This window comes from Pristis pectinata, chromosome 17, assembly GCF_009764475.1.
Source record: "Pristis pectinata isolate sPriPec2 chromosome 17, sPriPec2.1.pri, whole genome shotgun sequence".
NCBI classification, from domain to species: Eukaryota; Metazoa; Chordata; class Chondrichthyes; order Rhinopristiformes; family Pristidae; genus Pristis; species Pristis pectinata.
Genome location: NC_067421.1, coordinates 35,803,963 through 35,943,999, shown reverse-complemented (window position 1 = coordinate 35,943,999; position 140,037 = coordinate 35,803,963). Strand labels below are relative to the sequence as shown.

Sequence of the window (140,037 nt, the reverse complement as noted above, 5' to 3'; positions counted from 1 at the left end):
TGTAGAGGTGAACAGCAGTGGGTACTTGGAAAACAAACATTGATACACTTCAGTAGTCTATCCCTCAGCTGATGTCTCTGCCCTGTCTTCTGAACCTTGTGGAGAAATCCACTTTGTTGCATTGCCACCATTCAACAGATATTAAAGGTTTCCTTCTGCTGCTGAGCAAGTTTCTCCGTAAACATGATCCCAGCATGGAAACATCATTTGAAGCACTTAATTGAAACATATTTTGAAGGAGTTCTGTGCAAGATTTATCTGCTCCCTCCAACCACATGGTGAAAATCCACTGCAACATTGAACCAGAGTGTCAGGTTACATAAGAGACTAGAAATTGTGAGCATTTGATTTTCAAGGCACTCTGCCCTCTCTTTGGTTTTCTGACTCCCTGTGATAAATATTACCAGCCAAGGGTGGCCTGGTAATCAGACCATAGTCAGTTCTGCTCTTGAGCTGATCTTGAGTTGATCTGTTTTATTGTTGTGGAAAAAATTTCTTCATATCTTTCCTCTGATACAGTCTTTATGCCAGGGTTGGGAATCAAGAACTAGAGGGCATCGGTTTAGGGTGAGAGGGGAGAGATTTAATAGGAACCTGAGGGGCAACTTTTTCACCCAGAGGGTGGTCAGTATATGGAATGAGCTGCCAGAGGAAGTGGTTGAGGCAGGTACATTAACATCATTTAAAAGGTACTTGGACAGGTACATGAATAGGAACAGTTGAGAGGGGTATGGGCCAAACGCAGGCAAATGGGACTAGATTAGGTGGGCATCTTGGCCAGCATGGACCAGTTGGACCGAAGGGCCTTTTTCTATGCCATATGACTCTATGACCAGACAGCAGAGAACAAGAACTAACCACCTAGGAAAGCACTGGTACAAGCCCATATCCTCCCTACCTTTGCAACGCAACCATCAATAGAATTAATATAGCAAATCCGTTCATAGAGTATATACTTTCCTGAGGGAAATGTATGACTATTCAAATTAGCCAACGTGTTCTTAATGTCTCAACACCAGACCAGTTATAAACTGAATTCAGTCACCAGCAGATGTTGTACCAACAGGTGATCAGCTATCTCACCCAAGAATACAGTTATACTAAAATAGACCTCTATGTGTCTTCTCGCTGAGCTCTACACGATTTTAGTTTTGGATTTCAGCTTTTGACATCAGCCAACATTCATGTGGCAGATCCTTGCGCTTGCACAACTGGACTTGACCTGTAGACAAAAGAGACGGCAGATGCTGAAATCTGGAGCAACACACAAAACGCTGGAGGAACTCAGCAGGTCAGGCAGCATCTATGGAGGGAAATGGACAGTCGATGTTTCGGATCGAGGCCCTTCATCTGCACTGAAAGAATGAGGGGAGATAGCCAGTATAAAGAGGGGGAGGGGAAGGGGTGCAACAAGGGCTGGCAGGTGGATCCAGGTGGGAGGTGATCGGTGGAAGTGACAAGGGGCTGAAGATGATGGAATCCGATAGGAGAGGAAGGTGGAGCCTGGAATAAAGGGAGGTGGGGAGGGGAACCTCTGATTTGAGACATCATGTTTTTAGCTCTCAGGCTGTGCCAAGACCTCAGTGCAGTCAACCAGCACCTCTCTGCGAGAGCCCTTTCTTCATCTTGTACAGAACAAACCACAGCAAACATTGTGGATGAGTGCACACTAACCAAATTCAGCAGTGGGTTCTAGGAGCCACACCTAGTCACCCAGAATGCTGCAGCTTCACAGAACATACAGGCAAATGTTAAAGAAATTAATAAACCAGCTGAAAAGGACAGAGACATTTGGAATTCTCCTCTTCAAATGCAAGTTGATACTGGATCAATTGCTCACCTTAAACCTGAAATTGATTTTTTTTTTGTTAAATGAAATAGAGTTAGGTCGATATCAGTCCTGAACTCACAGAGCAGTCGCATATAAAGTCTCTTCCCCTTCCTTTCATCTCTGCATTTCCAACAAATCCTTGCTGGATCACAGTTACACAGAATATTGAGAGACTTGAGGAGGAGTTATAAATTGTCCTCTTTTATAGCGACTGATGCATTACCATTTCCCAGATTCTTCTGCTTCTGGTTCAGAAATTGATTGTTTACTTTTTAAAAAAGGATTGAGTAATGTGCTCATCAATACTCATGGACTCACAGCCCCTAATCGCTAGTTCATTGCTCAGCTCCTCTTACAATACTTCTATCAGCACAGGCTCTTATCTTGGGAATCAATACACAGGGATATAAGCCAACTTAAACTGTCCTAATTGCTTTGAAGATTGTCTTTTTTTAATGAAACCAAATATTAATGATGTTATGTTACTGCTGGAACATACATGGTTGTGTTTCTCTCTAATGGTTCAACAAAGCCATAACTAGAAAGCTATGTTGTTCTGAATCACCTGTGACCAGGTGAAGTACACGTTCTGTTTTTGGTTTCAAGCATGCACTGGAGTACAGAATAGTTTTTGATTGCCTCTTTTTGCTGGGAGCGAGAAAATGAGGAAGGGACGTGCCGAGTTCCACTCCAGTTAACATCTACAGAGGTTGTGAATGGCATAGATTGTACAGCACACAAACAGACCCTCCGATCCACCACTTGGAGTATTGTGTTCATTTCTGGTTGCTCTGCTATAGGAAAGATGTTATTAAACTGGAAAGAGTGCAGAAAAGATTTACCAGGATGTAGCCAGGACTTGAGGGACTGAGTTATAGGGAGAGGTTGGACAGGCTAGGAATTTATTCCTTGGAGCATAAGAGACTGAAAGGTGATCTTATAGAGGTATATAAAATTGTGCACTGATAGGGTGAATGCACTCAGTCTTTTCCCCAGGGTTTGGGAATCAAGAACTAGAGGCCATAGATTTAAGGTGAGAGGGGAAAGATTTAATAGGAACTTGAGGGGCAACTTCTTTTACACAAAAGCTGGTATCCATGTGGAATGAGCTGCCAGAGGAAGTGGTTGAGACAGGTACAATAACAACTTTTAAAAGAAAGTTGACAGGTACATGGATTGGAAAGGTTATTGGCCAAATGCTGGCAAATGGATAGGGCATCTTGGTTGGCATGGACCAGTTGGGCTGAAGGGCCTGTTTCCATGCCGTATGTTTATGTTTTTCTTGTGAATGCTGCTTGCTGATGTTATGTGCCTGTGATGCTGCTGCAGATAAGTTTTTCATTGCACCTGTGCATACATGTACTTGTGCATATGACAATAAGCTCGACTTTGATCTCTGAGGACAAAAGAAGTGTCTATTTTATGGCAGTACAGCAAAACACCCCAGGTGGCTATTACAGATTCTGTGCCTTACAACCCTCAACCTGCAATCCGAGCCTTCGAAAAGTTTGGTTGGAGAGAGGGAACTGTGAAGCTGCATGCTGTGCCCTTATTGATCTGAAGTAGTAAGGTGGAAGGCTGAGGTGTGGTGGGGGATGGTGACAAGGTTTATTTGCAGAGATCTGTAATTATCACTGCAGACTGCAGCAGACCTACAAAGTAAAACAACTTTGCTTACTTTCCAAGAAGATTTATGTTTTTAGATGGTTTCAATTCTAACTCAGCTGTGCAGCTGAGAAAAGTTAAATCTCAATAGGCACCATGAAGAGGAAAAATAATCATTTATCAAAAGGAAAATACATCACAAAACCTCTTACATTTTTATTCTGAGTATTCAATATGGAATTTTCTGCATTTTAGAGTAAAACTGGTAAGTCAAAGTGAAGATATAAAACTGTTTACAGATTATTGGAATACACTTTTTTCAAATCTTTCTAAGTTGCCGCCTGGGATGTCTACAAATAATGACATATTCAGGAGATTGCTACAATATTAGCTCATGACTGGAGACATTTACAAATGGAGATCTCTGCACGAATTGGCATCTTTGGGGACTCACTCTTGGAGACCACTATAAATATTGACACACTCCCACAGGACCTTTACAATTTGGATGCCTTTACAAAGATTTCTACAAATCCTAATACACTACCAGGGATCCCTTAACATACTGCAGGAGATCTCTACAAAATGATACACTCCCAGGAATCACTACAAATATTTACACACTCCAGTGGATCACTAGTAATATTGACACACCCCCAGAGAACTCTAAAAATGCTGCACTCAGTTGGTGAAATCTATAGTGTAATGCTGATGTGACATTGCTTTGGGGAGGTTGATTGGCCACTATTGGAAGATTAATTGGCCACTATTGGAAGGTTAGTTGACCACTGTTGGAGGGATAATTGACCATTGGTCGACTATTGGAAGGATAATTGATCACAGGTTAATAGGCCACTGAATTACCCCTAATGGTTGGTAGGAGAATCAGGAGTTGATGGGCATATGAGAGTAAATAGGTTAAAGGAAAATAAGTGGAGGAAAGCAATTGATCCCGTGGCCTGAGAGTGGCATAAACTTGATAGACCAAATGTCCTCCATCGCCATCATAAGGAAATACGTGAAAAGCAGGCAATGTCCACATTGACAGCTTCACGCTTCAGAAACTGTTATTACTGACAGTGGCTCTACAGTCTCTGCTTTAGAGAAGATTTGTAGCAGGTTACCTACCTTGAATGCAATTAATCCATTGTCCAAGGAAACCAAGAGAGATGGGGTAAGTGCTCTAGTAAATAGTCTTGTTCAGTAGAACAAACAACTGTTCAGAAAACACCATAAACCATGAAGGCTAACTTTGAGTGATTCGCAAATATTGAGTTTGGAAAAATCGAAACACACCCAAAAATGTTTTGTGTGCTGTAAAACAGTAACGCTTCTGTTTTACATGAGTTGTCCATTCAGGTAATGTAAATGAATTTTCCACTCTTAGTTGCTACTGATAAATGTTTCTCTCACTGCCAGTTCATTTTTGCTTACCAACAGTGTCAAGAATTGTGGCAATTCACAGCAGATGCTGGGAACTGCTTCTGATGAAAGGTCAGTGATCAAAGACATTAACTTTGTTTTTCCATCGATAAATGCAGCCTGACTGGCTGAGTATTTCAAGAATTTTATAACAGAGACTGGCTTCTTGAAACTCGGATCATTAAAACTGAAGTGCCATTTTACCATTTTATTTGAACTTGAGTGACATTAGCTTTGATCTCACAGCCAATCCAGGATAAAGATGAATGACACTTGCAGTACAGCTGAGACAGTGACCTTTCATTCCTTCCTCTCCTCTGGTTCATGCATCTATCAAGCCAGAGAAGACGACAGACCTAATGTGGGTAAATGGGATTCGTGTAGATGGGTATGACAGGTGGCATGGACCTAGCATTACACAGCATGGAAACAGGCCCTTCGGCCCATCTAGTCCATAGTGACCAAGATGTCCCATCCAAGCTTGTCCCATTCATAGCTCATTCCATATATTCAAAACCCTCTGTATGTAAAAGTTGCCCCTCAGGTCCCTTTTAAATCTTTCCCGTCTCACCCTAAATCTATGCCCCATAGTTTTGGACTCCCTACCCTGGGGAAAAAACTGTTACCATCCATCTTATCTATGCCTCTCATTGTTTTAAGCACTTCCATAAGGTCACCCTCATTATCCTATGTTCCAAGGAATAAAGACGTAGCCTGGCCAACCTCTCCCAATAACTCAGGCCCTCTGGTTTTGACAACATTCTCAAAAATCTTTTCTGCACTCTTTCCAGTTTAATCACATCTTTCCTATAAGAGGATGACCAAAACTGTACACAATACTCCAAGTGTAGCCTCACCAACCACTTGTCCAACTGCAACACCTCCGAATCTCAAGCCATCTGCAAACTTACTGATCATGCCTTGTGCATTTGCATCCAAATCATTTATATAAATACCAAATAACAAGGGTCACCAAAGAATGTGATTACATTCTTTGAATAGTGAAGATTCTTTGAAGAATAGTTACAAAAGAATATAGCTAGTAGTATGAAGAATACTGGCCAACGAAAGAGCAAGGTGGTCCACAATATCGAGTAGTGAAGATGGATGAGGCAAAAGGGGAGTTATGGATCTTACAAGGTGTAGTCACATCAGAGACATATCTCACTGTCCTGTCAGCAGGGACTACAGGCCAACTGTGTGACATCTCACACTGTACATACAACCTCAGGGGCTAACCGATCTGTATTGTAGGAAATTTGTCTATCTTGCCCCATTCTGACCTGTAAATTGGTTTATTATTGTCACATGTACTGAAGTACAGTGTCTTGCATACCTGTCTCTCATACTATCCATACAGATCAGTTCATTACACAGTGCACTGAAGTAGTACAAGGGAAAACAGAATGCAGAATAAAGTTACAGTTATAGAGAAAGTGCAGTGCAAGTAGACAATAAGGTGCAAAGTCATAACGAGGTAGATTGTGAGGTCAAGAGTCCATTTATCGTCCTAGGGAACTTTTCAATTGTCTTATAACAGCAGGATAGAAGCTGTCCTTGAGCCTGGTGGTACGTGCTTTCAGGCTTTTGTATCTTTTGCCCAGTGGGAGAGGGGAGGAGAGAGAATGTCCAGGGTGGGAGGGGTCTTTGATTATGCTGGCTGTTTTACTGAGGCAGCGAAAAGTGTAGACAGAGTCCATGGAAGGGAGGCTGGTTTCCGTGATGTGCTGGGCTGTGTCTACAACTCTCTGCAGTTTCTTACGGTCCTGGGCAGAGCAGTTGCCATACCAAGCCGTGATGCATCCAAATAGGATGCTTTCTATGGTGCATCGATAAAAGTTGGTAAGTGTCAAAGGGGACATGCCAAATTTCTTTAGCCTTCTGAGAAAGTAGAGGTGCTGGTGAGCTTTCTTGGCCGTGGCGTCTACGTGGTTGGACCAGGAAATATTGAGTTCTACTCCTAGGAGCTTGGGAACTGTAAGACTCTGGGCATGGATTTTATTAAACGTGAGCAGGTGAATATGGAGGCGGTAAAAGAACAGTTACACTACTTGGTACTATGGTTCCAATCTTATCAAAATGTCTGGTGAAGCTGATGAAACACACCGAGGCAATCATGAATGCATCATTACACTAACATAAAGAGGAGGCCTCTCAAATAAGGAAGGTGTATTGTGGTGGGATATTGGTATGCATTGTGAAATCCATCCGTCAGTTGGAATTTTGGTGGATAGTTCTGGTTGTGACACCAGTGCTCATTACGTGAGAGCTGACTATGTAACCTGATTTGGAAAACAGAGATGAAATTGACTGGCCAGCTCTATGCCCAAACGACAGCTAAAGACCGACGGGGAGGTCTGCTCCAGCCTGACACAGGGACGTTAACTCTTGAGGAATATGCTCAGCAAGAATGAGATAAACTAGGTTAAAGCGACTTGAGTTCCTGATGAGTCAAAATGTCAGTCAGTTGAGGGTGGAATCCTGCAGGAAGAATGGCTGACTGTGGACACACAAGTGACCGATGCAGGGTCTTGACCTGAAATGTTGACCATCCCTTTGCCTCCACAGATGCTGCTTGACCTGCTGAGTTCTTGCAGCAGTCCAGGTTTTTTTTTGCATTCAGTGACTGATTGTACCTCCATTAACAGGGCTGAATGGCTGCACAGGCTCTGTGCAGTTTGTGATTGCAGGAACTGTCACAGTCAAGCTGCCACCTCAAGCCTCCAGTGACCCTGGTTCAATCCTGACCTCAGGTGCTGTGTGCAGTTTGCATGTTCTCTCTGTGACCACGTGGGTTTCCTCTGGGTACTCCGGTTTCCTCCCACATCCCAAAGACGCGTGGATTAGTAGGTTAATTGGCCACCGTAGATTATTCCTAGTGTGCAATTGAGAAGTAGAATCGGGGGTAATTGATGAGAATGTGGGGAGAATAAAATTAGTAAACTTAGTGTCATGGGTGCTTGATGATGTGGACTCAGTAGTCACTTTCTGTGTGTATGACTCTACATTCAAGGAAATGGATGAAAAATTGCACTGTCCCTTTACAACCTTGTAGAGGGCTCTCGTTGTGGGCTGTGGGCTGTGAGAAACAGAACAATGCAACAGTAGGGAGACAGGTTTGGCCAGCTGGCCTGTTTATTTATCCAGAGAGCCAGCAATACCATACAATGCCATCATAAGATAAGATCTCTTTATTAGTCACATGTACATCGAAACACACAGTGAAATGCATCTTTTGCATAGTGTGTTCTGGGGGCAGCCTGCAAATGTCGCCATGCTTCTGGCACCAACATAGCATGCCCACAAGTTCCTAACCCATACATCTTTGGAATGTGGGAGGAAACCGGAGCACCCGGAGGAAACCCACGCAGACACAGGGAGAACTTACAAACTCTTTCATCAAGCACCCATGACACTAAGCTTACTAATTTTATTCTCCCCACATTCTCATCAACTACCCCCTGATTCTACTTGTCATTTACACACTAGGAATAATCTACAGTGGCCAATTAACCTACTAATCCATGCGTCTTTGGGATGTGGGAGGAAACCGGAGTACCCAGAGGAAAGCCACGTCGTCTCAGAGAGAACATACAAACTCCAACTGGTCTGTGCTGACCAAGATTCCCTTCTAAGCTGGTCCCATTTGCCTGCATTTGACCCATATCCCTCGAATCTTTTTTATCCATGTACCTGTCCAAGTGACTCGCTATGAATGAATTTTATCTCGAAGCTTGAGGAAATCCTGAACTGCAGGAATTATTTGTTTACACTTGGCTTAGTTCAAGGACAGGAAGCTATGCTGGGAAATTTATAAGCTTTTACTTCCGAATTGAAAATGTGCTCCAATTGTAGCTATTAAAATTGCATCAATCAGCTTTTACAGGTGCCAGAGAGGAAAGTGAAGTACTGTTTGCTCAGGCCAGCAAGGGAGGGGGAGTGTGGAAACAGTTAGATCAAAGGGAATTCTGCAGTGTGGAAGTGTGGTTTTAGCTTCAATGTGTGACCTGTCAGCTACGGTCAGGATAAGGGCTACTATTAGGATGCTGTTACTAGTCAGGAAGAGTAAACTGGTCATTCACCGGAGTCCAGATGAAGGGTCTCAATCCAAAATTTTGACTGTCCATTTCCCTTCACTGCTGCCTGACCCGCAGAGTTCCTCCAGCACCATAGTGTGTTGCCCTAGATTCCAGCATCGGCAGTCTCTTAGGTCTCCATTCACCAGCAGATATCGGTGGGAGGGCCACTGAGAAAGGGTCCTCTGTCCGGCTATTGGACTGGTTGTTCACCGAAACTTGTGCTTCTTTGGATCATTGGTGGATTGACCCCGAGACAGTTGTGAATATCTGCAATGTTTAGCTCATAGCACAGAGCGGGAAAGAGAAAGGGAAGGGCATCCTGATGCCAGCTGTTGCATTCCGATTACTGGAATCTCTCATCCTCAAGTAATAGCATTTCACCACAGAATAAGGAATTCTCGTTTACAAAAAATTCCTAGTCAGGACACCTACAGAACGAGCAGTAACCACATTATTGGTGCATTGTAAATGCAGAGGGCAGGAGCGACTCTAGTCCTACAAATATCCAATAGAAGTTCTGAAGATAGCAGGCAGGGGAGGAGTTAATCAAGCCGTGGCTGTCTCCCTGTATTAACGTTTCATGACAGTACCATCTGTCTACTGAGACCATTTTAGTATGTTAATCTGCTGCATCGTTTTCCTACCCTGGGATAATCCCTTAGGATCTAACTCCTCCTGGAAGGAGACACATTTACATTGCATTATTCCTTGGCATTGCATTGTGGAAAATGCCGGGGAAAGGACAGGTTCCTTCCCATCTCAAACTTACAAGGAATGGCTCTTCCTCCATCCCTCATTATTGTGGTCTAATGATCCCACATGACATCTGACGCCTGACCAGTCTACACCGGATGCAATACTAATTATTTTATAAATAGAAAAATGTCAGATGAAGGGAATAAAAGCAGAATTGAACACAGAGAACCTTAAACCACATGAGCTTTGCTGGCTTATGTAATGTCAGCTGAATTAAATTATAGCCATTTTGTTCTCCATAATCCTCCATGCAAAACACGTCAAGAAGACAACAACAGTTAGCAGTGTTTCAAAATACAACCAGTTTTAAACCTGATCTAAAAGCTAATTTTAATCTCCAGAACGTCTGTCCGTCTCAGGGACTATAATAAGTGTTAACAGCTCGTCATGTGTACTGTGGCAACTAGCAAGCTACCGGTCCCTTTGACACGCAGTGTGTGCACCAGCCTGAGCAACAAACTCCCTGCCCACGCACAGCAACCTGATCGAGGTATATAAAATTATGAGAGGCATAGATAAGGTAGATGGTGTCTTTTTCCCAAATGGAAATGTCAAATGCTGGAGGGTATCGGTTTAAGGTGAGAGGGTGAATGTTTAAAGGAGATTTATAGAAACAGAAAACCTACAGCACAATTCAGGCCCTTCGGCCCACAAAGCTGTGCCAAACATGTCCCTACCTTAGAAATTACTAGGCTTATCCATGTACCTATCCAAAAGTCTCTTAAAAGACCCTATTGTATCTGCCTCCACCACCGTTTCCGGCAGCCCATTCCACGCACTGACCACTCTCTGAGTAAAAAACTTACCCCTGACATCTCCTCTATACCTACTCCCCAGCACCTTAAACCTATGTCCTCTTGTGGCAACCATTTCAGCCCTAGGAAAAAGCCTCTGACTATCTACCCAATCAATGCCTCTCATCATCTTATACACCTCTATCAGGTCCCCCCTCATCCTCCATCACTCCAAGGAGAAAAGGCCGAGTTCCCTCAACCTGCTTTCATAAGGCATGCTCCGCAATCCAGGCAGCATCCTTGTAAATCTCCTCTGCACCCTCTCTATGGCTTCCACATCCTTCCTGTAGTGAGGTGACCAGAACTGAGCACAGTATTCCAAGTGGGGTCTGACCAGGGTCCTATATAGCTGCAGCATTACCTCTCGGCTCCTGAATTGATGAAAGACAATACACCATATGCCTTCTTAACCACAGAGTCAACCTTTGCAGCTGCTTTGAGTGTCCTATGGACTCGGACCCCAAGATCCCTCTGATCCTCCACACTGCCTAGAGTCCTACCATTAATACTATGTCATCATATTTGACCTACCAAAATGAACCACTTCACACTTGTCTGGGTTGAACTCCATCTGCCACTTCTCAGCCCAGCTTTGCATCCTATCTATGTCCCTCTGTAACCTCTATTACAGGAAAGTTTTTACATAGAGAGTGGTGGGTGCCTGGAAAGCACTGCCAGAGGAAATGGCAGAAACGGATACAATAGCAATGTTTAAGAGGTATTTAGACAGGCACATGAACAGGCGGGGAATGGAGGGACATAGACCATGTGCAGGCAGGTGGGCAGTTTAAACTGGTATCATGGTCGGCACAGACGTTGTCAGCTGAAGGGCCTTTTCTGATGCTGTACTGTTCTGTGTCCTATGTTCCATGAGTCAATTCAACTTGGATTAACCTTCTAAGTGGACAAATTCTTCTCACTTCCATCATTCTTAGTGAATATTTATTGTTTCCCTTTTCTTCATCAGTTCTCTGACACTCTCCCAGCTGGCTTACACTGCACACAAGGTTCGATGGTGAGGACTTAAAGGAGAGCATCTCTGGGGTAGGATGTACAGTATCAAAGTGGTGAAATTTCCAGATGAATAACTCAATCATCTAGATTGATGAGTTCAAAACCATCCAAGTATTTGAGGAAATTTAATTGAAGTTAAGTTGATAGATGTGAAATTAGTATCAGTGATGCTAACCATGAAACTGCTGGATTAACATAGAACATAGAACACTACAGCACAGTACAGGCCCTTTGGCCCACAATGTTGAGCTGACATTTTATCCTGATTGTTGTGAAACCCCATCTTGTTCATCATTCCCCAGGCACTCGCCCCTGTAACTGCGCTAAGTGTGACACCTGCCCCTCCACCTTCTCCCTCACCAACATCCAAGGCCCTAAACAGCCCTTCCAGGTGAGGCAGTCCTTCATATGTGAACCCCTCGGTGTCATTTATTGCATCTGGTGCTCCTCGTGTGGCCTCCTCTACATCGGTGAGACCCGACGCAGACTGGTGGACCGCTTCGCCGAGCGCCTTCGCCCCGTCTGCCATGCCAGCCAGAACCGTCCGGTGGCCAGCCATTTTAATTCCACTTCCCATGCCCACACCGACATGTCTGTCCATGGCCTCCTCCACTGCCAGGTCAGGGCTAAACACAAATTAGAGGAACAACTCCTCATATTCCGCCTGGGCAGTCTCCGACCTTGGCGGCATGAACACTGAATACTCAATCTTCCGGTAATCGCCCCCCACTGTCCTGTTTTCCTCCCTTTTCTCCTTACTCTGTCCTCATGATCCAACTGGACCCCATCACACTATCTCCTTCCCGTCCCCGTCCCCCTCCCTCTCCCTCTGCCCATCACCCACACACTCCTCCCACTGATTCCCCTCCCCACCTCCTTCCCTTTATTCCGTGCTCCACCGTCTTTCCATCTTCTTCAGCCCTTTGTCACTTCCAGCTCTCACCTCCAAGCTTCTTACATCATTCCCACTCTCAAGCAGCTGAAACGAAGGTTGGTGGTGCTGTGGATAGTGTCGAAGGTTACAACGGGACATTGATAGGATGCAAAGTTGGGCTAAGTTGTGGCAGATGGAGTTCAACCCAGAAAAATGTGTGAAGTGATTTGCTTTGGAAGGTCGACTTTGAAGGCAGAATACAGGGTTAATGGCAGGATTCTTAGCAGTGTGCAGGAACAGATGGATCTTGAGGTCCAAATCCATCGATCCCTCAAAGTTGCAGCGCAAGTTGATAGGGTTGTATGGCGTGTTGGCCTTCATTAGTCAGGGGATTGAGTTCAAGAGCCGGGAGGTAATGTTGCAGCTCTATAAAACCCTGGTTAGACCACAATTAGAATATTGTGTTCAGTTCTGGTCTCCTCACTATAGGAAGGATGTGGAAGCTTTAGAAAGGGTTCAGAGGAGATTTACCAGGATGCTACCTGGATTGGAGAGCATGTCTTATGAGGATAGGTTGAACGAGCTAGGGCTTTCCTCTTTGGAGCAAAGGACGATGAGAGGTGACCTGATAGAGGTGCACAAGATGATAAGAGGCATAGATCGAGTGGACAGCCAGAGACTTTTTCCCAGGGCGGAAATGCCTAACAGAAGGGGGTATAATTTTAAGGTGATTGGAGGAAAGTACAAGGGGGGATACCAGAGGTAATTTTTTTACACAGAAAGTGGTGGGTGCGTGGAACATACTGCCAGGGGTGCTGGTAGAGGCAGATACATCAGGGACATTTAAGAGACTCTTAGGTAGGCACATGGATGATAGAAAAATGGAGGGATATGTGGGAGGGAATGGTTAGATTGATCTGAGAGTAGGTTAAAAGATCGGCACAACATCGTGGGCCAAAGGGCCTGCACTGTGCTGTAATGTTCTATGTTGTCCCTCCCTCAGCTGCCCATCACCCCCTCACCTGCATCCACCTATCACCTGTCAGCTCTTGCTCCATCCCCTCCCACCACCTTTTTATACTGGCTATCTCCCCTCTATTTTTCCAGTCCAGACGAATGGTCTCAACCTGAAATGTTGACTGTCCATTTCCCTCCACAGACGCTGCCTGACCTGCTGAGTTCCTCCAGTGCCTTTGTGTGTTGCTCCAGATTTCCAGCATCTACAGTCTCCTGTAGTTCATCATTGCCCATTTTACCATCTGCCATCCTAACTCCAAATCACCTGATATCCAAAAACCGTATCATCTCTACTTTGAATATACTCAGCAACTGAGCTTCCACCGTCCTCCTGGGTAGAAAATTCCAAAGGTTCACTGCCCCCTGTCCTGAGTGGCTGGCCCTTTGCCTTGAGACCATGAACTCCCATTCTAGACACCCGAGCCAGTGGAAATATTACCTTGTCAAGAATTGTGTAGGTTTCAACAAGATCATCTCTCATTCTACTAACCTCTAGAGAGGACAGGCCCAATCTGCTTGATCTCTGTTGACTGGACAAGCCCAGTCCCAGGTATCAACCTTGTGTGCTCATTCTATCATGCATATCCCTCCTTACGCAGGGAGACCAGATCATTATGTGATATTCCAGCTGCAGTGCCACCAGTGCCCTATATAATTGGAGCATAACATAGAACATTACAGCACAGGAACTGGCCCTTCAGCCCATCGTGTCTGTGCTGACCATGATGCCAATTTAAACTAATGGAATCCCCTGCCTGTTCATGTGTCTCTCTAAAGGCTTCTTAAATGTTGCTATTGTATGTACTCCCACCACCTCCCCTGGCAGCACGTTCCAGGCACCCACCGCTCTCTGCGTGAACCCACACATCCCCTTTAAACCTTCCCCCTCCCACCTTTAAAGCTATGACCTCCGGTATTTAATGTTTCCACGCTAGGAACAAGACTCTACCTACTCTATCTATGCCTCTCATGATTTTATATACTTCTATCAGGTCTCCCCCCCTCAGCCTCCGACACTCTAGAGGATTATGATGTGTAGTTATTGCTGAATGAGAAGGGTAAGGACAAAGGTAAAATAAAATGTTATGGGGGTAAAGATGTGAAGGTGTTCCCATTGTGCTGCTGGAGAGGGAGTTTCAGGATTTCAACTCAGTGACAGTGAAGGACTGTTGATACATTTCTAAGTCAGGATAGTACTTGTTTGGGATGGGAGGTGCTTTACCATTGTCAGTTTCTCATCCTCTTGGGACAACTCTCCCAGTTTCACATTAAAGATATGGTACAGTAGCGTAACACTATTACAGCACCAGTGATAAGATATCTTTATTAGTCACATGTACATCACAACACACAGTGAAATGCATTTTTTGCATAGAGTGTTCTGGGGGCAGCCCGCAAGTGTCACCGTGCTTCTGGCGCCAACATAGCATGCCCACAACTTCCTAACCCGTATGTCTTTGGAATGTGGGAGGAAACCGGAGCACCCGGAGGAAACCCACGCAGACACGGGGAGAACGTACAAACTCCTTACAGACAGCGGCCGGAATTGAACCCGAGTCGCTGGCGCTGTAATTGTGTTATGTTAACTGCTGCACTACCGGGCCTGCCCATCGGTATTTGGATTCAGTTCCCTCCTCTGTCTGTACGTGTCTGTACGCTCTCCCCGTGACTGTGTGGGTTTCATCTGGGTGCTCTGGTTTCCTCCCACATTCCAAAGACGTATGGGTTAGCAAGGGTGTAACTGGGCGGCGCGGGCTCATTGGGCTGGAAGGGCATGTCACCATGCTGCATAAATAAAGTTTAAAAAATAAAGTTTAAAGATACGTTCTGCACCTGTCCCTCTACCATCAATATTTCAGAAGCAATAATGTTGCTCGTGGATTAAGAGCTCTGGTCACCCCACAAACCCGCTTGAAAGAAATATTTTACAAAGCGATGACACATTCATTTCTGCTAATGAAAAATTTAAGAGAGTGTATATAATTAAATTTATTGAAGGCCACAATTCTTGTAAAGTCCTTTTCATATGATTACTTTGAGTTCAAAGGTTACTAATGCAAATTATACATCAAACTTGTGCACAGCCAATCAATTAGTAAGCACACTATTGTTAATGGAATAGCCTCTTGAGAGTTCAAGTTCCTTTCCACTGAATATTAATGAGGAAATACTACACCGTCAGAAGCCCCTGTACTTCGGGTGAGATGTTTATACTGAGGCCCCATTTATCTTCTTACTTCCCACTTCATTATGTTGAAAAAGGAAAAGTGATGTTTCTCTAAATGTATCCCACCTGATCATCATCTGCTTGTTTGCTGGTTGTGGGACCTTGTAGGGCCTGTTGCTGGTGCTGCACTGTTCTATGTTTCTATCAGATCTGAAGAGGACTTCCTAGTGAACTATTTGATGCAAGAAGCATAGTCTCCAGTGCAACATCCATCAGCAAAGATCCCCACCATCCAGGCCGCACCATCTTCTTGCAGCTACCATCGGGCAGAAGGTACAGAAGCCTGAAATCCCACATCACCAGGTTCAAGAACAGCTACTTCCCTTCAAGCATTGTTCTTGAACCAACCTGCACAACCCGAATCACTACCTCAGTATAGCAACACCATGACCACTGTGATCACTTTGCATTAAAATGAACTTTATTTTTTGTTCTACTTGTGTTCTTTCTTGTAAAAATTGTGCATAATTTATGTTTAATTTATGTTTTACTTGTGAACAGTACTTATTGGTGCTTAATGGTGGTTAACGGTGCATAGTAGGGGAATTAAGGGTTATGGGGAAAAGGCAGGTAGGTGGATCTGAGTCCACGGCCAGATCAGCCCTGATCTTATTGAATGGTAGAACAGGCTCGACGGGACAAACGGCCTCCTCCTGCTCCCATTTCTTATGTTCTTATCTGATGTTATGTGCCTGTGATGCTGCTGCAAGTAAGTTTTCATTGCATCTGTGCATACCTGTACTTGACTTGACAATAAACTTGACTTTGGCTTTATTCCCGTGTGCACACTTTCAAACTGCAGTCACCTTCCAGTGATAGCATGTGGAAACCCCTGAAATTTTTCACATTTTTTAATAGTTTTGCCTCTGGGATGAGGGTAAAGCATTCTGATCTTCCTAATTTAATGCAAAGTATAAAATTATGAGAGGCATAGACATAGTAGAGAGCCAGAATCTTTTCCCAGGGTTAAAATGTCAAATACTAGAGGGCATAGCTTTAAGGTAAGAGGGTGATGTTCAAAGGGGATGTGCGGGGCAAGTTTTTTTACACAGAGAGTGGTAGGTCCCTGGAACACACTGCCAGGGTTGATAGTGGAAGCAGTGGATCATGTGCCGGCAGAAGGGATTCATTTATTTCCACATAGTGTTCGGCGCAGACATTGTGGTTAGAACTGCACAAACCATTAGTGAGAGCACACCTGGAGTACTGTGTGCAGTTCTGGTTCCCTCGTGATAGGAAGGATGTCATTTAGCTGGAAAGGGTGCAGGAAGGATTCACAAGGATGTTACTGGGTCTGGAGGGCTTGAGTTCTAGGGAGGGACTGGATAGGCTGGGGCTTTTTCCCCTGGAGTGTAGACAGCTGAGGGGTGACCTTATAGAGGTAAATAAAATCATGAGGGGCACAGATGAGGTGAATGGTCACAAGCTTTTTCCCAGGATAGGGGAGTCTAAAACCAGAGGGCATAGACCTAAGGTGAGAGGGGAAAGATTTAACGGGATCTGAGGGGCAAGTTTTTTCACACAGAGCATAATGTACAAGGAATGTGCTGACAGATGAAGTGGTAAAGGTGATTACTATTACTACTTTTAAAAGATATTTGGACAGGTACAGGGATAGGAAAGATTTAGAGAGATATGGACCAAACGCAGGCAAATGGGACTAACTCAGGAAGGCAACTTGGTCAGTTGGGCTGAAGGGCCTGTTTCCGTGCTGTAGAACTCAATGACTCTGCTGCAGATATAAACTGAAAATGCTGGATGTGCTCAACTGGCCTGTCAGCATCTATGGTGAGAGAAAGAGTTAACATTTTAACTCTGAGACTTTCATCTGTCTGGCTACCATGTTAGGCCACACAAGGGTAAGGACGTAAAAATGCAATTGTAGAAGGCCTTGTTGAGACCGCACCTGGAGTATTGAGTACAGTTATATATCCTTTCCCGAAAATGGATGCACTTTCCATAAAGCGGGTACAGCAACGTTCAAGAGATGTTAGGAGCAGAACTGTAAGAGGAGAGATTCAGTAGACTGGGAACTGTGTTCAGGAGAGTTTATAAGAACGAGAGGGGATCTAATGGAAAGCTATACATTTCTTGAAGGCTTTGACAAGCTAGATACAGGGTGGATGTTCCCCTGACTGAGGAGTCCAGGGCCGGGGGACATTGTTTGAGATGAAGGGGTAGGCAGTTTAGGACTGAGAGAGGGAGAAATTTCTTCACTCAGCGGGTGGTGAATCTTTGAAGTTCTCTATCCCAGAGTACTATGGAGGTTCAGTCATTCAAAACGGAGATTGGTAGATTTCTGGCTATTAAGGAAATCAATTGATATGTGGATAAGTGCAGGAAACTAGCACTGAGGCAAACGATCAGCCATGATCTTGTTAAACATTGGAGCTGGCTCGAAGGGGCAGTTGGAGACACAAGAGACTGCAGATGCTGGAATCTGGAGCAACAAAAAATCTGCTGGAAGAACTCAGCAGGTCGAGCAGCATCTGTGGAAGGAAAGGAATGGTTGACGTTTCGGATTGAAACCCTGCATCAAGGGGCAGTTGACCGACGGCTGCTCCTATTCCTCCTATTCACACATGCCAACTGAGTTATTAGGAAAAGGGATGCCTCTGGTGATTACCACCACAATCCAGGCCTAGCGGTTGTGTTCAGCAGCAATGGATTGATGGGCCCTCTTCAGGTACTAAATGAAAGCTGCAGGAAAGTTGCTTCCAGAAGAGATTACCTCTTAGGTTTTTTTCCAACTGCTGGTGATCTAAGAGCAGAATACAGGAATGAGTAACAGTTGATATTTTCCACCTTGGTTGTCTCCAACCTGACGGCATTAACTCTGCCCGAGACAGCAAGAAACTACAGAGAGTTGTGGACACAGCTCAGCACATCACGGGAACCAGCCTCCCCTTCTGTCTACACTTCCAGCTGCCTCGGTAAAGCAGCCAACATAATCAAAGACCCCTCCCACCCCGAACGTTCTCTCTTTTCCTCAGTTCCATCAGGCAAAAGATACAAAAGCCTGAAAGCACATACCACCAGGCTCAAGGACAGCTTCTATCCCGCTGTTATTAAACTATTGAATGGTTCCCTAGTACGATAAATGGACTCTTGGCCTCACAATCTACCTCATTATGATCTTGCACCTTATTGTCTACCTGCACTGCACTTTCTCTGTAGCTGTGACACTTTACTCTGCATTCTGTGTTGTTTTACCTTGTACTACCTCAATGCACTGTGTAATGAATTGGTCTGTATGAACGACACAAGACAGGTTTTTCACTGTACTTTGGTACAAGTGACAATAGTAAACCAATTCCAATTCCAATTCCAAAACATTGATTTTTCTAACTTCTAGTAACCACTCCTCTCTGTTTTCCTTCCCCCTCCTTTGTTTTTCCTTATTCCTGTGGCCCCTTCACCCCATCTCTTTCCCCTCCCCTGACCTCACAACCTACCCATCTCCTTCCCTTTATTCCATGGTCCACTGTCCTCTCCTATCAGATTCCTTCTTCTTCAGCCCTTTGCCTCTTCCACCTATCACCTCCCAGGTTCCCGCATCACTCCCTTTCACCTCCCGCCTCCTCCACCCACCTACCTTCCCCCTCTCACCTGAACTCACCTATCACCTGCCAGCCTGTGCTCCTCCCCCTCCCCCCACCCTTTTATCCCGGCTTCTGCCCTCTTCCTCTCCAATCCTGGTGAAGGGTCTCGACCCAAAACGTCGACTGTTTATTTCCCTCCGTAGATGCTGCCCGACCTGCTGAGTTCCTCCAGCATTTTGTGTTCGTTGCAGCCGATATCCTGCAGATGTCTACGTCCTGATTGTGGCTACAAAGGACACAGAGCAGCAAAAAAAAGTCAACAATATAAGAAATAGGAGCAGGGGGAGGCCATTTGGCCCTTCAAGTCAGCTCCGCTATTCATCAATATCATGTCTGATCTTCTACCTCAGCTCCATTTTCCTGTATTAACCCCATATTCCTCGATTCCCTTAATATCCAGGTCTATGTTTCAAATGACGTCAGTGAGCAAGCCTCCACAGCCCTCTAGAGAACTTCAAAGGTTCACCACCCTCTGAATGAAGAAATTTCTCCTCAACCCACTACTAAATGGCCCAAGCATGGTTTTAGAATCCTCTGCAAAGGGAAACACCTCGCCACCGCTGTAAGAATTGTGTAAGTTTTAATGAGATTGCATCTCATTTTCCATAACTCCAGAGAATACGGCTGAGTATCCTCAGTCTGCCCTCCGACGGCTAACTTGCCATCCCAGAACCTGCCTGATGAAACATCATTGCACTCCCTTTGTTGCATGTATCCTGTCTTCAGGTTTGTAGATCAAAACTGTACATAATACTCCAGGTACAGTCTCGCCAAGGCTCCATCTATTTGCAGTCAGACATTTTTATTCATGTACTCAAATCCTCTCATTTATAAATACCAACATTCCGTTTGCTCACCAATGGTTTCCGAGGAAAAGACCTGAAGGAGATGTAAACTTTGAGTGGCCTCTGAACTCAGTGAACAGAATAATTGGCGCAAATCCTCTCCCAGCACATTCTGGGTCAATTTTTAATGTGACCCCATAATCCCATGAGCTGCACATGCACACCACAAGAGTCAAAGGTAATTTTAACTCTTTCATCACCAGAATGCAAACATCAACCTTTTAGGCTGCTTTAAAAGCGATTGCTATTCTGCTGTTGGCCAGAGAGGAGAGCAACATATCATGGTGACTACCTGTGTCTGGAACTCTCTGTCTGTGTGAGTGGTGGAGACAGAGACACTCACAACATTTAGGAAATATGTAGACGATCACTTGAATGGCCAAGGTATAGAAGACTACAGTCCAAATGCTGGTAAGTAGGATTAATATGAATGGCTATGTGAGGGTTGGCATGGATATAGTGGGCTGTAGGGCCTTTTTCTGTGCTGTATCAAAGTCAAAGTCGAGTTTATTGCCATCTGCACAAGTACATGTGTGCACAGGTGCAATGAAAAACTTACTTGCAGCAGCATCACAGGTATATATAGATAGATAGATAGATAGATAGATAGATAGAAAGATAGATAGATAGATAGATAGATAGATAGATAGATAGATAGATAGATAGATAGATAGATAGATAGATAGATAGATAGATAGATAGATAGATAGATAGATAGATAGATAGATAGATAGATAGATAGATAGATAGATAGATATAAGCAGCATTCACAAGAAAAACATAAATTAAACAGGAGAATGGGGTTGAAAAGAACAATCAGCCAAGGTTGAATGGTGGAGCAGACTCGATGGGTTGAATGGCCTGATTCTGCTTCTAAATCTCACAGTACTTAAAGCTCAAAAACTTTCAGAGGCCCAAGATATAACTGGTTTCATAACTCTTCATCTTGCAGGAGCTGACCTTACAGATGAATTTGCTGGAACTAATCCTAAAAATGCAACAGAAAGTATCTGAGGCGGGGAGCTGCTGATCTGGTATTGGCTCCAGTTTGGAGAAAGTACAGAAGAGGCAGACACGTTTCATTACAAACCTTCCAGCAGTCATTGGAATTGAAATGCCAGAGCCAAAGCCTTTACTGTCCACAGTACAATGCTATTTGTCCAGGAGGTCCTGTGATGAATCCTGGCTGGTTCAGTGAGAAGGTTTTCCTATGCTTAAATGCCTCCAGTATTACATGTTAACTCATTGTATTATACATGAACCATGAAAACTGGCTTGTTAAACAGATTACCGTTATTCCTGTTCTACAGTTGCCATAGGTTCAGATACTGCCAGTGCATCAGTATTTGATTCCTTCCTTTTGTTTGTCCAACATACACAATACGACAGACTTTGTGAATGATGCATTGTTTTTTCTCGGCATGTCTTGCATCAAGACCACTTCTGACCGAAAAACACTTTTTCTCTGGTCTAGTCTAATTTGTAAAGTTGACCGAGAATCTTTGAGAGGATCAATAAATGAATATTCAGTTTTCTGTTGCTATAAATTGTTGATCATAAGCTAAGCAATGTAAGTTTAAGCAAATGAAATACTGACAAGGGAAATTGGTATTAGTATTTCAAACTATTATTGTTGTTAAAATTGGGGTTCACTGCAAAATGTGTGTCATCCTTGTTTAAAGTAATATTCACGGTACTTTGGTTTACGTGTGTTGTCACTGAACCTGGGATCCAAGTATCAGAATTATTTTATTCAAGTATTTTCAGTTAATACAAACCTAGAAAATAACTTGTAATATACAAGAAGGTAAAGTAAAATCACCAAAAGGCAAGTCAGACTTGTGGCTACTTTAGCAGGACCACTCAGTGAGCTACCAAATTCTTGTCTGGATTCAGAAAATGTATTGACAGGTCAGTGTTGTATTTCGACTTTGGTATGTTCTATATCTGCACGTGATTCTCTAAATAGCTTTTGGCAATTTGCTTTTCACACTGCTGAATAAAACTTCTTAGAATCATATCAATGTTGCATTTAAATGTCGGTCAATTTTTGTTCTGTAAACACATGTGTAACACTGCTCTCTTTAATTGGGTGACTGAAATGCACAGCAAGACATTTGAGCAGAATCATAAGACTTTTCAAAATGGATGCGTCCAGTTGCTGTTATAATTGATTTTGCAGTACAAAATTTCCACGAATAAAACTTAAAGTCTCCAATTATCTGTAGTATATCTTGACCTTGATATTTTAAGATGACATTCCACTCTTATTTTGAGAACCGAATCAGTAAACACATTAATTGGAATATCTGCAGTAGCTTTTTTATTCTTCAGTCACAAATTGCCAGGTGACCCTAATGTTCTATTTAAAAAGTACCCTAAAAATTAAAACCTTGCTTAGAGCTGGTTACCATGGTAGTTTCAAAACTGGTGGTTAAGTGCCATGGGGAAAGACCTTCAAATAAACTAAGTCCCCAGTAATTGTGTTTGAATTTGATCACATTAGAGATGCACTTCCAAGCAATGGAAGAGAGTTTGAAGCACTTGGTAAAGAGATCTATTAAAAAAACAAGTGATTTCCATCCTTTGCTACTTCAGTATTTTATGCAGAGATTGTGGATAGATCTTTCAGTCTTGTGTGTGTTTGAATCGTCTGGTTTTTCATACCTGCCCCCCACCAATTTCTTTAGTGACCTGTTACAGTGTGGAAAGGGTAGGCTTTTTTTATTTGCTCCTGGGATGTGGGTGCAGGTGGTGTAGCATCTTTTGCCTATCCCCGAATGTGTGCATTGATTGGTTTGTAAGCTCATCTCAGAGGGCAGCTAAGCATCAGGCACATAATTAATATTTTGAATTTACAGCATCTACACTTTTTATTACTTCCTTATAAACCAGAGTTGCTTTTGTTGTCTGGTTTCATAATACATCTGTATTATTTGTTTTAATCACTCAGTACAGTAATAAACCAGATTATCCCCATTTTCTAAGCAGTGAGGTTTCCATTGAATTCCTCATTGGATTTTGCAGTGAGTGTTTGATAGTAATGGACCCAAGTTTTGGACCTGCCCAAAGCAGAAATATTTCCAATCCTACACTGCGTTAGTGCAAGACTAATATCGAAAAGATCCAAACAAATGATCTGCAGAAGGAAGTTAGAATCCTACCATAGCAGTTGGGGAATTTAAACCAAGCTAATTCACTTAAATGAATCTAGGATAAAAAGCTAATATCAGTAACAATGGTGGTGAAGCTACCTTACTGTTGCAAAACCCCTCTCTCACTCAGGTCTTCAAAGAAGGAAATCTACTGTGCTGCCCTAGTCCAGACTATACACGCTCCCCCCCAGATTACGACAGGGTTCTGTTCCTGGGAGCTGTTTGTAATCTGAGTCATTTGAAGTCGGAAATGTGAGCGCCCAGCAATATATTTAAAAACATGCAACTTTTTCTAAAGGGAGGAACGGCTTAAGTACAAACTCAACTGTTGAGATATTGCTGCAAGCCAAGTTCAACGCCTGTAACCCCAAAAGGACTCTGGAAAAGACAAGGCTAGGAAAAGACCTTCCAGAATGTTTCAAGTACATGATGTTTTCTTTATGGATGATCTGCAAGGCCAGCCCTGATTACCCAGCTCTAATTGTCCACTGGGACATTTCTGAAGACAGTTAAGAGCCAACCAGATTGGTGGATCCATGCCTGTAACCTCTGCAGCTGCTGGTAAATTCATCCTGCTTATCTCCCAAACACTCGTATGTACAGGCTGTATATAAGTTGGGCATTTGTAACCTGGGGAAGACCTGCATGTGTTTCCAGATCCACCAATCTGGTTGGCTCTTAACTGTCTTCAGAAATGTCCCAGTGGACAATTAGAGATGGGTAATCAGTGCCGGCCTTGCAGAGCATCCATGAACAAATAAAGAAAACATCATGTACGTGAAACATTGTGGCGGGTCTTCTCAGAGCCTTGTCTTTTCCAGAATCCTTTTTCCTCTTCCCTGACAGTAATAACCTCTTGAGTTCTGGTATTATCCTTGGAAACTTTTACTCCCATCTTTTTTCATTGTCATAGAGTTATACAGCACAGACACAGGCCCTTCAGCCCTACTGCTCCATGCTGTCCAAGATGCCCCATCCAAGCTAGTCCCATTCGCCAGTGTTTGGCCCATAACCTTGTAACCCTTTCCTATCCCATGTACCTCTCCAAGTGTCTTTTAAAAGTTGTTATTGTACCTGCCTCAACCACTTCATCTGGCAGCTCGTTCCACATGGATACCACCCTCTGTGTAAAAAAAAAGTTGCCCCTCAAGATCCTATTAAATCTCTCCCCTCTTATTTTAAACCTATGCCCTCTAGTTCTTTATTCCCTAACCCTGGGAAAAAGACTGAGTGCATTCATCCTATTTAAGCCCCTCATTATTTTATAGCCCTCTATAAGATCACCTCTCTGTCTCCTACGCTCCAAGGAATAAAGTCCTAGCCCGTCCAACCCCTCCCTATAACTCAGTCTCTCAAGTCTTGGCAACATCCTTGTAAATCTTTTCTGCACTCTTTCCAGTTTAATAACATCTTTTCTATAGCAGGGCGACCAAAACTGAACACAATACTCCAAGTGCAGCCTCCTGTACAACTGTACCATGACCTCCCAACTTTTATACTCAGTGCCCTGAGTTATGAAGACCAGTGTGCCAAATGCCTTTTTCACCTCCCTGTCTGCCTGTGACTCCACTTTCAGTGAACCATGTACTTGTACCCCTAGGTCCCTCTGTTCTACAACACTCCCCAGGGCCCCACCTTTCACTGTGAAAGTCCTACCTGGATTTGACTTCTATATTCAATTTTGTAATATGTAAACTAGAACTGTGAGGACTAAATTATGTCTGGTCAAAGCAAGGTAAGACATAAATAAAAGCTGCTTTGAATTCTTTTCATCTAGAAATTAAGCCCTGGTGCCATTTTGTGCAATAATTTGCATTGCTGCTTCTCGTGGGGTTTTTGAATGTATATTTGTAAGTTCCATTTCACCTCTTGTTCATACATAACATCAAACACTACAGCACAGTACAGGCCCTTCAGCCCACGATGTTGTGCCAACATTTTAGCCTGCTTTAATATCTATCTAACTCTTCCCTCCCACATAGCCCCCAATTTTCTATCATTCATGTATCTATCTAAGGGCCTCCTAAATGTCCCTAATGTATCTGCCCCCACAACCTCTGCAGGCAGTGCGTTCCACGCACCCACCACTTTCTGTGTAAAAACGTACTCCTTATTCCTTCCTCCAATCACCTTAAAATTATGCCCCCTCGTGTTTACCTGATTCTTACTTTCTGTATTTCTCCTACCAAAGTTGACCATCTCACACTCACCGATATTGAAACTCATTTGCCATTTGCAGGTTGATTTTGCAAGTTGATTAATATAGTTTATTACGGCCACCTTCATTATGCACCACATCGTCCCTTAGGTTGTCTATTTGTAGTACAATGCTTCCAGTTCCTACAACCAGATCGTTTAGGTGAATAATGAGTAACTGTGGTCCTGGCAACATACTCCTTGGAACAGCACTTCCAGCCTCCCACTAGTCTTTTGTTTCCTGTTTGTAATTTGCAATCTGTTGTTCTATTTGTACAAACTCTGCTTACTTAAGTCTTAGTCACCATTCCACCGTCATCTTAGCTTGTAGGAGCTGTTTTGAAATCCCGTATCTGCAAATTTAATTTATTTCTCTTTCACTGACTGTGGTTGGATCCCTATGATTTTAATTTTAATTTTTTTACTTTTTTTATTTACAGCGTGGTAACAGGCCCTTCCGGCCCAACGAGTCTGCAACCGCCCATTTTTTAAAACCCAAATTAACCTACCCATACGTCTTTTCTTGAAACGAAACTGGAGACATGGAAGAGATGAAACTTCAGGCATTTGTGGATTTTTGATGTTTTTACTGTTAAACCAGTTTAACCTGTGTAACAAGTTTTGGTTTATGTCTTTCACTGTGTCTTTCAAAGACAAGGTAATAGCGTTTAATCTGTGACTTTTCATAAATTCTGTAATTACCTGGAAAATAATGATGCTCTCGGTACATGCTCTTCCTGGTATGTTTAAAGAAGGTGCTGCAATTTCAAAGTCAAAGTCGAGTTTATTGTCAGATGCACAAGTACGTGTGTGCACAGGTGCAATGAAAAATTTACTTGCAGCAGCATCACAGGTGCATGGCATCATATAAGCAGCAGTCACAAGAAAAACATAAATTAAACTCTGGTTAGACCACACTTGGAGTACTGTGTCCAGTTCTGGTCGCCTCATTATAGGAAGGATGTGGCAGTGTTGGAAAGGGTGCAGAGGAGATTTACCAGGATGCTGCCTGGTTTAGAGAGTATGCATTATGAGGAGAGACTAAGGGAGCTAGGGCTTTACACTTTGGAGAGAAGGAGGGTGAGAGGAGTCATGATAGAGGTGTACAAAATATTAGATTAGATAGAGTGGACAGCCAGTGCCTCTTTCCCAGGGCACCAATGCTCAATACAAGAGAACATGGCTTTAAGGTAATGAGTGGGAAGTTCAAGGGAGATATCAGAGTGAGGTTTTTCACCCAGAGAGTGGTTGGGGCATGGAATGCGCTGCCTGGGGTGGTGGTGGAGGCAGGTACATTGGTCAAATTCAGGAGATTACTGGATGAGCATATGGAGGAATTTAAAATAGAGGGACATGTGGGAGGAAGGGGTTAGATAATCTTAGGCGAGGTTTAAAGGTCGGCACAACATTGTGGGCCGAAGGGCCTGTATTGTGTTGTACTGTTCTATGTTCTATGTAAGCATAAATTATACACAATTTTTACAAGAAAGAACACAATTAGAACAAAAGAAACAGGTGCACTTTCATGCAAAGTGATTATAGTGTTGTTAAACTCGAGGGATTAGTGTATGATTCTATAACTGAGAATGTTGTCACTTTGCAATCATCCCCTACAATGTCACACTGTGTCCCAGAGCAGGCAAACAAAACATTGCTTCAATACACGCATAACGCTGGAGGAACTCAGCAGGTCAAACAGCATCTATGGAGAGAAATAAACAGTCAAATGTTTCGGGCCGAAACCCTTCATCCGGACTGGAAAGGAAGAGGGCAGAAGCCAGAATAAAAAGGTCGGGGGGAGGGGGAGGAGCACAGGCTGGCAGGTGATAGGTGAGTCCAGGTGAGAGGGGGAAGGTAGGAGGGTGGTGGTGGGAGAGGGGGGCAGTTGTAAGAAGCTGAGGGGTGACAGGTAGAAGAGGCAAAGGGCTGAAGAAGAAGGAATCCGGTAGGAGAGGGCGGTGGACCATGGAATAAAGGGGAGGAGGTGAGGAGTAGATGGGCAAGTCATTAGGACAGGTGAAGGGGTAAGAGACGGAGGGAGGGACCCACAACAATGAGGGAAGACAAAGGAGAGGGGAGGGGAAAAAAGGTGGGGAGAAAAGGGGAGGGGTATCCAGAAATTAGAGAAATCAGCGTTGAGGCCGTCAGGTTGGAGAGTATGATGGCGGAATATGAGGCATTGTTCCTCCAACCTGAGCCTGGCCTCAACATGGCAGTAGAGGAGGCCATGGATAGACATCTCAGTATGGGAGTGGGGTGTGGAATCGAAGTGACTGGCTACCGGGACGTCCTGGCTTTTGCAGCAGGCGGAGCGAAGGTGCTCGACGAAGCAATCACCCAATCTGTGTTTTTTTCTTCAATACTTCTGGAAATTGGGAGTGAAATGCACCTTCCAATGAGTAAAAGCTCCATTAAGATTCAAAGCATCCCAGGACAACATATTTTTCCCGATCAAGGATAAAGGACAAGGAACCAATGGATCTCACAAAATTCCGACAATGTTGACAGTAGAGCAATCTCGAAAGCCTGAATGGCCTACCCCAATGTTCAGTTCTCTTAGCTAGGGTGCTGTTGAAGGACTGCCATCTGGCTTTAGTGCCCCACAGTTGAACGAAAAGCCATTGTGGATTTGCCATCTGCGTACTTTTACATGTATGTGCATGTGGATAGATGCTAGGGGTGGGGAATGAGATTAATTAGACTCACGTATGGCGCACTCCACAGTCGAATTGTTTGTCGAATGTTGAGGAAGCAGAGGCTTGTACCACAGGCCCCTACCCCAAGAATGAAGGCTCCAGTCCAAATCCTATGATTATGTTCAGTCAGCTGTAACAAAAGTAGGGGATGGGGCTCCAACACTACCCTTAGTGCTCCTGATACAGACATGGGATAAAAAATGATTCCCTCAAGAAGTCCTGAAAGTTGTTTGGTGGATGTGTGGTGGGTCATGACCAAAGTGAACAGGATGTAGTGTAGCGGTTAGCGTAACACTATTACAGCGACAGCGACCCGGGTTCAATTCCAGCCACTGTCTGCAAGGAGTTTGTACGTATTCCCCATGGGTTTCCTCTGGGTGCTCTAGTTTCCTCCCACATTCCAAAGACGTATGGGTTAGGAAGTTGTGGGCATGCTATGTTGGCGCCGGAAGCGTGGCGACACTTGCAGGCTGACCCCAGAACACTCTAGGCACAAGATGCATTTCACTGTGTGTTTGGGTGTACATGTGACTAATAAAGATATCTTATATGTGTGCATGTGTTCACGTATGTGTGTGTTGACTGTGTTTGTGTATGTACTTGCATCTGTGCCAGCAGGCAGTCATACACAACTCTGCAGAAGCACCTAGTCTGCGGTTGTCTTAGACCCCTTTGTCACCTGACCAAGACCTCACACCGTTCAGTCCGCGTAGTGGCTGGTTAGTGACGGCCAACCCCTGTTAAAGGAATTCATCCACGTGTCTTCCTCAATACATCCCAAAACAGGCAGTCTACTCTGAGCTCCATCACAGCAAGAGAATACCAAGAGAACATAGGAAACTGGTCAAGGATATTCTCAAAACCTTGAGGAAAAATATTGTATCGTCCTCACGAATATGTGGCATATGACAAACTGGGGAAGCTGCAGGATAGCCTAGAGAAACTTCAGCAGGGGCACCCAGACCTCAATGGGAAATGTCAGAAGGAATGCACCCACCTACCCCACCAAGCACCGCCTCCGCCACCTGTGTCCGTGTCTGCGGATCCTGCAGAAGACCCTTTGGCCATCTCAGAACCCACACAACTGGAGTAGAAAAAGTCACCCTCGACCTTGAGGGACTGCTTAAGAAGGAGTCACTGGCCACCGTCTGGGCCCACAACTGGATAATGGCCCCTGAGAAAAAAAATGCCCATAAAAATCAAGAAACAGGATAAGGCAATGAAATCAAATAGTCAATAAAACCTGCTGCTCCAGAACATTTATTCATCAAATTAGAACTTTGTCCCCAAAATAAATACAGCATTGACAAGAATTGCGACAGAAATGCAGGTTACAATCTTGCGAAGAATAACATGTACATAAGAGTGCAGTGCAAAGCACTTCCTTTTTAAAAAAAAATCCTATGCTACAAAAATATAAATACATGTTTGCCACCACGTATCATTTAAGGAGATTGGGGGAGAATTGGAGAGGTCTCACTCCTTTTTATGAGGAGGGAAAGTGCTCACAGAGTTGGGAATTACTGGAAGTTTGACTCTGAAATTCAATCCAAATGGAATTGGGGAGTGAAATGTTTTTATGAGGAATTTAATAGGGGAGTCATAGGATTTACTTTGAGAGTTATGTAGCCATGACATAGGTTATCTTGAGAAATAAAGGACTGCAGATGCTGGAATCTAGATGAAAAACACAATGACGCTGGAGGAACTCAGCAGGCCAGGCAGCATCCGTGGAGAAAAGCAGGCGGTCAACGTTTCGGGTCAGGACCCTTCTTCAGGACTGAAGATAGGAAAAGGGGAAGCCCAATATATAGGAGGGAACAGAGCAGTAACAGATGGACAAAAGACAGGAGGCGGGGTGGGCACAAGGTGGTGATAGGTAGATGCAGGTATCACTATCTCTTACCCTCCTATATATTGGGCTTCCCCTTTTCCAATCTTCAGTCCTGAAGAAGGGGTCCTGACCTGAAACTTTGACTGCCTGCTTTTCTCCACGGTTGCTGCCTGGCCTGCTGAGTTCCTCCAACACCATTGTTTTTCAGATAGATAATCTCATTGCACTGCCTATCTTCCCTATTGCAAACCTGTTGCCTCAAATCCATGGTAGCTCCTACATTCCATGTACCATTTTGTCCTACATTTTTTTTTACTTTCTATTCTCCTTGTCCATGTAACCTTTACCTCCCATTTAGTTTTTTTTAAAAAATACATTAGCTTTCCTCCGAATGTTTGCTTTACTTATCCATTATCCATACCACCCCTCACCTTCACTCCCTACCCTACAGTCCCCTCTAAAGGTTTTAATTTTCCTACACGTACTGATTCAAACATTTTACACACCAAAGCCTGGTAACTGGAGCTTCAGGCTCAGGGACTCTCAGAAGCCTCAAACGTGGGCTGTTTCAGTTTAGAGGAGAAATCTATGGCTTGACAATTTGGGATGTCGATAAATTTATTTTAATAAGAGCAAGCTGGATCTGACAAACAACAAATACTGCATTTGGTTACGAGAAAGAAAGAAAGCATTTTTTAAAACTCAGGCATCGAGGCACATTATATGATCAGAAGTGATCCTCTTTACACTCAATAGTTACTTAAGGATTATCAAATTGCTGGCCATTAGGTGACTTGAACAAGCACTTCTCAAACAAATGAAAGACATTCAAGTTTATAAGGAGAAACCAAGATAAAGGCCATCAATTCAAATTAGTTTGATTGACGCCAAACTATAACCGATGAGCAATTTGTTGGCTTGAGAATGAGCTGGTGTAGATGCTGGGACGACTGCTCTGTACAGTGAGGACTTGGGTGAACTTTGGATGGATTTCTGAGACTTGAACGGGAGGGTCAGAAAATCAAAGGCCCTAATATCTAGAAAAAGGAAACATTATCACAATGAAGGAAGAGGTTGAAGGTGAGAGACTCATTGGAGAGGAAGAGCATGCCGCCTGATGCCAACAAAAAGAACTACAAATAAAAAGGCAGAGGAGGTGACCATTTCTTCCACTGGATCTATTCAGACTCCTTGAGAGAGCATTGGCCTCAGCAGTGTTTGGTACCAGGACGATAGTGTGGATGAACAAGGGTACCTTTAAGCAAGTGATGGTGATCTTATGATAGTTGTCTGTTAAGAGGACTCAAGGGGTTAAGGTAATCCGAAACTTTTGAATGTGGAACTCATTCATTCCTGAATGTGAGTAACAATTTATGGGAGCACTGATGCTGATCATGAGATTTAGTTCAGACCTCAGGCATTGCCATAATCAGCTCTGTGTTTAGTTGTGTCCACTTAACAAGGGGTCAGTTGTTACGAGTCAGATATAAGAAAATATATCCATCAGTTATTGTAAATACATGTGTGCTGGATGAAGCCTGGACTAAACATCTCCTGGTCTTGTCTGAGGAAACTGAGTAAGTGCAGAACTGATGCAAAAGGAGATTTATCCACTCAGTGTACTTGTGTACAGTCAACATTGCTGATGTTCAAACCTCATGTGACATTATAAGGTCAGCTACTTAACATATGACCAGCACAGATTGAGATTGGCACAGTTAGTATGCAAGAAAGGTGGAAGTTGGCATTCCCGTTATTATTGAGTTTAAAAGAGGATTTGCTTGTCTTTTGGGAGAAGAGCCCATTTCAAAATTTGAATCACCAGGCAGTATGATAGGGAGAAAGTATTTTCACTGGCAGGTAGGTAACCAGAAGACACAAGCGTAAAATAAGAACAGAAAATGCTGCAAGTATTCAGCAGGTCAGGCCACATCTGTGGGAAATGAAACAGAGTCAACATTTCAGGCCAAAGACCCTTCGTCAGAGCTGGGAAGGTAAGAAAGACAGCTCCTTAAGCTGCAGAGAAGCAGTGTAGGGTAAAATTGGAGTGACCATGGGGATAAGCTATAAACAAGGTTATCTGGTCAATGAGTGAATGTGAACTGTTAGAGAATGAGAACGTAGACAAAAGAACATAGATTCATCGAGTTATAGAGCACAGAAACAGGCCCTTCAACCCAACTTGTCCATGCTGACCAGGTGCTTACCTCAGCTAGTCCATTTTTCTGGCTTCAGCCCCTACCCCTCTAAACCTTTCCTATCCGTGTACCTGTCTAAATGCCCTTTAAACTTTGTAACTGTATCTGCCTCTACCACTTCCTCTGGCAGCTCGTTCTGTATACTCACCACCCTTTGTGTGGAAAAGTTACCCCTCAGGTCCCCTTTAAATTTCTCCCCCTCACCTTAAAACCTCTGCCTTCGAGGTTTAGACTCCCCTACCCTGGGAAAAAGAGTGTGACCATTTACCTTATCTACGCCCCTCATTTTATAAACCTCTATAAGGTCACCCCTCAGCCTTCTACACACCAGGGAAAAAGAGCCCCAGTCTATCCAGTCTTTCCTTATAATTCAAGCCCTCCAGTCCTGGTAACATCCTTGTGAATCTTTTTTGCACCTTTTCCAGCTTAATTGCATCCTTCCTACATCTAATCGACCAGAACTGCACACAATACTCCAAGTGCGGTCTCACCGATGTCTTGTGCAGCTGGTAACATGATGTCCCAGCTCTTGTACTCAGTGCCCCAACTGATGAAGGCAAGGGTGCCAAACACCTTCCTCACCACCTGGTCTACCTATGTCACCACTTTCAGAGAACTATGTATTGTACTCCTTGGCCTCTCTGTTCTGCAACACTCTCCAAGGCCCTGCCATTTACTCTGTAATTCCTGCCTTAGTTTAACTTCCTAAAATGCAACCTTTTGCACTCGTCGGAGTTAAGCTTCGACATAAACGAAAGAATGTGGGAGTTGCGAAGTGCAGAGCAGGGAGACGTACCCAGCAGGTCAGGCTGGTTATGGACACCACTCCCAGAGAAGATCAAAGAAAGGTGAGGGGGAGGGGGAACAAACAAGCTGAGGTAATCTCACAGTTGGACAACAGACACAAATGTAAAGCAGTCAGCAAAAGGAAAATGAGTCATCATGAACAAAGTTTATTTTACTCAACTTTCAAAAGGGAAGTGGATAAATACTTCAAAAGTTGCAGAGCAATGGGGGAGGTTCAGGCGAGTGGGACTGATTGGAGAGGCCTTTCAAATAGCTGACAAGAGACAGGTTGTGGTGAATGGCCTGAGTTTTGTTTGGAAGAAGCAGATCCTGGACTCGGAGCAATAAAAGAAGTCTTTGGGGGGGGGGGGGGGGGGCGCGGTGGAGTTGAAGGATTTAAATATAAATAACATCTAAGAAACATTTAACAAAAGTAATTGAATTTTAACTCAATATCTTTGATTCTTGTAATCCAAAGTTTCCCCTCCACCTTCTGAAATTTAAGCCAATCACTGAAAGAGGCTAGAATTTTGACCTGAACTACAATCACATTTAATGTGTGGTACACGTTATATACAAAGCTTCTGCCTGCATGTGATAAGCTGATTGAGGAAAACAGATAAGCTCATAACACAAAGTATTATCCTTATGCTGATATGCAGTCTTATGTCCCTTTAAGGCCTCAAAGTCCAACTGCTACTAAGTAAATTCAGCGTGAGGTCATTTAAGAGGCTGTAATCTTTTGGGCTGCCTGTGTAGTGTGGTTCACCCCTCTGAGTTTTTTTTGCATGTAATAGTTACAGAGCAGAAGAAACATGGGAGTGCACTGAACAGGAATAGACAGTGTAATTTTAGGTCAGAGAGATAATCAGCTCCAAGGAGCCGGAGATCTGAAGAAGATTTGTGGGTGGAGGAAGATGGGAAGGGGTGCAGAGGGTCAAAGGAGGAAGGGGGGGAGAATGAAAGAGGGAGGAGAACATGTAGACAGCCAAGGAAATGAATGAGAATGTTATCTCAGTGAGGACCAGGAGTCCAAGGCTGGAGCAGGATGAATGGAACCAAGGCAGGATGTTGGTTGGTGATGAAATAGAAGACGAGAGTGATAAAGAGAAGGGAAGGCACTCTATACAGAAAGCTCCCTGTGCTGCATTCCTTTTTAATGCCAAATTAACTCGAAGGGGGCTTGGTGGGTAACAAACCCACCGTAGGGAACAGCATCCAATGCCAACCAATGCAAGGGTGAATAGGTTGGTTTGGCAAGGCTATGGTGAAGACAGAAATAGTTCTCAGGCTATATAATCAACAGGCAATTTATAATCCTTGAAACTGGATCATGTGGCAGATATTCGATGGTTACTGTAAAATATACGAATCCATTGAGCTGATGCATTATTAAAAAGATCTTGCAATGGCCTCGACCAGTGACATTGTGTTGATTCCCGATATACAGCTAGTGCGGACAGGGGTGTCCCCAAATTGTTTTCCTTCTCCCCCCCCCTTTTTGTATCGTTCCCCTCCTCTGCTGTTGGGGGAAGAGGGGAAAATTGGGTCAATGGACTCAGACACTGGGGGCTATAAAGCGAATAAAAGCCAGAGGCTGGTACAATAACATTTAAAAGGTATTTGGACAGGTATATGGATAGGAAAGGTTTAGAAGGATATGGGCCAAAGGTGGGCAAATGGGACTAGCTTAGATGAGCATCTTGGTCAGCATGGATGAGTTGGGCCGAAGGGCCTGTTTCCCTGCTGCATTACTCTATGACTCTGTGACTCTAAGTCTTGCAATTCCACAGTGCCTTTATCCTCAGGTTTGCAACATCCCATCTCACTTTCCAGACATTGAAGTACACCAGAAAAGAGCTCACTGTTGTAATATGGGAAACGTGGCAACCAATTTGTTCATGTTCCCTCAAACAGCAGTGATATTGACCAGATTTATTTTTAGTAACATTGAGTGAGGATTAAGTGTAACTGGGTGGCTGAGGTTAGCTCCCCTGTCCTTCAAAACAGTAAAGTAAAATCTTCAAAACCAGCTGAGAGAACAGATGGGGCCTGGGTTTAACTTCCCAACTAATAGACAGCTCTGGTGTACCTGCCTTGATTTTATGTACTCAAGCCTTAGGAGTGGGACTTGAACCAGAGGCGGGTGGGTTGCCCAAACAACCACGTCAAGAGTTGTCCAAGACTTTGCCTGAAATGGCTCCCTTTGCGGTGAGACCGTTCCACCAACCTGGAATTGGTCAACAGCTCCTTTTACCTCAATCTGGACGTACGTGTGGCAGCTGCACTTAAACCACAGGGGGTGAAACAAACAGTGATGCAGTGGGTGGTGAGAACCAGACCCCCAGCAATTCCAATAATGTGTGGAGCAGCTCTACCCAACTGCTCCTGGGACAGTGAGACATTGGAAGGAAGGGTGGTGGGGCAAGCATTGAAGGGAATCTCCCCTCGAAGCTGACAGGCCCATACTATCTACCCTCTTCTTCTTCAGTCACTTCCCCCAAGCCTGCGGTGCCTTGCGACTCTGGTTGCACAGTCTGGACCGTCTCCACCAGGCTGCCGCTGGGGAGCACAACGTAACGGGCGCTGACATTCCGAGGTTTGGGCTCCTTCAAGTTTTCCTTGCTGTGCCATATCCCGTAGCCAAAATAGACAAGGAAACCTTTCAACAGACAAGAGGGCATTAGAAGCTTCCGAGTTCAAGTTAACCGGCATTGGTTTCTCTCAACAATAACAATCTGCATTTGTGTACTGCCTTTGAAGTAGTAAACCACCCCAAAGCTTGGAGTGACAAATTGGTGATGCAAGATCAAATCACACCATGGCAGATTAGGGTCACCAACTCTGCTTGAATCTCCTGCAGGAAGTTTTACCACATTACACATTTGAAGCTGCTCACTGACTGATCTCCAAACAGCCGAATGGGACCCAGCCTTCAGTTTGATTGTATTAGATTAAGAGTGGACTGTCAGAGTCATGCAGCATGGTATGACACGGTATGGGGCGGCATGGTAACGTAGCAGTTAGCGTGACGCTATTACAGCACCAGCGATCGGGGTTCGATTCCCGTCGCTGTCTGTAAGGAGTTTGTACGTTCTCCGGTGTCTGCGTGGGTTTCCTCTGGGTGGTCCGGTTTCCTCCCACATTCCAAAGATGTACGGGTAGGTTAATTTGGGTTTAAAATGGGTGGTGCGGACTCATTGGGCTGGAAGGGCCTGTTACCACGCTGTAAATAAAATTTTAAAAGACCTGGGCTCTTCAGCCCACTAAATCCATGCTGACCATCAAACACCCACTTACATGGACGGTTCCTACACTAATCTCTTTTTTGTTCTCCCCATATTATCATTAACTCCCTCCCAGATTCTATCACACACGTATATATTGTGGGCAACTTACAGCAGCCTATTAACCTATCAACCTGTATGTTGTTGGGACATAGAAACTCTCGTGGTCACTTTTCCATTAAATTCCAGATTTATTGATGTAGTTACTCAAATTTAAGTCTCCTAGATATCATGGTGAGATTTGAACTCATGTCTCAAAATCAATCGTCCAGAATTCTGGCTGCTAGTCAGGTAACTTAACCACAACACCACTGTGCCCTCGAAGGAGGAAACCACTTGATCCATTTGCACGTGTTGGCTCTCTGAAAGAATTACCAAATAGTCCCGTTCCACTGTCTTTTCTGTGTAGCCCTGCAGAAGCATTAATTCCATTGGAAAAGCTTTCCTTTCCCATTCAATTCCTGTGCAAAGTTCCCATCGAAACTGGTTCCACTGCCTTTTCCAGGTGGAGTGACACAGTGGCCCAGCTGGTAGAGCTGCTGCCTCCTGGCTCCAGAGACCTGGGTTCAGTCCTGACCTCGGCCTTTGTGGAGTTTGCAATGTTCTCCCTGTAACAGCCTGGGTTTCCTCTGGGTGCTTGGGTTTCCCACATCCCAAAGGTGTGCGCAGGTTGGTAGGTTACTAGGCCTCCTAAATTGTCCCTAGTGCAGGTGAGTGGTAGAATACTGGGGGGGGGGGGATGCTGATGGGAATGTGGGGAGAATAAAAAAATGGGATTACTGTAGGGTTACTGTAAATTGGTGGCTGTTGGTCTGTACAGAGTTAGTGGGCCGATTTGCCTGTTCTCATGCTGTATGACTCTGTGATGCCATTTGTTAAGTAAAAACAATTCTAGGCAGTTTTGAAGGGTAACAGGTGACTGCTCATATCATAGGATCATAGAACAGTACAACACAATACAGGCCCTTTGGCCCACAAGGTTGTGCTGACCTTGAAACCTCACCTAAGACGATCTAACCCCTTCCTCCCACATATCCCTCTATTTTAAATTCCTCCATGCGCTTATCTAGCAAACTCTTGAATTTGACCAATGTACCTGCCTCCACCACCACCCCAGGCAGCACATTCCAAGCCCCAACCACCCTCTGGATAAAAAACCTTCAATATATTACCCATTTTACATAATGTAACTTTGTGACAACCCTTTGCAAATCAGGGAGTTGGTTAGGAGACATCAGTAGCCTCCATTCCCCAATCCATGATCAGGTCAACACAACCTTGGCAAAAGAAAGCAGTTGTCCAAACAGAAGCTTAAAATAAAGAAAAGAGCTTTCGAATGAAGTTATCATACCTATTGCTAACCAAACAGTGAATCTCACCCAGGTCATCAAGCTCAGCTTTAACATCAGGAACACATTCAGTAAAATACTCACAGCAGGAATCAAGGGCACCAGTGGAACCTGCAGAGATAAAATATTGTCTGATCAGTGATACAACTCATTGTAAACTTACATCAAAGTATCTTCTCCAGATGAATTGATGGGGAAGAGCAAAGCCAGGTAGGACAGTAATGCTTACTCCTATTCTACGGTGATGGATGGTCTCGGTTTTGGGAGGTAGAGTGATAATTGTCCTCAGTCATTCATAGTGCTAGCTTGGGTTAGTGGCAACACCCTTGCTTCTGCCTCAGTGTGTTGAAGTCCTGTTACAGAGTGTGAACTCTTGATTGAGCACTGCACTTTTGGAAGTGCTGTACCGCAGGTGACCCAGAGTTGGGATATGCTGCCTGTTCTATGCCAAACACCCTGAAAAGTCTTGACAATTGAGTGAGAAGATTTTTTTTGTGTGGGTGACTGTTTAAAAATATGGAATCTCCCATTTAAGATTGAGAACGCACTGCCAGCAGAGGTTGTGAGGGCAGATACATTAGGGACATTTGAGAGACTCTTGGATAGACACATGAATGATAGAAAAATGGGGGGCTATGTGGGAGGGAAGGGTCAGATAGATATGAGAACAGGATAAAGTGTTGGCACGACATCATGGATCGAAGGGCCTGTACTGTGGTGTTATGTTCTATGCATGTGTTTTAAGGACCTCTTCTGGTCACCCCATTATAGGGAGGATGTGGAGGCTTTGGAGAGGGTGCAGAAGAGTTTTACTGGGATGCTGCTTGGATTAGAAGGCATGTGCTATGAGGAGAGGTTGGACAAACTAGGGTTGTTTTCTCTGGAGCAGTGGAGGCTGAGGGGAGACCTGATAGAAATTTATAAGATTATGAGAGGCATAGAGAGTAGACAACCAGTATCTTTTTCCCAGGGTCAAAGTCTCTAATACGAGAAGCCATGCATTTAAGGTGAGAGGGGCTGAGTTCAAAGGAGATGTGCAGGGCAAGTTTGTTTGCTTTTTTTTTTCTTTTTTTTAAACACAGCGAGTGGTGGGTGCCTGGAATGTGTTGGCAGGGGGTGGTAATGGAGGGAAATATAATGGAGGCATTTAAGAGGCTCTTAGATAGGCAGACGAATGTGCAGAGAATAGAGGGATATGGGCATTGTGTAGGCAGAAGAAACCAGCTTAATAAGCTTTTAATTACTAATTTAATTGATTCCGCACAACATTGTGGGCCGAAGGGCCTGTTCCTGTGCTATGCTATTCTATGTTCTATGCATGAGTAGTACGTGGGAATTTGTCAACAGGCAAAAGAATGGAGCCAAGTAGAAGAAATAAATTCAGGCAAAGTCAAGCTGAAACAATGGGTCTGTCAGGATACTCCTGTTTGTGTATCTTGGAGAGAAGGTAGAAGTGGGCTGTGTGGGACTGGGCGACTACAAAACTGGAGGCAGCTCAGGGGAGATCTTTGGAAGAAATGAGATCAATGGCTTGATGTTCAGTGGTGGGTTCATGGTCCAGTGGGAGGTGGGAGGAGGTGTCCGAGAACTGACATTTGACCTTTATGAGGAAGGGGTCAACTCACCACACCACAGCAGCCCCACCCTTGTGGGGTCCTGGGGTACTGCAAGTTCAGAGGGGGATAAGGTCGAGTGAGTAAAGGCAGTGGAAAAAGATGTGATGGTCAATGTTGCGTTGGCAGTTAACGATGAATAGATCTAGGGAGGGTAAGAGACCTGAAGAAGGTGAATAGCGTTGGATAGGGATTCTGGAGATGGTGGAAAGGTTTGACAGTTTGGCATGAGGACATCCTGCTCAATGAGTTGGTGGCGATGGAGAAGGGTCCAATATTATGTTGGGCTCTGAATTCATTAAGATGGGATGAAGGGAAATGAAGCTGAGGCCTCTGCTGGGGACTGATCCTGGAATCAGGGAGGAGAAGATCAGAGTGAAAGCTTTGCAAAGGGTTAGGCTGGGGGAGAAGACATCAGAGCAAAGTGGACGACAAGAAGGATCCAAAGCAGTATTGGAACTCAAGAACTTCGCAACCGTCCATGTTTTAAAGGAAGAATTCTTCTGTTGAAACACTGAATGTGGCTCAGGATAAAGAGGCATGGGGACCAGGACCATAGGGGCACAAGATATAGGAGCAGAATTAGGCCATTTGGCCCATCAAGTCTGGTCCGCCATTCAATCATGGCTGATTTTTTTTCAACCCCATTCTGCCACCTTCCCCCCATCGCCTTAACCCCCTTACCAATCAAGAACCTATCAATTCTTGCCTTAAATGCCTCCAATGACTTGGCCTCCACAGCCCTCTGTGGTGACGAATTCCACAGATTCACCACCCTCTGGCTGAAGAAGTTCCTCCTCATCTCGGTTCTAAAAGGGACATCCCTTTATTCTGAGAAATAAGAGACTACGGATGCTGGAATTTAGATGAAAAACACGATGATGCTGGAGGAACTCAGCAGGCCAGGCAGCATCCGTGGAGAAAAGCAGGCGGTCATTGCCTGGCCTGCTGAGTTCCTCCAGCATCATTGTGTTTTTCATCCCTTTATTTTGAGGCTGTGCCCTCGGATCCTAGACTCCTCTACTAATGGAAACACAATCTCCACGTCCACTCTATCCAGGACAGCCCTGAGAGAGTCAGGGGAATTGGTGCTGTTGCAGAGAGAGGTCAAAAGCATGCATGGACATGGATCTCAAAGTGTGCCAAGAGCAATGATTAGAGAAACACAAGATAGTTTGAATATGCTGTGTGGGTGACTCCAAACTGTGAAGGGTGGAATTTCATTTGGAATCCACGTAGAATAACTGATTAGTTCTTCACAAGCCAGGGCTATATTGTGGAGCCTCGGTGAGGTGGTTAGCCTTCAGAAAGAGGCCTTCTCCAGCTCTGGATGGGGGCTTCACACAGCATGCAAGGACCATAGGTGGGTTAATCTGCATGTCGTTACATGCCCTCACGGTCCTGGTCTGTCCTAGCTGAGAAAGTCATGATTTGCATCTCAAACAGATCTCAAACACCCAAGGCTGGATTGCTTATCATTTTTAATGTAATACAACAACTACTTCCTCCTAACCTGTTAGTTATTTAATATCTGTGTGTACTTGTGGGCTCAAACCACGAAGCCTTGTTACCACACCTTTTAGGCAGTGTTGAAAAGAATCTTCTCTCTCCCACTGCCTTCTTTTCCAATTAAAACTGTGTCGTCAGTTCACCAGCTGCCACCCGGATACAATTTCTCTCCATCTGCTCTCTCAAACTCACTTATAACTTCCAACAATAATTAAAGTTTCCCTTTAAACCCTTCCCAGAGTCAGAATTGCATGGGCCCTTCAGCCCATAGTGTAGGTAGGCAACCTTTTTGCCTACCTACACTAATCCCGTTTGCCCGCATTGGATCCGTATCCTTCCATGCCTTGCCTGTTTAGGTGTCTGTCTAAATGACTCTTAAACATACTAATTATGTCTGATTCCACCACCTCCTCTCTGTGAAGAGAACATACTGTTCAAAGCACTTTGTGCAGCAATTTATCTTCCCAATTATTACTGTCAGCAACTGTGCTTGCACAATTATACCAGAAAACACCACAGATTATGAGCTGAAATGAAGTCTAGTTCTTAATATATAGGAATCACTTCCTGGTAGGTTTTATGACCCAGAGTATCATTTCAGCTCAAAATCTGTGGCGTTTTCTGGTATAATCCTGCAAGCACACTGACTGACTGCAGTAATTCAGACCACTCTGTGTGTCATGCCAAACTCTGCCTGAGATGACGGAGCGTTTCCTGAGAAGTTTGCAAGGACTTACCTGAAAAGTACATAGTTTCTGTTGCTGCTCGTGAATCCATATCAGGAACAAGCTGATGAGAAAGCCAATTGTAAAGAGAGTGGTGAATAAAATGAAAGCCCACTGTGGCAGATGGAGGTAACTGCTGCCAAATATCAGTATGCAGCCCAGGCAAGTGGAACAGCCGACCAGAGTGACAACTGCCACCATCACAAGTTCTCCTGGTGCAAAACTGTCCAGGAAGTGTAAGTAAGGCTCGAAGGAGGACTTCAGTTGACCTGGCTCCCTTTTCTCTTTGGTCGACTTCTGCCTTTCCACCAGCTGGAGTTTATCCGAAAATGACTCGTATTCTTTCAGCCCCCCACTGTCCTGGGGTTGGGGGCTTTGATTGGGCGCCGGCAACTGGGAGGCATCAGCTTTTTCCATCCGGTAGCGCAACACGATGATGCTGGCGGCGACAAAGGTATAAGCCAGCAGCGTTCCGATGGACAGGAATTGCACCAGGGATTCCAGGTCAAACACCAGGGCCAAGATGGCCATCAGGATTCCAAAGACCACGATGCCAAGCACAGGGACCTTGGTGACTGGGTTCACCTGCGAAAATACCTTGAAGAGCAGCCCATCTTCAGACATGGCGTAGGCAATCCGGGGCAGGGAAAACAGGTTGCTGAGAAGAACCGTGTTCATCGCTTGAGAAGAGGGAGAAAACAAAAGGGGATTAATACCATTCAAGAGATGAATCAAGGAAACTCCATCTATAAAATAGGCCAGATTGTGCTTGACCCTGCCTGCGCCTTGCAGTAGTGGGATATCCACTATTGCATTTAATCTGCACAGCTACTTGGCTCACTTGGTTGTGGCTGTTCTGCAGTCCATGAGTGGCAAATAGGCCCCAGGCTGTGCAAACCAAGGCCCCTCCCTGATGATCTTCTGACAGCTCACGTTGGCAAAAGACCTTTCCCACTGTTGCTAAATGTCTCTGGAAGAGTTACAATAATCTTTTTTAAATTATTTTTTAAAAATATCAACTGTGTTTAAAAATGTGATCAAATCTAAACACGTTAAAAACATCAGTAAGACACTAAGGTGGCACAGTGGCACAGCAAGTAGAGCCACCGCCTCCCAGCACCAGAGACCCGGGTTCAATCCTGACCTCGGGGATGTGTGACTGTGTGGAGTCTGCACGTTCTCCCTGTGACTGTGTGGGTTTCCTCCGGGTGCCCTGGTATCCTCCCACACCCCAGAGACGTGCGGGTTGGCAGATTAATTGGCCGCTGTAAATTACCTCTAATGTGTAGGTGAGTGATAGAATCTATGGGGAGTTGGTGAGAATGCAGGGAGAGTAAAAAAAATTGGAATAATGTAGGACTAGTGTAAATGGGTAGCTGATGGTTAGCACAGATTAATGGGCTGAAGAGCCTGTTTTCCTGCTATGACTTTATAATTACTTAAAAATAAAGTTTAATAAAAGCAAACACTCAGCCTCATTTACTTTTTCCATGGAAATGAATGGGGCCATGCTGGATGTGCCAGGATTTATAGTTGTACAGCTGAGGGGCCAGATATGAAGTGTTTCCTGAAACTCAGTTCAGAGTGTTGCAGCTTTGCTGCTGCACTCAGTGCCGGGCCCAGAACAAGAGGGTGGATGGTTCTTCAGCACCCTCTGTACTTTCCCAATGAGGCCTGTTGTCATGCACACCACAGCTAGCCAGTCGTTGCTCGACAAAACTGCTGGCTGGTCATCAGTGGAACTGGCCTGATGACTTTACTGTGGCCCTTACTTCCCAAGTTGTTTCACAAGAACATAAGCAGACAAAAACACTGAGGTCATATTGGGCTGGATCATCCTAGGCTGTGGAACAAATGCTGGAAGATGGGATTAATATGTATAGGTGGCAACTGGTCAGAGTGGATAAATTGGGCCAAATGACCTGTTTCTATGCTGTATGATTCTATGACTCTGTGACCTTATCCTTGGTAAAGAAGGTATGCTTGCTTTTATTAGTCGAGGCATTGAGTTCAAGAGTCAGGAAGTTATGTTGCAGCTTTATAAAACTCTGGTTAAGCTGCACCTGGAGTGTTGCATTCAATTCTGGTCACCCCATTATAGGAAGGATGTGGAGGCTCTGGAGAGGGTGAAGAAGGTCACCAGGATGCTGCCTGGATTAGAGGGCATGTGCTATGAGGAGAGGTTGGACAAACTTGGGTTGTTTTCTCTGGAGCAGCGGAGGCTGATAGAGGTTTATAAGATTATGAGAGGCATGGATAGAGTAGGCAGCTGGTATCTTTTCCCCAGGGTCAAAATGTCTAATACTAGAGGACATGCATTTGAGATGAGAGGGGGTAAATTCAAAGAAAATGAGTGGGGCAAGTAGTTTTTTTTTAAAAAAAGTGTGGTGGGTGCCTGGAATGTGCTACCAGGGTTGGTGGTGGAGGCAGTTAAGCTGCTCTTAGCCAGGCACATGAATGTGCAGAGAATGGAGAGATATGGCCATTGTGTAAACAGAAGGTATTAGTTTAGTTAGGCATTTAATTACTAGTTTAATTAGATTGACACAAATTAGTGGGCTGAAGGGCCTGTTCCTGTGCTGGACTGTTCTGTGTTCTAAAGCAGCTGGGGTTGTACCTGCCTGTACTCATAGTTTCAGACCCCCTCACCAGTCGGTACAGAGGGTCTGTCACCAAAACATTGGGAGCTGAATCTCCCAGCTCCGATGCGCACAGCCGGACTGCTGAGATCCCGGACCGAGTGAGACCCCAGGAAGGGGCAGAGTCTCCAGAGTGGTGAGGGGTTGGGAGGGGAGGGGTGGACAAGGGTGATACGTGGACTGGAACAACTTCAATTTCGGCACTTACAAACCAATAAAACACATCAATCCCTGACCCTCATTAAATCTAATTAGCAGTGGAACCTCAAACTCCACACCTTGACTATTATCTCTGGAGACAAGAGGTAGAAAACACCATAATTAATTTGGAGAAAAGACAGAAGTCCCACTCTGACTTGCTAAGGTAATGCAGGAAAGGTTTGGGGATGTCCGTCACTGACCAACTTTCTAACACACAGGCAGGCCCCAACTGATATCTTCTGGAAACAGCTTGTTGTGGTTCCTATAAAAGGGCCTTCATGGTCACAGTTCCTAAAATAAGTACTTCTCAATATCTGTTCTAACACTATAATGGTAGATTTCATAGGGTTTAGCCCTGACATTATCACCAATTTCAAACATTCTATCCAACTGGACAGACAAGTTTTTGTTTGGGAAGCAGTTCAGACCACAACCAGCCCATCACCTTTCACCCCTCCTGTCTCAGCACTCCACTCTTCCTCTTTATACCAGCCGTCTGCCCTCTCCACCCTCAGTCCTGATACAGGGTTTCAACCAGAAACATCAACAATTCCTTCCCCGCCCCCCCCCCCCCCCCCCCCCATGAGTTCCTCCAGCAGATTGTTTGTTGCTCCAGATTCCAGCATCTGCAGTCTCCTGAGAGTTCAGACTATAACCACTAGATGCAGAACTGGACAAGGGTGAGCTGGCACCATTGCGTCCAGTCCTTCTACCATTTTCAAGTCCTCTCTAGCTGTGAGCAGAGTCGGAGTGAACAAGCCTGTCCTCTTTACTCACTTGGCCTGGCTCCAGAACTTGGCCTTGTTGTGACTTCCCACACCTCTCTTCACAAACACCCCCCAGCCTGTATACAATAAGATGTTCAGAGTGAAGGTTCCCCCACTGCCACCCAACAGTGCACTCTCACCCCAGTCTAGGAAGTCTGTGATATTCCCATTTATCCCAGCAGGGAGGAGGTACAGGAGCCTGAAGACCCAAACTCAATGATTCAGGAACAGCTTCTTCCCCTCCACCATCAGATTTCTGAACGGTCCATGAACACTACCTCATTATTCCTTTTTATTTGCACTATTTATAGATTTTATGCTTTTACACTATACTGCTGCCACAGAACGGCAAATTTCATGTCAGTGATAATAAATCTGATTCTAGGTCATGATCTGGGTGAAGTTATCAATTGTTCTTGGAGTAATGGCTTAACATGTTGGCAAGGATGACTTAATATTATCATTATGCAATGAATTGCAATATTCCAAACATAGGTTATTAATGTCATTACATTGGTTGAATCCTATTCATACTTATTACTGGGAAAGGCAACCCTAGGCTTTGGGAAGTGGAACCACAGGGAGCGTTGGAGGAGGGGAGTATAACGTTAATTGTTAATGTCATCAGTTTGTGAGAACCAGCCACATGATTTCCCCACGGGCCCGTGATCGGCAAGTGTTGCAGAGTCCACCGTGGGGTGAGAGCTCAGCAGGCTTGTTTCTCAATGCCGGGCTGCTCACCTTGCATCCCCACAACCCTGGCGGACATCGGTTGGACGATGTGGCCCAACACATCAGATGAACCAAAGTTTGCTCAAAGGAGGGCCTTAAGAGAGGGAAGAGAGGCATAGAGGTTTGGGGACAGGCCAGTATAACTGGTTCAGTGGGTGTTATGCAAGCTTGTTTTTACATAATAATGCAGGAATAGGGTGCTTCCAAAAGGCAACCATAAAATGGATAATGGGCAGAAAGCCAGGCTGCTTATTGAAGGCTCAACACTGTACTTTCAGTATAGAGCTCAACACTGAAATTATCAAATCAACAAGAGAGAATTCCATGGTGCAGTTATAATGGCTTCAGGATCTCTCTCAGAAATATTCATTGATCATACCTCTTTGCCCCCCTCCCCTCCCAAAAGCCTAGAACCAGCTGGACGTAAGTCTACAGGTACCAGCGACCACTAGCATTACCTTTCTTTGTACCCAAATGCTGTCGGACAGCTTCATGTTTTACATTTCTTGTCCTGGGCCCACAAAACAAACCAGACACTGGGAAAGACAGCAGTTGGTTTTCTGAGTCACTATCCCAGATATATCGATGCCTTGGAGAGGGTTCAAATATCGACTTGAACATTACCGAGGAGGAGTGACATTGGTTATGTGCAGACGCAGCAGAAGCTGGAGTTGTTCTCGAGGTGGGGAACATTTACCGTAGATCTTCAAAGTTACGGAATGGTGGTGGAGAGTGTGAGATAGATCCCAGGATTCTACCCTTATCTAAATTTCTTTAAATTCCATGCAGAATGAATGGATCTTCTTGGCATTTACCCTGCACAACTACACCCATTCCTGAAAATATCAAGTTGTTTGAGAGTGACTCAGATATTCTGTAATCCTGCTGAAGGATCTCTGAAAACTCCAAACCTTTCTTAGGAAAGATATTTTGACCAAGGAGCGTTTGACTCCTTTTCCCCCAAAGGATGAGGTATCTGGCTGTAAAGATTTCACTCAGGTTCTTCAACAGCTGAGGTGCTAATCTTTGAAACTAGACTCAGAGTCATTGAGAGAGACGGCATAGAAACAGACCCTTCTGCCAATGAGTTGCGCTAACCATCAAGCACCCACTTACACTATTCCTACATTAATCACATATTTTAATTTTTTATGGAACTCTTGTCAGGAGTGAGATGGAACACTGCACTTGCCTGGATAAGTGCAGCATCAACATCACTCAAGGAGCTCGACACCATACAGACGTAGCAGCCTGCTTGATGGGCACCCCATCTGCAACCATTCACTCCCTCCACCACTGATACACAGCACCAGCAGTTTGTACCATCTACAGGATGCACTGCAGCAACTCACCAAAACTCCTTAGACAGCACCTAAGAACATAGAACAGCACAGGCCCTTCGGCCCACAATGTTGTGCCTACATTTTACCCTGCTCTAAGATCTATATAGCCCTCCCCTCCCACATAGCCCTCCATTTCTCTATCATTCATGTGTCCACCTAAGAGTTTCTCAAATGTCCCTAATGTAGCTGCCCCCACAACCTCTGCAGGCAGTGCGTTCCATGCCCCCACCACTGTGTAAAAAACTTACCCTTGACATCCCCCTTATACCTTCTTCCAATCACCTTAGAATTATGTCCCCTCGTGTTAGTCATCATCACCCTGGGAAAAAGTCTCTGACTGTCCGCTCGGTCTATGCCTCTTATCTTGTACACCTCTATCAAGTCACCTCTCATCCTCCTTCTCTCCAAAGAGAAAAGCCCTCGCTTGCTCAACCTATCTGCATAGGACATGCTCTCCAATCCAGGCAGCATCCTGGTAAATCTCCTCTGCACCCTCTCTAAAGCTTCCACATCCTTCCTATAATGAGGTGACCAGAACTGAACACAATACTCCAAGTGTGGTCTTCCAAACCTGCGACCTCTACCAGCTACAAGGGGATAAGGGCAGTAAAAGCAAGGGGAACACCAAGCCACACGCCATCCTGATTTGGAAATATATCGTCATTCTCTTACAGTTGCTAGGTCAAAATCCTGGAACCCTCTCCCTAACAGCATTGTGGGTATACCCACACCTCAAGGACTGCAGTGGTTCAAGAAGGTAGCTCACCACCTTCTCATGGGCAACTAGGAATGGGCAATTAAATGCTGGTTCTAAATGCTGGTTCAAAAGAGATTCTCTATTCCAGACGATCGAGGAAGCTCGGTCATTGAGTTCACTCTGAGGAATCAATGGATATGGGGATAGTTCAGGATAACGGCACTGAGGTAGAAGACCAGCCATGATCTTGTTGAATGGTGGAACAGAACCACATGGCCTACTCCTGCTCCCAGTTCTTATATTCTTATACTTAAGGGGGCAGCTGAACAAGCATGTGATGGAGAAAGGAATAGAGGGTTACACTGAAGGTTAGATAAGAATGCTCAGCAGAAGACTTGAGTGGAGCATCACTGCCAGCATGGAGTATATTGGTCAAGTGGCCTCTTTCTGTGCCACATAGAGACAGAGTCATACCACGTAAACAAGCCCTTTGGCCCAACTGGTCCACGTCAACCAACCTGCCCCATCCAAGCCAGTCCCATTTGCCCATGTTTGGCCCATTACCTTCTAAACCTTTCCAATCCATATACCTGTCCAACTGTCTTTTAAAAGTTATTGTACCCCTCTCAGCCACTTCCTCCGGCAGCTCATTCCATATACGGACAAAAAGTTGCCCCTCAAGTTCCTATTAAATCTCTCCCGTCTCACCTTAAACCTATGCCCTCTAGTTCTTGATACCTCAACCCTAGGAAAAAGACTGAGTTCTATATGCTCCAACATATAGAGGAGAGAGAGGGAATGGAGAGTACAGAATAGACTGACTGGATCAATACTAGGAATAGTTGAATGACTAGAACTCATTGGTCTAGGTCCATCTTTTGCGTCACTTTTGCTCTGTTCTCACGTCCCTTATTGTCAGTTGATCGCTCCCTGCTTTCCACCGAACATCCCCTTTGTTCCCGTCTCTCCATCCCAGCTTTCTCTGAAACCTAGTTCTTGTCCTACCTCCACCTTTTACCAGTTCTGCTAGTTGACCTGAAACTTCTCCCTTTACAGATGCTGCCTGACTATTCCTTGTATTCCTTGCACATTCTGTTATTATTTCAGATTTTCTGCAATATTTTGTGTTTGGGGGGAGGGAGGTTGAGCGCTGATCTGACTGAATCTTCAAAGCTTCACAGAACATTATTATTCATTTATTAGTCACATGTACATCGAAACACACAGTGAAATGAATCTTTTTGCGTTACTGAGAACATTCTGGGGGCAGCCCGCAAGTGTCGCCACGCTTCCGGTGCCAACATAGCACGCCCTCAACTTTTTGGGAACGTGGGAGGAAACCGGAGAACCCAGAGGATACTCACACAGACACACAGGGAGAACGTACAAACTCCTTACAGACAGCAGAGGGAATTGAACCCGGGTCGCTGGCGCTGTAATAGTGTTACACTAATCACTACACTACCATGCCGCCACATGTCTCGATGTCTGTGGGGACCAGAACTGGAGTCCAAATGTATAAGTTAGCCCCTAATTACTCCAGTAGGAAATTCTTTACCCAGGGGTTGGATGGTAGATTGAAGAGGCTATCTCAAGACGTAATTGATGTGAATCATAGAGATGCATTTAATGGGTAGCTTGATAAACACATGAAGAAGAGGTGTAGAAGGATATGTCTATGGTCACAGATGAAGAAAAGTGTGAGGAGGCTAGTAAATTGCAACAGGGACCTGTTGGACTAATTGGCCTGTCTCTGCACGTGGTTATCAGGAGACACAGGAGTCTGCGGATACTGGAATCTGGAACGACAAACAAAATTCTGGAGGAACTCAGTGGGTCAGGCAGCATCTGTGGAGGGAAATGGACAGACGACATTTGAAGAGGTGAAGGGTTTCGACCCGAAACATCGACTGTCCATTTCCCTCCACAGATGCTGCCTGACCCAGTGAGTTCCTCCAGATTTTTGTTTGTTGTTTCTGTAGTTATCAGCCCGGCATTGTTAATATACCCAACACCTACTTTGATGTATGCTTTAGAGTTTTTGATATGCACTTAAAGATTTGTTAACTGTTCCTCTGCAAATTGATTAATTTCAAGACTCTTACCACATTTACCATCCCGTATTATCATAATATTTTCTTACGACATGGAAGGAGGCCATTTTGTTATTGCTGGCTCACAGAACAATCCTATTCCCTGTAACTTATTCTCCCCACATTCCCATCAACTCTAGACCTCACCTACACACTCGGAGACAATGTACAGCAGACAATTAACCTACCGACCCGCACGTCTTTAAGACATGGAAGGAAACCAGAGCATCCAGAGGAAACCCACATGGTCACAGGCAAACTCCACATGGACAGCGCCCGAGGTCAGGATTGAACCCCAGTTGCTGGAGCTCTGAGGCAGCAGATCTATTAACTGCTGCACTCTGTCACCCCAAGCCCTTTTTGTGTCACCCTAAGTTACTTCAAAACTATCCATGAAGCACGATATGCTGGGAAGTTTGGCATTTAGCTGAGACAGAGGATCCTCCAGCCCACATACTGCGGCTAGACTGATGCGCAGCACTGATTCCGGGTGCCACATGTGCAGCTTCATAGCAGGCTGCTGCAGCAGCTGCAGAAAGGCCACAATGCTTGCTCCTCACCAGACCCACTGTGCTGCATCCAGTTGCACCCGAGGCAACTGCTAGCTGAGTGAGTAAAGAACTACAACTACAACAATCCCCTGGATCAGGCAAGCCACCTCTGCTCCCACCATGCCTCTGCACATATGGAAGTTGTCTTTCTATTTAAGCCAGGGATCACTCCCCAGTAACTTTTCCAGAGTTGACCTGGATGGTCCCTTAATTTACCCAAGATACCAAGTTATCGTAACAAATTGCAAGCCACAAGGACCTCTGAGTGAGGACCTGACGTTGGACTTTCTCAGCTGTAAGTGCACCAAGTAAACTTGTGGCCTGCAAAACCTTTGCTGTTGGCTCACTGGAAAAGCCCAGAGAATTCCCAGGGAGCATTCTCAGGGATGCATGTCAGCTATTTCTTACCTGCCACTGGTACACAGTTTTGCATTAAATTTAACTGCTAACACCTTGACTACTCAAATCCCTTGACCAACTCATTCCCAACATTTTGTTGGAAAAGTAAGTGACAGACTGTGGGCAGGGCTCATGTGGGTGTGGCCTGTTCTACCTCATCAAGCAGGATTCTGACCGTTCTTTTCCGGTCAGAATTGCTCTCCACAACGACACAAATCCCGGGCATTGAGTCCTTCCTGACGCAGGAGTTACAGTTTGAAGGTCAGCTACCAATCAAGAAAATACGGAGACTCAGGAGACTGCAGGTGCTGGAATCTGGAGCAACACGAAAAGCAACCGAATGAGAAAAAGGGGCTTCCCTCATTCAACTCATTCTGGGTGACGAATTTCCCCCTTGATCACAGGAGAGGTTGAGAGGTTCCTTATAACTTCTAAGTCTTGGTTGCTCATCACAGTTTCTCAACTAGAAAGAAAATGTTTAGTTCTCTAATGATTTGATGATAAATCATAGGTGGCTACCAAGGTGTTTCACCCTTCTAAAGAGCGGTAAGCATTCAATTGCAAATCTCCTAAAAGGGAAAGGAGGTCATGATTATTACTACATGGACTACGATTTGATGGAAATGTGAGGCATTGAGTGAAGATCAAAAGTTAGAGCAGTATTCCACTGAGCAAACTTAGAAATGTAAAGGAATCTACCCTCCAGCTCTCCCACTCTTACCACAGATAGATCCCACAGCCACGATGAATCCAGCCCAGGAGTATCCTCGTCTGTAGAAGGCATCTGAGAGGGCGGAGTCCGGGTTCAGGGAGTGCCAGGGAACCATCAGAGTGAGCACTGTAGATACTAAGGTGTAGGCCACAGTGGCCAGGCCCAGGGAGATTGCTGTTGCTATGGGGATAGACTTCTGGGGGTTGCGAGCCTCTTCGCTGGAGGCTGCAATGACATCAAACCCCACGAAGGCGAAGAAGCAGGTTGCCGTGCCAGCCATGATTCCCGAAAACCCAAAGGGTGCAAAGCCACCCTCCTTGGCACTGTAGTTCGTTGGATCGGCCAGGATGAAGCCAAATATCAGGATGAAGAGAATCACTCCCAAACTGATGGCTGAAAACACGTGGTTCAGCCACGAGGACACTTTGGCCCCACAAGTGATGAACGCCGTGGCAACCAGCAATATCCCTGCCGCCAACATGTCGGGGTTGGGGGCAAGGAAGGGTACGTTCCACGTGGCGATGTACGTTTCGGTGAAGTTCCGTATCTTGTGGTTGAAGATGGAATCTAGGTAGCCACTCCAGGCACGGGCCACAGCAGCTCCACCAATCATATATTCCAGGATGATGTTCCAGCCAATCATGAAGGCCCAGATCTCGCCAACAGAGACATAGGTGAACATGTAGGCCGAGCCTGTCTTTGGCACGCGGGATCCGAACTCTGCGTAGCAGAAAGCAGCCAGCAGAGAAGCGAAACCTGCAAAGATGAAGGAAATGATGACAGCAGGGCCAGCAACGTCCTTGGCAACTGTGCCGGTGAGGACGTAAAGGCCAGAGCCAACCATACCGCCAATGCCGAGCATGGTCAGGTCCAGAGTAGACAGGCACCTATTCAGGGCAGTCTCCATCATATTCTCCTCCAAGGTCTTCACTCTGTTCAGCTTCTGGCAGAACCGAGCCAGGGAGTTTCCACTGAGCAACCTGCTCACCATTTTTGCTCCGTGACTGTGTCCAAAATACTCTGGTTAAAACTTAGGGCTCGTGAACAGAGGAGGTGGAGCCTTCGCCTATCCGCATTTCATCTTGTTGTCCAGCTCAGCAGAGGAAGTATCATTCCTGGAAGCAGAGTAGTTGACAGACCTGTAAACCGAAGGAGAAAACAAACAAGTCAACTATTGATCACTTCCTTTGTGGCAGACTATATAGATTTTGAAAAGCTTGTATTCGAAGGATGCAGAGGGTAGAGGGGATGCAGAAGAGGTTTCCCTGGATGCTGCCTGGATTAGAGGGCATGAGCAATAAGGAGAGGTTGGACAAACTAGGTTTGTTTTCTCTGGAGTGGCAGAGGCTGAGGGGAGACCTGATCACGGCTTGGTACGGCAACTGCTCTGCCCATGACCACAAGAAACCGCAGAGAGTTGTGGACACAGCTCAGTACATCACGGAAACCAGCCTCCCCTCCGTGGGCTCTGTCTACACTTCTCACTGCCTCAGTAAAGCAGCCAGCATAATCAAAGATCCACATCCACCCCAGACATACTCTCTTCTCCCCGCTCCCATCGGTCAGAAGATACAAAATCCTGAAAGCACGTACCACCAGGCTCAAGGACAGCTTCTATCCCACTGTTATAAGACTATTGAACAGTCCTAGTATGATAAGATAGACCGTTGACCTCACAGTCTACCTCATTATGACCTTGTACCTTATTGTCTGCCTGCACTGCACTTTCTCTGTAACTGTAACACTTCATTCTGTTATTAATTTCCCTTGTACTACCTCAATGCGCTGTTGTAACAAAATGATCTGTATGGATGACATGCAAAACAAAGTTTTTCACTGTACTTTGGTACACGTGACAATAATAAACCAATTTACGATTATGAGAGGCACAGATGGAGTAGACAGCCAGTACCTTTTTCCCAGGGTCGGTATGTCTGGAGGACATGCATTTAAGGTGGGGGGGGGTAAGTTTGAAGGAGATGTGTGAGGCAAGTTGTTGTTGTTGTTTAAAAACAAAAGTGTGGGTGCCTGGAATGTGCTGCCAGGGGTGGTAGTGGAGACAAATACAACAGAGGCATTCCAGAGGCTCTTAGGACGTGCAGAGAATGGAGGGATATGGGCCATGTGCAGGCAGTAGGGATTAGTTTAGTTAGGCATTTAATTACCAGTTTAATTGGTTTGGCACAACATCGTGGGCTGAAGGGCCTGTTCCTGTGCTATACTGTTCTATGTTCTGTGTTCGTTAAGATTTTGTAAGTGTGATCTACCGTTACATCTTATTGTTTCCAGGGTCTGTTTCCAAACTAGTCTTTGAGACTCAATTCAATGGCTTTTATCATGTTTACATTTAGACTACAGGCCATGTGATGCTGAGAGACAACATGTGATTTCTGAATAGCTCCAAGTCACTGGCAATGTCTACCCCGTTGGATATTATTTGTACATATTGTAAGGGGTAAACTTAAGAACATAGGGAACAGAAGCATCATTCAACCCACATCTGCGGAGAAAAACAGACGGCCAACGATTCAGATCAGGACCCTTCTTCAGGGCTGAAGATAGGAAAAGGGGAAGCCCAATACACTCCAGAGTGAGCCTTGCCTCCAGTCATGGAACTCAGCACTGTGAGAGTACCCTCACCTAAAGGACTGCAGTGGTTCAAGGCGGCAGTTCACCACCGTGGTTAGGGATGGGTGATGAATGTTGGCTTTGCCTGCAATATCCACATCCCACAAATGAATAAAACGATGCACCATAGAAAGCATCCTATCTGGATGCATCATGGCTTGGTATGGCAACTGCTCTGCCCGGGACCGCAAGAAACTGCAGAGAGTTGTGGACACAGCCCAGCGCGACACGGAAGCCAGCCTCCCCTCCTCCTCCCTCTTGCTGCCTTGGTGAAGCAGCCAGCATAATCAAAGACCCCACCCACCCGGGTCATTCTCTCTTCTCCCCTCTCCTATCAGGTAGAAGATACAGGAGCCTGGGGGCACGTACCACCAGGCTCAAGGACAGCTTCTATCCCACTGTGATAAGACTATTGAACGGTTCCCTTATACAATGAGATGGGCTCTGACCTCACGATCTACCTTGTTGCGAACTTGCACCTTATTGCACTGCACTTTCTCTGTAACTGTGACACTTTACTCTGTACTGTTATTGTTTTTACCTGTACTACCTCAATGCACTCTGTACTAACTCAATGTAACTGCACTGTGTAATGAATTGACCTGTACGATCGGTATGCAAGACAAGATTTTCACTGTACCTCAGTACAAGTAACAATGATAAACCAAAACCAATACCAAAACGTGGGTCTGGTATGGGAGCTATCCCACCTCCATGTCCAGATTCATGATGAACATGGACCTCATACTTCATACAACAAGGACCTGATTGTAGGGGACTGCATGAATCACGCTTCTTGGACTGCAATCCAATGCATTGACTTTGTACAGGATCAGAGAATCTACACTCATAAACGGGATAACCCTGGCCCCACCCTCTCATAGCTAGCCCCTTTCTCCTGTCCACCCCTCTCCCTGCCTTCTCTGCAACATAAAACCGATTCGTTTTCTCCCCTTCCCAGTTCTGATAATGGGTCTTCCATGTGAGATGCTCCCTTCCTCTCTCCACAGGCGCTGCCTGACCTGCTGAGTGTTTCCAGAATTTTCTGTTTTCATTTCACATTTCCAGCATTTACAGTTTGTTGATTTTCAACCTACTTTCGTTCCTGTTCTGAGTTTTATATTGTGAGCCTGCTCCAGTCAAATGAGATTATCTTAAGGTGAAGATTTTCATTCAAATAAAAAGTCAGAGTTGTACAGCACAGAAACAGGCCCCTCGGCCCAACACATCCATGCCACCCTTTTTTTTGCCCACCTCCACTAATTCCATTTGTCCACGAGGTCCGTATCCTTCTATGCCTTGCCTATCTAAGTGCCTGTCTAAATGTCTCTTAAACATAGTAATTGTATTGGATTCCATCACCTCCTCTGGCAACATGCCCCAGATGCAAAACACCCTCTGTGCATAAAACTTTCCTCTCAGACACTCTTTAAAACTCATTCCTCTCACCTTTAACACCCAGACATTCTCTCTTCTCCCTCTTCCCATTGGGCAGAAGGTACAAAAGCCTGAAAGCACGTACCACCAGGCTCAAGGACAGCTCCTAGTACGACAAGGACAGTTCCCTAGTATGACAAGATGGACTCTTGACCTCACAATCTACCTCATTATGACCTTGCACTTTATCATCTGCCTGCACTTTCTCTGTAGCTGTGCCACTTTATTCTGCATTCTGTATTGTTTTACCTCAATGCACTGTGTAATGAATTGATCTGTACGAACGGTATGCAAGACAAGTTTTTCCACTGCGCTTTGGTACATGACAATAATAAATCAATTCCAATTCAAATTCAGTTCTTAAACCAATGCCCTCTTACAGTCAGAGTCATAAAGCAATACAGTACGGATACAGGCCTTTCCACCTGGGGTATCTTGTTTATGATACCCCTGCTATGGGAAAGAGATTCGGACTACCTTTGCTATCTAAGCCCCTTATAATTTTATTTCACTCTTGTCAGGTCGCCCCTCAGCCTCCTTCGCTCCAGGGAAACAAGACCAGCCAATCCAATGTCTCCCTGTAACTAAAGCCCTCCAGTCCAGGCAAAATATATATATATATATATATATATATATATATATATATATATACACACACACACACATACATACATACACACAGTAGTCCTGACACAGGGTTTTGACCTGAAACATCAAGAATTCCTTTTCCTCCCCTCAGATGCTGCTTGACCCACTGAGTTCCCCCAGCAGATTGTTTGTTGCTCCAGATTCCAGCATCTGTAGTTTCTTGGGTCTCCAAATATATAACATATTGTGGCTCCTTTGCAGTTACAATCCCCAAACACCATCCCTATCTAGTGTAGCGGTTAGTGTAACGCTTTACAGCACCAGCGACCCAGGATCAATTCTGGCTGCTGTCCGTAAGGAGTTTGTACGTTCTCCCCGTGTCTTCATGGGTTTCCTTCGGGTGCTCCGGTTTCCTCCAGGTGCTCCGGTTTCCTCCCACATTCCAAAGACGTATGGGTTAGAAAGTTGTGGGCATGCTATGTTGGCGCCGGAAGCGTGGCGACACTTGCGGGCTGCCCCCAGAACACTCTACTCAAAAGATGCATTTCACTGTGTGTTTTGATGTACATGTGACTAATAAAGATACCTTATAAAATATATTTAAAAAAAGGAGGCCATCCAGCCCATTAAGCCTGCTTCACTATTCAGTAAGATCATGGATGAGCTTTTATATCCCACACCATCCCCATGACTCGAATGTCTTGGTGTCCTGTTGATCTTTGCCTTGAATACACTGAGCAACAACAGGTCTCTGGAGTAGGAGCTTCCAATAACTTACAAACCTCCGAGGGAAGATATTTCTTCCCACTCCTAAATGACTGCCGTTTACCCTGAGATTCTGCCTTTTTATTTTGGACACCACCGGGGAAACAGCCTTTCAACAACCACCTTGCGAACTCCTTCATAAATGTCATGTCTTATTCTTCTAAGCTCCAGAGAACATTGGCCATTCTATTCATTTTCCCCTCAAGGGACAGGCCTCTCAACCCAGGAATCAATCCAATGAATCCTTGTTAGATTCCCTTTAAGGCAACCATATCCTTCTTGAGCTAAGACAGTAAAAAAGTGCAGATTTCTCAAGGTGTGATCTCACAGGAAGACTGCAGAGAGAGATATTCATAGTATCATAGAAAACATACAACACCATGCCTGTACAGTTCAAAACCTTCCAGCACTGAGTCTGCAGTCCTGAATGTCACAGCAATCGGAAGTACATATTCCAACATTCTTTAAATGTGGCAAGGGTTTCTACCTCTCTTATCCACTTAGTGAGTTCCAGACCCGCACAACCTTGGGTGAAAAAAAAATTTCCTCATCTCTCCTCTAATCCCCAAACAATTACATTAAATCCATGCCCCACCCCTCAGTGTGTGACCTCTCTGCTATGGGAAACAATTTACTCTATCCAAGCCCCCTCAATTTTGTAATCTCAAGTAAGAGATTAGCCTCCTCTGTTGCAAAGAGAATAACCCCAGGCCTATACAATGTTTCCACATCTAAATAACCTCCTTTGTATCCTCTCCAATGCAATCACGTCTTACACTAAATGTGCAGCTTCATCTGGATGTGAAAATTGCCCCCACACTAAGGCCATGATCCTTAGTTCTAAACTCCCGCACAACCACAAAAAGAATTAATTGTTCTTGCAATGCAAACTGAATTGTTCTATTTTGTAATAGACATTCAACACCAGTATAATCTGTAACAGGTCTTATGCAGCTTGTAAAATAAGAAAAGATATCTTTATTAGTCACATGTACATCGAAACACACAGTGAAATTAATCTTTTGCTCAGTGTTCTGGGGACAGCCCGCAATTGTCGCCACGCTTCCGGCGCCAACATAGTGTGCCCACAACTTCCTAATCTGTACGTCTTTGGAATGTGGGAGGAAACCGGAGCACCCAGAGGAAACCCACACAGACACAGGGAGAACGTACAAACTCCTTACAGACAGTGGCCAGATTTGAACCCGGGTCTCTGGCATTACGTTAACGGCTACACTACCATGCCTGCGCAGTAAAGCAACTTCACATAATTCTAGGTAATATCTAAGAAAATAAAATAAGAACATGAGAGTTAGTAGTAGGAGTCGGCTATTTGGCCCTTCAAGCCTGCTCCGCCATTCAGCAAGATCGTGACTGATCTTCTAGCTCAGTTTCACATTCCTGCACTGTCCTAGATCCCCTTCACACCCAGAAAGCTGAGGAAATTCGATATGATCCAGTTGACCCTCACCACTGAAAGCATCCTATCTGGATGCATCGTGGCTTGGTATGGCAACTGCTCTGCCCAAGACCACAAGAAATCGCAGAGTTGTGGACACAGCTCAAACACATCACGGAAACCAGCCTCCCCTCCATGGACTCTGTCTATACTTCTTGCTGCCTCAGTAAAGCAGCCAGCATAATCAAAGACCCCACCCACCCCGGACATTCTCTCTTCTTCCCCCCTTCCATAGGGAAGAAGATACAAAAGCTGCACCAGGCTCAAGGACAGCTTCTATCCCACTGTTCTAAGACTCTTGAATGGACCTCTTGTATATTAATGATGAACTCTTGAACTCACAATCTACCTCATCGTGGCCTTGCACCTTATTGTCTTCCTTCACTGCACTTTCTCTGTAACTGTAACATTATATTCTGCATTATGTTGTTGCTTTACCCTTGTACTACCTTGATGCACTTGTGTTTTGCTTTGATCTATATGGATGGCTTGCAAAACAGTTATTCACTGTGTCTTGGTACACGTGACAATAATAAGCCAATTACCAGTTCCAATCTATCGATCTCTGTTTCTAATGATCTCAAAGACTGAGCATCAACTTTTTTCCCATTTTGCCTATCATGAAGGTACAAACCTTCCTACCAGGACACTGTTCTTCAGTTAGAGTCATCCACTGGTGCCTCAACCTGATGAGACTTGCATTTGGATCTTGACCGAGCATCTTGCTGTGAAATACAACTTAACCCTACCCTCACCTGACAGCCCCATCTACAAGAATCCCAGACCAAGAGATATTGCACCAAGACAGATAAAATGGATAGGAATAGCCATGGTTTAAGGGGAGATTGGTTTGAGGGACTGGAAGTTCTCTGTTTGTTCCAACTGCCTACCATGCACCACCTTCTCCCAAGAAATCAGCTCAGGCAGAAATCAGTCCTAGAATCTGCTTGGTCTACTCAATGGATGTTTCGAAAGAATCTTTATTTAAAATAATCAAATTGCTTAAATCCTAAAGTACCAGCATGGAATGTCTTAAAAAAACTTAAACCTCCCAAACAAGACTCTGGTATCTAGTCACTAACTCACATAGACAAAACAAGGAGGAAGCCTGTGATGGAAAGTTTCCAACCAGTACAACTTTCCTTCTTGTTTATTCATTGATTGGAATCTGAGCATCACCAGCAAGGCCAGTATTTATTGCTTGCTTCTAACTTCCATTGGTAAGGTGGTGGTGACATGCTTTCATGTGTTGCTATAGTCCTTCTGGTGAAGGAACTCCCACAGTGCTATTAGGGAAAGAGTCCCAAGAATAAAAGCCAGTGATGCTGACGGAATATCTTCAAGTCTCAGAGAGGAGGGGGAGCATGGAAAAGGCAGTGTTCCCAAGCACCTGAAGCCCTTGGAGACAAAAGAAACTGCAGATGATGGAGTCTGGAGCAACACACAAAGCACTGGAGGAACTTAGGAGGTCAGGCAGCATCTATGGAGGGAAATGGACAGTCAATGTTTTGGGTCGAGACCATTCATCTGGAGTAACATTCCAGTCCAGATGAAGGGTCTCGACTCAAAATGTTGACTGTCCATTTCCCTCCCTAGATGCTGCCTGACCTGCTGAGCTCCTCCGGCTTTTTGTGTGATGCACCTAAAGCCCTTGTCCATTTTGGTGGTAAAGATTGCAGGTTTGGGAGGTGGTGTTGCAGAGATCTGGATGAGCGTGCAGTGCATTATGTAGGTAGGACACACTGCAGCTCCAGTCGTGGAAGGAATGAATGTTCAAAGTGATTAATGAGGACCAAAGGAGACTGCCTTGTCCTGATTGATGTCCAGCTTCCTGAGTGTTGTTGGTGCGTCACCGAAGCCGCACTCATCCAAGCAAGTGGAGAGTGTTCCATCGGACTCCTGATTTAAGCCTGATAGATGGTGGTTAAGGTTTTGGGGTATTGGAGCTGATTCAAACAGTGTGGGATACCCAGTTTCTGAACTGGTCTCATAGCCATGCTATTTATGTGACTGGTCCAGTTGAGTTTCTTGTCAGTGACCCCCAGCATATTGACAGTGGGGGACTCAACAATGATAATATCAGGGGTAGGTGGTTGGTGTTTGGAGACGGTCACTGCCTGGCACCTTTGTGGCGCAAATATTACCTGCCACTTGCCAGCCTATGCTGGAACTTGTCCAAATCTTGCTACACGCTGGCATGGGCAGCTTCATTTGCTGAGGAGTTGCAAACAGAACTGAACATTGTCCAATCATCAGTCAACATCTCCACTTCTGACCTTACGATGGATGGAAAGTCACTGAGGTAGCAGCTGAAGATGGTTGGGCCCAGGACATGCCCTGAGGAACCCCTGCAGTGATGGCCTTGGGTTGGGATGTTATGTTGCAGCTGACAAAATATTGGTGAGGGCACACCTCGAGTGTTGTGTTCAGTTTTAGTCGCCTTGGTGTAGGAAAGATACCATTAAGCTGGAAAGAGTGCAGAAAAGATGTACAAGAATGTTACAAGGGCCTGAGTTACAGGGAGAGGTTGGGACTTTACTCCTTAGAGCATAGGAGACTGAGGCGTGACCTTATAGAGGTATAAAATCATGAGGGACATAGATAGGGTGAATGCACACAGTCTTTTTCCCAGGGTTGGGGACTCAAGAACCAGAGGGCATAGGTTTAGATGAGAGAGGAGAGACTTAAAAAGGTACCCGAGGGGTGACTTCTTCATGCAGAGGGTGGTCAGTATGTGGAATGAGCTGTCAGAGGAAGTGATTAAGGCTGGTACAATAACAGCATTTAAACGATATTTTGACAGGTACATGGATAGGAAAGGTTGAGAGGGATACAGGCCAAACGCAGACAAATGGGATTGGCTTAGATGGGAATCTTGGTCGGCATGGATGAGTTGGGCTCAAGGGCCTGCTTCAGTGCTGTATTACTCTATAACAACATTTAAAAGATATTTGGATATCTGCCTCAATCACATCCTCGTGCAGCTTGTTCCATATACTGTAGGTACCAACCTCTGCATGAAGTTGCCCCTCAGCTCCCTTTTAAATCTTACCCCTCTCAGTGTAAACCTATGCCCTCTAGTTTTTGATTCCTTTTCCCTGGGAAAAAAGATGGTGCATTCACCCTGTCTATGCCCCTCATGATTTTATACACCTAAGGTCACCCCCCAGTCTCCTACAGTCCAAGGACTGCCCAACCTCTCCCTATAACTCAGGCCCTTGAATCCTGGCAACATTCTGGTGAATGGCCCTCTCCGTGAACTCAGTCTACACTTCTCACTGTCTCAGTAAAGCAGCCAGCATAATCGATGGCCCCACTCACCCACATCAGACATTCTCTTCTCCTCTCTCCCATCAGGCAGAAGATACAAAAGACTGAAAAGCACATTCCACCGGGCTCAAGGACAGCCTCTATAGAAAGACTATTGAACGGTTCCCTCATACGATAAGATGGACACTTTGACCTCACAATCTACCTCATTATGACCTTGCACCTTATTGTCTACCTGCCCTGCACTCTCTCTGTAGCTGTGACACTTTACTCTGTATTCTGTTATTGTTTTTACCCTGTACTGCCTCAACACACTCTGTAATGAATTGTTCTGAATGAACAGTACGCAAGACAAGTTTTTCACCGTACCTCGATACAAGTGACTATGATAAACCAATTCCAAGTCACTTTGCTGATGATTGAGGATAGCCTGATTGGGTAGGAGATACCTGAATTGGATTAGTCCTGCTTTTACTTGTGAACAGGACATACCTGGACAAGCTCCCACCTTGTCAGGTGGATGCTAGTCCTGGAACCACTGAAGCGGCAAGGAGGCACAGAACTGAGAGCACTGTTAAAACCAATAGACTAACCGAGCTGATAAAACCACACAATAATCGCACAATTAATGCAAGTGTCCACCCTGGAACACGCAAAGACCGATATCTGCCTATCCCTGTCAATCTTCATTCTGCTAAGCGATCTGCTTGGTTGCATCGTCACCCAACGCCTGATACTGGAGCTACTCACACCCTGGTGTCAATGTCGTGATATCGACATTTGTATTACATCAGGTTACCAGCTGGTTTCACCTAGACTCAGAGACAAGTGGGAAAAAAATAACAGAAGGACAATAACATTCGATTGTGGCTCCCTCAATAATTGAAACTCAGAGAGAAGCTTGTGGGCTATTTTCTTTAGGGGGAGCAAAATTCTAGATAACACATTAAAATATCTACTCATTTCATTCCACGCCGGTAAATTGTTAATTTGCAACAGAGAAAAAAAAATCCCGGGCGGATTTGCAAACCACCTCCGCGGCGGACTGTTGGGGGAAGCTTTCTGTGGAAAAAATAAGCTCACGGCTGCTTGAGAAGGTTCAGTGGGCGTCGGGGAAGGAGAAGCAAACAGAGAGGCAATGGCACTCCCAAAACAGCAGCCGAAAAATAGCAGGGTGGGCGTAGAATGGGGTGTGGAGGGAGACGGAGGAAGGGTGTACCTGGTTTCCCGAGTCCTTTGTCTGACCGCTTCTTACAATCACTCTCCTGTCTTTCTCTCCGGATGCACTGACGTCAGACAGTGCTGGAGAGAAGGCGAGAGAGAGGGATAATACTGGGAATGTTCGACATTGGGTGAAGAGTACCTGTGGATAAAGAATTCCAATGACATGTCTTCAGAAGGTGTCAAAAGGAGACAAGAGAGAGCGAGCAAGCACTGGAAATAAAAGAGGTCAAAGAACAGAGGGGGGAAACAAGGTCACAGGTTTTGAGGTTACCTTCCAGTACCAGAGGACAGTTCAACAGATGTTCTGACTCAAGCGGCCGGTGAGGTTGGACTAAATTGGAAGGACACGTCAGCGACTACATTTTCGGGTCTCTACTCCGCACTGGGCACTGAACGCACCCACAGAGCTCTCTAGCTGGTCGTAACAACAGGGGAAACACGTCCACTTTTAAATAGAGGATTCAGGAAGAGATTTGCAACAGGGAGTTAAGAGATAACATTTCTGATCTCTTAGCGAGAATTTTTTTTTAAATCCAAACGCGTTTTGGGCTTAAGAATTAATATTTTGTTGAGCCTGCAAGGATTTAAATGTGAAGCCTACCCTACCTTTGCCTGTTGCAAACCTGAAGTTCGAGTTATTTTGCCAGAGGAAAATTAAATCGACGTGGGTTGTGTTGCAAAACAAAAATCCCGAGTCAATTTAAATTCTGATACAGGTGTTTTAAAAGTGGGCAGAGCTGGAGATGGCGAATGAATTGGATTATTTTTATCTTATCCTTCCGATTGCATTTTAATTTTGCGCTGTAAATTGGCGGCGGGGGGGGGGAGTGAATTTTGCTCCGTAAATTGTTGAGGAGGGGCGAATTTTGCGCCCTGAATTGTTGGGGAGGGGCGAATTTTGCACCGTAAATTGTTGAGGGGCGAATTTTGCGCCCTAAATTGTTGAGGAGGGGCGAATTTTGCAGCGTAAATTGTTGAAGCGGGGCGAATTTTGCTGTCAGGATCCCCTGCACCTCGTGGCCAGCCGCTGATCTTCCACATCAAAGAAGTTTTGATTTGAGGAAGAGAGGGAGCCCGGGATAGAAAGAAAAACTGAGATCAAATTACACAGAGAAAAAAAATTAAAACAATCTGCAGATGTTAGAAATCTGAAATAAATCAGAAAATCCTGGAAGTACTCAGCAGGTTAGGCAGCGTCTGTGGAGAGAGAAACAGAGGCAATGTTTCAGATAGAAGAGCCTTAGAAATGAGAAAGAGAGAAAACTAAGTTATCTTTGAGTTGTAGTGAAGGAAGTAGGAGGACTGGAGAGAACAAAGGGAATATCTGTGATAAGGTGGCCAAGTCTTGGTCAAAATTGGGTCTGAGAGAATAAAGGAGATTGGGCTTTACTCATTGGAGAGAAGGAGGATGAGAGGAGACATGATAGAGGTGTACAAGATATTAAGAGGAATAGATAGAGTGGACAGCCAGTGCTCCTTTCCCAGGGCACCAATGCTCAAAACAAGAGGACATGGCTTTAAGGTAATGGGTGGGAAGTTCAAGGGAGATGTCAGAGGGAGGTTTTTCACCCAGAGAGTGGTTGGTGCATGAAATGCGCTGCCTGGGGTGGTGGTGGAGGCTGATACATTGGTCAAGTACAAGAGATTGTTAGCTAAGCATATGGAGGAATTTAAGATAGAGTGATATGTGGGAGGAAGGGGTTAGATAGTCTTAGGTGTGGTTTGAAGGGCGGCACAACGTGGTGGGCCGAAGGGCCTGATGTGCTGTATTGTTCTATGGTTCTATGGTTAAAATCTTTTTCACAGATAAGCCAATTCCTCACCACTTTCAGTCCTGTTGCAGGGTCTCGACCTGAAACGTCGACCCTCCCTTTGCATCCACAGATGCTGCTTGGCGTGCTGAGTTCCCCCAATTATCGCCACAGACACTCCCTTTGTTCTACTTCCCACAATCTCTGAAGTTTAAAACTAACTTGTTTTTCCTGTCTTTCTTGAACGCAAACATTAACTCAGTTTCTCTTTCGGAACCATTGTTTCCAGCATTCTCTTTTTTATTTAACTAATAGAGTGTGCGGATTAAGAGAGAAAATATATTTTGTTTAAAATATCTCTGTGATCAATCTACCCCCCTCCAACCTTTGTTCTCCATTTGGCTGGTAATTGGTTTATTATTGGTACATGTACCGAGATACAGTGAAAGGATTTGTTTGCATGCCATCCAAACAGATCATTCCATGCATAAGCACATCGAAATAGTACAAAAAAAGGATTCAGAATCTAGTGTTACAGTTACAGAGAAAGTACAATGCAGGTGGACAAATAAAGTGCAAGGTCGATTGAGAGATCAAGATTAAGAGTTCATCTTTATTGTCTGAGAAGCCCATTCGGGAGTTTTATAACAGTGGGATAGAAGCTGTGTTTGAGCTTGGTTTCATTCTTACCTGTTATATAAGTGACACACATCTCTTTAATCCTGCAGTTGCCTGTTTTGTTAAACTGCTTGGCTGCATCCAGATTTGGATTGGTGACCCTTCCCTTCTGTGATGGATATTCACTCTCCAGGCCCCAAAAACGCTTATTGCTAACCTCAGCTTTTTAGCACTGCAGCATGACCTGTCCAAAGGTCAAGAAATGGTTGCTCATTAAGGTAAAAATCCCTTTTGCAAAAGCTTCAGAAATTGTCCGAGGCTCAAGATGTTTGTTGTTTGCTAAATTAAACTGCTCAGCCTCTTAACATAAACAAGAGAACAATGGAAACAAGAGATCCACATTTACTTAATTAAATCTCCAGTCACCTGGCCTGAAAGTGTGGTTGAAAAAACATCACATGCCAATAATGTCAACTGAGTGAAAAACCGGTATCAATGTTAGAAAGCAGTCGGGGGGGAATGACAGAGAGAAGGGGTTACAGAAAGAAGACCTAGAATTCACTCCTCAGCCTTTGGTTTTTGCGACGGACGATTTATTCGTCTGCAGCTTGTTGGTGTGACTTTTTAGTTTGTAAGAATTGTACTTGTGTTTGGAAGTTCTTTGTAAGTTACAAGTCATTGTTGAGAATTACTTATTAGAATTAAAGATGTCTCACTTAAAATAAAATAACCTGTGTTTAAACTGCTTTGTTAGCTGGAAGTATCTTCTCCTTGGTTGGGAGGAGGGACCCACTGCTCAAAATAGTGATTACTGACAGCTAGACCCTTCTGTAGAGACTAAAGTAGTGAAGTCAACTATTCCTTGAAGTGTAGGTTGATACAGTATAATATCCCTATTGTGAGGGTACTCGTAGATACTTACACCAGATAGAACTTAAAGTCTTGACTTAAGTTTAGAGCTCTCGGACGGCACACTCAATATCATCACACTTCAACTGGGCCCTAACTTTGTTTTTAAGCAGGAATCCTGTCCCCTGTCTGCTAATTCCGCCCTTCTTCCTGGCAATGGTCTGAAACCGAACCACAAGCCCGACCCTGGGTGTGACCCTGAAGTGAAGTTCTGTCCAAAATCTGCTCAGCCACAAGGCCCACCTATTTCCACCTCTGTAACGTGACCTGGGTCAGAGCCTGCCTCAGTTCACCCACTGAGTTGTTCATCCATGGAGACACAAGAGACTAGGATTACATCAAGGAGTCCTGCTAAAATTGGTCAAAGAGCATCAAGGGGAAAACATTCCATCGCCGGAGTCTTACCTCACAAGATAGAGTCATAGATTCATAGAGTCATGAGATAAGGTATAAGGTAAGATGAGATACCTTTATTAGTTACCTGTACATCAAAACACACAGTGAAATACAGCCCGCAAGTGTCGTCATGCTTCCGGTGCCAACATAGCATGCCCACGACTTGCTAACCTGTATGACTTTGGAATGTGGGAGGAAACCAGAGCAGCCAGAGGAAACCCACACAGACACACGGGGAGAACGTACAAACTCTTTACAGACTGTGGCCGGATTTGAACCTGGGTCGCTGGCACTGTAAAGTGTTACACTAACCGCTACACTACTGTGCCCGCCATCGTAGACCAATACAGCATGGATACAGGCCCATCAGCCAGATGAGTCCATGCTGACCATGTTGTCCACCTAGCCAGTCTCAATTTCCTGTGTTTGGCCCATATCCCTTGAGGCCCCGCCCCTCCATGTACCGATCCAAGTTCTTCTTAAATGATACTATTGTACCTGCCTCACCCACTTCCTCTGGCAGCTCGTTCCATATACTCACCACCTTTCGTGTGAAAAAGTTGCTCCTGAAGTCCCTTTTAAATCTTCCCCTCTCACCCTAAACCTATGCCCCCAAGCTTTGGACTCCCCTACCCTGGGGAAAAGACTGTTCCTGTCCACCTTATCTATGCCTCACATAATTTGCTGGATTATGAGATGCTGGAAACCAGAGCAAAAAACAAACTGCTGGAGGAACTCAACAGGTCAGGCAGCATCTGTGGAGGGAAATGGACGATCAACGTTTTGGGTGTAGACCCTTCATCATCCATGTCCTGTTCTAGTCTGATGACCCCAATACTGTCCTGGCCAACTTCCCATCTTTCACCCAATTTAAACACGCTCATCTAAAATTCTGCTGTCTGTCTGACTGCTATGGGAAGCAAGGGGAGGGATTGCTGGGGCTCTGACAGAAATTTTCAGATCTTCTCCCGTGACAGAGGAGGTGCCAGAGACCAGCAGGACAGCAAATGTGGTACCTTTATCCAAGGAGGACGGCTGTGAGAAAGCAGGTAATTACAAGACATGAGTCCAATGAGAGTGGTAGGCAGGTTATTGGAAAAATTTCTGAAGGACAGGATGAATCTACACTTGGAAAAGCAGGGATCGTCAGCACAGCTTTATTGGAGGGAGATCCTGTCTGAATAATTTGATTAAGTTTTTTGAAGAAGTAGCAACATATGTTGATGAGAGCAGTGCAGTTGATGTGGTCTACAGTATAGCCTTTGACAAGGTCCTGCACAGAAGACTAGTTTGGAGGTTAGATCGCATGGGCTCCAGGGAGAGCTAGCTAAGTGGATACAAAATTGGCTTCATAGTAGGGTAATGGTGGAAAGTTGTTGTTTGGACTGGAGGCCTGTGACTAGTGGTGTGCCACAGGGATGAGTGCTGGGCTCATTGTTGTTCATTTATATAAACGACTTGGATGAGAATGTACAAAGTATGGTTAGTCAGTTTGGAGATGACACTAAAACAGCTGGTATCATAGACAATGAAGTAGGTTATCAAAAATTACACTGGGATCTTGATCAGCTAGGTAAATGGGCTGAGGAATGGCAAATGGTATTCAATTCAAATAAGTGTGAGGTGTTGCATTTTGGGGAGACATATGAGGGTAGGACTTTCACAGTGAACAGAGGGACCTAGGAGTACAAGTACATGGTTCCCTGAAAGTGGTGTCACGGGTAGACAGGGTGGTGAAGAAGGCTTTAAGCACACTGGCCTTCATCGGTCAGGGCATTGAGTAGAGGAGTTGTAACATCATGCTGCAGTTGTACAAGATGCTGGTGAGGCCACACCTGGAGTATTGTGTACAGTTTTTATTACCATGTTATTAGGAAAGACGTCATTAAGCTGGAAAGAATGCAAAGAAGATATACAAGAATGTTGCCAGGATTCGAGGGCCTGAGTTATAGGGAGAGATTGGGCAGTCTAGGACTTTATTTCTTGGAGAGTGGGAGACTGAGAGGTGACCTTATAGAGGGGCATAAATAGGGTGAATGCACACAACCTTTTTCCCAGAATTGGAGTATCAAAAACTAGAGGGCATAGGTTTCAGCTGAGAGGGGAAAGATTTAAAAGGGACCTGAGGGACAACTTCTTCATGCAGAAGGTGGTCTGTATATGGAACGAGCTGCCGGAGGAAGTGGTTGAGGCAAATACAATAACAACATTTAAAAGTCATTTGAACAGGTACATAGGAAAGATTTAGAGGGAAATGGGCCAAACACGGGAAAATGGGACTAGCTTAGATGGGAATCTTGGTCGGCATGGACCAGTTGGACCGAAGGGCCTGTTTCCAGGCTGTGTGACTCTAAGACCAGGTCTGGAATGGAAGGCTGGTCCAAAAGAATTTATTTCCAAAATTGGCTCGGTAATAAGAGACAGAGGGTGATGGTGGAGGTTTGATCTTGTGATTGGAAGCCTGTGACCAGTTTGTACCATGGAGGTTGCTGCTGTGACCCTTGGCTATTTGTCTTATAGCTATAACGATTTGAATATGAAAGCAGGAGATATGATTATTAAGTTTGCAAATGACATGAAAATTGGTGGTGGTGTTGATAGTGAGGAGAATAATCTTAGGTTACAGAATAATAGTTATCAGCTGGTTAATTCGGCAGAACACTGGCAGATGGAATTTATTCACAATAAATGCAAGGTGTGCTTTTTTGGAAGTCTAATACGGGTAGAACATGCACCTGAATGCTCAGACCCTACAGAGTATTGAGGAACAGAGACAATGGTTTATACGTCCACAGATCCCTAAATCTGGTGGCACAAGATGGTAAAGAAGGCATACAGGATTTGGCTTTCATTAGCCAGGGCATATAGTCTAAGAGCCGGGAGGTCATGTTACAAATTTATAAAACTTTGGTTTGGCCTGGGGTACCATGTGCAGTTCTGGTTACCATGCTAAAGGAAGGAGAGGTTACAGTGGAGATTTACCAGGATCAAGAAAGATATGGATATATTTTTGGATATTAACGGAATTAGGGAATAGGATGTTAGTGCATGAAAGCAGCACCAGGGTAAAACAACAGCCACCTTATTGAATGACAGAGCAGGCATCGGGGCTGTACGGACATACAAGAGACTGCAGATGCTGGAATCTGGAGCAACAAGACACCTGAGGCAGGATTTAGACTGGAAACGTCAACAATTCCTTTCCCATCACAGATGCTGTTTCACCCTCTGAGTTCCTTCTGCAGATTGTTTGTGGCCCAGGGCTACTCCTAATTGCTTTATCACAAGTTCACAAGACAAAGGAGCAGAAGTAGGCGATTCGGCCCATCGAGTCTGCTCCATGAGCTAAGCCTAAACTATTCCTATCTAGCCCCAATTTCCAGCCTTTTCCCCATATCCCTTGAAACCTTGACTAATTAGATACCTATCAATCTCCTCCTTAAACGGTCCCAATGATCGGGCCTCCACAGCTGTATGTGGCAAAGAATTCCATAAATGTACCACCCTCTGGCTAAAGAAATTTCTCCTCATTTCTGTTTTCAACCAGTACCATCTAATTCTAAGATTGTGCCCTCTAGTCCTGGACTCACCCACCAAGGGAAACAGCTTGGCCACGTCTACTCTGTCCAGTCCTTCCAACATTCTAAATGTTTCTATGAGGTCCCCTCTCATTCTCCTGTACTCCAGTGAGTACAGTCCAAGAGCGGACAAACACTCATCATATGTAAGCCGTTTCACTTATGTTCGCATGTGTGTAAAACAAAAAAAAACAACCGTCATTTTGCTCTAGCAACACACAAAAAGTCCTGGAGGAACTCGGCAGGTCAGGCAGCATCTATGGAGGGAAATAAACAGTTGACGTTTCGGGCTGAGACCTTTCATCAGGACTGGAAAGAAAGAGGGCAGAAGCCAGAATAAAAGGGTGGGGGGAGGGGGAGGAGCACGAGTTGGCAGGTGGTAAGAGGGTCTTAGACAAAAAATGCAGCAGGAACTGTCTTGTAACTAATGCCTTATCTCTTTCCTACTACATATTGAAAGTATAGAAGCCTGAAGTCCCACACCACAAGGTTCACGAACAGCTACTTCCCTTCAACCATTCGGTTCTTGAACCAACCGGCACAACCCTAATCTCTACAGTATAGCAACACTATGACCACTTTGATCACTTTGCACTAAAATGGACTTTGATTTGTTCTAATGGTGTTCTTTCTTGTAAAAATTGTTTAGAATTTACGTTTATGTTTTTCTTGTGACTGCTGCTTATATGATGCCATGCGCCTGTGATGCTGCTGCAAGTTTTTCATTGCACCTGTGCACACACGTACTTGTGCATCTGACAATAAACTTGACTTTGACTTTGAAATTGCAGCACCTTCTTTAAACATACCAGGAATAGCATGTACTGAGAGCATCATTATTTTCCAGGTAATTACAGAACCTGTGCAAAGTCACAGATTAAATGCTATTACCTTGTCTTTGAAAAACACAGTGAAAGACATAAACTAAAACTTGTTACACAGGTTAAGCTGGTTTAACAGTAAAAATATCAAAAAGCCACAAATGTCTGAAATTTCATTTCTTCTATGTCTCCAGTTTCATTTCAAGAAAATCATAGGGATCCAACCACAGTCAGTGAAAGAGAAATATATTATATTTGCAGATACGGGATTTCAAAACAGCTCCTACAAGCTAAGATGACAGTGGAATGGTGACTAAGACTTAAGTAAGCAGAGTTTGTACAAATAGAACAACAGATTGCAAATTACAAACAGGAAACAAAAGACTAGTGGGAGGCTGGAAGTGCTGTTCCAAGGAGTATGTTGCCAGGACTACAGTTACTCATTATTCACCTAAACGATCTGGTTGCAGGAACTGGAAGCATTGTACTAAAAATAGACAACCTAAGGGACGATGTGGTGCATAATGAAGGTGGCCGTAATAAACTATATTAATCAACTTGCAAAATCAACCTGCAAATGGCAAATGAGTTTCAATATCGGTGAGTGTGAGATGGTCAACTTTGGTAGGAGAAATACAGAAAGTAAGAATCAGGTAAACATGAGGGGATATAATTTTAAGGTGATTGGAGGAAGGTATGGGGGGACGTCAGAGGTAAGTTTTTTTTACACAGAGTGGTGGGTGCGTGGAATGCACCGCTGACAGAGGTTGTGGGGGCAGATACATTAGGGATATTGAAGATACTCTTAGATAGACACATGAATGATAGAAAAATGGGGGGCTATGTGGGAAGAGTTAGATAGATATTAGAGCAGGATAAAATGTTGGCACAACATCGTGGGCTGCAGGGCCTGTACTGTGCTGTAGTGTTTGATGTTATGTATGAACAAGAGGTGAAATGGAACTTACAAATATACATTCAAAAACCCCAGAAGCAGCAGCAATGCAAATTATTGCACAAAATGGCACCAGGGCTTAATTTCTAGATGAAAAGAATTCAAAGCAGCTTTTATTTATGTCTTACCTTGCTTTGACCAGACATAATTTATTCCTCACTGTTCTAGTTTACATATTACAAAATTGAATATAGAAGTCAAATCCAGGTAGGACTTTCACAGTGAAAGGTGAGGCCCTGGGGAGTGTTGTAGAACAGAGGGACCTAGGGGTACAAGTACATGGTTCACTGAAAGTGGAGTCACAGGCAGACAGGGAGGTGAAAAAGGCATTTGGCACACTGGTCTTCATAAATCAGGGCACTGAGTATAAAAGTTGGGAGGTCATGGTACAGTTGTACAGGAGGCTGCACTTGGAGTATTGTGTTCAGTTTTGGTCGCCCTGCTATAGAAAAGATGTTATTAAACTGGAAAGAGTGCAGAAAAGATTTACAAGGATGTTGCCAAGACTTGAGGGACTGAGTTATAGGGAGGGGTTGGATGGGCTAGGTCTTTATTCCTTGGAGCGTAGGAGACAGAGAGGTGATCTTATAGAGGGCTATAAAATAATGAGGGGCTTAAATAGGATGAATGCACTCAGTCTTTTTCCCAGGGTTAGGGAATAAAGAACTAGAGGGCATAGGTTTAAAATAAGAGGGGAGAGATTTAATAGGGTCTTGAGGGGCAACATTTTTTTTTACACACAGGGCGGTATCTACGTGGAATGAGCTGCCAAATGAAGTGGTTGAGGCAAGTACAACAACAACTTTTAAAAGACACTTTGAGAGGTACATGGATAGGAAAGGGTTACAAGGTTATGAGTCAAACGCTGGCGAATGGGACTAGCTTGGATGGGGCAGCTTGGACAGCATGGAGCAGTAGGGCTGAAGGGCCTGTGTCTGTGCTGTATAACTCTATGACAATGAAAAAAAATGGGAGTAAAAGTTTCCAAGGATAATACCAGAACTCAAGAGGTTATTACTGTCAGGGATGAGGAAAAAGGACTGTGGAAAAGACAAGGCTATGAGAAGACCTTCCACAATGTTTCACGTACATGATGTTTTCTTTATTTGTTCATGGATGCTCTGCAAGGCCGGCACTGATTACCCATCTCTAATTGTCCCCTGGGACATTTCTGAAGACTTTTAAGAGCCAACCAGATTGGTGGATCTGGAAACACATGCAGGTCTTCCCCAGGTTACAAATGCCCAACTTATATACAGCCTGTACATACGAGTGTTTGGGAGATAAGCAGGATGAATTTACCAGCAGCTGCAGAGGTTACAGGCATGGATCCACCAATCTGGTTGGCTCTTAACTGTCTTCAGAAATGTCCCAGTGGACAATTAGAGATGGGTAATCAGTGCTGGCCTTGCAGATCATCCATAAAGAAAACATCATGTACTTGAAACATTCTGGAAGGTCTTTTCATAGCCTTGTCTTTTCCAGAGTCCTTTTTGGGTTACAGGCGTCGAACTTGGCTTGCAGCAATATCTCAACGGTTGAGTTTGTACTTAAGCCATTCCTCCCTTTAGAAAAAGTTGCATGTTTTTAACTATATTGCTGGGTGCCCACATTTCTGACTTGCAAACGACTCAGGTTACAAACAGCTCTCAGGAACAGAACCCTGTCGTAATCTGGGGGGGAGCCTGTATAGTCCAGACTAGGGCAGCACAGTAGATTTCCTTCTTTGAAGACCTGAGTGAGAGAGGGGTTTTGCAACAGTAAGGTAGCTTCACCACCATTGTTACTGATATTAGCTTTTTATCCTAGATTCATTTAAGTGAATTAGCTTGGTTTAAATTCCCCAACTGCTATGGTAGGATTCTAACTTCTATCTGCAGATCATTCGTTTGGATCTTTTCGATATTAGTCTTACACTAACGCAGTGTAGTATTGGAAATATTTCTGTTTTGGGCAGGTCCAAAACTTCGGTCCATTACTATCAAACATTCACTGCAAAATCCAATGAAGAATTCAATGGAAACCTCATTGCTTAGAAAATGGGGATAATCTAGTTTATTACTGTACTGAGTGATTAAAACAAATAATACAGATGTATTATGAAACCAGACAACAAAAGCAACTCTGGTTTATAAGGAAGTAATAAAAAGTGTAGATGCTGTAAATTCAAAATATTAATTATGTGCCTGATGCTTAGCTGCCCTCTGAGATAAGCTTACAAACCAATCAATGCACACATTCGGGGATAGGCAAAAGATGCTACACCATCTGCACCCACATCCCAGGAGCAAATAAAAAAAGCCCACCCTTTCCACACTGTAACAGGTCACTAAAGAAATTGGTGGGGGGGCAGGTATGAAAAACCAGACGATTCAAACACACACAAGACTGAAAGATCTATCCACAATCTCTGCACAAAATACTGAAGTAGCAAAGGATGGAAATCACTTGTTTTTTTAATAGATCTCTTTACCAAGTGCTTCAAACTCTCTTCCATTGCTTGGAAGTGCATCTCTAATGTGATCAAATTCAAACACAATTACTGGGGACTTAGTTTATTTGAAGGTCTTTCCCCATGGCACTTAACCACCAGTTTTGAAACTACCATGGTAACCAGCTCTAAACAAGGTTTTAATTTTTAGGGTACTTTTTAAATAGGACATTAGGGTCACCTGGCAATTTGTGACTGAAGAACAAAAAAGCTACTGCAGATATTCCAATTAATGTGTTTACTGATTCGGTTCTCAAAATATGAGTGGAATGTCATCTCAAAATATCAAGGTCAAGATATACTACAAATAATTGGAGACTTTAAGTTTTATTCATGGAAATTTTGTACTGCAAAATCAATTAGAACAGCAACTGGACGCATCCATTTTGAAAAGTCTCATGATTCTGCTCGAATGTTATGCTGTGCATTTCAGTCACCCAATTAAAGAGAGCAGTATTACACGTGTTTACAGAACAAAAATTGACCGACATTTAAATGCAGCATTGATATGATTCTAAGAAGTTTTATTCAGTAGTGTGAAAAGCAAATTGCCAAAAGCTATTTAGAGAATCACGTGCAGATATAGAACATACCAAAGTCGAAATACAACACTGACCTGTCAATACAATTTCTGAATCCAGACAAGAATTTGGTAGCTCACTGAGTGGTCCTGCTAAAGTAGCCACAAGTCTGACTTGCCTTTTGGTGATTTTACTTTACCTTCTTGTACATTTCAAATTATTTTCTAGGTTTGTATTAACCGAAAATACTTGGATAAAATAATTCTGATACTTGAATCCCAGGTTCAGTGACAACACACGTAAACCAAAGTACAGTGAATATTACTTTAAACAAGGATGACACACATTTTGCATGAACCCCAATTTTAACAAAAATAATAGTTTTAAATAATACCAATTTCCCCTTGTCAGTATTTCATTTGCTTAAACTCACATTGCTTAGCTTATGATCAACAATTTATAGCAACAGAAAACCGAATATTCATTTATTGATCCTCTCAAAAGATTCTCGGTCAACTTTACAAATTAGACTAGACCAGACAAAAAGTGTTTTTCGGTCAGAAGTGGTCTTGATGCAAGACATGCCGAGAAAAAACAATGCATCATTCACAAAGTCTGTCGTATTGTGTATGTTGGACAAACAAAAGGAAGGAATCAAATACTGATGCACTGGCAGTATCTGAACCTATGGCAACTGTAGAACAGGAATAACAGTAATCTGTTTAACACGCCAGTTTTCATGGTTCGTGTAAAATACAATGAGTTAACATGTAATACTGGAGGCATTTAAGCATAGGAAAACCTTCTCACTGAACCAGCCAGGATTCATCACAGGACCTCCTGGACAAATAGCATTGTACTGTGGACAATAAAGGCTTTGGCTCTGGCATTTCAATTCCAATGACTGCTGGAAGGTTTGTAATGAAACTTGTCTGCCTCTCCTGTTCTTTCTCCAAACTGGAGCCAATACCAGATCAGCAGCTCCCCGCCTCAGATACTTTCTGCTGCATTTTTAGGATTAGTTCCAGCAAATTCATCTGTAAGGTCAGCTCCTGCAAGATGAAGAGTTATGAAACCAGTTATATCTTGGGCCACTGAAAATTTTTGAGCTTTAAGTACTGTGAGATTTAGAAGCAGAATTAGGCCATTCAACCCATCGAGTCTGCTCCACCATTCAATCTTGGCTGATTGTTCTTTTCAACCCCGTTCTCCCGCCTTCTCCCTGTAACCCTTAGCCCCCTTACCAATCAAGAACCTATCCATCTCTGCCTTAAATACACCCAATGACTTGGTCTCCACTACCCTCTGTGGCAACAAATTCCACAGATTCACCACCTTCTGGCTGAGGTTCCTCCTCATCTCAGTTTTAAAGGGACGTCCCTTTATTCTGAGGCTGTATCCTCGGATCCTGGACTCTCCTACTAATGGAAACAAGCTCTCCACGTCCACTCTATCCAGGCCTTTCAGCATTCAGTAGGTTTCAATGAGATACCCCCACCACCCCCAAATCCTTCTCACACATCAAGGATACAATTCCTTGCCTTTAATTCTGTATCTCACATGTGCCAACTAAACCATGACATTCTATTATTGATTTCTGACACAAAGCTGCTGTTCATCTATTACCTTAACTGGAGCACACTTGTAATGTTAGCTTATATATTGACAGGCTACTCTAGATCCTCAGTATGCACACCTGCACTTCCAGCACAGGCTCTGAATAGCGAGAGAATTCCTAACCTCCGAGAGGGCATAGCTTTAAGGTGAGAAAGGCAAAGGTTAAAGGAGATGTGTGGGGTCAAGCCTTTTTTTTTAAAAATTTTACACAGAAAGTGGTAGGTGCCTGGAACGCGATGCTAGGGGTGGTCGTGGAAGCAGACACGATGGTGGCACTTAGGCACATGTACATATAGGGCATGGAGGGATCTGGATCACATGCTGGCAGATGGGATTAGTTTAATTTGCCATCATGGTCGACACAGACATCGTGGGCCAAAAGGCCTATTCCTGTGCTGTACTGTTCTATGCTCTCAATCCTTTCCCTCACTAACTCAGGAACAACATCACCAATTGTTGTCTTGCTATTACAATAACTGACTCTCATTCACCACAGATCGTGAAGTGCACACAAGCGCATTTGTTATTCACCAATGCTTTTCTTGAAGCCTTGCAAGTATGATTGATCTGAGATCGGCTTGCAAGGGGCTGGAATGCACATCCTGTCATTTCCTGAGTGCACCTTCTCAACTTCAGACCCAAGCTGCTACAAAGGCAAAGTATTGGAAATGCTATAAATTGGAAATAAAAATCAGGAAATAATGGAAATGCTCAGTAGATGAAGAGAGCGTTAACGTCACTTTGATGACTTCTCATTAGTTGGTGAAAGGTTATTAAAGTACAGATCTAGCCTGGTTTCACTCTTGATGAATGCTGCCTCACCTCTAGAGCACTTCAATGTTTACAATGCCTTTGTAGTAGAGGAGAGCTGAAGCTGAGAAAGTGCGCTCAGAAAATTACAGGATGCGTATTCTAGCTCCTAGCAAGCCGTGCTCAGACCAATCATACGTGCAAGCCTTCAAGGAAAGCATTGGTGAATTTGTGTGCAATTCACAATTTGTGGTGAATGAGGTCAATTATGATAATAATAGCAAGACAACAATTGGTGAGATTGTCTGAGTTAGATTAAGAACGTAGAACAGTTGAGCACAGGAACAAGCCCTTCGGCCCTCGATGTCTGTGCCGACCATGATGCCCATTAAACTAAACCTACCTGCTTGCCATATCCCTCCATCCCTGCACACTGCTGCTGGTGATACAAGAGCTTGGGACTGAAACACAAACAGATTTGAAAGTTAAATGGTGAATTATTTTATAATATGTAATTGACAAACATTTTATAAAAATGTGATTGACAATGAACTAACTGAAAGAAAAATAACTCTTTCAGACAGAAAGACTACTTCAATATCAATATACCCTAGTACAATAAGGTGGATCAATCTACTTTGTTATGACCTTGCACCATATCGTCTGCCTGCACTTTCTCTGTGATTGTAACACTTTATTCTGCATTTTGTTATGGTTTTCCCTTGTACTACCTTACTGCACTGACGTGATGAAATGATCTGTATGGACGGCATGCAAAACAAAGTTTTTCACTGTACCTCAGTACGTGTGACAATAATAAACCAATTTATAAATACATTAATCTTTTTGAGACATCTTTTTGAAAAGATTTACCTGAGGATTTGTAGTAATGTAAAATCCTGGAACCCCTGCCTTCTCCAATGTATTTTGCTGATCAATCACTTTCTGATCCAACTCCAAGACTATCTTCTCATCCATCATTCTTTGCTCATCTTTAACCCTTTGCTCCAAGGCCTAGAAAACAGTGACTGGTGAGGGTTAGGAGAAAGGGAAGCTGCTGGGAGAGGAAGATTTTCTTTCTAAAAAGACTCAAAACACGATTTAGTCATCACTTTTTGTCCTGACAACTTTACTTCAATCATGGATGGCACTCAACGCTTACCACAATGAACATCAACTCCCTCTATTGCTGTTACACACCAGAATTACTTAAACAGCATCATAAACCCCCAACCACAAGCAGCCAGCAGTACAAGTCCAGAACGTGGACCTCCGCAAATTCCAGGTTTCCTTTCCAAGTCACACACTGACCAGAAATGGAAATGTATTGGTGTTGCTTCACCATGCAATCAAAATCTTTCTACCCAGTAGCACTTGGGGGGGGGGGGGGGGGGGGGGGGGGGGGGTGGGGTGGGTGGCGGTGGGGTCCCCCTGCCTCAAGCACTTTAGCAGCTGAAGGCAGCAGCTCAACACCCCAATCTCAGAGACTATTACAGAAGGATATTAAATTCTGACAATGCAATTTGTAAGTTTCCCCATTGGTACTGGTTTCCAACCTTTTACAGGTTGGAAGTGACCACTTGAAATCTCAGGTTATAAGCAGCCAAATACTGAACAAAAGTAATTAAAATTCCATCTGAAATAAAAATGAAGAGAAAAATAATTACAGAATTTCCCTTGTAATGATACATTAAGTTTCAGGACATGGATAGTTTGAGATTTGAACAAATATTGTCAATACATTTTTGCACTCATTTTATTATTCTGCACCTTCTGTATATTATGATAAGATCTCTTTATTAGTCACAAGTATATCGAAACACACAGTGAAATGTATCTTTTGAGTAGAGTGTTCTGGGGGCAGCCCGCAAGTGTCGCCACACTTCCGGCGCCATCATAGCATGCCCACAACTTCCTAACCTGTACATCTTTGGAATGTGGGAGGAAACCGGAGCACCCAGAGGAAACCCACGCAGATACGGGGAGAATGTACAAACTCCTTACAGACAGCGGCCGGATTTGAACCCGGGTCGCTGGCACTGTAAAGCGTTACGCTAACTGCTGCACTACCGTGCCATACAATATTCTAAGTCCACGTACAGAGCTGAAAGTAAATCAAGAAAAATCTCTGAAAACTACTTGGCACTGTGCCAAAACCAGCATCAGACTATCAGAACAGGCTCACCTCCAGCTCTCTTTGTTGTGTAGCTCTGAGCACTGTCAGATTGTGAACCTTGCAGCCCTGTAGTGCCTCCTTGTGTTTTCTCAGGAGCTCCTGTTTAAGAGCTTACAAGGAAAAACAAGTACAAATTATATTTTCTAAGAATCTATTTGATCAAATGAATATTGCAATAAAGTGCATCTTTTTGAAAGAAGAGTGGTGGTTTCAAAAATCAACTTTTGAAATAAGGTCTTTCTCATAAATTAAATAGAACCAGCACTGTACCATAACCAGTACAGTAGTATTACAATGCATTCTTGGATCATCTATCCTGATGTCTCCTTGTGGCATGGTATCATCTTTTGATCTGATGTTACACCTGCATGGGCCTCAGTATGGTTTACTGCGTTAAAGGCAGTGTTTAAATGCAAGTTGACTTAAATTTGCTCTAAATACCACTGAATCCACATGGAGGAAATGAGACAATGACTCCAGGGACATTTAAGTTCCCTTTCAACTGATGGAACACAGACCAGATCCCTTCATGCTGTGTTATGGCTATTATTAATAGCATCTGCAATGGATTCAGCCAAGTTATACAGCTCCTCAGTCTGCGGAGGTCATTACAGTATTCCATCTGAGCTGGTCGACAGAAGACTGGCCAGTGCCTGCCTGTGCAGTGACAGATCATAGCCAAGTAGACACTTGATCGACATTCACAGCACAATCCATTAGTGCTCAGGTATTTGATCGCTGCCTGAGGAAATGAACGATCCAAAGAGCTGGTTAAATTCACCTCCCAATGAGAAACTCTGTCAGAAACAGAGTTAACTTTTAGTTCTTTCATGGAAGGTCACTGAACTGAAATATTAAGAGCTACAAACAAAAAGCTGGAGGAACTCAGCGGGTCAGGCAGCATCTACGGAGGGAAATGGATAGTCAACGTTTTGGGTCGAGACCCTTCATCAGGACTGGAAAGAGAGGGGAGGTAGCCTGTATAAAATGTTTTGGGGCAGGGGTGGAGCTGGCGGGTGATAGGTCGATCCAGATTTTAGGGGGGGGGGGGGTGGGGGGAAGAGTGGGAATGATGTAAAAAGCTGGGAAGTGATAGGTGGAAGTAACAAAGGGCTGAAGAAGATGGACTGATAGGAAAGAACAGTGAACCATGGAATAAAGGGAAGGAGGGGAGGAGGGGAACCTGTGGGAGGAACGTGTGGGTGACGGGCAGATCAGGAGGGTGGGGGAGAGTATTGGTATTGGTTTATTATTATCACTTGTACCGAGGCACAGTGAAAAACTTGTCTTGTATACCGATTCTACAGATCAATTCATTACACAGTGCACTGAGGCAGTACAGGGTAAAAACAGTAACAGTACAGAGTAAAGTGTCACAACTACAGAGGAAGTACAGTGTCCGGAGACAATAAGGTGCAAGGTCATAATGAGGTAGATTGTGTGGTCAAGAGTCCATCTCATCATATAAGGAAACCATTCAATAGTCATAACAATCTTATAACAGGAGGGGAAAGAGATGGGGTGAATATTAACCGTTTCTCTCCCCATGGATGCTGCTTGACCTGAGTATTTTCAATCTTTTCTGCTTTTCAGCACCTACAGTATTTTGCTTTTGTCTAGAGAATCTTGATCATTTGACTTTTAAACAAACTGGTAACTCAGAAATATTTTGCCTGTTTCAGTCTCTCTGAAGTTAACTCTGGGTAACTTTAAAGTTTTTTTTCTGCTGTTGGCTTATTCTGCTACAAACTTTAAACTTGTTAAAGTTCAGTTCTCAGTCTGGGACACCCAGAGCATTCCTACCTCTGTGCTCACTGTGCAGTTTCAGACGCTGGTTGTAGAGATTTTTCTCGGTCAGGTGTTGAATCTCAAGCAAACCCTGCACAATCTCAAAGACGGTGCCATCGATCAAAGCCAAGGCCAGGTTACTTAGTATGTCATAGGACAATCGTTGCTGGCACGAGCTTTAAAAAGGAAGACAGGCATTAATCTAAAGCTAATTTCTTATCACTCAGGATCAACAGGTAGAATAAGGGTAAGACTTTCTGCACAGCTGATAAAATCTACAGATGTCAATTTTAAAAAGTGGGAAAAGGAAGACTAGAAAAGAGAGTGGATGACCTGTAGAGTGCTTAACGAGAAAAAGGAGATGGTTATATAGCTGAACTGATGGCGACACAAGTCACTGTATCATGGAAAATTACAACATGGAAGGTCGTTAGGATCAACAAGTCCAATTCAGCCAAAAGACAGTGACACCTTTTAAATTAATCCCACTTCCAAGTTCCAGAGGTATTTCCAGAGTCCCAACCATGTGACAAGGTTTCTGCCTCCAACTTTTCAGGTAGTGAGATCCAGACTTTTGTCATTGTTTGGGAGAAAAGTATTGTCAGTTTCACTGTAATCCTTCCACCACTTTTCTTAAATCCTTATCTCCTTGTTATTGACCTAACTGCTGAAAGACATAGAATGTTTCCATATCTCCCTGACCAGGACTCTCTCATTCTGGTTATAGCTTGATTAAATCTTCCCTCAACACAATTCAAAATATAAAATTAACCAATGCAATGTCTGCTTGTCTGCTTCCTTTTTTGCTGCTCTCTTGCTTTTGAAATACTACTCAGCTATAATGCTTTTTCAGTTCTGATGAACTTTCTGCCTGAAAAGTTGACATTCTCTGCTCTTAAGCCTCTTCCAATTACTTGCAAGATGAAATGGGGTTGTCAAAAACACCTTTTTTATTTTTAAAAGAAGAGAATCAATACAAAGGAATCTTCTAATTTAAAAGCAACACACAAAGGGAGCTCGAGGAACTCAGCGGGTCAGGCAGCAGGAAATGGACAGTCGATGTTTCGGGTCGAGACCCTTCATCAGGACTGGAAAGAAAGAGGGGAGGTAGCCAGTATAAAAGGGTGGGGGGCAGGGGTGGACCAGGAGCTGGGAGGTGACGGGTGGATCCAGGTGTGGAGGCAACAGGCAGATGAGGGAGGGAATTCTAACTTAAACTATTATTTTTGCTATCCACCAATCACATGAGTCTATGTAGGTGCCCATCAGCTGCAGAAGGTTGTAAATGTACACGCCAACACCACGTGCTCCTTTTGTGGGGTCACCCAGGCTTGGACTCAGAGTGGTCGCAGTCAACCTACACTTTGGTTCAGATAATGGAACTGGGGCTACAATTTCTCACACACCTCATAGACGTAGAACATGCTACAGGCTACCTTAAGTTCGCAGTGTCACTTGCAATCTAATGGAACAAAATGCTCACTTCAACACATTCCATTCATCAGTGCTGCACGGAAGAATTCCCATGATAATTATGCCCCATATACATGTATTGGAATCCAAGAATGGACAATTTTGTTCAATTCCAGAGCACCCAATACTTCAATCATGTAAATTATTCCCACCCAGGAAAACATGGGCTTCCTTCCGAAAGATAAAAACAGCTTCTTCAGTGAAACGCTTCTGGATTCAAGATGCATCAGATTTCAGAATTGGTAAATAATTCTAAACCCATCTTGTTGCAGATTCCAAAAAGAATTATCTGCATATGATCCCAGAACAATTACAGATTATGCCTCAATCTTAAAATAAATTGCAAGATAGGATAACAGATCACATTTATAAATAGCACTGCGGGTATGAAACAGCATACAAAACTAGAGTCCTGAAATATGCCAGAATGCAGTTTCTTTGTGCAATGCATTTGTTACATTACAAAATGTTTGGAATTTTTTTTACAGTACAAATTTGATGTTCTTCTGGCAGATTTCTCCAGTGAAACTTAATTTTGTACAATATCTTAAAAAGATAAATACATGACAGATATATAGCACAAAGCATTCCTGCGCAAAACAGTTCATTACTCAATTTCTTCAGAGCTTAAATTTCAGCAAGATTGTCTATATAGTTGAAAACAGAGACTTGGAATGTCTGAATTCATCATTCCACTACCTTGATAAGTCTTTGACCAGACTCTGCAGCTGAGAGAGAAGATAGTAGTGCTGTTCCTGCTGTTTAGCAATATCTGCTGGATCTTCATATGCCCCACTGTTTTTGTTCATATTTGATTGGAGTTCTCACAATATTTGTTGCTTCCAAACTGAAGCCCCCTTTCCTAAAAAGAGAAATACAAAAGTTTTAAAAGTACACTAACATTGTAACTAGAGCACAGAATGTAAGACATTTTAGCACAAACTATAAGACAGTTTACTTTTCCCTCATCTAATATATTTGATGTAATTACATTTTTGTGTTACTATGATACTCTGATTTGGATTCTGTACCTAACTTAGTGAAGGCTCAGAAACAAAGGGAAGAATTTTCCTTCTGGTTTTAAAGTATCTGAAGTTTTCTGCAAAAGGTCTGTTATCTTAAAATGGCCACTATTTAAGTGTGGAGTCAGCCACTGCATCAAGGCACATGACACCTGTGCACCAGGAAATTCCCATAAATGCACAGCAAAGCACAGGGTGAAGTTAAGGGGCCCTGCCTTTCTCATCAAGGCAACATTCAATTGGGCATTGCATGCACAGGTCTTGGCAAAACTGAAGTCCCCAAAGACAAAGGTAATACAATCTGTTTGCATTTGGTAACAAGTTCTTCAGGGAATCAGTCCTGGCTCTATCATCTTCAACTATTTTCTCAGTGACTGCCTCAATAATTCTCGCAAACCATTAAGTGCTAAATACTACCAATTCCAACAAGAGATATTCAGCTCTCTCCTTGATGTTCACTAGCACCAGCATTGCCAAATCACACACTACCAGCACCTTGGGTGGTCAGTGCTGACCAACTCAACTGGATCAGCCAAATGAACACCTTGATTAGAAGTGCAGGGTTAAATGAAAAAAAAATGTGCTGCACCTTCTGACTGTTCAAAACATCTTACCTGCCTACAGCGGCTAAAATCAGTGTGATGGAATAACACTGCTTGCCTGGGAGCAGAAGCAGCTACAACAATGGTTAAAATTTATCAACAAGATTGCCAAAGTTCTGTCAAGAGGCTCAATATCCATGCCTTTCACTATCAACACCCTGACATGGCAGTGTGCATAATCGAAGTTCAGCTAGTGAAAACTCATTAAAATTACTTTGTCATCTCTTCGCTGGCTTTGGCCCTCTACTACCTAAGTGAGGCATGACAGAAATACTGAGGGGGGGAAAGCACTAAAAAGTAACCAACGTATTGGACCCATTACTTCATTTTTGATGAGTCAATATTATACAATCTTTACGCGAGAGTTCTATGTTCCAAGACTTTTCATACAGACAGCTCACCAACCCTTATCCTGATCAACCAGTAATGAGGTATTAAGGTACAGCAGGGTTAATCATATCTCACATGCAGAAACAACTTTTAATATTTCTGTCAATTTGTCATTTTGCCTGTGAGCAGTAGGAGAGGTAATGCGAAGGGAAAACATTGAAAGCAGAAGGGCACATCAGAGAGTGAGGGAGCTTGAAAACAGAGCCCAACCTCTCCCAAACTGATGAGGCACTTCCACCAGAGATGAACACGAAGAGAGTAGGAAGCTTGGGTGATAGACCAGAGGGCAGCACAATCCCAAACCAACTGAATTTTGCCAACTAATCACAGAGATCAAAACCCCTTTTACATAGCCTCTGTTTACATATACAGGTTTGCAACTCCAATGATTGTGACAATAATCCACAATTGAATTTTCACTTCTCCTGAAGGTAGTGTCACCCAAGAAGCAGTGCAATACAGATAGAAAAGGAAGAACAGATTTATAATCTAGTGATATTGCCTGGAAAATTAACCTTGAGGTGACAATTTTTCTATCTGATGTAAACTAAACAGTAATAAAGCTGCTCTTTGGAGGTTTGTTTTGGCTCAGCATTGGGTTAGGTTTTGCCATGTTAAATTAGAACATTAAATGCAGGTCAACCAATGATGCTGAAATTTAAGCATGTTGTGTTCTCACTACCATTTTCTTATATTACATCAGAATCCACTTCATTCCCTGTACTACAGGTTAGGAAGTCTTGCAGTCACAAAAAAACCCTGCATAAGTCCAAATCCTTTCTTTCCTCACATTCCTCAACCATAGAGTATTTTAAAACACATTATTACACCCATAGTTGGACTAGGGTAGCTCAGGGGCTAAACTGCCTCAGGAATAGGCTTCACACCAGCGGCAAATGGGGAACTCCTCTCTGAGTTTCACCTTCGCCTCCATCCATTCCTGGACCAGCCACCCCAAAACATCCCACCCAGCCCTTCTCACCACAAGTGACCCAGAGAGCAAAAACTTAGTTGCAAAAAAAAGTGGTCAAAAGACACTTTCTTTTAAATGTTCCCTCCCCAGTACTTCCTGCGCCAGCAGAAAGTGAAGCAGCAGAATCCCAGGGCAGTGAGGCAGCTTAACTGGAGGTGAGGTGCCAGGTCCAGTGGCTCAGGACAGGGATGGGACCATCCCTGTACTGTACAGACCATCAACCCTCAGTGTCTGCAGGACCACTCAAACCAGCCAACAGAAGCATGGTCGGACAGTAAAGAAACACAGAGACAATTAAAAAGCCCTTTTTAGATATAAAATTCCACCTAAACAAACAAACCCACGCCAAATGCAAACACTGGATCGCAGCACCTCCACCATGCCAATTACCCCATCTTGAGTGTGGCGTCCGGCGTGACGGGGTGGGGCTTCGAGTGACGTCATCCGAAGGTCTGTGCCTATAGCGCCGCGGGTGGCCGCCCCACGTGACGGGGGCGGGGGTCTCGGTTGACGTCGGAGCGCCTGTTCCGTCGCCATCTTGAGTGTGGCGTCCTGCCCGCCCCCCCCCTGGTGGGCGGGGCTTCGCGCGATGACGACATCATCATTCAGACGTCGTCGACCTAGAGGCTTGTCTGCTGAACTCTCCCGGGAGGGTCTGAGTTTCTGTCTCTTTGCAAAGTTTTCTGTTGTTATTTTTACATTTCTCGTACCTGCAATGTTTTCCTGTTGGATTTCTGTGGCACAGTATAACGTGGGGCCGAATGGTCACCTGTTCCAATGGGGGAATAGTATAAACCTGGGTTGAATGACCTCAAGTTCCAATCAGTTGGAAATGTGGGTGGAGAAGTGGCAGATGGAGTTTAATCTGGGCAAGTGGGAGGTTTTGTACTTTGGGAGGTCAAATGTAAGAGGAAAGTATACAGTAAATGGCTGGACCCTTAGGAGTACTGATGTACAGAAGGATCTTGGGGTGCAAGTCCAAAGCTCCCTGAAAGTGGCAACATAAGTGGATAGGGTGATGAAGAAGGTATACGGCATGCTTTTGTTGGGTCACTGGGTGTAAAAGTTGGCAAGTCATGTTGCAGCTGTATAAAACTTTGGTCAGGCCACATTTGGAGTATTGGTATTGGTTTATTATTGTCACTTGTACCGAGGTACAGTGAAAAACTTGTCTTGCATACCGATCCTACAGGTCAGTTCGTTACACAGTGCAGTTACATTGGGTTAGTACAGAGTGCATTGAAGTAGTACAGGTAAAAACAATAACAGTACAAAGTAAAGTGACACAGCTGCAGAGAAAGTGTAGTGCAAGGTCACAACAAGGTAGATCGTGAGGTCAGAGTCCATCTCATCGTATAAGGGAACCGTTCAATAGTCTTATCACAATGGAGTAGAAGCTGTCCTTAAGTCTGGTGGTACGTGCCCTCAGGCTCCTGTATCTTCTACCCGATGGAAGAGGAGAAAAGAGAGAATAACACAGATGGGTGGGGTCTGGTTGCCCCATTACAGGATTCTGGCTGTCTATCTATGCCTCTCATAATTTTATAAACTTCCATCTGGTCTCCCCTCAGCCTTCTACACTCCAGAGAAAACAAGTCTCCTGTACCAATGCAAGGTGATATAAACTAGGGCTGGATAACCTGTTGCTATGTGAGATAGTGTAATTAGGGTGAATGGACTCCTGTTCCTCTGAAATAGTATAAACTGGGGCTGGAAGGTGTAGCAGCCAGCCAGTAGGTAAAGGTGTTGCATGAGGCAATCTTAAAATATAAAAAATAAATGAATGGTGTATCATCAATGGCACAGTATTTCACCTTATGGTCTTAAATTCATCTTAAAAGATTGGAGCATAGAATCCAGGCTGATACTTCTGACAATGTGTCACTAAACATTCAGGTCGACATAAAAGATTCAGGTAATTGAAAAGCCTGAAACCGTATATGTTGGCAACCACCTGCAGTAAAATAATCCACAGCACTATTACAAAGAAGAGGGAAGCAGTTTATCCCGGTCAACAGTTGTTCCTCAAAAAGCAGATTATTTGTTCATTTACTTTGCCTTTTGTGGGAGGTTGCTGAGCACAAATTAGCTGTGTTTTTGTACAATATAATCACTCTTTAAGTTCTTTATTGGTTCTTAAATCTGATAGAGTGCCTGGAGATTAAGATAACACTATAAATATGTTTTCTTTTGCTTCCCCTCTTTCTCTTCCATGCACTACCAGATCCATCAGACCTGATGCTAGATTTCAACCCGAACCGTCAACAATTCCCTTCTCCCCCACAGAAGCTGCTCGACCCGCTGAGTTCCTCCAGCAGATTGTGTATTGCTCCAGATTCCAGCATCTGCAGTCTCTCGTGTCTCCGTCAATCCTTCAACTTCGTTTCCTTCCACTCTTATCCTCCTCTTAGCCTCGAATATCGCAATCAAAAGTTGGGGCGGTGGGGGGGGGGGGGGTTCATCCACACTGCTGGAGCACCCAAATATATTGGCCAATGAAGATAGAGCAAAACTTGCTTTACATATTCTTGGTCTGCATGTCTGTCATTTGTTTCTCATCTACGACACATTCTACACCTTGTCTTGATAGAATCTCCCACTCCTACATTACAACAGTGAATGCATTTTAAAACAATACTTCATTGATTGTGAAATGCTTTAGAATTGAGAAAGCTCTGTTAGAATCTTAGTTACTTTTTCCCACAATGTATCTTTGATTCCAGCTTCCTAATCTCTTTGAGTTATTATCTGTGGCAGAGCCTTCGGCTGCCTCGGTCTGACGCTTTATATCCCTCTGTTAGCGTCTCATTTTGTTTGATGTAGGTTTTTCTGCTTGACTTTGTAACAACCTGTGACATTTCTTTTACAGAGAACACTGGAATTTTTATTGTCCCTCCTTTAAGACACATCATAACCTCCAGGTCTTTGATCAAGAGCTGTTTAGTGTCATAGAGTCATACGGCACTGCAACTTCAAAACGTCTAATTTCTAGCTTGTTTGATTTCAAATTGAGTGTGCTGTGTGGAAAATGTTGAGATTGCCCACTTTGGAAAGAAGAATGGAAAAGCAAATTATTATTTAAATGGAGTGAGACTACAACATGCTCCACTATGGAGGGATGTGAGGGTTGTAGTGCATGAAACACCAAGAGTTGGCAGGGAGGTGCAGCAAGTAACTAGGAAGACAACTGGAATGATGATCTTTATTGCAGAGGGCTTGGAAAATTAAAGTAGGGAAGTTTTAGAGTCATAGAGTTATACAGCACGGAAACAGGCCCTTTAGCCCAACTTGTCCATGATGACCTAGATGCCCATCTAAGCTAGTAAATTGGTAAATTAATTGGTAAATTGGTTTATTGTTGTCACATATACTGAGGTACAGTGAAAAACTTTGTTTTGCATGCCATCCATACAGATCATTTCATCACATTGGTACATTGAGGTAGTACAAGGGAAAAGCAATAACAGAATGCGGAATATCAGGTTACAGTTAAAGAGAAAGTGCAGTGCAGGCAGACAATAAGGTGCAAAGCCATGATGAGGTAGATTGTGAGGTCAAGAGTCCATCTTATCATCCAAGAGGTCTATTCAATAGTCTTATAACAGTGGGACAGAAGCTGTCCTTGAGCCTGGTTGTACATGCTTGCAGGCTTTTGTATCTTCTGCCTGATGGGAGGGGGGAGAAGAGAGAATGTTCGGGGTGGGTGGGGTCTTTGATTATGTTGGCTGCTTTACTGAGGCAGCGAGAAATGTAGACAGAGTCCACGGAGGGGAGGCTAGTTTCCATGATGTGCTGAGCTGTGTCCACAACTCTCTGCAGTTTCTCACGATGTCGGGCAGAGCAGTTGCCGTACCAAGCCTTGATGTGTCTGGGTAGGATGCTTTCTATGGTGCATCTATAAAAATTGGTGAGGGTCAACAGGGACATGCCAAATTCATTTAGCCTCCTGAGGAAGTAGAGGCCCTGGTGTCCTTTCTTGGCCATGGCATCTACGCGGTTGGATCAGGACAAGCTATTGGTGATGTTTACTCCTAGGGACTTGAAGCTTTCAACCTCCACACCATTAATGTAAACCGGAGCATGTGCACCACCCCATTTCCTGAAGTCAGTGACCAGCTCTTTTGGACTGCTGACATTTCAGGGAAAGGTTGTTCTCATGACATCATGCCACTAGGCTCTCCACCTCCTTCCTGTACTTGAACTCATCATTACTTGAGATTTGGCCCACTACGGTGGTGTCATCTGCAAAGCTGCAGCTAGTCCCATTTGCAAACACCTCCTTGCATTGCTTTTATGTGGTTTCAGTAACCCATCTTGGGAAATTGGATTGGATGTTCTCGAAATGCAAGACCATATATTGTCCAAACACTTAATGGCCCAAAACAGTGAGAGACAAAAATCAAGGACTGGGAGGCAGTCACTGCCTACTCTTCAACCAAAAATCTGTCTTTGATGTGACTATCCTTGACTCCAACTCACTTCGACTATAGAGGTTAGTCTTGCTGTTACCTCAGTCTGACAAGAGGCTGAAAAGGCAAAACATCATGACCTCTGCAGCTGATATATCCCATTTTGTTTAAAAACCTAGGTGCACCTTGTCACTAGTTAATTTTAATTGAATTCTGTGTTTTGGTTTTAAACATAGGAACATTTGGCAGTCACTCTGATGGGGTACTGTTTCAGAACAAGGAACATGTACATGATTTTGAGAGAAGCCAGGACTGACGTAAAAGCCAAATATGGAACAATGGGAGAGAAACGAGTGAAGTAAAGTCAATGTTTGAAGCCCACAAAATTATGTTTTACTTAAGTATTAGTCAACCGCAAGAAATTCAAAGCAGTTTCAAAATTAGAAACATCAGGAAAGTGGAAGCAAGCAAATGATGCCCACATCCTGAAACTAAATAAAAACTTGCCCAAGGGCCAGAAGGTGAACAGGTTGGAAGCTGCTGGGAAATGCCAGAAAATCCGCTTAAAGTGTAAGCGTTTCCCATCTTTTCGCCACCAATCCCATCTCCACTTTCCAGCATGAACACTGAAGTCCTGAATTTGCTGCTTAAGCTTCCTGACTGTGGTGCAATGTTGCAGTAGAGTGGTGGGCATGAATTTGCCGAGGAACCTGCCTACTGAACCTGCCAAGTTACACCTGGAGCAGGTAAAGTGAACCCATTCATTTAACTGGAGAAGAACAGTTGTGAGGGAGAATGATGCGTACAGCGCAAGGTAATGTGCATCTTTAAAAAAATAGGGCATTGAGTATAGGAGTTGGGACATGGTAGTGTAGCAGTTAATGTAACACTATTACAGCGCCAGCGACCCGGGTTCAATTCCGGCCGCTGTCTGTAAGGAGTTTATACGTTCTCCCTGTGTCTGCGTGGGTTTCCTCCAGGTGCTCCGGTTTCCTCCCACATTCCAAAGACGTACAGGTTAGGAAGTTGTGGGCATGCTATGTTGGCGCTGGAAGCGTGGCGACACTAGTGGGCTACCCCCAGAACACACTATGCAAAAGGTGCATTTCACTGTGTGTTTCGATGTACATGTGATTAATAAAGATCTTATCTTGTCACCTTACCACATTAGATTGCAGTTGTATAAGTCATTGATGAGACTGTACTCGGTGTACTGTGTGCATTTTTGGTCACCCTATTATAGGAAAGACATGGTTAAACTGGAAAGAGTGCAGAACAGATTTACAAAGATGTTGCCAGGACTAGAGGGCCTGAGTTACAGGGAGAGGTTGGCCAGGTTACTTGTTTATTCCTTAGAATGAGGGGTGACCTTATAGAAATGTTTAAAAGTAGGAGAGGCATAGATAAGGTGGATGGTAGCAGTCTTTTTCCCGGGATAGAGGAGTCCAAAACTAGGGGGCATAGATTTAGGATGAGAGGGGAAAGATTTAAAAGGGACCTGATGGGCAACTTTTCAGGCAGAAGGTGGTGAATGTGTGGAATGAGCTGCCAGAGGAAGTGGTTGAGACAGGTACAAAGTTTCATGTAAAAAGCACTTGGATGGGTACACGGAAGGGCGGGGTGGGGCTTGGAGGGATATGGGACGAATGCAGGAAATTGGGATGAGCTGGATGGGCACCATGGTTGGCATGGACTGGTTGGGCTGAAGGGCCTGTATCTGTGCTGTATTGCTCTATGACTCTATGGCTCTATAATTCAGTTTGCTTTTTAAACATTTTGAAGTGAATTTTTAAAAAAATATTCTCATTTTAAAAAATTGTCATTGATAACCATCTAAACCGAGGGTGTGGTTTTGCTGGCTGTTTTCAGTTGTTTTGTGGAGACTTAGTCTGTCCTACTATTACAGACTGTCCTGGATAATGAATGCGTTCCATTTTTACAGCTATCCTTGCGTCGATTTCGTCTGTAAGTCAGAAAATACACAAAAAGCACTTGGGTAACTGTACCTCAACAGTATTGTAACAAATGGCATCGAAAGTACATAAGACTGATAAGAAAGAACAATTTCTAAAAGTGGAGCGAGAGAGAGGGGAATCTAGTTCTGCCATTCATAAGAATGAACGTATGTACATAAGTTGGACTTTTAAATTTAATCACATTATGGGAGCTCATTCATATGTAGGGGTGTTTGTAAGTTGGGTGTTCGTAAACTGGGGATGGTCTGTACATTATGCCCATTCACCATGTAAGGTTTGGAATTTTTGGATCAAAATGGTGCACTGGCAAGTTGATATCAGGACCTAGAAGAGTTTGATGTAGGTTTGTATGCCATTGGCAATAGGTTCGACACCAATAAATTGGCATTTAAATGATTGGCTAAACCCCATCGGCAATCAGTTCTGCCCCAATAAATATGGAACAAGCTGCCAGAGGAGGTGCTGTTCAACCCAGATAAGTGTGAAGTGATACATTTCAGGAGATTGAATTTGAAGGCAGAATACAAGGTTAATGGCAGAACTCTTAGCAGTGTGGAGGAACAGAGGGATCTTGGGCTCCACGTCCATAGATCCCTCAAGGTTGCCATGCAGGTTGATAGGGTTGTTAAGGCGGATTGTGTGTTGGCCTTCATTAGTTGGGGTATTGAGTTCAAGAGCCATGAGGTAATGTTGCAGCTCTACAGAACTCTGGTTAGACCACACATGGAGTATTGTGTACATTTCTGGTCACCTCATTATAGGAAGGATGTGGAAGCTTTAGAGAGGGTGCAGAGGAGATTTACCAGGATGCTGCCTGGATTGGAGAGCATGTCTTATGAGGATAGGTTGAGTGAGCTAGGGCTTTTCTCTTTGGAGAGAAGGAGGATGAGAGGTGACTTGATAGAGGTGTACAAGATGATAAGAGGCATAGATCGAGTGGACAGTCAGAGACTTTTTCCCAGGTCGAAAATGGCTGACACGAGGTGGCATAATTTGAAGGTGATTGGAGGAAGGTATAAGGGGGATGTCAGGGGTAAGTTTTTTTACACAGAGAGTGGTGGGTGCGTGGAACGCACTGCCTGCAGAGGTTGTGGGGGCAGATACATTAGGGACATTTAAGAGACTCTTAGATAGACACATGAACAATAGAGAAATGGAGGGCTATATGGGAGGGAAGGGTTAGATAGATCTTAGAGCAGGATAAAATGTTAGCACAACATCGTGGGCCGAAGGGCCTGTACTGTGCTGTAATGTTCTATGTTCTAGAGGTGGGTACAATTACAATGTTTAAAAGACATTTGGACATTTACATGGATAGGAAAGGTTCAGAGGGATGTGGGCTAAACAATGGCAAATGGGACTAGCTCAGGTGAATACCTTGGTCAGCATTGACAAATTGGGCTGAAGGGCCTGTTTCCGTGCTGTATTACTTTATGACTCTAAGTACATTTGAACATAAGAACTAGAAGCAGGAGTGGGTAGTTCAGCCCCTCATGCCTACTTTGCTGCTCAAAAGATTATCCCAGATCATTTACCTCAGCACCACTTTCCTACACTAACCCTATATCTCTTTGATACCTTTAATGTCTAAAAACCAGTGTCTGTCTTGAATATACTCAGTGGCTGAGCTTTCACAACCCTTTTGGGTAGAGAATGTCAAAGATTCACCACTCTGTGGGTGCAGAAATTTCTTCTTATCTCTGTCCTGAATGGCTGGCACCTTATTTTAGGACAGTGATCCCTGGATCTAGACACATCATTTGGAGGAAGTTTCATTACTTAAGATTATATTGCCAATATTGCATCTAATTTGCACATCGGAAGCTCCCGTAAATATCAGTGAGATAAGTTTCCGACAGAACATTCAAAAGGCACTTGGACAGGTACATGGTTTGGAAAGGTTTAGCGGGATATGGGCCAAATGTGGGCAAATGGGACTAGCTTAGATGGGCATCTTGGCCAGCAAGGACGAGTTGGGCCCAAAGGGCCTGTTTCCGTGTTGTATGACTCTACAAATTGCTTTAATTATTTCGAATGGGGGGGGGAATGAGTCTTTTATTTAATCATACAAGTTTCATTTACGAATGTTTACTTCTGGGAAACTTTTATGTGCAATCTGAAGCAAGTATCTGTTTAAAACTGAAAGTCAAATCAAACATATTACTGTTCCAGGTGTGAAGCCCTTCAGAGTGACTGGAGTTCACTGGTCTCAGGAATGATCAGGGTGGACAGAAGATGTAAAACACGTGCTTTACCCTGTTTAAGACACTTACTGTTCACAAATCAACCGTGTGTAGACGTGAGTCCAGTTTACCTTCATCTAGTCAGGAAGTGCATGGAATGATCACAAGACAAAGTGGGTGATCTTCAGAGAGCGTCCAAGAAACAAGGCTGAAAAACCCCGGCTTCCTTCTGTTGCATCACAGTTAAGTAAAGCTCTAAAGCTGTCAACTGTGCTGCCAACAGCCAATGCTCTCATGTGGGAGGAGTGATGGGGCGCGGAGGGGAAGGAGGAGGACGACTCGTCCTGTATAAATTAACAACGTACTAACAGGAAGAGTTTTCGTTTGACAGAGTCACTCTTGGAGATCGATGCCAAACTAGTTTCATCTTTTCCTAAGATGCACTGGGCCACGAGATGAATGTATGCCAGTCCGCAGCTGTTTTTACTGAAATTCGCTGCGGTTCTATACCTGATACCAGTGTTTTCATTACTGCTTTGTATTTTCCGAGGGACCCGCTGGTAGCAGTAAATGGCCACCGCGGTTGCCACCGAGCAGAAAGCCACAGCGTGGTAAGTGTTTATGCGCTGGTGTTTTGGTTTGCAAGTCACCCATTGTTGTTCCGTTCAGTGATGCAACTGGATAAACACATCTCACGGTGCGGGGAAAAAAAAATCAAACAAAAATTGGCAGCGAGCCAGGTAATGTGGTATATTGGCTAATGACGGGAAAACCTGGCCAGCGCTTTAGTTTTTTAGTGGGGTATTCTGAAAGAAGGTGTGCGGTAGGAAGGAGGGGATCCCAGAGTGCAGATAAATGTATGGCCTTCATTGGAATAGCATTGAAAATCGTGGGTGTAAAGGAGGCTGCACCGGGAGGAAGGCAACCTTGCAAAGGCTGGAAGGTAGGGGTGTCAGAGAAAGTAGTTGATGCAGATACAATACCAACATGTAAAAGACACTTGGATAATGGATGGGAAAGGTTTAGGGATGTGGGCAAATGGGACTAGCTTGGGTGGGCATCTTGGTCGGCATTGGGCCGAAGGGCCTGTTTCTCTGCTGACTCTTTGACTTAGAGATGTTTGGCCCAGGTGATGGAGGGATTTGAAAACCAGGATGAGAATGTTAAAATCTAGGCCTTTCTAAGCTGAAAGCTAATTCTTTGCACTGTGCTGAGTTATAGAACAGTATCTCAAAAGAATCCCCTTCCTCTTCATGATTTCTTCATGTTATCATCAATGCCAACACATTGCACATTGAAGATTTCATCTTCTTTGATGCAAAGCTGCTGCAGTTTAGATTGCTGCATCAGGTGTCCCAAGTTTTTTGCAGGCAGTATAACACAATTGAGTGGACATGGAGAAGATGTTTCCATTAGTAGGAGAGTCTAGGATCTGAAGGCACATCCTCGGAATAAAGGGACGTCCCTTTAGAACTGAGATGAGGAGGAATTCCTTCCGCCAGAGGGTGGTGAATGTGTGGGATTTGTTGCCACAGAGGGCTGTGGAGGCCAAGTCATTGGGTATATTTAAGGCAGAGATTGATAGGTTCTTGATTGGTAAGGGTTACGGAGAGAAGGCGGGAGAATGGGATTAATAAGTAAAACAGCCATGATTGAATGGCGGAGCCGAATGGCCTAATTCTGCTTCTATACGTTATGGTCTTATAAGTTTGAATTCCTGCTTTGATCCCCTCGTCTTCACAGATCTAAATTTGCACGTGCATAGGCCACTTAATAATGTCTTAGAGTTTCCTTTATTGAATACTTCTGCTCATGGTGTATTGTGGAGTGTCGTGGCTGTCACATGACAGCACTGCCCCTACCTGGTCGGAAGACACACCACTGCCAATCAAGGTTTGGCCCCGCCCCACCCATCAGTGTACACCTGACCATTGGTCTTTGTGATTGATTAGTCCTTGCTGGCACCGGGTCATTGGCCTTTTTAAATTACCTGGGCTGGACCCCTCCAGCACTATAAAGAGTGCCACATGTGCTTGGCTCTCCCTCTTTGTCTGCTCCGAGGGATGACCCTGCTTCACTCCAGGCTGAGCACTGTGAAATGGCACTGGAGAAATTGTTGGTGAGGTGTGCACTGTTAAAAGGGTTGGGAGCATCTTAGTTAGTATCCCTGGTAGCAGAGAGCTGTGCCTGCACTGAGCCAAGGGGTGGCAGGTATCGTATTGTTTTTCCTTGATTGTACCCAGTTTGTTGTGTGTGTGTGTATTTTACCCTCGTTGCGATTTTCCCACGTTCGCTATCAACTGTGCGCGCGTGTGTGTTATTCCCGTTACCCTTTCTCCGTGTTCATCTTTTGTAAATAAATCATTTATCTCTAAGACTGTGTTCAGAGTCCTCGCCTTCTGAGACCCTGAACCTGTTTCACAACACATGGCTCCCAGTATTAGATGATATCCACACAGAATTCCTTCCACCATCAGCACCTATGTCTTCTCAAACTCCGGAATCCCCTTTCTCTTCCTTCCTCCTTTACCAGCTCCTTGGAATTTCCCTTTTTTTGACCAAACTTTCATCTTTTCTATTTCATTGTACTACTTCAGTGTAAGTAAGTGTGGGCAGGCACGATAGTGTAGCGGTTAGAGTAACGCTATTACAACACCAGCGACCTGGGTTCAATTCCGGCCGTCGTCTGTAAGGAGTTTGTACGTTCTCCCCGTGTCTGCGTGGGTTTCCTCCGGGTGCTCTGGTTTCTTCCCACATTCCAAAGACATACGGGTTAGGAAGTTGTGGGCCTGCTATGTTGACGCCGGAAGCGTGGCGACACTTGCAGGCTGCCCCCAGAATGTTCTACACAAAAAGATGCATTTCACTGTGTGTTTAAATGTACGTGTGACTAATAAAGATACCTTACCTTACCTTAATATTCTGCATAATATCTATGCATAGGCCTTTCCATGGAAGATAAGCTCAGGGGCTGTTTCTCTCCGTTTCTGCTAGCTCAAGGCACTGAAATTGATCGTGGGCTCTGTTCTGCTTGCTGAGATCAGTTTTATTTTGTAGTTCCTATTGCAAAGTCTTTTAATCTTTTTTATGCTTCCTCTTCTACCCCCACCCCAGAGGTTATGAGCACATGGAACTAGCACTTGAAACAGGATTAGGTTCTGCGCCACTCTGCAAGGGACTGTAAAGGTCAATGTGACATACTCATCTGATTGTCTCTTTCTCAATTATAAGATGAAGAGAAGGCCAACTTTTATTGTTAAGTGCTGTTGAGAAGGCTGTGATGAGTTGTAGTCTGTGTAGTTATGGCCATTCCACGATGGATTTGGTCTGGCAGTTCTGGGATTTTTGACTTGGTGACAATGCAAGAACAACAATTTGTTTCCAAGTTCTCTTTTTTTAGGTATCTCGGATCAGGATTTTGACTTTGGGTTATCCCTGTGAGATTAGTAATTGCTTCTGAGTCGCCAAGATAGGCTGTTTAAGATCAAGTCCTGGGACTTTTATCATGAAGCTTCATCACTGATGGGGACCGCTATTGAGAGTATAAGGAAGATGGTGCATGGAACCAAATAAGGGAGCTGGGTGTGCAGATGGTGAGGGGACGCATTGGGAGGAGTGTGTGGGTGATGGGCAAATAGTGTGGGTGGAAGAGGGGAAATAAACTGGGTGACAGGAGGCTGGTGGGGGGATGGGGTGGACAGCCTGTGATGATATTCTCTGCCGCTGTGGGAATTTAGCAGTGCCATGTTTCCATTAGGATGGTGATGTCAAATGCAAGGCTGCTAACAAAGGGAGCTCTCTATTGTCAATTTGCATCCCGGAACTCCCCTTCCATAATAGTTTGGGGGGAAAAGTTGTAGATCTCCAGTTGATCCCAACTGCTCACAGGAAAATTATAATCTTTGACATCCTCCTCTTCTCAATATGATGTTATGTACAATGGAATTTTGCAGTTTGTACATAAAGTTAGTTGTTTCCCCATGATCACTGTCCTTCTGGTTGAAAGATTTCTATTCCACAGTGTAGAGGATACTTTAGATGAAACCGCCGAACAGAATGATGTCTTTGTATGTTACATTGGTGCTCAATACAATGATGTTACTTTATTATTCAATGAGCTTCTGCATAGCCTCCAAATTAACTCGAGTCACTAACCTTAAGCAGGGATTTTTTTCCCTTTTTAAAAAAAACATTCTTGTGATTTTTTTTTTCCCCTACTCGATAATGATGAATTATGGTGTGAAGTTGGCTGCTTATTGGCACCTTGTCCAAGTTGCTCTTCTTTTGTGCATGAATTGACTGTGTCTGAAGGCTGTCTGTATGGGGAAGGCATCACAGCTGACCTCCATCTTTCAGCATCCAACATGTGACGGAAGTATGGTTTAGTTGGAGTACTAACGATCAGGACTACTAGCTCCTGACTCTGCAGTTCGGTTGCTGATAGAAGGCAGTATTTTTTATACAGTACCTTTATTTAAAAAAAAACAGTTTTCTCAGATTGCAAGTTACTAACATACAGGTCTTTTAATCTAGTCTGGAATTGTTATTAGATTAATTTATTATCATTTACACCAGGGTGTAATGCAATTCTTTGTTCACATGAGCTTACATTATACATGGTGATAATAAACAAAACAATAGATACAACAACAATAGTGCAAAGACTGTCATGCAGTGGTGCAAAGATTGTATTGCACTACGTTGTAAGAGTGAAAAAGAACATAAATCTTACAGCACATAAACAGGTAAATTGGCTCAACTGTTGTATGTTGGTCTTTGTGGCCAGTATGAATTTCATTCCAACCTACTCCTAGAGCACAATATCAGAAATAGTAACACAGCTAGGCCATGTGGCCCCTCGCACCCGCGGGGTTACGTCAGATGGCCTCTCAAACCTACTCCAGCATTCAGTAAGATTATCTTGAATCTTGGCCTCAGCTCCACTTTCCTGACTGTTCCTTGTAACCCTTGATTACACTTCATACAAAAATCTATCTGAGACTTGAATATACTCAAGGACTTAGCCCCCACTAATGTTTCTTGTAAGTGCCATTTGAGACTACTGTCAATGATGTCTTCCAGTACTTTGAGAGTGAGGGTGGGCTATTGTTGGAAGAGTGGGACTGGAGAGGGAGGGCTGGAGACTGAGGGAGGCATTTAGTGGGAAGGGGTCAGAGGTAGGGAGGCTCGGAGAGGGGATCAGGGTGGAGTAAGCGAGAAGAGTGCGGGCAAGAATGTGTGTGTGGGGGTGATCAGAATATGTATGTGTTTGCACATTAAGCACTGTAGCATATATTCCACTGCAAGAGCTGCACCCTGAATATCCTGTAGTACTTGGAGCATGACAGACTGTTCTCAAACCAGCCTGCGGTGAAACAGAAATAGCCCATTGTTAGCTTAAATCTTTGTATTAATAGTGATCACGAGATTAGAATGTAGGGAGAAGGTTGTTTGACTTTTGGCTAACCTCTCCAGGAATACCTGAAGCTCACAACCCCCATTGTGCTCTCTACTTATTTCTTAAACACTTGACATCCATGAAAGAATTTGCCTTTATGTGGACCCTTTATAATATCTTCCCAAATCATTTAACTGGTCCATTATTCCGTTAGGTGACCTTGTAGACCATTGTGTATTTTGATAATTTTTTTTGAGGTAACATTTCTCAAAGTGGTCTCCTAGTCATCAAGTTATACAGCAAGGAAACAGGCCCTTTAGCCCAACTTGTGCATGCCAAGATGCCTTCCTGAGCTGGTCCCATTTGCCTGCATTTGGCCCGTATTCCTCTCAAACCTTTCCTATCCATAAACCTGTCCAAATATCTTTTAAACATTGTAATCGTACCCGCCTCTACCACTTCCTCTGGCAGCTCATTCCACATACCCTCTGCCCTCTGTGTTGGGGGGAAAAGACTTGTCCCTCAGGTTCCTGTTAAATCTTTCTCCTCTCGCCTTAAACCGATACCCTCTAGTTTTAGCCTCCCCTACCCTGGGAGAAAGACTGACCACCTATCTTATCTATGCTGCTCATGACTTTTAGAGAAAATCTCTGTAAGGTCACCCTCAGCCTCCTCCACTCCAGAGTAAACAGTCCCAGCCTTGCCAGTCTCTCCTTATAACTCAAGCCCTCCAGTCCCTGCAACATCCTTCTGAAACATTTCTGCACCCTCACTGGCTTAATCACAAAATTGGCCTATTCATGGTTTCAGTCATTAATTTCTTGCTGTGCTGTGTCGTTTCTATAAGTGTTTGCTAAGTACAAAGTACCTGCATACACTCTCTAAAGACCTTGATTATTGAAGGTTTCTTTTTGTTGTTTCTTCTGGGTGACAAAGGTTAGATTGATTGAGGAAATTAAAGCTTTTATCTCCACTGTTGACTGAAATGAACTGGATCATAAATCTGGGACAAGAGAAGCAGGGTTAATGTTTCAGGTTGATGACCTTTCCTCAGAACTAGGAAAAGTTAGAAACAAAATGGGTTTTAAGTTGCAGAGAAGGGTGGAGGGAATACAGGGAATGTCTATAATAGGGTGGAGACCATCAGAGAGAGAGAATGGAATTGGTTTATTATTGTCACTTTTACAGTGAAAAACCTGTCTTGCATACTATTAATACAGATCAGTTCATTATACAGTGCATCAGGGTAGTACAGGGTAAAATAACACAGGATGCAGAATAAACACAGCTACAGAGAAAATGCAGTGCAGGCAGACAATAAGGTGCAAGGTCATGAGGTCAAGAGTCCATCTTATCGTACTAGGGAACCGTTCAACAGCCTTTAACAGCGGGATAGGAGCTGTCCTTGAGCCTGGTGGTATGTGCTTCCGGGCTATTGTATCTTCTGCCCGATGGGAGGGGGGAGAAGAGAGAATGTCTGGGGTGGGTGGGGACTTTGATAATGCTGGCTGCTTTACTGAGGCAGCGAGAAGTGTAGACGGAGTCCATGGAGGGGAGGCTGGTTTCTTGGAGTGGGTGCCTGGAGTGAAGGGGCAATGAAGTTTTGTTAGTCACAGCTGACCTGAGGTATAACTAGAAGGAGAATGAGCACAGAGGGGAGAGAAAGAGAAACAATGCTGGAACTGTGTGTAAATCACTGGGTTTCTGGGAACCGATAGCAAAAATTAATGCTGGAAACACCCAGCAGGTCAGGCAGCAACTGTGGAGAGAGAAAATCGTAGATCATAGAACAGTACAGCACAGGAACAGGCCCTTCAGCCCACAATGTTGTGCCGAACCAATTACATCAGTAATAAAATGCCCAACTAAACTAATCCCTTCTGCCTACACAATGTCCATATCCTACCATTTCCCTCCCATTCATGTACCTATCTAAGAGCTTCTTGAATGCCCTTATCGTATATGTCTCCACCATCACCAGCTCCAGGCACCCACTACTCTCTCTGTTTAAAAATAAAACTGCCCTGCCCATCTCCTTTGTACTTGCCCCCTCTCACCTTAAATGCATACTCTCTGGTATTAGACATTTCAACCCTGGGGAAAAGATAACGACTGTCTACTCTATCTATGCCTCTCATAATCTTATAAACCTCTATCAGATCTCCCCTCAGCCTCCGCTGCTCCAGAGCGAACAACCCAAGGTTGTCCAACCTATCCTCGTAGCACATGCCCTCTAATCCAGGCAGCATCATGGTAAACGTCTTCTGCACCCTCTCCAAAGCCTCAACATCCTTCCTATAATGGGGCGACCAGAACTGAATGCAATACTCCAGATGTGACCTAACTAGAGTTTATAAAACTGCAGCATAACATCCTGACTCTCGAACTCAATGCCTCGACTAACAAAGGCAAGCATGCCATACGCCTTCTTTACCACCCTATCAACCTGTGTAGCCACTTTGAGGGAGCTGTGAACTAGGATCCCTCTGCTCGTCAACACTGTTAAGGATCTTGCCATTGACAGTGTACTGTCTCTTTACATTTGATCTCCCAAGGTGCAACACTTCACATTTGGCTGGGTTGAACTCCATCTGCCATTTCTCCGCCCATATCTGCAACTGATCTATATCCCGCTTTATCCTTTGCCAGTCTTCTACTCTATCCACAACACCACCAAGCTTTGTAACATCTGCAAACTTATATCCAGGTCATTTATATACATTTTTCATCCAGGTCATTTATATACATCGCAAACAGCAGAGGTCCCAGTACAGACCCCTGCAGAATACCACTAGTCATAGACCTCCAGCTAGAATAAGTCCCATCGACCACTACCTTCTGTCTTCTATGGGCAAACCAATTCTGAATCCAAACGGCCAATTCACCGTGGATCCCATGCATCTTAATCTCTGGGTGAGCCTCCCATGAGGGACCTTGTCAAATGCCTTACTAAAAATCCATGTAGACAACATCCACAGCTCTGCCTTCATCAATCACCCTGGTCACCTCATCAAAAAACTCAATCAAGTTAGTAAGGCACGACTTGCCCTGCACAAAGCCATGCTGACTGTCCCTAATTAGGCTATGGTTTTCCAAATGCTCATAAAGCCTATCCCTAAGAATCCTCTTCAGTAACTTCCCTACCACTGATTGTGAGACTTGCCAGTCTGTAGTTACCAAGATTATCCCTATTTCCCTTCTTGAATAATGGAACAACATTAGCTACTCGCCAGTCCTCCAGGACCTCACCTGTGGCTAGAGAGGACATGAAGATATTGGTCAAGGCCCCAGCAATCTCATCTCTTGCCTCTCTCAATAACCTGGGGTATATCCCATCAGGCCCTGGGGACTTTAACATTCTTCAAAAGACCCAACACTACCTCCTCCTTTATCTCGAAATGCCCTAGCACATTAGCACGCTCCACACTGATCTCCTTATCCTCCATGTTCTTCTCCTTGGTAAATACTGATGCAAAGTACTCACTGAGGACCTCGCCCACATCCTCCGTTTCCAAGCACATGTTCCCTCCTTTATCCTTGAGTGGTCGTACCCTCTGCCTCGTTTTCCTCTTGCTCTTGATGTATGTATGGAATGAAATATAAAATACATCTTTTTGCATAGAGTATGCAGGGGGCAGCCCGCAAGTGTCACCACTCTTCTGGCACCAACGTAGCATGCCCACAACTTCCTAACCTGTACGCCTTTGGAATGTGGGAGGAGACCAGAGCACACGGAGGAAACCCATGCAGACACAGGGAGAACGTACAAACTCCTTACAGTAGCCAGAATTGAACCCGGGTGGCTGGCGCTGTAATAGTGTTATGCTAACCGCTACACTACCATGCCTGCCTAGTATTCAGTACAATCATGACTGATCTGATAGTCCCCCCAGTTTTGTCTTCCTGCGTACCCTGATAATCTCTCAGCTCAGCTCAGCTCTTGGGCAGGCACGGTAGTGCAGCGGTTAGCGTAACACTTTACAGCGCCAGCGACCCGGGTTCAATTCTGGCCACTGTCTGTAAGGGGTTTGTACGTTCTCCCTGTGTCTGCGTGGGTTTCCTCCGGGTGCTCCAGTTTCCTCCCACAGTCCAAAGACGTACAGGTTAGGAAGTTGTGGGCATGCTGTGTTGGCGCTGGGAGTGTGGCGACACTTGTGGGCTGCCCCCAGAACACTACACAAAAAGATGTATTTCACTGTGTGTTTTGATATACATGTGACTAATAAAGATGTCTTAAAATTTAAAAATAAGTCTGCCTCAAAATATTCAAAGGCTCTGCTTCCACTCCTCTTTGAGGAAGAGATTTCCAAAGATTCTCAACTCTGTTCGTGTGAGACGGAACATGGAGCTCAGAGGGAGCAGTCCCTTCTGAATGTTGAAAGGGGAGCAGAAGGTGTCTGGTGGTGGCAGTTGGAGATGAGGGATGGGGGAAATTGGAGAGGGTGATCCATTGAATGTGGAAGCTGGTGGTAAGGAGGGTGATGAACAAAGGGCATCTGTCCTTGCTTGGGTGAGAGTAGAAGAATGGGAAATGGGATAGATGCATTTGAGAGCCCTGTCAGCTACTGTGGAGGGAAAACCACGGATTAACGAGAAAGGAAGTACTTGTGTGGTAAATGTTGTCATTGGAACAAGTACAATGGATCTGGAGAAACTGGGGAAGGGAATGAAATGAAGCTCTAACAAGGAGGAGGTGTGGTCAAGACAGCAGTGGGAGTGTGTGGGTGTGTAAGGGATCGTTACCCCTAGGATTCGAAATGAGGAAGATAATGGAAAGGATTGACCGTGCAAAAGAGAGAAGTGTAGAAATTGGCTGCAAAATTGAGTTCCAAACGGAAAGAGGAAGCTGCATCAATGTTGTGGAAAAGAGGCGAAGGAGGGGCTTGAGTAGGATTAAAAAAGGACTTGTTCCATGGGTCCCACAAAGAGACGGGTGTGGTTTAGACCCATGTGGGTTCCCGTTGCTGTACCTTTGATTTGAAAGGTGTGCGATTAAAGAAGTTGTTCCATGTGGGAATGAATTCAGCCAGGCAAATGAAGATGGTGATATATGGGGATTAGTTCTGTTCAAAGAAGAAGCAGAGGGCCCTCAGGGCATTGTAGGATGGAGGCACAGAGGGACTGGAAGAAGTGCAAGTTATCTCTGACCCCAAGATCCAGAGTAAGGGTTCACTCTTTTAAGTTGGAGATGAGGAATATTTACACTTGGAGAACAGAGATTCTTTGGAATCCTCTATCCTAGAGGGTCGTGAAGGCAAAGACTGGCAGATATTTGAACCATAAGAGAATGAAGGGATATGGAGAGAGAGTGGTGATGAGGCCAAGATTGAATCAGTCATGACCTTATTGAATATCGAGCAGGTTTGAGAGGCCAAATGGTCAACTTTCTGCTCCTCTTTCTTACGTCCTCATTTCTGATAGAAGGTCATTGATCTGAGACATAACCATAGATGTTGGGGAGTATTTCGGGTCTTTTCTGCTTTTATATTTCCAGCATTTATGTGCTCTGACTTTTGGTTACTGACGAAAAACCACACTTGTTTTGTTAGGTTGCAAAATCATAGGATTTATCACATGGTGACACAGTTACCAATCCCTAGCCTTGAGCTATGAGGGCCCAGAATAAAATGATATTTCCTCTCTACAGCCTTTTTGCTGCTCTGTAAGCAACTATGCAGTTTTGTTGAATGAGGCGCAGGTTGGAACTTGCATCAGTTGAGTTGTTGTCACGTATGCCTAGAGAGGTAGATGGAGCAAGATGTTGGGGAATGATGGAATGGAAATTGGGGGCTTTGTGAATACAGTAAAGGGTGTCCATTCTGCAGGTGTGGCTTCCCACGGGGGGAAAACTGATTATTTTGTCATGTATTTTGGAAACATATGCACTTTTTAGCCTGGTGTCACCAGTCGGATCTTCTCCCTCTGCTTCCTCGTACAATTGAAGCAACCAGTTACCTATAATTTGGGCCAGACTCTCTACAAACATGCTCAGTATTTCTGTGGGTGGCGTGGTGGCACTTTAGGCAGCTCCAGTGACATGGGTTCGATTCTGACCTCCAGTGCTGATTGTGTGGGGTTTGCATGTTGTTCGCGTGGGTTTTATTCGGGTGCCTTGGTTTCCTCTCGCATCATTAGGCCGCATTTAGAGTATTGTGTGCAATTCTGGTCACCTCACTACAGGAAGGATGTCGAGGCTTTAGAGAGGGTGCAGAGGAGGTTTACACAGATGCTGCCCAGATTAGAGGGCATGTGCTATCAGGAGAGGCTGGACAAACTTGGGCTCTTTCCTCTGGAGCGGCGGAGGCCGAGGGGTGATCTGTTGGAAGTGTATCAAATCATGAGGGACATAGATAGGGTGGACAAGCAATATCTTTTTCCCATTATTGAGCGATCCAATACCCGAGGGCATGCACTTAAGGTGAGAGGGGGTAGGTTCAGAACAGATGTGAGGGGTACATTTTTTACTCAGTGGTGGATGCCTGGAATGCATTACCTGATAGGGTGTGGAGGCAAATTCATTGGGGGCTTTTAAGAAGGGCTTGGATGGGCACATGAATGAGAGGAAAATGGAGGGATATGGGCATTCTGTAGGAAGGAGGGATTAGCTATGTCAGCACAACATTGTGGGCTGAAGGGCCTGTTCTGTGCTGTACTGTTCTATGTTCATTAAGGATGTGCTAAATTGGATACTGTAAATTACACCTATTGTAGGTGGGAGAATTAGAGGGGAGTTAATGGACACTAGAGAGAGAATAAATTACAGGAAAAAAAAGAGGTGGCATAGGATTAATGGGATTGTTCTCAGACCCAGTATAGACATAATGGGCGGAATGGCCTCCTTCAATGTTGTAAGGAAATATGTCATGAGATTTCAATGGGACATTGCTGTTGCTCATCAAATCATTGAGAGAGCTACAATATATTTGTTTTCAAAATAATGTTGTCATACTCAAATTGTTCATAGAAGTGTAATCCAAAGGAGTTTTGGACAACTTGTTTTAACTTAATTGAGATGTCATTTTGCAGCTTGTCTAGGAATTGGTTACTGGGATGTCCTTTGGTTTGGTACATGGAACAAATGGGCTACAAACAACAGTAAAGTCTTTCCTGATTATGATTTTTTAAAAAACCTGTTCCTTGGAAAAGCACAACTGTTAAACCCTCAGGCACTTTTTCCAAGGCTTTGTTGTCTTGCGTGTTCTTTTGCCTTCTGAGGCTTAAAAAATTGGATGGATTGTTTAAGTGGTAACTTTAAATTAAACTGATTCTGGGTGCCTAGCGATAAGATCACCAGCTACTGATAAAGAATTGTGGCCTGAATAAGGAAAGAGAATGTGAAATTGGAAAGGAATTTGATTCTGTGGAATGAGTTGGAATCGGGCCCGGTAATCAGGCACTGCGTTCAGGAAGAGAGAGAAGAGTTACATTTTAAAGACTGTTAGACCAGATATCTTCTCCCATGCTGTAGGTTTTAATAGTGGTATAATCTATAATGCCTTTTCTCTTTGTATCAGCGCAAGCAGTAATTTTGTTCTCTGTATTTCTTACCGTCTCCAATCCTAATAATGAAATAAAAACTTAATGAAACTAGTGGAAGCAACAGCAAAGACTGAAAGCAATTAATTTTTCAGAGTGAATCCAAATGGATGATAGACATTTTGTAGCACGTCTTAAAGATATGGCCTGGCTTCTGGCCCAGCTCATACTGATGGCCAGAGAGAGCCTGCTCACTGCAAGTGTCCACCTGAAGTGAGTTTGACCGTTCTCAATCCACTTAAGAATCCACAAACTTGCAGTGTATTGCAATAAGCCTTGTCTTCCTCCAACAAGATTGGTGACAGCAGGAACACTTTGAATAGAGACTGATGCACAACTTCAGCTGTCTATATCTCACTTGGGGGCATTTGGCATTGACACTGGATGGTTGAAATGCAAAGTGCTCAATTCCCTAGCACTAATCTCTCTCCTAGTGTAGATGAGTGCAACATCTGAACCATGGAAAGAAAATGAAGTCCAAAGGTTGTTCTCCAAATTTCTGGGAGCAGTTTCTGAATGAAGCAGTTTAGCTCATAATGTAGAGATGTATTCTTAATTAAAGTGGCGCAGTTATCAGCATTTATACATTTGCATCTAATCATTCTCCTTTTATTTTCCCATTTTCTTCAGGTGTAGCTATTTTTTCCTTTATGACTCTTCAAAAGTTAAAGAAGAGGGTGATCCAACTAGTGCCGGGATCTATTATTTTTTTCCTTCACAGGTGAGATAGTTTTATCTGTGTTTTGAGGGAAGAGGATATTGGGAAGAAGGGTAAACATAGAACACTACAGCACAGTACAGGCTCTTCAGTCCACAATGTTGTACTGACATTTTATCCTGCTCTAAGATCTATCTAACCCTTCCCTCCCACATAGCTTCCCATTTCTCTATCATTCATGTTTCTATCTAAGAGTCTCTTAAATGTCCCTAATGTATCTGCCCCCACAACCTCTGCCGGCAGTGTGTTCCACGCAGCCACCACTCTGTGTGTTTAAAAAAAACCTTACCCCTGACATCCCCTTAAAGAAACTGATTCGTATTTAATTATAGGTACACCAAACTTCACTTATTAACAAGTTTGTGGTTTGGTTTGCATTGTTGTCGAGATTCTTTGGAAGGAAGTGTTTCAAACATTTGTTGACTGCAATTGGTAGATGTTGTCTACATTGACTTCAGCAAGGCCTCTAGGCTGGTCTGGAAAGTTAGAACACATGAATCCGGAGCAAGTTAGCCAATTGGATACAAAATTGGTTTGGTGGTGGGGGGCAGAGGGTGGGAGTGAAGGGTTGTTTTTCAGATTGGAGGCCTGTGACCAGTGGTGTGCCACAGGGATCGGTGCTGTGTCCTCTGTTGTTTATTATCCAAATCACTAATATATCTGACCATGTAGGTGGCATGATTTAGTAAGTCTGGAGATGACACCAAGATTGGTGATATAGTGGACAGTGAAGAAGGTTGTCTATGGTTCCAGCAGGATATAGATCAACTGGGAATGCGGGCAAGGGAATGGCAAATGAAATTGAATTCGGACGAGTGTGGGGTGAAGCATTTTGGGAAGGCCAGGACATACACAGTGAATGGCAGGGTTCTGGGGAGTGTTGTTGAACAGAGGGACCTCAGGGTACAAGTACATATTTCCCTGAAAGTGGCAACACAGGTAGACAGAGCAGTGAAGAAGGTGTATGGCATTCTCGCCTTCATTGGCCAAGGCATTGTACAAGATTTGGGATGTCATGTCAATCATTGGTTAGGCTGCACTTGGAGCACTGTGTGCATTTCTGGTTGCCACACAACAAGACAGGTGTGATTAAGCTAGAAAAGATACAGAAAAGACTCTCAAGGATGTTGCCTGGATTGGAGGGTTTGAGTTATAAGGAGAGACTGGACAGGCTGGGTCTGTTTTCCCTGGAGTGAAGGAGGCTGAGAGGGAGATGTGATAGAGGCATGTAAAATTATGGGAGGCATAGATAGAATCCATTTGCCATGGTGAGAGGGGACCTGAGGGGTAGATTTTTCAGACAAAATGTATCTGTCAGAGGGGTGTAGAGGCAGGAACAGTAACAACATTTAAGAGGCATCTGGGCAGGTACTTGAATGAGCAGGGCGTGGAGGGGTATGGAATTAATGCAGGCAAGTGGGATTAGTATAGATAGGCATGATGATCAGCGTAGATGTGGTGGGCCGATTGGCTTGTTTCTATACTCTGTGACTATAATTCCCATGCTAACCACGATCAGATTACATCTTCCTCCTCAGCGTAAGGTGATAATTAACCTGGGGACCCTGTGTGCTTGTGTGTGGGCATTTTTGTCCATCTGAAGTCTGTTGAGTCATTATAGACTGAGCATTGGCCCACCGAATGGCTCAGGTCGTACTGCTTTTGCCAGCCCAACCACCAGAACTGCCCTGTGTTGTAAAACAAAGTTATAAAGGCAGTTAGTTGATGCTTAATTTTTACTTACTGAACAAATGGATAATCATTAAAAATATTTTCATTCTGCTTGCGGGAACTTTACTTCTAATCTTAAGGACAATGTCAATTTCTTTTGGATTAGACATGAGGGGTGACCTTAGAGGTGTATAAAATCATGAGGGGTATAGAAAGGGTGAATGCACGTAGTCTTTTCCCCACGGAAAGGGAACCAAAAACTAGAAGGCACAGGTTTGAGGTGAGAGGGGAAAGATTTAAGAGGGGCCTGAGGGGCAACTTCTTGACCCAGAGGGCAGTATGTATACCGAACAACCTGCCAGAGGAAGTGGTCGAGGCAGATACAATAACAACATTTAAAAGACATTTGGCTAAGTATGTGGACAGGAGAGGTTCAGGGCCAAGCGTGGGCGCTTGGTGGGCACCATGGTCGGAATAGACAAGTTGGGCTGAGTGGCCTGTTTCTTTGCTGTATTGCCCCATGACTCTATTTAACTGTGGCCCAATCTGCTTTCTTGAATGGAAGTGGGAAAAAAAATCTCTTGTCACTATTTCAAAGCAGAGCAGGGAGGTTCTTCCCAGAATGATGGTGAATATTTTTCCTTTGGTTACTTAACAACTATAAATATCTGTCATTATTGCACTGTGGGGGCTTGCTTTGCAAAAAAAAAAGCTGTAGAATATTTCATGAACCATATGGCATCCTGAGGTTGCTATGTAAATACAAATCTTTCTATCTATCTCTTGAGCAGACCACCATTGACCAACAGGAATTGCTCTGTGGGCAAGTCGCTGGAGTAGTTTGCTGCATTACTGAGATTTCGGGAACTCCACCCAGTCTGATCCGCTTGCGAAAGCTGAAGTTTGCTATCCAAGTGGATGGGGAATACCTCTGGGTATGTATGATGTACCTTTGCATCAGAAAGACGATTGCCTGATGCTGAGAATTTCCACCATTGATTATAATCACTATTACATTTGTATGTTTTTTGTGGTCTATTAAAGGCTCTTGGATGTGCCATAAATGTCCCTGATGTGAGCTGTAAGCATTTTCTGGATCAACTTATAGGTGTCTTTACATTTTACAATGGATCCAGTAAGCACGTGTACCAGGTAATGCTTTGGATTTGTTTCCTTGTTTGAAAGTTTACGCAAAACCCCATTCACTTTGCAGTGATTAGTTTGTTGCAGTAGTATCCAGAAACAGGAGTTCAAATCTCACTACAAATGGTCAAGAATTTAGATTGAAATAATCAAATAACATTGGAATTAAGTTGGTAACAATGGTAAAAGCACCATTGTGGGAAATCCCACAATGACTTTTGAATCATGAAATATTCTACAGCTTTTGTTTTTGCAAAGCAAGCCCCCACAGTGCAGTCATTGATGTCCCACAAGAAACCACCTGTGGTGTTCTGGTCTAGTCTCTTGCCTGCCCTCTGAAATGGCCTGGCAAGCCACTCAGCTCAGAGATGGACAATAAGTGCCAGTTGTGACCACAGTCCATAAAAGAATGAATGTAATCTTGCTTTGTACCCTGCTGCTGTCGGTTGCTGTATAGCATCCCCTGTGTACGGTTCCCTGATCAAGATCAAGAACGTGCTCTTTTGTTTGTGTAAATCTTGACTGGGCTGAGTGCATAAATTATTTGAACAGATCAGCAATGCAAGTTTAGTCCTGATGCAGGGTCTTGACCCGACGCATCAACTACCTCCTTGCTTCCAAAGATGCTGCTTGACCCGCTGAGTTCCTCTTGCAGTTTGTTTGCTGCTCCAGATTCCAGCATCTGCAGTCTCTTGTGTCCCTGCGTAATTTTGTATTCCTGGATGACCTTTTCTGTTACTTTACTGGATGACTTGTTTCCTGTTAGAGGTGCCCATAAATGGACACCTATATTGCATTTGGGGGAACTTGGTGTCACCTTTATTGCTCAAGCATTTTTACACTAGTGAAGGAAAGTTGAGATTACTGATTGTAGAAAGTTGTTTCTGATTTGCCCCCTGTGTACGTGTGCATATCGTCCCATCCATGTGTCAATTATCTGCCCAAAGTTCAGCATGTTATCCATCAAACGAGATCAGAGTCATAGTATTACCTGAAGCCCATTGGCACTGTTTGGAATCAAAGCAAACTCTAACCAGGGACTCTACCTAAAATAGCTTAACCATCAGATGAGTTCAGCTTTTAGCAACAGGTAGAAAAAGGCCTTTTAGAAAAATACTTCTTCTCATCTCTATTTAAAATAAAAGTTGAACTCATCTGATGGCTAAGACATTTTAGAGCGGTTTTCCTGGTCACAGATTGCTTCAGTTCCAAACTGCGCAGTTGAGTTGTAAGTAATACCATGATTCTGAACTTCTTTGGACAATACACTGAACATTGGGCGATATATGCAAATAGGATGAAATGCACACATACACTGGGGCAACGTTATTGAAGAGGAGGATATCATTAATGTGGACCCTATCATCACTGGCACATTAAGTTAACAGTGAGATTTTATAGCCTTGAGATTGCCGGTCCAAGATTCTCCCCTACAAGGTGAAAAATACCTCTCTTGCATCACTGCAGATTTTTCCATTTCAGCTGTAAAATTCATGAGATTAGGAGCAGCAAACAATCTGCTGGAGGAACTCAGTGGATTGAGCAGCATCTGTGGGAGGAAAGAAATTGTCGACGTTTCTGGTCAAAACCCTGCATCAGGACCGAGAATGGAGAGGGGAGATGGCCGGTATAAAGGGGAAAAGGGAGAGTGGTGAGACAGGAGCCCGAGGTGATTGGTGGACTGAAGAGGGGTGAAGGATGACGGGCAGGCTGGAATTGGAAGACAGGCATGTGGATGATAGATGGACAAAAAAAAAGGAGAAACAGATGGACCAAGGTGGTAAATTAGTTTATTATTGTCATATGTACTGAGGTACAGTGAAAAATATTGTTTTGCATGCCATCCATACAGATCATTTCAGTACATCAAGGTATTACAAGGGAAAAGCGGTAACAGGATGCAGAATTATTGTGTTCAGTTCTGGTCACCTCATTATAGGAAGGATGTGGAAGCTTTAGAGAGGGTGCAGAGGAGATTTGCCAGGATGCTGCCTGGATTGGGGAGCATGTCTTATGAGGATAGGTTGAGTGAGCTAGGGTTTTTCTCTTTGGAGAGAAGGAGGATGAGAGGTGACTTGATAGAGGTGTACAAGATGATAAGGGGCATAGATTGACTGGACAGTCAGAGACTTTCTTCCAGTGCGACAATGGCTAACACGAGGGGACATAATTTTAAGGTGATTGGAGGAAGGTATAAGGGGGATGTCGGGGTAAGCTTTTTTACACAGAGAGTGGTGGGTGCGTGGAACGCACTGCCGGCAGAGGTTGTGGGGGCAGATACGTTAGGGACATTTAAGAGAATCTTAGATAGACACATGAATGATAGAGAAATGGAGGGCTATGGGGGAGGGAAGGGTCAGATAGAGCAGGATAAAATGTAGGCACAACATTGTGAGCTGAAGGACCTGTACTGCGTATAGTGTTCTATGTGCTAATATAGTGTCACAGTTCGGTGGAACAGCTGCTGCAAGATAAGCAGGAACACAACCTCTTGTGTCTCAGCCAGGAATTTGTCAGCTTGAACCACATTTTGGGCATTTTTTGTCCTGTATACCAGCCCTCGCGAGAATTCCACTGAGCCTGCTGCATGACCTGATGTAGAGGGTCAATAAATGAAGGTTACCATTCCACTGCTCTGGCCAGATTCAGTAAGAGCAGCACCTTGTTCTCCAGAACCTGCCTGAATGCAGCTTGTGTTTTTACCAAATCATTCACACTTTCATTTTTTTTCTTCCCAGGTGCGGGATCAAGCAGAGCTGGCCCGTCAGTGGGAGCTGTACATGGAGCATATCCAACAAAACAGCTGTGGCCTGTATCGGACTTTCAACTCCCTGTGGAACCTGGACAGGACTGATGTAATCCAGGGAGATTTCCTGCCTTTACACCTTTTGCGTTTGGGGATTTGTTTTGAGGCAGTAGCTCCTTATAGTCAAAGCAGAAATGAGTAACAAAACATCAGTTTATTCACTGAAGTAGTTGATCTTAATTTGCAAGGGACAGGATCTTCAAACGCTACATTGGAGGAGAAGGCAATTCACCCCATTGTTCCTGTTCTGGCTCTTTGAAGGAGCTGTCTAATTAGTCTCTCACATCTACAATTTATTTCCCCTTGAACTTTTCCATTTCTTTTCACTGTTGACTTTCCATCTACCAGTTTATCTGGAAGTGCATGGCAAACTATAACAACATGCATGGAATTATTCCTTAAAACCTGGTAAACGCTGCTGGTAAAATAAGATCTATTCTTTATCGTAGCTGAAACATGTTTGCAAGTACTTGGTAAACAAGCGAGGCGAGCTTCAATAATTCTGCCCACAAGTGCAGCTACCATTTATAACATTGAACAAGCAGCACTGATATAAAAGAACACTGATTAGATTGAACTGAGCTTCATACCTCTTTATTCTAGGACCTATATCTCATTACTCCACCAGTATATTAAGGCTCTTGGGCTTGAAGGACTGGGTGACATGCTGCAGCCTTTATTACCTCTGCGTGCAGCTGCCCATCATTCGTATGAAGCCTGTGTGGTAGTCCAAATGCTGCAAACAAAAATGCTGAAGCTATAAAGTCTACAGGAGAAATGAAGGTTCTGCATAGTCAAGTATGAGCAACTAGGCACCAAATTAAGAACGAGAACCTCAAAGGTAATAATCTCTGGATTCTTACCTGAACCATGTCTAGATTGGCAAAAGACAGCTAAGGTTGGTGAAATGCAGGCATGGTTCAAGAACTGATGTGATAGAAGCAGGTTCTAGTTCATAGGGTATACTGCGAATGCTTTCCTTGAACAAACTCTGCTTGTTGCATTTGGTGCTTACGATGTGGCCTCCTCTACATTGGCGATACCAAGTGTAGACTAAGTGACTGCTTTGCCGAGCACCTGTGCTCTGTCCGCACTGGCCACCTTGAGCTCCCAGTTGCATGTCGCTTCGACTTCCCTTCCCATTCCCATGTTGTCTTTGCTTCGCTTACCTGTATGTTGGTCTGAGGTTGCACTGTTGCCCTCTCTGGTGGGTGGAAGGGTCCTGACCAGTTCTCTGTTGTCTGTCTCCACCAGGTGGATCCCCTCTTGCTGTTGAAAGCTGCGCTCATTTTACAGAGCTGTCAGCGTTGCCCAGAGATCCTGGCTGGTTGCATCCTGTACACCAACCTGTAAGTCTACACTCCACTTCCTTGACCTTGTGCAGTACACCAGCATCCATTAGTAGTTTTTGTTTAAGGCTGAATAGATTTATTGAGGTAAATCTGCTTTGGTTTTAATGCACATACAGTTGACTTTTGAGTATAAAAGTCAGGAAGTCATGTTGCACTTGTGTAGGAGGAAGTTGTGTGTTTAACCTGAACCCGCTTTCACATGGGGCCCAGTTGCCCTCTTAATTACAGCTCAGATCAGGACAACACGCAAAGAAAATATCTTGTACAGCAATGGTGAGTTTCTTGAACAAGTTGGCTTATTCAGGCCTGTCACAGTGTACACTGGGGAGCACTTCGAGTGAGAGCTCAAAGATACTCCACTGATCCAAAAGACTTCCAGCAACTTATAGTATTCGCATTACTATAGTTACATGCAGATTTCACAATTTTGTCAATAACCCACTGCTCTTTGTAGCATTTGATCCTGGTTTTATCTCTGCAGGGGCTACCTCTAACTGGGACTTTGCTTTCTTTGCCAGACAGCAGTCTCCCCCATTCTCCCTGCAATTAGATGCTCTAGGTTATGGTCTTCTCCTTCTGTAGTTACTCAGTTTATCTCATGATCAGTTGTCCTGCATTTAAACTGTATTCCAACCTGCATTTGTTTATCTCTAATCCAGCCAGCTATGTCCTGTAATCTAAACACTTCCCTGCTTTTAGCCTGATTCTTCCAAGTGATCTTTAAGCTACCTCCAGTATTGGCCTATTTCTATGTCATCCCTTTCTAATTTATATGACACTTAAGTTGACCATATTACAAACTTTCCCAATTTTCTTATAATTCCTAAAATTTCTTCTACAAGTTGTATAAAACTTTGGTTAGGTCACGCTTGGAATATTGTATGCAATTTTGGTCACCACATTACAGGAAGGATGTGGAGACTTTGGACAGGGATGCAGAAGAGGTTTACCAGGATGCTGCCTGGATTAGAGAACATTCTCTATTAGGAGAGTTTGGACAAACTTGGAGATGCAAGAGACTACAGACGCTTGAAATCTGGAGCAATGCACAAAGCGCTGGAGGAACCGTTGACTATCCATTTCCCTCCAGAGATGCTGCCTGACCCATTGAGTTCCTCCAGCGCTTTGTGCGTTGCTGTTGGACAAACTTGGATTGTTTTCTCTGGAGCATCAGAGGCTGAGGGGAGACCTGACAGAAGTCTATAAAATTATGAGAGGCATGGAAAGGGCAGACAGTCAGTCTTTCTCCCAGGGTGGAAATATCAAATACTTGAGGGCATACCTTTTAAGGTGGGAGGGGAAAAGCTTAAAGGAGGTTTACAAGGCAAATTTATTTTTACACAATAGTAGGTGCCTGGAATGTGCTGCCAGGGTATGATGAAAGCAGATAAGATAGCAATGCTTAAGAGGCATTTAGACAGGCACATAAATAGACAGGGGATGGAGGGATATAGACCATGTGCAGGCAGATGCGATTAGTTTGGATTGGCATCATGGTCAGCACAGACATGGTGGGCCGAAGGGCCTGTTCCTTTGTTGTATTGTTCTACGATTGTCAGTTACCCAGTGGCTGGTTTGAGGGTTAACTCCGAGGTGGAGGACGGCTGAGTTTCTGGATCCAACCTCTCCAAGCTCAGTGAGCTCTTGGCCAATGGGAATGGCTGCAGTTCGGTAACCAACTCCTCTGGTTGTGTTGGGCTTACTCTGGGTGTTGGAGAACCTGGGGGTGAGGCTGGTTGTTGCCACGAGGACCATGTTGGGGTGAAATGTCTGCGCACACCTCTTGGCCTTGAACTTCACATGGGGTGGGAGCTCCTCGCTGCACTAGGGACACGCTGGCTTCTTCAGGATGCCATTGTCTGTGGGGACAGAAGGAGGCATCCTCGGGGACCACCCCTCCCCGTCTCCTGACGCTGCGGCACCATCAGCTCTACTCCTCAAGGTTGCTGGGATCATTGGGAGTCTCCGACCAGGGGTTGAACTGGTGAAGCGAGGTGGGGCATCACCAGGTGCTCCTGTCCGTGGCACTGGCCGAGGTGGCCGAGGGATGGTGGAACCTCACGGCACAGCTGGCAGATGTGCATCTGCCCTGACCTGCCCGTGGCAGTGGAACGTGGCACAGCTGGCAGATGTGCACCTGCCGGGACCTGCCCGTGGCAGTGGAACGTGGCACAGCTGGCAGATGTGTGCCTGCCGGGACCTGCCCAGGTTCACGGGCTTGAGGTGGCTCTGAGGCTGCTGAAGGTTCACTTGGCACAGTAAATCCAAGCACAGGTTGGGCTGGTCACCGAGGTGCAACCATGGTCACCATGGACAGGCTGTTGCCATGGTTACTGGACATCTGTGTTTCTGCAATATTCTTCCCATTACCGTGAGTCAACTCTATCTTGGGTTAACCCTTCACACTCCAGAGCACACTGTCTTGAAAACAGCTCCTTGAAGATTGGTACACCTTACCAGAACAAAGCCAACCTGCTTAGCCCCGAGTGAATGAACTCCCTAAAGTTAGAGGTGGGAGTGTCACAATGATTCCAACATTCTTGGATTAGATTTAGGGGCATTGCTGTCACTTTCTTCGATGCTCAGCGCACAGGTGAGCACAGGATCGAGCTTCCCTCTGGTGTCCTATTGCCTGTGGAAATTTCCTCTCCCAATTCACATGAGAATAAGAAGTGTTTAGGAAATAGACTGTTGGTGCTCATGGAAGCCAAACTCGGGGGTTTTGAGTGGGGGAGGAAAAAAAGTATCAGAGTTATTGGGGTCAACGTGTTAATATATGCAGTGTTTAAACTTTCACAGAATAGTGAGCTCTCAACTTCCGCCTGAAGTAACAGCAAAAGTACTTGCTTACCAGCCCGGAGTCTGTGGTCAGGTGAGTCGATGAATCATTGTTTAAACAGGGACGCCCTGTAAATGCTTTAGATCGAAGAGCAATTCTGTGCTGTGCTGTGATTTACTTGGTTCAAATTTGAAACTGTTCTCCAAGAGAATTCAAAATATTTTACAAACAAAATATTTTACAGTAATGAAAGGGTTATGTCATTCCACCATATTATCCGCTTGCAAGGTTTATTTTTGACTGGGAGCACCTTTCTTGAACGTTTTTCTGTCTTCCTTCAGTCAGTGTGTGGCAAACCAAATTGTGCAAGGGATTGTACTGCTGTACTCTGCTTCATCTGGCTTTATTTCTTGGCATCCATGCGTGATTAAAGGTCATTTTAAAGCAACTCTTAAGACTGCTACAGTGCTGGGAAGTTTAATAATTTAGCCTCGTTGGGAAGAAACTGCCTCACCAATGGCTTGCCTTAGTGACTTAAGTGGTCTGGTAGAAGGCTCCTGAATTTATAGGAATCATGTCCTCATGTCATCCAGGGTACATTTACTCAGCATTGAACTGTCAATGTTTACCAGAGCTGAGTTCACATAGCCCTTGGATATATAAGAATGGCTCACTTCTTAAGGAGGTACTTCTCCCCAGTCACCCTCTGTTCCAGCCCTTGCTTTCCCCCAATCTTATCAAGGTCAAGTAGATTGTGTGCTCTCATTTGAAATATAACTGAAGTTTAATGCCTGTTTATACACCGTCAATTATTCCTGGCTTCACTGATTTGTATAAGAATACTTCCAGGAAAATAGGAATGGGAGTAGACCACTTGGTCCTACAAGCCTGCCTCACCATTCAATATTATCATGACTGATCTGCCCAGGTCTTCTCTTTTGTACCAGTTCCCCAAAACCTTCAATTCCTTGATCTTTCAAAGACCTCCTCTTTAAATATCTCCAATGATCTAGTCTCCACAACTCTCTTGGGTCGAGATTACCAGAGATTCACCACCCTCTGTGAGATGCGTATGAATTTTTTCTCAGTCTAAAATGACCACCCCCTTATCTTGCAACAGTGTCCCCCTTCGTTTGAAACTCTCCCATTAGTGGAGCCATTTCAGTATCTACCTTGTCATGCCCCTTTACGACCTTGTGTTTCAATAAGATCACCCTCATTCTAAACTCCAAAAACTACCATTCCAGCTTTATTAGTTGTTTGTGATAGGACAACGCTCTCATCCCAGAAATTAGCCGAGTGAAACTCTTTTGGACTCGCTCCAATACCAGTGTCGTCGTCGTCATCGTGGCTATCCCTCGAGGTCGAGGATGATGGTCTTCATTCCGTTGATCTATTTATGGGCTCTCAAGTGGCACTGCTTTTATGCCGGTTCTTGACTAGGAGCTTCCAGCTATCACATTGCCTGCTCCCGTCGCCCTTCCCCAATCGCCGAAAGACTTGAGAAGTAGCCCACAAAGCGGAGATGCCTGTGTGTGTGTGTATTTGTTTAACGTGTACTTGATGTTGCACTACAAAAAGCACATGATACTTCACAAATCAACCAACTGATTCCAATGGCATGGAAACCATGCCAGTGTATCCTTTCTTAAATAAGAGGTGTACATAGCTTCCCACTTTTTTTTAAAATCTCCTTTCTTACTTGAACCAAAGGCATCACATTCACAATTTTCAAATCTGCTGCTATCCTCAAGAACACAAGAAAATGGGAGCAGGAATAAGCCACCAGGTCCTTCAAGCCTGCCCCACCATTCAATATGATCGTGACTGATTCATGCTGGCCTCAACTGCTCTTCTGTGCCAGTTCTCCATAACCCTCAGCTCCTTGATCTTTCAAATATTTATCTGTGTCCACCTCAATTATATCGAATGACCTGTCATCCTCCACCCTCGAGCAGAGAATTCCAGAGATTCACTACCACCTGAGAGAAGAAATTTCTACGCACCTCAGTTTTGAATGAGCTGCCCCTTAATTTGTTGCAATGTCCCCTTGTTTTTGAACTCCAAGGAATACAGACTCAACTGTCCAGCCTCTCTTGATGGGACAACCCTCTGATCCCAGGAAGTAGCCTGGTAAATCTCCCTTGGACTGCCTCCAATACTGCTATATCCATTTTTAGTAAGAGGACCAAAACAGTATTCTAGGTGTGGCCTCATGGACACCCTGTACAACTAACAAAATTTCCCTATTCTTAAATTCCAAGGCCTTTGCAAAAAAAAAAGCCAACGTGTCATTTGCCTTCTTAACTACTTGTTGGGGCTAGCTGCTAACTTTTCTGTGATTTCATGCGCTTGAACATCTAGATCCCTCTGAACTTCACTCATTTGTAGTCCCACTCCATTTAGGTAATGGACCACCTTTTGATTCCTCTTACCAAAGTGCATGGGCTCACACTTCCTCATGTTAAACTCCATCTGCCAGGTTTTTGGCCAACTATTGCAGAATCACAATGTCCACATCACAACATGCCCTTCCACCTACCTTCGTATCATCAGCAAACTTCGAAGCCTGGCATTTTGTCCTCTCCTAATGTAATGTAAGTTGTACATAACTGAGGGAGAAGAACCAACCCCAAGGGTACTCCACTAGTTGCAGTGAGAGGTTAAAGTTTTTTCAAAAATGGTTCTACTCTTAGATGCAGGTCCTCTGGTCCTGGTGACTTGTCTGCATTTAGTTCCAATTAGTTTTCCCCATGCTTTATCCCTCCCGATAGTTCTTCCTTCTTATTTGAAACTAGCCCGTATGTTATCCTTGGAACATTTGCAGTGTCCTCCACGATGAAATGTGTTGCATAATATTGGTCTAAACTATTAACTGTTTCCCATTATTAATTCCTCAGTGTCTCTCTCCAGGGTTCCCACACTTGTCTTAGCTATCCTCTTCCTTCTTATACATCCGTAGAAGCCCTTCTGTTTGTTTTGATATTACTTTCGGTTTTCTGCCTGCTTATTAGCTCTTCAGCTCTCTGCTAGCTCCTGAAAGGTTCCCAGTCCTCTGGTCTGCTGCCAACTTCTGCCATGTTGTATGCTTCAGTTTCTGATTTAATATTTTCCTGATCTCCTCCTCCTGTTAACCATGAATGGTTCATCTTTCTCATAGCGGTTAGCGTAACGCTATTACGGCGCCAGCGACCCGGGTTCAATTCCGGCTGCTGTCTGTAAGGAGTTTGTATGTTCTCCCCGTGTCTGTGTGGGTTTCCTCCGGGTGCTCCAGTTTCCTCCCACATTCCAAAGACGTACAGGTTAGGAAGTTGTGGGCATGCTATGTTGGCGACGGAAGCGTGGCGACACTTGTGGGCTGCCCCCAGAACACTCTACGCAAAAGGTACATTTCACTGTGTTTCGATGCACGTGACGAATAAAGATATCTTTTTATCTTCATCTTGTGATTTGAGATACATTTCTGCTGAGTATTATGAACTCCTCAGGTCTCACACTGAACTCCATCTTGCTGCCTCCAAGATACTTTATTTAGTTTTTTTATGTGACAAACACTTCTTTCAATCCTGGTAATTCCTAACTCTCGAAGTTTGAGCTTATCTAAGGATTCAATAATATTACCATACTTGGGGAAGTTCTTACAGTTGAGGAAAATCCTTATAATTTCAATATTTTTTTTCTCCCATTCTGTATTCTTTATCTCTTTTACTTTAAGGACTGTAACTTGCTCACTGTTCCTGTGAACTCATCTTTTTCTAAGCTCCAAACATGTGGCAACATCTCTCAGTTCCAAATTAATTATTTGTAGAACTCCAGAACCTTATTGGAGACACAAGAGACTTCAGACACTGATGCAGGGTTTCAACCTGAAATGTCGATAATTCCTTTCCTCCCACAGATGTTGCTCGACCCCCTGAGTTCCTCCAGCAGATTGTTTGTTGCTTCAGAACCTTATTGATTCTCATTCCTCTCTCAGCTTTTAAATTACAAGCTAGGCTTCCAGATTGCACCCACCATGGTTTCCTTGTCTCTTTTTCTCTCTCTTTAGTAGGGTTGCTATCAACTCCATCAGAAACGCGCATCTAATATTTTCAGGCGAGACACAAGTGTGAAAGTATATTTGATATCATTCCATATTCTCCTTTTGCTATCTGGATTATACAGACATTCATTAGTAGATAAGATGCTCTGGAGTGTGTTGGTGAATATTTTTGTGTAGTGTTTACAAGGTTTAATTGGATCACTGCCTTTTTCTTTCCAGAGTCTGACAGAGCGATCAGGTATGATTTCATTTCTTGTCTTTTCACCCCACCCTGCTCCAGAAACTCTGGTTTCTGCTCCCCTTAATATGTCCTTGTGTCCCACAACTATGGTCTCCTTGCAGAAGTAGGATGCAGATACGCAGACCTGCTTTGCAGTACTTCACTCAAAGACATAGTCTTTTACACATGAGCTTGGAAAGGGAGTGTTGGAGGGTGAATCAACCAGCATAAGGTCATGGAGCTATACAGCATGGAAAACAGGCCCTTCGGCCCAACTTGTCCATGCCCACCAAATTGCCGAACTGAGCAAGCCCCATTTGCCTGCATTTGGCCCATATCCCCCTCTTCATTTTCTATCCACATACCTGTCCAAATGTCTTTTAAATGTCATATTTGTACCCACCTCTACAGCTTCCTCTGGCAGCTCATTCCATATACCTACCACCATCTGTGTAGAAAAGTTGCCCCTCAGGTCACTTTTAAATCTTTCCCCTCTCACTTTAAACCTTTGCCCTCTAGAACATAGAACTAGTTTTATGTATAGTCTAGTTTTGGACTCCCCTACCCTGAGGAAAAGACTGTGACTTTTCACCTTATCCAAGCCCCTCATGATCTCTTAAAGCTCTAGAAGGTCAGTCCTCAGCCTCCGACACCACATTTATACTGTGTGTCGCAATTTCCAATGGGCTTAGAAATAAGCAGCTGTAGAAACAATTCATTACGATTGTGCAAACATTCTTCATGTCTTAACTTGGCCCTTGTCATGGGTTACGTTAATTTGCAGCACAGAAGAAGCCCCTTTGGCCTCCTACGTCCATGCTGGTCAATAGTAGACTCCAGATTATTCCCACTTCTCGGCTCTTTGTCCATAGGCTGGCAGATTATGGCTTTTCAAGGGCTTATTCAAGTATTCCATCACTCTCTCAGGCAGGGAACACAAGTGCTCAATGAACAAAGTACATTTTTCTTAACTACATTGCACCAATTAACTTGGGGAAATTGGTCCCTTCTGTTTCATCTTTGTGAGCTTCTCATAATTTTACACACAATTTGATCAAGCCACGCACATCATCCTGACTTCGAAATGCATCACCGTTCCCTCACCGTCATTGGGTCAAAATCCTGGCTCTCTCTTCCTAACTGCATTGTGGGTGTACCCACACCTCAAGGACTAAAGTGGTTCAAGAAGGCAGCTCACCACCACCTTCTCAATGGATAACTGGGGATGGGCAACTAAATGCTGGCTCAGCCTGCAAAGCCCACATCCCTTCAACGAATGAATATAATGTGTATATTATAAGAAACAAAAAAGATGAGGGCAGTTTGCTTGGAGCCCAGATGCTGGCATGCTACCATGTGAATGCATTTTTCCAGTGAATGATGTTCCACTGAATGTTTACACTTCTGTCTCTTTACAGATGATGCTCCATTACCTCAGGATGTTACAATTTTGCCTGTGTTTGTGACTGAAGAGGAATCTGCAGTTCTGCGGCAATACTCGGTTGAATGGATGTATGGGTGAGCTGGAGTTTTATGGAGGGGACTGACTTGCCGTGGGGTATGGTTCACCGTAATACCCTATCCAAATGGCCACAATCAACACTTGAACCCAAATGTAAAAGTCGAGTTTATTGTCACGTGCACAAGTACATGTGTGCACAAGTGCAATGAAAAACTTACTTGCAGCAGCATCACAGGCACAGAGCATTTGATATACAACATTCACAAGAAAAATATAAATTAAACAAATTATACATAATTTTTACAAGAAAGAACCTAATTTGAACAAATAAAAAAACAAATTCCATTGTAATGCAAAGTGGTCATAGTGTTGCTATACTGAGGTAGTGATTAGGGTTGTGCCGGTTGGTTCAGGAACCAAATGGTTGAAGGGAAGTAGCTGTTCCTGAACCTGGTGTTATGGAACTTCAGGCGTCTGTACCTCCTGCCCAATGGTAGCTGCGAGACGATGGCATGGCCTGGGTTTTTGATGACAGATGTTGCCATCTTGTAGATACTACCGGTGGTGGGGTGGGATGTGCAGTAGATGATGAGTGGGAACAGGTTTTGTTTTTGGTCAGAACATGGGGCATCAGAGCCAAACTGCCATCCACATAACCACAGACTCTAGACTACTATCAGATAGTTTTTCTTTTAGTCTCCTTTCCTGTGCAAGGAAAACTGAGCTTGGCTGTGGAGATGCAAGCTGAAAGTGTGTGTGGTTCTTTGAGAATGACAGAGTTGTTAATGACAGAGTTGTTAGCGCCCACACATCTATATTGCAGCTTGGTATGGCAACTGCTCTGCCCAAGACCGCGAGAAATTGCAGAGTTGTGAACACAGCCCAGTCTATCGCGAAAATCAGCCTCCCCTTCATGACTCTGTCTACACTTCCTGCTGCCTCGGGAAAGCAAACAACATAATCAAAGACCCCTCCCGCCCGGGACATTCTTCTCCTCCCCTCTTTCTTCACCCCCCACTCCCATTGAGTAGAAGATACAGAAGCTTGAAAACACGTACCACCAGGCTCAAGGACAGCTTCTATTCCACTGTTATCAGACTCTTGAACTGACCTCTTGTGTGATAAAAGTGAACTGTTGATCTCTCAGTCTACCTTGTCATGGCCCCTGCACCTTATTGTCCACCTACACTGCACTCTCTCTGTAACTGTAACACTATATTCTGCATTCTGTTTTTTTTTCCCTTTTGTACTATCTTGATGTACTTGTGTATGGAATGATCTGTCTGGATAGCACGCAAACAAATGCTTTTCACTCTATCTCGGTACATGTGACAATAATAAACCAATTACTATTGTTGAGCTTGAAGGCATTGGAGGAACCCTACTCCAATGAAGGGTTCACAAGAGATTCTGTAGATGCTGGAATCTGGAGCAATGCACACAAAATGCTGGAGGAACTCAGCAGGTCAGGCAGATGGGGAGAAAATGGTCACTGGGTGTGAAACTGAAATGTAAAAGTAAGATGAAAGCTGGAGCACTTTGCATTTTTCTGATCATTTTGCAGGACACCCGAGAGCCCAAACCCAGATTCCTTTGAGAAAAGGACTCAGAAACTGCTGCTCTCCAGAACACTGTCGGACAGTCCAGATCCTGAGGAAATGAGTACTGGTTGCAGCCACTCCAAGGCAAACTACACTGAGTTTGAGACCTCGTATCCAAACTCCAAAGACAGGAATGCACCAATGGACTCTGTGGATCCATCCCAGAATTATCAAGGAAAGCACATCACACAATCTCATCCAATGGAATTTGACTACAAGTCTTTAGGGAGTGCAAGCTCTCATCCACAGAACAAAGCCTCATTGTCTTCTTCTCCTGGACATTCTGGGCCTTCGTCACATTTGGATGAAGGGCAGTCCAAGGGAGAATCCAAGCACTTTGTTGATCTCTACATGGAACTGACTGAGGACAGATTAGCTAATGTGAGTGGTTGTCCTACCTCTAACTCTGTGACCGAGCACCTGGTGCCTCATTCTGAAAGCAGTCCTGGTTATGAGCAAAAGGAGGCTGGTGTCGTGCCTACTTTAATCTGCTCTGCTGATGTCCAAAGTTCACCCTTGCAGCAACATCAGAGCTCTCTACCTGATGATGCTCAGAAGACCCACAGTGCCACAGTTGGAGGCACTCTTGCAGGGTACAGAGAAGGCAGCACAGAAATTAAACAGGATGCATCCCTGGCACATGAACCCACAGACCATGGAAACTTGGTGAAGCTAAGCCTTTATGTTCACACAGTGAAAGGGTTGGTAATGTCTCTTCTGGCCGAAGATGGATTTGGAGCCAATCACAGGGCTATTGAAGATGTTGTAAGTAACTAACTCATGCCTAGCGTTAAGTAATGAAGCTAAATTATGAACGATCTTCTTGCACGTACACTGGGTGCAGATAAGACAGAAGTAACAAATGCCAGCAAGCTTCGGGGAAAGTATAGAGTTAATGGCAGCACCTTTTAACAGCACTGATGTACAGAGAGATATTGGGGTCCAAGTCCATAGCTTCCTGAAAGTGGCCACACAAGTAGTTAAGGTGATAGGGAGGGAAAGAAGGCATAAGGCATGCTTGCCTTCATTGGTCAGGGCATTGAGAATAAGATAAGATATCTTTATTAGTCACATGTACATTGAAACACACAGTGAAATGCATCTTTGTGTAGTGTTCAGGGGGCAGCCCGCAAGTGTCACCACGCTTCCGGCACCAACATAGCATGCCCACAACTTCCTAATCAGTACGTCTTTGGAATGTGGGAGGAAACCCATGCAGACACGGGGAGAACATACAAACTCTTTACAGACAATGGCCGCAATTGAACCCTGGTCGCTGGCACTATAATAGGGTTACACTAACCGCTAAACTACCATGCCTGCCCTAAGAGCCAGGAAGCTGTGTTGCAGCTGTATAAAACCTTATGTGCAAATCTGGTAGACCCATTACAGGAAGGATGCGGAGGCTTTGGAAAGGGTGCAGAAGAGGTTCACCAGAATGCTGCTTGGATTAGAGGATATGTTGGACAAACTTGGGTTGTTTTTTCTGGAGTGTTGGAGGCTGAGGGGAGACCTGATGGAAGTTTATACGATTATGAGGGGCCTAGAGAGGGCAAACAGCCAGAATCTTTTTCCCAAGGTAGAATTGTTAAGTACTGAAGGACATGCATTTAAGGGAAGAGGGGGCAAGTTTAAGGGAGATGTGGGGGCAAGTTTTTTTATATATACAGAGAGTGTTAGGTGCCTGGAACGGACTGCCAGGGGTAGTAGTGGAAGCAGATATGATAATGGTGTTTAGGAGGCGTTTAGATAGACACATGAATATGCAGGGAATGGATCATGTGCAAGCAGAGAAGATTTGGTTTAATTTGGCATCATGTTTGGCACAGACATCGTGGGCCGAAGGGCCTGTTCCTGTGTTGTGCTGTTCTATGTTCTCTTACTCCTGTAAATGATCTTGTTTGACAGGTTACAGCTGTGAGTCCCTGGTGTGGGCACAGCCAAAAACTGAGAGGATTATTTTAACCTTGATGGAGTCACCATCATCACTGGACATGATGGTTTTATCCACCTTTTTCCTGAATGGCTGCTCTTGAAATTTATTCTTGCGCGCTCCTCCATGAGCACCCCTTTAAAGTTACCTGCTCTGTCCTTACTGCCCCTTACCCGAGCTCAGACACAGCAGAGCTCTTTGTATGTCTTGGCACTATGTTTGCTCACTCTTGACAAGGAACCAGATTTATCATAGAGGGTGTGACATTATCCTGAATCCTGTTCGATAATAATCAGTTACTCCCATTCTCCAGTTATGAGCTTTGTATAACTTGCCTTGTCGACCCACTGATGTACTTTGAAGATAGGTGCAGTATGCTGATAGGTGTACTTTTGGATAGTTATGTAAATAGTAAGCTGTCAGTTCTCCATCTGTACTGATTTCAGCACAAGTACTAACAAGTTTATTTTAAATTTGCATTAATTTAATGTACCTCCTAATCTATTTAATATTGGAAAGGTTAAGCACTTAAAGACTGGAAGCTAAAACAATTTTCTTATACTTTTAACATTTTTGCAAACTTTGCATGTGTGCCCAGAACTCCAGTTGCATGAAGCTGTCTTTCACAGCATTACACGATTCAAGATCTATATTTTATCCCGAGTGAACATTTCACACTACTCCAGAACTTTTGACTGGGCACTTCCTGGGACAAGTCGTCCTTGTCACTCTGGATGCTGGATTGGAAACCCTATTGGTTAAATTCTGGTGATTCAACTTTCATCCTCCCCTCACCCTTCTGATGGCCACTGATACCCCCTCCCAGGGTTGCCGATGGAATTCTTGATCTCAGACTGCATCCCCACCTGCCACGATCCTCCAGTCCCAGTCATGTAACCTTCCCACCCACTCCGTCAGTCTGCGGCCCCTGCCCCAACTCCTGTGTGGCACACTTTCAGATAGAGCGCTCATTCGGTTTCGGCCACTGCTGACGTTCCCACGAGTGAGAGAGCCATTGGGGGCCCCCAATCCCCATCATTTGGGTGTGCTTGTAGTTTTAGGCTGGGACATCTGACCCAGTATCCACTGCAATTATACAGTGCCTGCTATTTATCTCTGTCTGTCTTGACCAAGGGACTCTAACCACTTCTGCCTCTTCCACAGTACCACAGCTCTCTGGCCTCCTTAAATGGGTTAGAAGTGCACCTGAGTGAGACTTTACTTGGCAGGAATTTCTGCAACTTACTTGGCTTTAACTTTGCACATTATGACTGCATTCAACACATACTGACAGGTCAGTAATAGTTGTGTGGGTCTGTGTGTGTCGGGGAGGTGGGCAGGAAGTCTATGGGTATGGTTTGTGTGTGTGTGTGTTCATTCTCACACATGAATGCTGAACATGGTATTGTGGTATTGGTTTATTATTGTCATTTGTACCAAGGTACAGTGAAAAACTTGTCTTGCATACCGATCGTACAGATCAATTCATTACACAGTGCAGTTACATTGAGCTAGTACAGAGTGCATTGAGGTAGTACAGGTAAAAACAATAACAGTACAGAGTAAAGTGTCACAGCTACAGAGAGTGCAGTGCAGGTAGACAATAATGTGCAAGGTCACAACAAGGTAGATTGTGAGGTCAGAGTCCATCTCATTGTATAAGGGAACCATTCAATAGTCTTATCACAGTGGGATAGAAGCTGTCTTTAAGCCTGGTGGTATGTGCCCTCAGGCTCCTGTATCTTTGACCTGATGGGAGAGGGGAGAAGAGAGAATGACCCGGGTGGGTGGGGTCTTTGATTATACTGGCTGCTTCACCGAGGCAGCAAGAGGTAAAGACAGAATCCAAGGAAAGGAGGCTGGTTTCCATGACGCGCTGGGCTGTGTCCACAACTCTCCGCAGTTTCTTGCAGTCCTGTGCAGAGCAGTTGCCATACCAAGCCGTGATGCATCCAGGTAGGATGCTTTCTATGGTGCATCAATAACAGTTAGTGAGTGTCACGTGGGTCGACGGGTAACCATGGAGAAGCCCTCTTCTTTATCCCACAGTCACAACTTGTCCATTTTCCAGCAACAACGTTCAGCCAAAGTAAAAAAAAAATTACCCCAACTGACCGAAGCAATAAAAGCCAGTGTAATCTTTTCCGCTGTCACATTCTGCATAGTTCATTTGGTACATCCAACTGAGATAATGGGAGAAACTCCAGTGTTGAGATATTCAGACTTAAATCAGAAAACAAAATGGAAATATCCAGCATCAGCAGTATTCTGGTTAGGGATTTTCAGGTTTAAAACCTGGAGCAGATATTTTCCTACCACACCTAAGGGTTGGTTGTTGGTGTCTGAAATATCCTATCCTTATGATGAAAAATGCACTCAAGGATGTTGGACCAGTTTATCACAAATGTGCAGCAGTCACTTGTCATAGAACCCACACAAAACATTGGAAGAACTCAGCAGGTCAGACACCATCTCGAATCCAGGTGAAGGGTCTCAACCCAAAACGTCGACTATCCACTTCCCACCGTAGATGCCCCCTGATCTGCCAAGTTCCTCCAGCGTTTTGTGTGTTGTTGCAGATTCCAGCATCTGCAGTCTCTCTTGTGTCTTCATAGAATTCAAGTTGGAAAAGGCACAAAGGAGGAGAATGTACAATCTGAAAAGGGACCAGCAGATGTCCTCGGTGGTCCCTACTCTGGACAGATCCACACTTCTGGAGACATGGGAGACTGCAGAACACTATGAACACTGAAGAAGGGTCCTGACCCGAAACGTTGACCGCCTGCTTTTCTCCACAGATGCTGCCTGGCCTGCTGAGTTCCTCCAGCATCATAGTGTTTTTCATCTAGATTCCAGCATCTGCAGTCCTTTGTTTCTCTAGAACCATAGAACAATACGGCACAATACAGGCCCTTCGGCCCACCATGTTGTGCCGCCCTTCAAACCACACCTATGACTATCTAACCCCTTCCTCCCACATATCCCTCTAACTTAAATTCCTCCATATGCTTATCTTGAACTTGTCCAATGTATCAGCCTCCACCACCACCCCAGGCAGCGCATTCCATGCACCAACCACTCTCTGGGTGAAAAACCTCCCTCTGACATCACCCTTGAACTTCCCACCCAATACCTTAAAGCCATGCCCTCTGACAATGAAACCATTGTCCTCGGAGACTGCAGATGCTGGAAATCTGGAGCAACACACACGAAATGCTGGAGGAACTCAGCAGGTCAGGCAATGTCTATGGAGGGAGGTGAACAGTTGGGCCAAGACCCTTCATCAGGACCGTCTCGGCCCAACTGTTCATTTCCCTCTGTAGATGCTGCCTGACCTGCTGCGTTCCTCCAAAACCTTGCTCCACACCCCTGGTTTTGTTCACGAAGGAGTAGATTGAATTCTGAGTGGGAATGAGATTAGGGGAGCTGGCCAAAGCATGATTTGAGGCTTCGAGGAAGCTTTTGAAGTGGGGAGAGAGGCGGCAGTTTAAGAAGAGGGCTGCAAGGTTATTTTTCTAAGGGTTCTGTCCACTGTTAGGTCACAAGGGTGAAGTTGCATAATTGTCCACTCGCAAATGATCTGAAGATGAAAAGCAAGTCTGGATGAGGGTTTAGAAGGTTTTGTAAATGAAGATTAATGTCTGGAATTATAATGGCCCTGAAGTAAAAAGCCAGTATCAGTGAGTGAACTTTAGACGAGGAAGGGAAGGAGACAGGGAGCAGGAAACCACATCGGCCAAAGTGATAGCTTCTGTAATTGCAACCCTGCTGGTAAGTGCATGAACTTGCTGATCCTCTCTGTAATGGATGGAGGTTGAATCATTGCTGCTTTTGCCATGTGCTGGAGCATTAGTTCCCTATCTTTTAAAATGAAGCTCCACTTACACTGCAAAATATGCAACCCAAATGTGCAAGGAGTTGGGTCTGTCTCAGCAATTGCCAGTAATCCTACACCCAGGCCAGCTAGTGTGCAGAATACACTTTTATATATTATTGCTATTCTTGCGAAGGTTCTAAGTATGTTACCTCTGCTGCAGTGACTTCCTGGCCCAGATTGGAACCATTGCACTAGAGGGTGCTTGATGCCTATGAAATAGGGCAACACGGTGGCGCAACTAGTGGAGCTGCTACCTCACAGCACCAGAGACCCGGGTTCAATCCTGACCTCGGGTGCTGTCTGTGTGGAGTTTGCACGTTCTCCCTATGATTGTGTGGGTTTCCTCCGGGTGCTCAGTTTTCCTCCCACATCCCAAAGAAGTGCAGATTGGTCGGTTAATCTGCCACTGTAAATTGCCCCTGGTGTGTAGGTGAGCGGTAGAATCTGGGGGGAGTTGATACAAATAAAAAAAATGAGATTACTGTTGATGGTCAGTACAGACTCGATGGGCTGAAGAGCCTGTTTCTGTGCTGTATCTCTCAAAGATCCCATTACCAATGGACAGGTGGGTGGGGAAGTGGTCAATGAAATCTATCAGACCAAACTGTAACATTGCATACAATATGGTTCAATAGAGCAAGACACGTATTGTGAAAGCTCTAGCAACAAAACAATTCTTCCCTCTTATAAGATATCTTTATTAGTCACATGTACATTCGAAACACTCAGTGAAATGCATCTTTGCGTAGTGTGTTCTGGGGGTAGCCCGCAAGTGTCGCCACGCTTCCGCTGCCAACATAGCACGCCCACAACTTCCTAACTTGATAGGATGGTGGAGGCAAACTCATTGGGGGCATTCAGGTGGGACTTGGATGGGCACATAAATGAGAGGAAAATAGAGGGGTATGGGCATTCGGTAGGCAGAAGGGATTAGCTATGCCGGCACAACATTGTGGCCAGAAGGGCCTGTTCTGTGCTGTACTGTTCTATGTTCTTAACCTGTTTGTCTTTGGAATGTGGGAGGAAACCGGAGCACCCGGAGGAAAGCCACGTAGTCACGGGGAGAACGTACAAACTCCTTACAGACAGTGGCCGGAATTGAACCCAGGTCGCTGATGCTGTAATAGCGTTACGCTGACCACTACACTACCATGCAATTGAATAACCACTACCATACTTTTTACTTTAAAGCTCAGCTCTCTTCTGGGGCACAGAAGGGTCACTTTCTCAGAGCCACTTCCTTGATGCACACTGACTTGAACTTCAACAGTGGCATTCGTGAGATGACTGTCAGGTACGTAGGATACTGGTGCACTTGGAAGGTTTGGTTGGGTTGGATGCACGTTTATTAATTTGGGGTTTGCAGGTCCAGTCAGACTGCAGGTTTGAAGTGTCGTGAGTGGCAGCAAGAAAACAATGGGTGACGACGTGACTGCTGGGGGAGCACCGTCGATTATCCTGCATGAACCCTCACCTTTGGCTACTGGAATCAATGTAAAAGCAGAAAATGCTGGAAACGCTCAGCAGGTCAGGCTGCATCTGTGGGAAAAGAAATGGGGTTAAAATTTCAGACCCTTCATCAGCTGAAAATAATGGGTTTTCTTTAAGAATTAGTGGATGCCAGCTCCATAAACGTGTCTCTGTAGTTCCAGTTACTTGGCAAGTCATTTGACTGCAGGGAGGGCGAGAATGCTGGTTGATTTAGAGAGACCACCGTTAGACCTCCCAGGACCTTGGTTCGATCCTGACCTTGGGTGATGTTCGTGTGGAATTTGGCCATTCTCATTGCATAGGTTTCTGCCAGGTCCTCCTGTTTCCTCCCACATCCCAGGTTGAATTAGTAGGCTAATTGGCCAGTGTAATTTACCCCCTTAGTGTAGATAGGTGGCAAGTAAATCAAAGGAGAGGTGATGGGCTTGTGAGAGAGAATAAATTGCAGAGTTAGAAGGAAATAAGCAAAGGTAGAATGGAACTGATGGGATAGGACTGGGAGCTGGCATGACTTAGTGGGCCAAATGGCCTCTTTCTGTGCCATAATGTATTTCCCTGGGCTCCATGGGCTGCCAGTCCTGATGAAGGGTCTCGGCCCGAAATGTCAACTGTTTATTTCCCTCCACAGATGCTGCCTGACCTGCTGAGTTCCTCCAGTATTTTTTGTGTGTTGCTCCAGATTCCAGTGTCTGCAGGATTTCTTGTGTCTCCGATTAGCAGTACATTTTTGGCTGCGAAGTGATTTGGATGAGACTTGAAAGGAAATGTATCCCATTTTCCCTTAGTTTTCAAATGAGTGTTTTTGAAGTAGTAACACAGTTGTAAAGTAGCACAGCAAGATCCGACAAGTCGGTGTCATTTGAGGGACTTGTATTGGCCAGGACTCTTGGAAGAACTCCCATGCTCTTCAAAATAGTACAAAGATTTTTTTTTATTAAAGATTCCCCCTGAGAGAGGTGATGGGGGATACGATCTTATCTACAAGGTGTTACTGCTGACAGAACAGCACTCCCTTGGTACTGACAGCAAGCCTAAACTTGGATGCACAAAGTAACAGGGACATGAGTGAAGATCAGCCTTCCTTAATCCTTCCCACTTTCTCCAACAGAAATGCCTCCACTGCCGTTTACAGCTGCCGCAATTCTGCCCAGGAAACTCACTTCCAATATCTCGCAACTCCAGTCCGCAACTCTGGGGTTCCGAATCCTCACGACAGTGCCTTTGCTTTACCGGGAAGAGCCAAGCAGAAGCTGCTAAAGTACGGAGTGAACCTGCTCTGAGCAGCAGCGTTCTCCAAGATTTAGACTGCAGTATTATACGAACAATTGCTAGCACATTTATTTTTAAAAGAGCAAATGAACAAAGGTATATTTTAAAATCGCACATCCTATTTACAATCATTACTGGGGGTCTGAGGAAGTGCTCATTGTTTCTCTGCTTAAATTGAGTGATACCTGGACCACCCTAATAACTTGCTTTGGTTTTGTTTTGGGGGCTCTGGAGAGAGAAGAGAGATCCAAGACAACTACTCCGGGCTCGAACCAGGGTTTCTGCCCTTTCTGCAAAATAATTGACAGACCAGTCCAGAGAATCTGATGGGAGACCTTTTGTGAAGCTAACTGTTGTGTCAGGTGAAATGGAATATTGGCAAAACACTTATGGGAAGAATTGTCAATTCCTCTAATTTTTCTGGTTAACTTTCACTGCAGTCAAAGAAAAGCAACGGTTTGCGTTTATATAATGCTGTAAGTAAAATGTCCCGGACTCTCCAATGGATGGTCAAGCAGAATTTGATGCTGAGCCATGTGGGAGATACTGGAACAGGTTACCCAAAGTTTGGTCAGAGAAACCTTTAAGGAACATCTTGCAGGAGGTTGGAGAAGCAGATAGATTTAAGGAGGGATCTGCAGACTTTGGAGGCTGCTGTAAATGGGTGATATCACTTCCAAATTTTGACCATTTGAACAGAATGACACTATTAGAATACTTTTAATGTTTTTATTCTCAGTGTTTTTACTCTTGCTCCTGTTGTATTGTGGGTGCTGCCCAGTGTAACTCTGGAGGACATCACAACAACTTCAACCTGACATTCAGTGATATGCATTTGCTTTTTCAGGGGTGTGAACCCTGGCCTCTTTACCTTGCCCCCTCTACCCATGAAGCTCTTGAGACTAATTATAACAGCAGTCTGCTGCTCCTAATGCAGCACCTGATACTTCCTGGAAGCCAGGTTTGTTAAATGATGACTCCATCCACCCTTATTGATGTACGTATATCTAGGTACAGGTTAACATGCTGATTTGACAATCCAATATATAGATGGTTTTTTTCATGTGTACTATAATAGTATTTTTATAGTAACAAATGAAAATCTCTTGATATTAATGGTTTTTCTTTCTCGGTTATTTAACATCCAGGGGCACATGATATTTTTCCCTTGGTTAAGTTTTGCACTTTACACAGAAGCAAGTAACCTTAAGGTTATTGATAACTAGGAATGGTTTTCTTAACATTCAAAGTTTTGCCACAAACCATATAATGGAGTTTAATATAGAACACCTGAACATGTATTTTATTGAATGCAAGAGGTTTTAATTTGGGGGGGGGGGGGGGGTGAGGGTGGGAGGAGGTAAGTGAGGAACATAAGAATGCTAAGGACCCAGTTGGTGCAGATGACAGGTTAACATAGAACATTACAGCACAGTACAGGCCCTTCGGCCCACAATGTTGTGCCAACATTTTATCCTGCTCTAAGATCTACCTAACCCTTTCCTCCCACATAGCCCCCCATTTCTCTATCATTCATGTGTCTAAGAGTGTCTTAATGTCCCCAATATATCTACACCCACAACCTCTGCCAGCAGTGTGTTCCACGCACCCACCACTCTCTGTGTGTAAAAAAAACACTTACCCCTGACATCCCCCTTATATTTTCCTCCAATCACCTTAAAAGTATGTCCCCTCGTGTTAGCCATTGTCGCCCCGGGAAAAAGTCTGTGACTGTCCACTCGATCTATGCCTCTTATCTGTCTGCACCTTTCCATTTCAGATGTTGATCAACAGCTCTGTTTTTTAAACACTACAATTCCTTCCTTAAATTTTTGATGCAGTGTTGAAAGTTTGCGAAACTGGAAGCTTAAGATTTGATCTGTAAAGTCATGATTTCTGTGATAACTTTACCCAGCATAGGATGGGATGGAGGGAGAACAAACTTGCTCAAAATCCTGGATCCAGTGAGCAATTGATAACAATACAGAAAACATGCACTTAGCTGGTGGTTCCTACCCTGGGAGAGGAAGCCATCCGTCTACGTTGAAATCATTAAAAATGTAAATTTAACGTATACAGTGATAGGTGTCTTATACTTACAGCAGACTAGCGTTATTGTGGTCTGGCATCAAACAAAGGCTGATAGATTGGAGAAACAAATTAACAAGAGAGTTCGTTGAAGCCACCCTTTATAAAATGGCTCTAGATATATGCCTGGAAAGGAGCAGTGAATAGCAATCTTGCATTGAGACGTCTCGCTAAATTGTGTTAAGATGTGTTGTAAAGGAATGAGCTTAATCTAATCCTTTCTCATTCCTAAAACCTTTCAAGATAGATTCTCTACTCAAATAGGGAGAAGATTGATCCCATTATTCTTATATAATGTTTTAGTGAAAATGATATGAAATAATTTATAGCCAATTTCATTGCTTGCTTACTTCAATGAAAAACTTTTATCGCTATAAGTATGTAGCATTTTTTTTTACTCTCTCTTCCCCGAAGACCACCAAGAACGAAGCACAATTGCCTACCGTCATTATAATGCTGTTCCAAAGTATATCTACGATCAGGAGACACAAGAGACTGAAGGTGCTGGAGAAGTCACAAACAATCTGCTGGAGGAACTAAAGCCCTGACGCAGAGCCTCAACCTAAAAAGTCAACAGTTCCTTTACCTCCCGTCCACCCCCACAGATGTTACTCAACCCACTGAGTTCCTCCAGCCGATTGATTACATCTATAAATATGTGGGAGTCAATACTGCATCTCTGACACCACGATTTAATGATGCATTCTCAACCTGCCTCACTCACTCTCGTTCCTCTTCAGCCTCAATGAAGGGGCTGGGTTTTTTTTATAGCGTGGCAGCACCCCATCTATAATTAGCCTTGCAGTCTTGTGTTTTGTACAGATTTAGTACTTCTTGACAGCAGGACCTTGCAGTGTAATGGAGACACAAGAGACTGCAGATGCTGAAATCTGGAGTAAGAAAAACTAGCTGCTGCAGGAACTCAGCAGGAGTGCAGATGAAAGGTCTTGACCCAAAACGCTGACCATCCATTTCCTTCCACAGATGCTGCCTGACCTGCTGAGTTCCTTCATGTTTTTTTTAATTCCTTGCAGTCTAAGCTGCAACCTGACTAATCATTTATTTACTACTTATCAACATATATTATCTGTTATCTGCAATACTGATAGATCCTTGTTTTAATGGTGCAGTAAACCTCCGATAATCTGGCATCCTCAGGCCTAGTGAGATATGGGCCATACGCAGGCAAATGGGGCTAGCTCAGATAGACATCATGGTCAGCATGGGTGAGTTGGGCCAAAGGGCCTGCTTGCGTGCTGTGTGACTCCATGACTGTGATGGTGTTGGACTGGGAGATTTTCCAGGCAATTGGATGTTACTCCAACACCCTTTCAGTTTGTTTTTCTTTACTTGTCACACTGAACCCATGAGTTTAAAGGGAGCAGGGTGTAGAAGCCCTGGCTACTTGATGGTCGGCATGGACAGGGTGGGCTGAAGGGCCATGTTTCTGTTCTTCATGACTGAGAACCAAGTGAGTCTCAGCTTGTCATCCCAGCACTTCCGCACCCGGCTCTCTCCACGCGTCTACCCATTTCCTGGTACTCCTGACACCCCCCCCCAGCTCCTCCCCCTTGCACACTGAACCCCTGGCTGACCATCCCAGACTACGGAATGAGCCACATGCTGAACCATCGGGATTTCCAAATGATCGGATGCAGATTCCTGGAGTTTTACTGTACTTTGTGGAAACTTGGAAAAATCGACTGTACCAAACATGAGAGATTCAATGTACTGAGTTCATGCATCTGTGCAATAAACAAGCTCTGCAGACTGTAATCTTCTTTGAGTAAAGTATCGAGGGTCCAGATAATTCTAGTGAATTACTTGCTAAATCCTTCATTGCCATCCTGTGGAGTGGTAAGATGCTGGGTTTTCTCTAAGCTCCTGACTAACATCAATATGTCTTCTGTCATCAGTAACAAATTGCATTTCCATAGCACCCTTTTTCATAATGGAACAGGATTGTTGATCAAACCAAATTTGGGACGATGCCAGATAAGAAGATATTAGGAGAGATGATCAAAACCTTGGATCAAACAGGTAGGTCTGAAGAAAATGGAGGAGAGGAGTTGGTGAGTTCCAGAGACAGAATTCAGGCCTTCAGTAGTTGGAACCACTGTCACCAAGAGAGTGGATTGAAAGTCAAGAATGCAGAGTCCAGAATTGGAAGACAGAAGAGATTATGGAAACATAGAAAACCTACAGCACAATACAGGCCCCTTCGGCCCACAAAGCTGTGCGAATACGTCCCTACCTTAGAAATTACTAGGCTAACCCATAGCCCTCTATTTTCTAAGGTCCATGTACCTATCCAAAAGTCTCTTAAAGGACCCTATCGTATCTGCCTCCACCACCATTGCCGGCAGCCCATTCCACACACTCACCACTCTGAGTAAAAAAAAACCTTACCCCTGACATCTCCTCTATACCTACTCCCCAGCACCTTAAACCTGTGTCCTCTTGTGGCAACCATTTTCAGCCCTGGGGAAAAGCCTCTGACTATCCACACGATCAATGCCTCTTATCATCTTATACACCTCCTATCAGGTCCCCCCTCATCCGCCATCGCTCCAACGAGGAAAGGCCGAGTTCACTCAACCTGTTTTCGTAAGGCTGGAGGTATTTAAGAATAGAGGTGGTCACAGAGATGGGGAGGGACAAGACCGTGTTCACTGTGGTTTGCTCGTCCAGAAGCTTGGATTTTAGTTCTCCTTGATAATTAGACTTTGTGATGAACATCACCTATTATAGTGTTGAACCATCCAGGTTACACTGCTGTTCTTCACTGAGTTGGCATTTAACCTGATGTAGCAAGAGAAGGTGCAACAATTGACTTCATTGCTCTCAAACTTGTTGAGTGTCTGCTTTGAAAAATGTGTGTTGGAGCATCTGACCAACATTGCATTGGTTATGATATCCCTGTATGGACTCAGGTGAAAATGGGCGGCTACACTCGGAACCATGGAGGGACGTGGTACTAATGCAACTGGATACCTTCAGAGGAATTGCTTCTGGGAAGGGTGGAAAGTGGTATTCAAGTTAGAGAAATCGATATGCAAGTATAGCAAGCACACAGGATGTCAGGGAAGCAGAGTACACATTCACTCCAAGGAGCCTGGAGTTTAATGGCGAGGAATAGATTTTGTGTGAGACTGGTTGCATCATGGCCTGGTATGCAAGAGGCTACAGAGTAGTGGACACAGCCTGCTCCATCACAGGCACAGTTCTCTCCACCACTGAAGGTGCCATCTATCATCAAGGATCCCCACCATCTGGGCCATGCCTTCCTTCTCCTGCTACCGTCGGGCATGAGGTACAGCAGCCTGAAGTCCCACGCCAACAGGTTCAGGAACAGCTACTTTCCTACGACCATCAGGTTCTTGAGCTGACCTGTGCAACCTCAGCAATAGAACACTACAGACCACCTCTTGCACTGCCATGCACTTGTCTGATTGTGTCTTTTTTTTATTGCACCAATGTCTTTTTGCAACATTTCATTTTCTCTCTCTCTTCACTGTCTTGTATAATTTATATTCTGTGTACCTATGATGCAAGCAAGGTTTTCATTGTACCTGTACTTGTACTTGTGTACGTGTACTTGTGTACATGACAATAAACTCTGACTTGATTTGGGTTACAGCAAAATGAGTGAGGAAAGGGACTAGGATTGCTATGAAAACCAGCATAGACTCAATGGGCTGAATGGCCTCTTTCTCTGAGTAATTGTGCAGGAGTCTGAGACCATAGATTGTATGTTGGTACAATGTTTGTCCCCTTACCTAAACAAGGAGGTACTTGCTGTAGAAAAGGTGCCACTGCATTGATTCCTGGGATGAAAGGAACGGTTGAGTAGAATGGCCCCATATCCAATCCTGTTTAGAATATTGGCAGGCAATCTCTCTACAGCATTTAAAATTCAGAGGCATTGACAGGCTGGAGCTGGGAGGTTGTTTCCTCTGCTTGGAGAGCCTTGAACTATGTTGGGCATAGAGTTCGGGTAAAGTATAGAACTGAGATGAGAAGAAATGATTTAGATTATAGGGCAGTGAATGTTTGGATCGGGCCACTTTAGTCGCCGAGGATTTTGAAGACTGACTAGATTTCAGGGCACAAAGAGGTTCAAAGACTGTGACAAGAAAGTGGAACGGCTGTGGAAGAGCTCAGCGAATCCCAGAGGAGGATGTGAACTGAGGTTCAGTGAACTGGTTTCCCGCTGCTCTTTCCCTTTTGTATTCTTTAAGGCATTTCTGTGAAACCTTCCTCACCTATGGCTTGTAGAGTTTAGGTAACAAGGGAAAATGCCCTCTTTGTAGGGGACACAAGAGACTGCAGA

At 44.2% G+C, this 140,037-nt stretch overlaps 3 protein-coding genes across 13 annotated transcripts; 1 reads left to right on the top strand and 2 right to left on the bottom strand.

The window, feature by feature from the left end:
- Window positions 1-29,177: 29,177 nt before the first annotated feature.
- Window positions 29,178-63,894, bottom strand: slc7a4 (solute carrier family 7 member 4). 4 transcript variants are annotated; one of them, XM_052032245.1, is made up of 6 exons: window positions 63,191-63,894; window positions 62,915-63,058; window positions 51,558-52,687; window positions 41,427-42,094; window positions 37,570-37,678; window positions 29,178-35,593 (listed from the first exon to the last, which is right to left on the bottom strand). In XM_052032245.1, the coding sequence occupies exons 3-6, from the start codon at window positions 52,537-52,539 to the stop codon at window positions 35,400-35,402; spliced, it is 1,953 nt and encodes a 650-aa protein (XP_051888205.1). In that variant the 5' UTR covers window positions 52,540-52,687; window positions 62,915-63,058; window positions 63,191-63,894; the 3' UTR covers window positions 29,178-35,399. The 4 variants fall into 4 exon arrangements, with proteins under 4 accessions (XP_051888205.1, XP_051888206.1, XP_051888207.1 ...); XM_052032246.1 differs by having other exon boundaries at window positions 63,526-63,542; XM_052032247.1 differs by lacking the exon at window positions 62,915-63,058.
- Window positions 63,895-74,739: 10,845 nt separating this feature from the next.
- On the bottom strand, window positions 74,740-94,497 carry dgcr6 (DiGeorge syndrome critical region gene 6). 7 transcript variants are annotated; one of them, XM_052032230.1, is made up of 7 exons: window positions 86,091-86,157; window positions 83,463-83,625; window positions 81,306-81,466; window positions 79,512-79,612; window positions 78,200-78,340; window positions 77,730-77,787; window positions 74,752-76,011 (listed from the first exon to the last, which is right to left on the bottom strand). In XM_052032230.1, the coding sequence occupies exons 2-7, from the start codon at window positions 83,570-83,572 to the stop codon at window positions 75,950-75,952; spliced, it is 633 nt and encodes a 210-aa protein (XP_051888190.1). In that variant the 5' UTR covers window positions 83,573-83,625; window positions 86,091-86,157; the 3' UTR covers window positions 74,752-75,949. The 7 variants fall into 7 exon arrangements, with proteins under 7 accessions (XP_051888193.1, XP_051888190.1, XP_051888189.1 ...); XM_052032229.1 differs by lacking the exon at window positions 86,091-86,157 and adding an exon at window positions 94,409-94,497 and having other exon boundaries at window positions 74,764-76,011; XM_052032227.1 differs by having other exon boundaries at window positions 74,764-76,011; window positions 86,095-86,171.
- Window positions 94,498-94,656: 159 nt separating this feature from the next.
- On the top strand, window positions 94,657-137,839 carry hps4 (HPS4 biogenesis of lysosomal organelles complex 3 subunit 2). Of its 2 annotated transcripts, XM_052032273.1 has the most exons (13): window positions 94,657-94,929; window positions 107,883-107,973; window positions 110,433-110,576; window positions 110,686-110,793; window positions 113,523-113,639; window positions 114,845-114,939; window positions 117,742-117,814; window positions 121,983-122,001; window positions 123,402-123,501; window positions 125,010-125,811; window positions 128,144-128,273; window positions 132,048-132,150; window positions 133,456-137,839. In XM_052032273.1, exons 1-13 carry the CDS (start codon window positions 94,889-94,891, stop codon window positions 133,625-133,627), a joined length of 1,995 nt encoding a protein of 664 aa, XP_051888233.1. In that variant the 5' UTR covers window positions 94,657-94,888; the 3' UTR covers window positions 133,628-137,839. The 2 variants fall into 2 exon arrangements, with proteins under 2 accessions (XP_051888233.1, XP_051888234.1); XM_052032274.1 differs by lacking the exons at window positions 132,048-132,150; window positions 133,456-137,839 and adding an exon at window positions 129,595-130,158.
- The last annotated feature ends 2,198 nt before the right edge of the window (window positions 137,840-140,037 follow it).

What these genes read in the sequence shown, in the direction of transcription:
- hps4 (XM_052032273.1), top strand. Translation starts at nt 94,889, where the DNA reads ATGGCCACCGCGGTTGCCACCGAGCAGAAAGCCACAGCGTG. An exon ending in ATTATTTTTTTCCTTCACAG is followed by an intron (nt 107,974 to 110,432) that starts GTGAGATAGTTT and finishes TCTCTTGAGCAG; the next exon opens with ACCACCATTGACCAACAGGA. An exon ending in CCAGTAAGCACGTGTACCAG is followed by an intron (nt 110,794 to 113,522) that starts GTAATGCTTTGG and finishes TTTTCTTCCCAG; the next exon opens with GTGCGGGATCAAGCAGAGCT.
- dgcr6 (XM_052032229.1), bottom strand. Translation starts at nt 83,572, where the DNA reads ATGAACAAAAACAGTGGGGCATATGAAGATCCAGCAGATATTGCTAAA. An exon ending in CTGGTCAAAGACTTATCAAG is followed by an intron (nt 81,467 to 83,462) that starts GTAGTGGAATGA and finishes TCCTTTTTAAAG; the next exon opens with CTCGTGCCAGCAACGATTGT. An exon ending in TGGAGGGATATGGCAAGCAG is followed by an intron (nt 76,012 to 77,729) that starts GTAGGTTTAGTT and finishes TTCATCTTGCAG; the next exon opens with GAGCTGACCTTACAGATGAA.
- slc7a4 (XM_052032245.1), bottom strand. Translation starts at nt 52,539, where the DNA reads ATGGTGAGCAGGTTGCTCAGTGGAAACTCCCTGGCTCGGTTCTGCCAG. An exon ending in AGAAACTATGTACTTTTCAG is followed by an intron (nt 37,679 to 41,426) that starts GTAAGTCCTTGC and finishes TTATCTCTGCAG; the next exon opens with GTTCCACTGGTGCCCTTGAT. An exon ending in CACTGTTTGGTTAGCAATAG is followed by an intron (nt 35,594 to 37,569) that starts GTATGATAACTT and finishes GTCTGTTGAAAG; the next exon opens with GTTTCCTTGTCTATTTTGGC.